Source organism: Thamnophis sirtalis, unplaced genomic scaffold (assembly GCF_051295495.1).
Source record: "Thamnophis sirtalis isolate CommonGarterSnake01/CBP01778 unplaced genomic scaffold, rThaSir2_p1.2 scaffold_2, whole genome shotgun sequence".
NCBI classification, from domain to species: domain Eukaryota; kingdom Metazoa; phylum Chordata; class Lepidosauria; order Squamata; family Natricidae; genus Thamnophis; species Thamnophis sirtalis.
In genome coordinates, this window is record NW_028261382.1 from 97,890,275 (window position 1) to 98,033,643 (window position 143,369).

Below are 143,369 nucleotides of genomic sequence, written 5' to 3' on the forward strand. Positions count from 1 at the left end.
CAGTGAAAGGCCCTTGGGGGCACCTGTGGAAGGCAACGAATGGTCCTCGGAAGCCCCCTCCCGGGCAGTGGCAGTGATTTTTTCGGTCCCCAGGATGCCAGAGCAAGCCTCCTTCCCCTTGGCTTCCCATTTGGCTGTCCCATGTCATCCCCGGCCCTGCACCTGTGGACCTGAGCCAGTTGATGTGCAAAGCCCCCGACTGGCTCCACTGGGACAGCAGGTTGGGTAATTAAGTGTTTGTTAGGCAGACAAACAGTTTTTACACACTGTAATTGCTAATTCCCTATTAATAATGCAAGGGGGATTATGGCACTCTGGACAGCCCCCTCCTCCTCCTCCTCCTCCTCCTCCCAGAATTAAACTCCTTTCTCATGTGCACGGATTTCCTGAAGACAATCTCTATGGCTGCTCTTTACAGGCAGGCAAAGTGCAATAGTGGCCATAATTGCGGCAAAGGTAAATAAAGAAATGTCAGCTGTGGGCTGGTGTCCTGCTTCCTTCCTGATCCCAGAGGCTTTCATTGAAAAGCAATGGCATTTTTTTTTTAAAAAAAGGCAGTCTTCTGTGGGGTCCAGCACAGTCGGTGCCAGGAAACAGACAGGAGGCCTACGGAAACCTCTGGCTGTTTAGTTCACTCAAAAATGGCGAGACCCACAACTTCAGTGGGACTCAATGATGAAAGCATAATTCTATGTGCAACGCATTCAATCAAAAGTAAACAGCATTGCTTCAATTACAGCCAAAGAAATGAACTTAGAATCACAGTCCTATTTTTTTTTAACATACACACACACACAAACCGCCCAGGTGTGAATGAGGGAAGCTAGAATTAAATAAACTATTTCTGACTTTATGAACGTTTCCCTATCTTCCTCGCCTCTTCCCTCCTCCCCTACTTTTGCTCTTTAAGGAAAATATTTCTATTTTTATGATACATATAATATGAATAAAGTCTCAGAATAAAAGTGTCAGGGAAAGTTCAAATCTATTACTTACCCATTTCACCCGGATTCAGATTTCTGCCTGGACTCTCTCGCTTGTGACTTGAGTCTCCTTCCTTCTAATGAGCTTGGATAGAAGAGGCAAGGAGGCTGATTCAGCCCCGTCTCTCTGTCTGAGACTGGCTTCACTATGTAAAGCATTAGGGTCGCATTCTGGGGAAATCGTCTTTTTTACCAAAGGTGCCATAATAATAATGAAGAAGCAATTTGTTTCAGCAAACTGCCTACAGTAATGAAGCTTAATTATAACCGTGTTATTAATACTGCTGCTTAAGGTAATTCGCTTCTGAGCAGGGTGCAGAACAGTAAACTATAATTTAGGCAAGAATCGAGGCCTAATTTAAATCAACGAACCTACTATGGGGAAAGGCAGAGAGAGAATGATGCTTATCTCGCAAACAAACTGCTCTCTGTGCAACTTGTGAGCTGCAGGTGAGAACTGGGGCTGGGGGCTTCCCTGTTGGTCCCACCATCTCTTTCTGAATTGAGACTGAGATAATGTGTTAAATTGAGGGGCTCTGGATGCTCCTCTGGCCCCCGACAAGGGAAGGATGGGTTTACTTAAGACATGGATGGCCTTGAGAATATTTGCATTCATGGAAATAGACAAATCATGGAATAATGATGTACAGCAACACAACCAAGTTGCCACTTAGCAGCTGCCTCGTTGCATCTGTCAAAACACACAATCTTAGGACCGGGCCTCAGAGGCAAGTTGCCCAGGAATCCCTGGCAAAGACCATTTGCTTTGAGAAACCTGGGGTGCTGGAGAAACGGGGGCAGTCTTTGAGCTGGCGTATCCTCTCTCCACGGGGACCTGCTGGGTGGCCTCGTGGTCCCCACTGACTTTGGAACATGGTGCTCTCCCATCAGCCTGGATTGGCGTTCAGGATTCCACAAATCAGCCTCCAACAACAGAAAGGCTGGGCTTATGGAGAAACATCGTTCTGGTAAGCTTCACCCTGAGGTAACAGGTGGACTGAAAAACCTCTTTTTTTTCCCACCTGAAAAATCCCTGCCTGGCTTTATGCAAAATACCAGTGATTGAACCGATGCCCAATTCTGTGGAGAGCAGTAAGAAGGATGGTGTTGGGGATGTCAGAGACCCTTCTCCGCTCTCTCTCTCTCTCTCTCTCTCTCTCTCTCTCTCTCTCTCTCTCTCTCTCTCTCTCTCTCTCTCTCTCTCTCTCTCTCTCTCTCTCTCTCTCTCTCTCTCTCTCTCTCGGTGGAGATCAAAGGCAGGGCTTTCTGCTGACTCTCCGGGCGCTCTCCTTGGTCCTGAAGGAAGGAAGTAGAAAATTCCATATGAACTCGAGGGAATAAAAGGCAGGTGACCCCAGTCAGCACCTAACTGGCTCTTGCAAAAGAGGAGGTGCTTTCTGAATTTTAACGTGGGAATTGATTCCACATGAAGCTGCAAATAGAGAGTCCAGAATAAGACACGCACAGCATATTGGCAGTGAATTGTAACCTCACAACTCCTTCTGCCTGGCCCAAGGTCTCATTTTCCACCGCTGGAAAACTGCTCCAGACTCTCAATTATTTTTGCTTGCAGCTTTTCCCAGTGTACGGTATTCTCTTTGAAGTGTGGTGGTCATGGCTACACAAGAGCAACAGCTGGGCTCTTGTTGTCCCCTGAACTTGGTTGTTTTTGGGGATGCAAACAGGATCGGTCACCAGGACCGGAGGCTTCGTCTTCTGAGCGTTTGGACTCGTGCTGGAGCCCATCCGTCTCTCCTGACCAGAATGCCTTGGTGGTTTTCCCTTCAGACATTTTGCTACCAGGTTAGGCAACATCATCAGTGCGTCTCTAGTGCTGTGTACAAGTGAGTTGCTTGATTGATGGAGAAGATGAGTTGGGCAGTAAGAGTTTAGGGAAAACCTTTTCTCTCCTCCTGATCTCACCCCCTCCTTGTTTTCCCATCCCTCCTTTTCCCTCACCCCTTTGCTGCCTGTCCTCCACCTTTTCCTGCATCCTTCTGCCTCGGGTGACTCGAAATATGACATCAAACTATGTTCATCCTTCCCTGGTAATATCATCTCCTCACTTCAGAAGGAAATGCAGAAAAGAGGCGACTCTGCAGCTGCCCTTTCATCTCCCCTTGTTGAGAGCAGCCCGTCAAGTCTCTTCTCCTAGAATCCAAGCATGCAGAACTCATTCACCCTTGCAGGTTTGTTGGGTAGCTCAGCCGAGGGGTGTGTGTGTGTGTGTGTGGAGCCCTCAGCCCTTCACTGTTGCCAGTGGCCAAAACCTGGGAGAAAGGCTGTAGAAGCTCAAGAAACACACACACACACACACAGTTATGCAAAAGTTAGTGCAGCGAGATAGAAGAGAGCTTCACCATGCAAATTCCACTCGACTGAAGTCTCCTGCAGACTCTTCATTCTACGTTATCTGAGTTCCAAGGCGCTGTCCAATTCTGAGGAACGGTGGCGATAAAGTCATTTGCAGCCTCCCACTGAGACTTTGCTGCACACGAGAGTCATACAAAGCAACAAAGACACTTGCCCCCCCTCCCTCCCCCTTTGTTCAAAGGCAGCCTTGAATCCAATCCTGGAACAAAGTGAGAACATCTGCAAAGAAAAGGGACTCTGAGACCCACTTCTGGAGACGCCCTTGGAAGTCCTCCCGAAGAATGCCTCCCCCGGCTTCTTATCCAGCAACCCCGAGGTCGGTATGGGTGGGTTGCATCTTGGACAGCCATACGGCGCATGGGGAGAAGCTCGCCCAGCTTCCCCCCATCCTCGCTCAGGGCTTGATGTCAAAACAGCGGCTCTTCCATAAAAAGCCATTATCCATGGGACTGGACCTGGGAGCTTGGATCACTGCTGAATTGCAGTCCTCAGAGTAGAAACGAGGAAATCAAGAAAGGGCTCCGGTGGTCTCACTTTCCCCATCGGATTTGCTGGAGGTCCTGGAGGTGCAGCTCTTAAATCCCCTTCCCTATTTTTTCCTGGCAGCTGCTGCCAAGTTGGGGTGTGTGTGTGCAGGAGCCCACCTTTGTTTCCACAAGCACCTCTTGCGGAAGGACACAGGAAGTTCTGCAGAAGGACAAGCTGGAGGTGAGGAATCTGTGCTGGTCCTCAGAAGGCAGCTGCCTCTGCCTGTCAGGCCTCCTTTTCATCCGTTTAGCTCCCATCTAGGGGCAGGGAGACTCTGGTGAGATGCCAGGTCGCTGCAGAGTGACCTCCACCTGGACAATTGGGATGAAACTGTAAGGATACCACTGAAATGAGAAAAGTGGAAAGAGGTTTCTGAAGTGCCCATATCACCTTTGGAAACACCCGCAATTCCCTTTGTTGCTGCCACTCTCCTCGGTGTGTTTAGAGATGTTGTTAGCTCACGAGCCTCTGACGGGGCTCTGGAGAGGAGCTTGGAGTTCAACAGGCCACGTTCCTGAGTGGATATGCCTCCTCCTCTTCACATAAGCCTCAGCTTCTGATATAACGTGGCACCCCTACCTTTTGGAGAAGGGGGGGGGAGGAAGCTTTTGCTGGACCAGTGCCAGCCCCCCTTCCTCCATGCAAGGGTCATCACCTGTTTGGAGATGGATTTCTCCACCAAACGTCTGAGCACCAAGTCTCCTTCTGGGTCTTCCCCAGAGACATCAGGCTAGCTGCAAATTCACTAACATCGTAGGCACCAGAGATGATTTGCACGTGTGAATTTGGCACCTTAGAGATTTATTTATTTTATTCCACTAACTCAATCACCTCTGGTGTCTTACATTTGATAGTGCTCAGACGATGAAGTTTGGAGCTGGCATTAGAAATAAGGCCTCCACCCAAGGAAGTTGCGTTCGTTGACTGCATTGATGGAGGCTCCGGAGGGGACCCTTTGGGCTGCTGGTCAACCTTCCGTTTCCCTCCAGCAAAGCTGCATCAGTGGTCACCATGAAAGGCCTGTCTCTACGGACGTCCCTCTCCCTCTGTCATTGCCATATTTATTCAGAATACTATTTGCTGAGAAAAAGATGACCAAGTCCGCAAACACCTGCGTTCCTCTTCCCTTTCTCTTCTCCTGCACACGAATGCAGCCAATCAAGATCTGCTGCAGAAAATTCTTGAGAATGGTTAAAAATAAATAATAAATTGGATCAGCTGCTTCTCAGCCTCCCGCCCAGCCGATGTCTCTCACTGCCAGCAGGAGAAAGTGAAGCAATTAACCTATTGCCATAATTAAGTTATTGCACACCAAAACAGGAGTGGGTGGAACAACTTCCAAGGGATGACCCCGACAGAGCCTGCCTCCAGCTTGGTTTCCTGGAGGCAGGTCCCCCCTGACGCCACCGGGTGGGTCTCTCTCCCCCTCCCCAAAGGAGGAAACCCTTCTGCCTCAGCTCCATGGCAGGAGGAATGGCCTCAAAGCCAATATCCAGGTGGGAAAGTGGAGGCTGCCCTTTCACAATTCAGTCCTGTGTGATCCTTCCCCAGCTTTTGACGTGCCCCCTGCTGTCTTAGCCAGGCTCCTCCTTGGGAGGGCAGATCATGTTGTGCCCACATCAGGGGAAAAAATAAAGCAGCCAAACAGGGAACAAAGACTATGGAGGAAGGTGTAGGGTTTAGGGGCTTGTTAGTTAAAGTTAGTTCATCAGGGCATTGTGTGTGGCCCCTGGCATCCCTTGTTGTCTTCATCGGTCATTCGCTCTCCTGCCCTTACAAAATGGCCACTGTCAGTTCCAAGTGGCATGAAGCTCCACTCTCTCCAAGCAATGGGTGGAAGGTGTGATGGATGGCTAGCTGTTTGCCACCTGTGCACAAACTTTAGCATCTCCATCAGCTGCAAGACAGGTGTTCCTTGAATACATGGAAGGCAGCACCGGAGCCCCTCTCTGACAAAATGGAAGCCTGGGATGATGCTGGCTTGCCCGTCCACCTGTGTTGGAGGCATCTCAGAGGGCAGTGTGGAGGACAGCAGGCAAAGGGCCAGGAGAGTTGGCGTGCCCATCTCAGGCGAGTTGTCTCGTGGGATGGCTGGGAGAATAGAAACAAGAAGTTAGCAAGATTTGCCCATGCCTTCCTTTCTACATACTTTTACTCATATTATGTTTTTCTGCGGATGCTCATTTAAGTGCAGAATTCTTCTAGTTGTGCCAATGTGCCGTCAGTGATTAAAATGTTTGTAGAATTTACGCCTTTAGCAAAGCAGGAGATTCAGGGATACGTGGCGTTCCTTTCCTCTTTCTGCAGAGTTAGCTTGTTGGAATGACAATTAGAGGCTTGGCTCCTCTCACATGTCAAAGCTGCTATGTTATATTTAAAAAAAAAAGTGTCTGTAGCTCATTCACCCTTTGAATGGCAGCCGTGTCTCCTTTCTGGTGATCAGGCATCCCTATCAATTCCCAAGCAACCCTCTCCCTGTTTGGGGGCCTCGGCTAGTAGATGTCTCCCTTTGATCAGTATTCGGTGTAAGGTTTGTGGAGCCCTTGCACCTGACTTGCGTGGAAACAAGAAGCCCATAACTCACCCTAACTTGCTCATTAGAAAAATAAAATAAACAAGCAAAGCAAATTGCTGGGATCCTTCTGTCTGCTGCTTAGGAGAGTTTTTCTCCATAGCGAGGGGGATGCAGGATGAGACCTTTGCTCAAGGCTTGAGTTCAGCTGAGCCCCCCCCCCCCCCGGAAGATCCCGTTGCAAGTGGTGTCTGTTCTCCTTGAGCAGAATTGCGAGGGGGAAGTCTTGGGGGGGGGGGACAGGAACAAGAAGAGCCTGAACTGATCTCAAAATCAAGAGGGGCTTTGGGCTGTTTGGCTCCTTGGCCTTTCTGGGGAGGAGGGGAGCTTAAATCCCCCAGAGGTGGAAGCGAGGAGCAGTCGGCCTCCCTCACAGTCAGATAAAGCTTTTGCCTCTTCTCAAAGCCAGGGTGGCTCACCAGCTGCTTTGCTGGCTTCAGGGGCTCTGCAAGGAATTGAGCACCAGGCTGAATTCCCTTCCAACGTGACCTCTCTATGGGCGGCTTCTGCCTGCTCAGACGGCCCTCCCACAAGAGGCAGCTAGGAAGGACGTGTGGGGCCGACCTCCCAGCCAAGAGAGGAGGACTGGGGGAAGGGAGGGCTGAGGCAGAGCCTGCCCCTCCCTTGCCAGCTGGCACCACTTCTGTCCAGTCCCTTTTTTTGCAGGAATTTCTGAGTGGCTGAAGGAATTTTTTGCCTGATGATTTTCAATTAGCATCTGCTCAAACTACTTGGTGATGACTCTATTGAACAACAAGGGTAGATGCAGGCTTATTTGGGGTTAAGTGTTAATTGGCTGTAATTAGGCAGAGAATAAATCTTTGGGAAGAGGGGGGGGGCTACGGAGAGTGACTGCCAGAGGGCAGGATTCAGGGGCTTCCCCTTTTGGCCGCTGGAATTCTCTCTCCAAGGGACCCTCTGCACCAGGAATGAGATGGATGTGTGTGTGTATGTGTGTGTGTGTGTGTGTGGAGTGGGAGGAAGCAGACATTTGGGAATGTTATGAATGGGGGGGGGATGCAAAATCCCCCTGCCCTGAGACCTCCCCCTCCTCCTCTGAGGAGCTAAAGCACACATCAGAATGGATCAGCTGGGATGGTGGGGAGTGGAGAGGAAGCGAAGGAATCCCGAGGGTGCTCAGGAGGGCCTTTTGCCGCCACCCATTCCAGCTGCCAAATGCTGCCCTGATTCTGGACGACGGAGGGGAGCCCCTTCCCTATGCCTGGGCTTTGATGTGGGGCAGAAGGCGACTGATGGCCGAGCCCCCTCTAGAGCGGGAGGAGAGTTGGCCTGTCAGGACCCTCCCTCCCAGCCCCCTTCATTTCAGAGCCACTTCACTCCAGGGGGAAAAATGCATCCCAGAAAACTTCTGAAAAGTGACGGCTTGGATCCAAATTGGCCGAGATGCTCGACCAGCGTTTGATTGGCACTTGCCTGCCCCTCTCTTCCAGACAAAGAGGCCGCCATGCCAGCCTGGCTGGAGGCTCTTGTTCTCAAAAAGGGAAATGCTTCTCGGCTCCTTCTTTCCAATTCTCCTCCCTGGGAAACCTTTTTCCCTGCCCTGTTTTTCTGAGAGGAGCCCGATAGAAAAGCTTTCCTGGAATAAGAGGAGGCGGCTGTTTCTGTCATGAACAGCAGTGGGTGCTGAGGGCTCTTCATCCACCTATGATGCCTCTGGAAGGCCCCCCTTAAGACCCCTGCCCCCCAACCCCCTCCTCCTGTGTTGGGAAGTACAGGAAGCGCCCCCGGGGAGTCCAGAGTCGAGATGGGGGGTCTGTGGCTCCTTAGGAAGTGAGAATCGTCTCTGCAGCCCTGCAGAGCGGCTAGCATGGCAACTGGCGGAGTCTGTGGGAAGAGGAAGGGCCTGGTTGCCAGGGCCTGGGTTGGCAAATCCCTGGCAGGGGACCGCAAAGGCCTTGAACATGGCCCTGACATTATTTTCCTGCCAAAGCCATCCCAGCCACTCTCCCCCCAACCCAGCGGTCTCCCCAAGGAGAGAAGCAGCGTCTGATTCTCTTCTTCTTTCAGTTGATTGACGAGGCTCACGTCCCCCTCTAAACCGCCTTGTGGCTTGTTTGGTTCTCCTTTCACTTGTTGTGCGGGCCCAGCCTTATGGTTTGTCAGCCTTGTGGCTCTCTTGGCTTAGCTCGTAGTGGGACTCCAGCCTGTTCTGTTGTGTTGAAAATGGCAAGCAAGCAAAGAAAAACACCTTTAAAGCCGAGAGCTGAGTGCAAGATGTTAACCCAGAGAGCCTCCTTTTCCTGCTTGGTCCCAAAAGACTCTCCCTCTTTGCCAGCTGTGGTGTATCTGGATGAGTGTGTGTGTGGGGGGGAGGGACCCTTATTTGAGCAGCATTAGCTAGAAAGGGGCCCGATGCAGGACCCCTTTGATGGTCAGATACTGATTGACTGGGAAACACAAATTAGGTGCCCAAAGATCTGCAGATGTTTAGGCCTTCTCACCACCAAGATAGCACCTGGCTTTCTAAAGGGGTGCTACTCAATCTTCCCCTCCCCGGACCTTCTGAGACCATCCTCCTGGCAAAGGGACAGTCCTAGAATTAAGCAGAAACCTCTCCAGTGGCTTTGTGGATCTCTTTGGGTGGGGTCGTTCTCCGTGTCTTTTCCTTCCCCCTCTTTGCTATCTCGCATGTGCTTCAAAACCTCCAGGAGATGGCATGGAGGAGGCTGGGCTTGGTCTGCCCAGATCCCCTGGCTGCCCTACCTCTGCCAGGCACCCCATTCTTTGGTATGGCTTTGAGGCCATGCCCCTTGGACCACCGGCTTCTTCCTCATTCAGCGCCTCTCCTCCCAGGGCCCCCCTCTCATCAAAAGAGTAATGAGAAAACGATGGGCCAAATCCCCCCACCCTGAATGAAATCGATGGGAAAGACCCCGGGGGTCATCTAATTGGATACTGCTCAGCAAGAGGCCATTACAATAAGAAACCCGATCACAGCATTTCGGCCGGCCTGTGAAATCATAAATCACAGGTGGAGCTCAGCTCCCTCTTCATCTGACGCTTCATTGATCGGCGGCTCCGTCTCCCCCTGGTGAAAGGGCCAGCAGGGCCTGTGCAGAGGAGATGGACGGACACGGGAGAAGAGCTGCTCAAGGGAGAGGGGCTTCCTCCCTGGGCAGATTGCAGCCTCCCCTGGGGGCAACAGAGCAACGGGCGACCCCCGCCAAGGGAGGAGGCTGCCTGCCGTCCCCTCTGCGTCATCACTCTGGCCTTGCATCTCTCAATGACCGGAGTTGCACATCACACCTGACTATAGTTTGCTTAATTCAGGTTTATGGATCCAGGCTTAGGGTAAAACGTTAATGATGATGATTGTCACATTCTTATTTACAAATCATAATAGCTGGTTTCACATAGCATGCGGAGCCAAAAGTAGAGAAAAGCGGTATTGTTATGATTGGCCTTGGACAACCGATCAGCTTTCTGTAGTGGGCAGGATGACAATTGTTTGCAATGCTATTGTGGCAGACATTTATTTATGCATCAGATTTATATAGCTGCCCATCTTATAAATATGACTTTGAGTGGCACACAGTAAACAGCCAGTTAGAGCAATTAAAAGAGCAGACAGATCTCTCTTTGAAGAGTTTAATGGCAGAGAAAGTGGAGGATAAATTTAGGTGGGCCACCTTGGGTGGATCCATGGGCACTTCCAATGGTCTTGGGAATCATCCCGTTGCTTCAAAACTCCATTGACTAGGCTTATTTCCTTACCTGCCTACAATTGGGGTCCAGGTATGGTTCTTCTTAATATGTTTGAGCAGATGAACTTTTAATAAGGGCTCGGAAAAGGACAACACCAACAAGGGTGGAAGAGAACCAAGGATTAGAACAGACTTGGAGCACCCAGGAACATCCAGGTGGTCTTCCAATTTGGATTCTTTGGGGCTTTTTTAGGCAGTGCCTTTGAAAGCTCCATGACCTCCGCAGCCTTCTCTACTTCCACCTTACTCTCAGAAGAAAGGCCCCGGCCTTGACTCCCCCATCTGGGTAAAAGCAGAAGGAAAAGGGAAGCTCAGGATGCGGCCATTTCTTTAAAAAGAGCCGTGGGAATGCACAGAAGAGGCTGGCTCACCTTCGGAAGAAAAAAGGGAAACCTTGAACAGGTAAATTCTGAATTATCCCATCTCAAGGGAGTTGTACTCGGTTCAATTGAATAGCTGTGCAGTCCTTGAGAAAACCCCGCACTGACTTATAAAGTCGTGAGCGGGGAGTAAAGGGGAGGGAGGGGGACCTGCAAAAAACCCACAGTTCGCTCTCCTCCGCTAACAGAAACAGGCAGCCTGGTTCGGAGAAGCAAAGGTGAGACAATTGCATGTGCAATGGGGGCTCTCCTCTTCCCCCCCTCTCTCAGTGTGGTTGAGCAGCCTCCTAAGCCACCTTGAGACTTCTTCCAAGGGCCTCCTGTCCTGGAGGTCCTTCTCCAGTCAGTCCAGAGGAGGAAGTCTGTTTCTCCCAGTGGTGAAATCCAGCAGGTTCTCACAAGTTCAGGAGAACCAGTAGTGGGCATTTTGAGTAGTTCGGGGAACTCACAAATACCACCTCTGGCTGGCCCCAGAGTGGGGAGGGAATAGGGATTTTGCAGTATCCTTCCCCTGCCACGCCCACCAAACAACGCCACACCCATAGAACCAGTGGTAAAAAAAATTGAATTTCATCACTGATTTCTCCCCATGCCAACTGAATATGTCAATAAGCGGGTTGGCCTTTAAGGAAAGGAAGCCCTTCTTGCTAGATTGGCCAGGATGTTCTGAGAATTGCATTTCTTGACACAGGTTGTGTGGCTCGATGCAGTCGGGGGGGGGGGCTCTTAAGGTCATGGCTTCGGTTCCCCCCCTGCGCAGGTTGACGGAGGGGTTGAGGGAATGAAATGTTCCTCCTGGACAATGGTGAAGCCACCGCCGTTGAGCAAAGGGCACCTAAAACGAAGGAGCTGCTTTTTCTTGAGCATTTGCACCTTGTTGAGCACTTATGCTACTCGATGGAGCATCCTGCACCACTGCTCAATATATTCACGCAAATGGAGCTCAGCACCTTCCTGGAAAGAAAGAGGGTTGATTTAAGAAGGGAAACGGATGCTCTGGGGTGTCAACCAGACTCGGCCTTTCAGATTGACTCTGGGGAGGAAGAAATAGCAGAGAGGAGGGGTGGAGCAGAAGAAATGCTAATAAACCCACGGAGGTGCTCATTAATGGAATTCTTCCTCCTTTCTCGCATTGCCCAGTGATGGTCTCCGTGTCCCGGAATAACTAAATGGCAGGGTCCTAGAGGGAAGGATGGAGCGTTCTGGAAGCTTTGAGGATGGGCTTTGGGTTTGTTTTGTTTTGATGTTTGCTGGTGATTATGCTCCTATTTTCATCTTGGCCTCAGAGCGGAGGGAGACGAGAAAAAAGACATTATGCTGCCATTTTGGGATAGGCTTTATGGCTCAGTCCCCGGCCAGGGTGAAGATAAGGCATGAGCTGGGCTTGGAAGACAGGGAGGAACTCAACCGACATGAGGAAGGAGTTGAGTTTGTGAGGTTGAAAGGCTAATTTCATATTTTCATGGGGGCCCCGTCATCCTCGGAGCAACACACCACACGTGTGCATTTTCTGGCAGATTCCGCTCATCTGTCTCCCCCCCACTGGTCTCAGCCCCCCTTCCCTGAAGCCATAAATATTTAAAGCAGAGCACAGCCTTATTTCACCAAAGTAATGGAAACCCCACATCAAAATCAATGCCTTCTTTCTTCCTGCAAACCTCTGACTCTCTCACTTTAATTGGCAGAGGAGGGATGTTTTATCAATCAGGCTGCCTGACGAATCCAGCTCTTTTGGAGATCAAAAACATACTTCTGATGCAGACATACACACACACTCCCTCTCTCTCTCACACACACAAACACATACACACACGCACCAATTCTTCTCTGGCTGCCCCAACGACTTGGAAAATATGCTGTCCTTGAACTGGGAAGGCTCACGTGCATTAAATACACCTAAGGACATGAAAGTTGTTTGCATACATTACAAAGCCCATTCACTGGGGAGTCCCAGGAAATATCAGTGTTTGCATAGGAGTAAAGAGAAGATCAATTCCTGGAAGTTCCTTTGGGACGTGGAAGGAGAGTTTGGGGAAGGCAAGAACTGAACTTCCAGAACCTTCATGCATTTTGAAGTTAATCTTGAGAGTAGGAGGGCTGGGGATGGTGCTGGGAAGAACTCGGGGGCTCTGAGAAAAGAAAGCACTGAGCACATACAGGTGTGTTTGAGCACAACCTCGGTGGGTACATATTGAGAAGTTCTACTTCCGCATTCTTGAGGGATCAAGTTGGTCAATTGGCCAACTGGTTGCCGTGATTTTAAGTAGATGCCAAGTCCTGATGTTTATAAAGTCCCAAGGTCCAGCTGGATATTTCCCTGTCCACCCCACCTTGAGAGATCCAATTCTAGAGTGGTCCAGAATTGGGTCTCTCCACCATGAGTTAAAACTAGTCTTAGTTTTAGTTTTAGTCTTAGTTTTAACTCACGGTGGGGAGACCCAATTCTGGACCATTCTAGTTGGCTGATCCTCCAGTTCTTAGCTTTGAAAGCTGGGCAGAGATGCATCTCCAGGGAGCAAGCCAAGGCTACCCAAAGCTTAGCAGGCAGGCACCTACCTGATGTACGGAAGGTCCTCGTTCCCTGCCCCTCTTCCATGTAAGGCAAAGGCTGGTCTCCGTGTGAAAGCCTTGGAAGCCATGGTGGAGGCTCCGTGTGGGTTGTACTGAGCTGAAATTACACAACCTGACTGCGATTTCTTCACACAGATCGTAAACGACAGTGAAGGAATGGCCATGCATTCAGCCTGCAAGGTTGGCATTTAACTTCGCTTTGCATAGGCCTGTCTGTTGGCATCTGGCTGGGTTTGGATGTGAGATACCTGGACTTAGAATCTGGTGTTGGGAATCTGGATATAATACACTAAAAAGGGGAACAGGACATTTGTGGTGTACAAGGCCATTTCATAAACCATCGTACATACTACATATGCACTTTTGTTGTTGTTGCAAAACTAGTTATGGGGACATATAAATTATGTCTGGCATGAAATTGGTTAGAATAAGTGAATCTGAAGACCAGATTGTGTCCATCTGTGACACATTAGAAACAAAATGCTTCTGGCTAGGAGTCATTGCAGACGGCCAAACAATCACTGGGTTCTTTTCTTAAGGCCGAAGAGGCGACTTTTATTGATGGCAGCAACTGATATCTACGAAGAAACCTGGGGTGGGAGGGGGAAGATGAGGAGGTCCTACCAAAATGTTGGGCCTTTAATGCCAACGAAGCCAGAAGTGAATGTTATGAGCTGGAACCAGGAAATCGCCTGGCACTCTGCTCTATGCTGACAGCTCATTTTTTTTGTTTTAAAATACTTTTTGCTCTAGTAAGAATATTGTAACTTAACTTTCCTCCTTCCCACCCACTTAAATTCTCTGCTCCTTTGGCCTTTGCCTCCACCAAAGTCTTTGTACCCGAAGGATTCAGCTGAGAGCAGACCTTCCACCGTGGCAACCTCGCCCTCAGCAGCCAGGACCCCTCCAGGGAATGGACACAGAGGAAGAAGGAGGCTTCTATGCCAGGTCCCTCCCTTGGGATGAAACCCTGGCAGTTTAGCCAGTTGGCACTTTACCTCCAGGCTAGAATGAATACCCATAGAATGAGACGGGGAGGGGGGAGGTCCATAAATCAAGGATCAAATCCATCCTCCCCCATTTATCCAGGGTTAGGATCTGTTTCTCCTGGAAGAGGCAGTTGCCCGCTGGCATGCCTGGCTGAAAGGCCCTGGCACAAAGCATCTCCCCTTGGGCTGATGCTTCTGCTGCTGCACCCAGGGGGACCCCAGGAGGATTCCGCAGCAGTCTGGCTGGCTGAGGAGAGGGAGGTGCCCCTCTCGCCCTGCCCAATTCAGAAGTGATGACATTGATGAAGATCCAGAAACCGCCAACCGGGGGAATGCCTTAGTCCAGCCCCACCTCTTTCCTTCCCCTCTCATTACGCATCAAAGGATTCCTCTGGCTCAGAACTGCACCTGACCCAGTTTTGTATTCTACACACACACACACACACACACACACACACACACACACACACAGAGAGAGAGAGAGAGAGAGAGAGAGAGAGAGAGAGAGAGAGAGAGAGAGAGAGAGAGAGAGAACAAATCAGTAAGAAGAACTGTTTTCAGGTGAGAAATAATGTAATAATTTCTCTTTCAAGCAGGTACAATCTCTTGTTTCATCCTTCTCCTGTGAGCCTCATCCTTTCTTCTCAAGGAAGACTGGTTCTTCTCCATTCCATCCAGACATGGTTTTTCCTCCCTGGGTCTTCGTAACCCTGAAGATGCCCAAACAACAACAATTGTCATATAACATGATTAGACGCAGGAAATCGTAGCTTCCGAGAGTCTCTTCTGGTGACCATCTAGCACAGAGAAGGAAGCCATCATTTCCCAAATAGGCAAGCCGGTTGGGTGAGACCAGGCCTTGCCTTAAACGCTGAGTGTGATCAAAGTGTACAGTCCACGTTGTGCTTCTAGACAGGCATTCAATCTTCTTCTGTTTCTTCATATTTCTCATCTGGAACCACTACACTTCTGGCCACCCCAGTCTCCTTTTTTTCCTTACAGGAGAAGAGGTTGAAGAGGAGTAGCATCTGAAGGGTCCCTGCCATTTCTAATCAGATCCACTTCACAGATCCACTTCCACCTTCTGTGGGGGGCTTCCTCAGACACCCCCAAAGCAGCCATCCTGGCCACAGGAAAGCCGTCCAAAGAGGAGTTGGACTTTCTCTCAGAAAGCCAGGCCTTTTCGAATCCTGGGGAAAGTCCCTTCAAGGGGGCCTGCACCGCCCACGGAGGCCTGGAGGTGGCCCTGGAAGAAGGACGTTCTGCAGCCCCAGGGGGAGTGGAGTGGTGATGCACCCTGGTCCCTTCCACATAGCTTTGGTTCTCTGGTCCTGTTTCAGGTTTGCGGTTAAAATGCCAATGGCCCAATTGTGCCAGCAGTTCCACCCGAGGCATTCTGGGAAGGCTTGAAGGGCTTTGTGTTGACGGGAAGAGGCTGTTCTCTCCTCCTGAGTGGATGATGGACTGGAGGAATTGCTCTTGAATGGCAGCTCCTGGGTTACTCCTCACTGGCTACACTACTATTCTGCAGCTTAATTCAATTGGTTGCTAGAGCCGAGTTGGCGCAGTGGTTAGAGTGCTGTACTGCAGGCCACTTCAGCTGACTGCTATCTGCAGTTCGGCGGTTCAAATCTCACCGGCTCAAGGTTGACTCAGCCTTCCATCCTTCCGAGGTGGGTGAAATGAGGACCTGGATTGTTGTTGCGGGCAATATGCTGACTCTGTAAACCGCTTAGAGAGGGCTGAAAGCCCTATGAAGCGGTATATAAGTCTAACTGCTATTGCTACTGCTATTGCTACTTCAGCTGACTGCTAGTTCAGCAGTTCAGCGGTTCAAATCTCACCGGCTCAAGGTTGAGTCAGCCTTCCATCCTTCTGAGGTGGGTGAAATGAGGACCCAGACTGTGGGGGCGATATGCTGACTCTGTAAACCGCTTAGAGAGGGCTGAAAGCCCTATGAAGCGGTATATAAGTCTAACTGTTATTGCTATTGCTATAGGATGCAGCAAATTGTCCTCCCCAATTGTGTCAAACAAACATACCACCCTGCAAGGGTTACACATAATGTGCAATTATGAGCTAAAATGTGTTTTAAAGGCAGAAATAATAATTAACATTCCCCCTCCACCCACCCACCCATGTCACTTTTTCATTTCTTTTTCTTAAGATAAACCTTCCCATTTTGAAAGCAATTACCTGGGGCTGTGTTCTACTGCCTGGGTCTCCTTCAGAGTTTATACCTGATAGGGAATAAAAGGGGACTTCTGGGCTGCCAAAGGTGGCCAAGGAGAAGGCGGAGAATGGCTGTTGGCGGGACACAGTCCTCCAGATGGGGCTGAAGCCCCAAGGCAGGGAGAAGGAGGACAGTCTGCAGGGTGGGAGAAGGAATCGCCCTCAGTTCAGTAAAGGTGAGGTTGAAAATTCAGTTCCTGAGGTGACAGGAAAGGGATGAATAGAGGAGACCAGGAGAATCCACAGGGTGAGGCTGGAAAGAGAGGCGGAGAGGCCCAGCGTCAAACAAGACCAACTGGACAACTGAAATACCTATGGCTTCCTCCATAGGAGGTAGGGTGTGTGGTGTGGTGTGTTAGATGATCAAAGAGACAACTTTCATATATTTCTCTCCCTGTCTGGCACCTCCAGGAGGAATTATCCAGGCTTGCCAGAAACAACAGCTGGGAGGCCCCTTGCAAGGGATGCTCAACTGATGAAATGATTCAAACCAACAGAAGCTCTTCCCACCAGAGAACAATGGCCAAGGTCTGCTCTTCGGCCTTCAGGGAAGGTCATCTCCACCCAAAAAGCCTCCTCCGTGTCCTACTGGCATGCTGCAGGCCTTTGGGCCCACCTCCACATCTGGGCCAGCGAGGGGACCCCGAGGGACCCGAAATCTCTGGCCACGTCAGGTGGGCTGCTTGCCCACGGGGCAGGAGTTTCTACCCAGCTCCTGCAGGGAGGTTCCCTGCTCCTTCTCGCCTGAGCTTCTTTCCCCCTTAAAAGCCCACTGCTTGATATTATCACACAGTATGCAAACCAAATATCAGAAAAAAGGCTGCTAGTTAACAAACAGACTCTAAAATTAGGCCTGGCCTCTGGGACGCTACCTAATCAGTTTGTCTGCTTATCTGCCTCTGATCAAGGCGATGTCTCTTCATCACGCTGCAAAGTGAAGCCTCTCCCCACGTCCCCCAGGAGCCCAAGAGCGGTTCAATTACATCTCTCTTCCCTTTCTATCCTTTTTTTCAGGGGCCACCCCCCCTCCTTTTCAAGCACGAAACATCATCTGGAATCACAGAGACAAATAGGCCCTAATTGCTGCGGATCCAAAGGAGATTTGCTGCCCTCTTATTTAGAAAGCTCACTTCTCCGATAGGAACAACCTCGTGGTCCATCACGGATGGGAGAAACAAGGCCAGGCAAAGGTGTCCTGGGCTTCACCAGAAGAGCTCCGTACCTGCCCAACCCCGTCCTTTCTGCAGAGGGTGGACATCTCCATCCCAGTGGCTGGCTTCCCTCAGGCTGGTGAAGCTCTTTCTAAAACCAGTTCCTGGCCTTCCCTTCCGTGATTGAGGCTTTGAGTTCATCATGGAAACCATGAATGCTTGTCCTAACTAGAGGGGGCTCAAGGAAGGCGGCCCACAGATCATCTGAAGAAGAAACCCCATTTCTATCTTCTGTACAATGGTTGATGTGCACCAACTGTGTGTGAGGAGCAGTGCAGAGTCTGTCCACAGGATGGTGTTATGCCTCTGTCTTCTGCCTCCTGTGACAGTTCCCAGCCATTGGCTGAGTGGCTGTGATGTCATGAGACCCCATGGCTGGGCAAGGGGGAAATGTTTGGGTTGACTGGACAAGCCACAGATGTTCAGCTTTGAGTTGTTTGTCTTGGAGCTCAATAATGGCCTTTTTTTTTGCCTTCCAAGGTGTGGTTTGAAGTCGTTTTCAAGGTATACAAGGTATATGTAAAAATAAATTCCATCGACCAAACCAATTAACAAAATCAAGTGAGTCCTAATAATGTCCTGATGTTTTGATGGGAAGAAAAGAAGGAATGTGACCCAAGGAGATTTCCAGAGGTGGCAGAGATTGGCATCTGGCGTAAGCAATTCCTCCTGAGAACAGTCGAGGGTTTTCCCTGCATGGCTGCCGTGGGGCCTCTTTTGCCTCTCCAAATCCCCCTGGAGGTTCTTCTCCAAATGGACGGTTGGGGGCTTTCCCTCAGCTACCAGGATTCCCAACTTTGGGGAGGAGGGGGGGCGATTGTTGCCAGGGGTGTAAGTGCCACATCTGCCTGCTCCCATTTGCTCCTCTGGGGGGAATCAGCCTCTCCGAAGCGCATCCTAGTCTGCTTCCTTGCTACAACAGGCAGACAGGAGGCAAGATGGCTCCGGAAAGGCAATTAGTCCAACTTTGGACATGGTAATTACAGCGATAAGATTCTCCGGCTGATAGTGCCAAGCAGATAAGGAACCTGGGACAGATCCCTTTTCAATGTCTCTCAGATGGATTTGGTGGGGGGAAAATAAATGCCCACTTTGCACTTGGTAATCCATCAAGCAACCAATGGAGTAGGAGGCCATTTTTGGAAGAGGAATGGGAGGAGCAGAATGTCACACCCTGGGCAAGAACTGCCAGAAGCAGCCAGAGAGGCCTTTGATGGACATTCCCTACTCCAGTGTTTTTCAACCTTGGCCACATGAAGATGTCTGGACTTCAACTCCCAGAATTCCCCAGCCAGCGAATGCTGGCTGGGGAATTCTGGGAGTTGAAGTCCAGACATCTTCATGTGGCCAAGGTTGAAAAACACTGCCCTACTCATTCAGGATGGAGACCTTTTGTGTGCCCTGATTGAAACCCTCCTCAACCCTGGGATGGATGAGGCTGCTCCGTCTGAAGCCCCAGCGAGTTTGACCCGGTCCCAGGATTATGTTTCTGGTCCTTGACTTTGCTCTCCTCGGAGATCCGGTGGAAGCCAACTTGGGAGGAAGACCTTGTGCCTCTGAGCTGTGGGCAAGGAAGGTGGAGGCCTTGGGGGATCTGAATGGCTAAGCAGGGGAACACAGGCCCTTGGGGTGGGTGGGAGGGGGGCTCTTTTGGGTGCCCAAGGCCTGCCTGGGTTTCAACTACATCGTCAATCTTGTTACAAGATGCATTAAAGAAGCAGCACGTAAGGGCTGTTCAGGGAAGAAAGAGGAAGTATTGGAAGTAGCTGCTGGCCCCCATCTTCCTTTAAGAAACAGAGAACATAGCCCTTCAGCCAAGGGGGAGGAGAGGGGGGGGCTTCTATTGCCTCAGAGTTGGGGGGGGGCATTATGAGGAATGAGACTATTTTGCTTGCCAACGGTGGCTCCTGGAAGAAAGAGGTCCTCTCTGTCATCTTCAGACAGGACTGGCCTGGTCATTAGATGAAGAGGATGGCTAATTTTCAGGGTCACAAAGAGAATTATTATCCCAACAGAAGAGGAAAGTTGCTCAGGGTGGATCTGGGCGGCCCTGGGCGTTCCAGACGGGACGGAGGTTGGAATGTTTGGGGCAGCAAATGACCCCGGGAAGCCTTCTCCCAACGCCCAGAAACCAGCCGAGAAAGAAGCGAGACCTTCCCTCCAGTCTCCTGCTGGCTGCTATGGGGAGTCCGGACAGATTTGGCACCTGGGTGAATTTGAATTTGAATTGAATTTGAATTGATTTTATTTGTAGGCCGCCCTTTTCCCTGAAGGGACTCAGGGCGGCTCACAGAAAACCAGGGAGGGGGGAATACAACACTAAGACAATAACACATAATAAAATAATACGCAACATGCATACAACATTCGGGCGGGGTAGTGGTCCTTATCCCCAGGCCTGACGGGCGAGCCAGTTCTTCAAGGCTGTGCGGAAGGCCTGGACGGTGGAGAGGGTACGAATCTCTACGGGGAGCTCGTTCCAAAGGGTCGGGGCCGCTGCTGAGAAGGCCCTCCTCCTTGTAGTTGCCAGCCGACACTGGCTGGCCGATGGAATGCGGAGGAGGCCTAACCTATGAGATCTTATAGGTCGTAGGGAGGTAATTGGCAGAAGGCGGTCTCTCAAGTATCCAGATCCACTGCCATGTAGGGCTTTATGGGTGATCAATAGCACCTTGAAGCGCATCCGGAGATCGACAGGTAGCCAGCGCAGCTCGCGGAGGATAGGTGTAATGCGGGTGAATCGGGGTGCACCCGCAATCACTCGCGCGGCTGCGTTCTGCACTAGCTGAAGTCGCCGGATGCTCTTCAAGGGCAGCCCCATGTAGAGCACATTGCAGTATTCCAGCCTAGAAATCACGAGGGCCCGAGTGACTGTTGTGAGGGCCTCCCGGTTCAGGTAGGGTCGCAACTGGCGCACCAGGCGTACCTGGGCGAATGCCCCCCTGGTCACAGCCGCTATATGATGGTCGAATGACAGCTGTGGATCCAGGAGGACTCCCAAGTTGCGTACCCTCTCTGAGGGGTGTAGAATTTGACCCCCCAGCCTGAGTGTTGGATTAATGGCCGAATTTTTGGGAGGAAAACACAACAGCCACTCGGTCTTTTCTGGGTTGAGCACAAGCTTGTTAATCCTCATCCAGTCCATGACGGCTTCAAGCCCCCGGTCCATTACGTCAACCGCTTCATTGATTTGGCACGGGGCGGACAGATACAATTGAGTATCGTCCGCGTATTGATGGTATCTAATCCCGTGCCTACGGATGATCTCTCCCAGCGGTTTCATGTAAATGTTAAATAGTAGGGGGGATAAGACCGAACCCTGCGGCACCCCATATTTCAGGGGCCTTGGGGACGATCTCTGCCCTCCCACTAACACCGACTGCGACCTGTCCGAGAGGTAGGAGGAGAACCACCGTAGCACGGTGCCTCCCACTCCCACCTCCCGCAGTCTTCGCAGAAGGATACCATGGTCGATGGTATCGAAAGCCGCTGAGAGGTCAAGGAGGACCAGGATGGAGGGGTGTCCTTCATCTCTGGCTCTCCAAAGATCATCCATCAATGCGACCAAGGCGGTTTCAGTGCTGTAACCGGGTCTGAAGCCTGACTGGAAGGGGTCTAGGTAGTCTGCTTCCTCCAAGGACCGTTGGAGCTGGAAGGCCACCACCTTCTCAACAACCTTCCCCAGAAAGGGGAGGTTGGAGACCGGGCGGTAGTTGTTAAGGACAGCTGGATCTAGGGATGGCTTCTTCAGGAGGGGTCTCACCACCGCCGCCTTCAGTGCGGCGGGGAAGTTCCCCTCCCGAAGAGAGGCGGTTACAACCGCCTGGATCCAGCCTCGTGTCACCTCACTGCAGTTAGAAACCAGCCATGAGGGACACGGATCCAGAGCACAGGTGGAGGAACTCACAGCTCTCATGGCCTTGTCCACATCCCCGGGGGTAACCTCCTGAAACTCAACCCAGAGTTGTTGAACTTGGTCCCCCTGAGTCTCGGCTGGAACTGCAGGTGTGGAGTCCAAGTCCGTCCGAAACCGAGCAATTTTGTCCGCTAAGAATTGGGCATATTCTTCAGCTCTGCCCTGCAAGGGTTCCCCCGCCTCCCGTGCTCTGGGAGGCTCTGGTTTTGTTCTTGAGCCGAGGTGGCGCAGTGGTTAGAGTGCAGGCCACTTCAGCTGACTGCTATCTGCAGTTCGGCGGTTCTAATCTCACCGGCTCAAGGTTGACTCAGCCTTCCATCCTTCCGAGGTGGGTAAAATGAGGACCCAGACTGTGGGGGCGATATGCTGACTCTGTAAACCGCTTAGAGAGGGCTGAGAGCCCTATGAAGCGGTATATAAGTCTAACTGCTATTGCTATTGCTATTCTTCTATTTCCTCCTCCTTAATTTTGTGCTCTTGAAATTTCTGTCCTGATGTTTTCTTTGTCCAGGAAACAGGGACAAAGTCAAAGGAGAGGGCAAAGCTCCCTCCCTTCAGTCCTCCCTTCCCTTCACAGCTGGCCAGATGCTTCATCCCCAGGTAGGCCTGGCACTCAGGAGCCCCTGCGATTGGAAAGGAAAGAGACACAGAATCCATGCCTCTGGACAAAGGACGCGAGCACAAACACCTGCCTTTGCCAGGAGAATATACCCCTCTTTAGCTTGACCCCCATGTCTCCCAAGGCCCCTGGGGGATGTGTCCCTCTTCTGAAATGGAGTGGGCGGGGGAGGGAGGAATTCTCAAAATGCACCTGCTGGTTCTGCATTAGAACTCGGCTTTTAAGGAACGCTTTCATTCCCTTGAAAAAAAGGAAGTGCGGAGAAGCTGCTTAATTAAGTAGGAACACCCGGATATTTCTTCTGGACCTACTTTAAAAAGGAGGTGAAGGTCAGGTGTGCAAAAGGAAAGAAAACAGCCCTCAGAACAGGCTAAGAGAGGCGGTGGAGAAAGTCTCCTGCCCAAACGGCCTTGAGACGGGAGGCCTGGACTACCCTGTTTCACCGAAAATAAGACCTCCCCGGGTAATAAGCCCAGTTGGGCTTTTGAGCACCTGGGCTAAAATAAGCCCTCCCCTGAAAACATTGCAACACAGCAGCAACCATGAGGCGACCACATTCGCCGCCTCCTGCACCTCAAAAATAATAAGACCTCCCCGAAAATAAGACCAAGCGCTTATTTCAGGGGTCGAAAGAAAATAAGACCCTGTCTTATTTCCATTTAACCATTTCCCTCTGTCAATGATGATGATGATGATGATGATGATGATGATGGTGATGATGATAAAGGTACCTGACTCTTTACTTATGGGTTTAAACAGACAGAGCCTTGTTTGTAATTGACACGCGATGCAATTTGCTGTGGCCAGCCTAGCCTGAGAATGCTGGAGCCCACTGCAGAATTGCCGTTTTGAGAGATGGGGAGGCTGGTTAGTGCTTATTATGCCCGCATAATGTTTTGGGCTGTGTATGGCTTGTTTACCGTAAGCAAACAGCCCCACAAAATGAGTGAGTGCCGTTTGTGGGCTCAGCATCACCACACACAATTGGTGCGATGCGCTGCCTGAATGTTAACAATCCCGACTCCCCGTGCCATGACAAGCGCATTCATCCCGGCACACTCTGCCCCTGATGATCATCTGTCATGGTGAAAAACACACATGTGTCACAACTGAAAGAGAAAAACATAGATAAGGTGATGTATTTTTTGTTACGCTGGCTCTGAATGGAATTGGCCCTTCTTCAAACCTGGAGACAGTGCCGGGAAGCCCCCACATGGCTTCTTCCAAGAGCACCAACTCTCCAAGTCGACCCTTTTAAAGAATCCCGACCCCCTGATCCCATAAATGGCTGCCTGCCTGCCTGGCCCCTCTGCTCTGGAAGCCAGAGACTGGGAGGCAGAAGCAGAGAGGTTCTCTGCAGGGTTAGAGTTGAGATCAGAAGCACGAAGGAGCCCAACAGAGCTCAAGCTCTCTCTCTCTCTCTCTCTCTCCCCCCTCCCTCCCTCCCTCCCTCCCTCCCTCTCTCTCCTCCTGCTGCTTCTCTTTGCTCAGCTTTGGTCCTCCAGAAAGAGGTGAGGCCAAGGCCTTGAGCCCTTGTCCAGCACGAACCCTTCCAGAATCTGTTAGCGTGGAGGGCCTGGAGGGTTTGCAGAAGGGCCACCAGCTTCCCTCTGTGGCTGGGAAGGAGATGGGATGGAAGACTCCAAGCCAACTTCCCAACTAAGCTGGACCTGTGTTGGGTAACTCTTGGTCCATCCATCCCCAATGCCGCCTTTCCGGCTGCCTCCCGGAGCCCAGCAGGGCCACAGGAGCCATAGGGGCCAAACTGGCTCTGACAGGTGTGTCTCTTTGAAGGCATTCTGTGCCCTCACCTCCCCATGTGCTTTGGAAAGAAGACCCGCGTGCATGGGTGCCCTTCCCCATGGGGGCACCGTTCCGTCCTTCCTCTCAGCTAAGGCTGGATTTCTGCAGGGCGGCTGTGCTCTTGGTGCCTCCCTGGGCAGCCGCGTCCCACCTTTTCTGCCATTCCTCCATTATATAATCCACTTCTTCAAGCACATCCCTGTAATAACCAGCAGAAGCGGCGAGCAAACAGCGGTGACCAATGTGTGGGGCCGATTGTCTGCACAGAGCTGCTGAAAGGGGTCGCGCTCTTCTGAGTGCTAGTCAGAGTGAAGGATGACAACTACAGATCGTGAGATACTTCTTCCGTGCACTTCTGCCGGTCGAGGGGCTGCCTCTGCCAGTCCCCGCCATTTGCAGAGATGCCTTTCCCCCTTCCCAGCTGGTTGTGCCCCCATCACACCCACCTCTGTCCAAAGGGCTCCTCTGCAGCGTTTGCCTTGGCTGCCACAAGCTGCTTAGGTGGAGACGGGAGATGCTGCCATCACTGTGTGGACCGCAGCCATAGCCACTTGGGGGTGGGGGCAGCTTGATGAAATGAAAGACCCCTCCAATCTTCTGCAGACCCACCCGGCATGCCCAGGATGTACAAAGGATTCCTAGGGTTGTTTGATAGTCAACAACAGGGCTTGGCATCCCAGATAGTCTCAGCTACAGGTCAACCTTTATCAGGATGTTTGACATTTTGTGCAGTTATGCAAATTGTTTTGAGAGATGTGGAAAAGCAAGATAAGGAAAACCTAAAGTAAAATAAATGATTGTATGCCTGATGTTCCAGTGGAAGCAGTTTTTTCCTCCTTTCGCAAGGGATATCTTGCAAAATCACAGCCCTTTTCCGGATCTGAAGTAGAAGGAGCTTCCACTGGGGGCCTCAAGGCAACCACTTTCAGGGCCGTTCAAATCCATACTTGGGAAAGTTCTAATTGTGCAAATTCAAACCAACAGAAAACACCCAATCGTTCTTCGGGCCTTTGAGTTTGGGGGAAGCTGCTTCTGAAGGCCCTACCTGTGCTTGGGCCAAAGCCAAGAGAAACAGCCTCAGCGGATGACGCAGGATTAAAGGTGTTTTGTGTTACAGGTCAGCCCCGGCATGCTTTAATCTGGGAAGACGGCTGGCGAAGGACGCAAGCCAGTCCATTGATTCCCATCCTGTGTTTCACAAGCCTTCACTCTTCCTATTCCCACATTAATTTGAAATCTTGATTTCCTTCAACGTTTCTTTGATTTATCAAACTTCTCTGCTGTACGCTGTCTGTCAAATCAGCCCGTTGGTAGTGAAAATATCCATATGTCGCCTGCACAGAGATCTCTCCCTGAGACACCTGAGCGTTGCCTTTTCATGTTAAAATATCTTTTCCAGCTGAAAGCCACTTAAAGAAATATCTGAGAACGGTAGAGGTTGACCCGCAGCGCAGATGTTCTTGTGGGAGGTGAGCTTCAGCTTGGTTCTATCGGTGTTTGCAGAGGCTGAGATTCCCCGGATACGTCCTCAAGGAAGCCCCCTCGATTTGCATGAAAACTGGGATCCGACTCCGTGGATCCTCAGCCAGTTTTCTTGCTCGGAGAAAAATACTTGCTAGCTTTGTTTACCTCTCATGCTGCAATTCTTGTCTGGTGGAAAAGGTTTTTTTTTTAAAAAAGAAGAAGGCGGGAGGGAATAGGGAAGACAATCCTTTCCTACTCGGAGTGTAAGTCTAAAGGGTTAGCTATCCAGAGTGCAATGGCTGCATGATTCACACTTAGAACTGTTTTATAGAATCAAAAAGCACTGAAGATAAAGGGGGAGGCCCGTGCAATTCCCCCCTTTTTATTATGATTAAGGGGAAAAATAATAATTACGCCCTTTCACCGAGCTGTCAAAAATGCTATTAGGCAAGATGGAAGAACAATCAGGGCTGGGGGTGACTTGGGCCTCTGTTTCTCCTGACAGGGGAGGGCAGGGCCACCCATCAGCCACCACGTGGCAAGAAGCCCTTCCGGTGATTTGGGAAGGTCCCGCGGTGGCTGTCCCAGGCCTTCCAAAGTCAGCATGGACTTCTGATGAAGACAACCCCTTTGGGCCTCGAAACAGACCAAGGTCTCCTTCTGGGTGCCAGATTCTCACCAGGGAGCCCCTGATTCTCACAGAAGCTCTTCTTCCACGAGAAAGGGTTGAAAACGGCTTTGATCTGGATGGCCAGTCCAACTGCTTCGAATTCGGAAGCTGCTGTTTTCTTGGATTCATTAATAAAAAAGAGTCCGTTTTTCTCTTCCTCTTAATAGGACATCCTTTTTCCTTTGTTGCCAACTTCATGAGAGATTCTTCCCTGCATGTTAGCGAGCGGGGAGAACATTCCCAGTTCTTGGGTACCTTAAACAGCAGCGATGACGGCTGCTTTGCCTGGGACCATTTCTGGGAATGGGCATGTTTTGCTTCGTGCCCAGGTGACGGGAACCCCTGATTTTAAAGCAAACCTGTGAGTGCCTTTTTTTTCATACTAACAGGGTGTTGAGAACCGGAGAGCCTGGGGCCCCCTCAGAAACCTCAGCATCCCATCTCTCAGCAATGGCTCCCTGTCCCCCCCAAAAGGCCACCCCAGTGAGACCAGTGGATGCTGGAGCAGATTCTCCGGGCATCTGGGAATGGGAGGCTCCCTTCCAAGATAGATTACTTGGAGGCTGCCACAACACATTTATTGCAATGCCTGTGCAGAGCCTGATTTTTATGTAGTAAATAACAATGAACCAAATCAACCACCACTTTATTTTCTATTAAACTGGTACATGCTTGAAGAATTGCATGTACTGTCTAACTCTGGCATTAGCACATAACAAACTGGGGAAGTGTGAGCAGATGCTAATAAATTACTTAGGGAATTGACAGTTTTGGTTCTTTCGACTTTTAAATGAGTTTAAAAATATGCAATTCTCTCTCCCTTTTGTCTTTTTATTTGGAGAAAGCGAGGGAGAAAGAATGCAGTTTGACACCAGGTTCTTGGCGTCAATGAATGCAGATTCATGGGCTCATCAGTTGGGATTTTAAATGTTCCAAATGCTTCACTTTTTACTTTTTAAAAACTTTTAAAAACTTTTTTTTCATGCGTCAGCCTGTTCCTCATGCATCATGCGTCGTACGAAGGGCTCAAAATCACCACCAAAAAGCAGAAATGCAGGCAATGGACCAGGGGTGAAATGCTCCGACATCTGCTACCACTTTGCTTTGCGCACACATGCACGCCAAATGCTCACTTTGCACCCATGCGCACCAAGTTAAGAAGTCTTTTCTGAGTCTGCAAAGGTAAGTAGAACAGCGAGGGAGGGAACAATTGTGTAGTAGTAATTTTACCGGTAGTGAAAAAATGATAAAAAGTAAAAAAAATATTTCTAGTGAATATAAATCGTACAGCACAGCTGATTGTTGCACATCTGATCATCAGAACTACCAGTTCGCAAGTCTCCACATTTTGCCCAGGATATTCCAGGATATTCTGTGCCCAAATTGGCCTGACCAGTCATCTTTGTTTACATCACATTTAGCTGCATTGTGGCTCAGGGTGTGGAGATCTTCACTAACAACAAATGCTTTAGAGGTGCCAGGTTTCTTTACCTCTTTCTCTTGGAGAGCATGGCCGGTTGAAGGCGAGGAACCTGGTCCATGGGAAGCCTTCGCCAGCTCCCCAAAGTTGAGACTGGCAGTTCTTAACGATGTTGAGTGACAAAAACAGAACCATGTCAAGTCAGGAGCTGAGCTTATTTGTCTACCCGCTTCACCAGCTGGCAACACTTCTGAGTACTTTGTAAGATAATAATACATGAAATAGGAAGGAAGATGCACCCCAGGTGAAGGGGGATGCTGAGCTCTTTGGCTCTTCAATAGCCATCTCGGCACACAAGAGAGGAAAGAGCTCCCCTTTTTGTTCTTTCTCTATAAAGCCCTACAAGGGGACAAATTTGCGGCTGGCACCGAATCGCTCAAAGAAAGAGGCTGTCAGCGATTTAATTTTAGAGCTTAAAAACTCGCATGGTCGCCCAAACCTGCTCCAGACCCTTTCCATGTTCTCGGTGGGTCTTAAAATAATTGGCAGAGCAGGGTGGCATTGATCTTGCCATCTCTGCTCAACACAAAGCATTGCGCCTCTTTGTTTCTTGGGGGGGGGGGATGCCCAGGTGGCTCCTTTGCCTGTCCCAGAAGCTTTCAAGGCGGGCTCTGACGAAGCAGCCCTTGGCCCACCCTTCCCAGCTGAGCAGGAGGGATGAACTCCGCCAATGGGGCTCCCTCCCTTCTGCCGCCTGCAGGGACGGTTCAGGCCTCTATCGGAATCAAAGAGAAGGGGTTGTGCCTCCTTGCCATGGGGAGACGTGGCTTTTGAGGTGAGCCATTGGTGCCTGTGTGTTTGTGTGTCAGTTGGCTCTCTCATTCCCGTGATTTCATGTTCCGTTTCTGCCTTTCCTTCCTTGAAGAGGCCGTTACACATTTTGATTTCATCGGGTAGGAAAACAAGTTTTGTCCTACTGTGTTTCAATACGGACTAGAAGTGAATGTGTAGCTAAAACCAAATTAGTTTTTATCAGCAATTTCTGCTTTGGGATGCAATGATTTGGGAGACAGAGGACTTGCCTTAGGAGTTTCCAGGACAAGGGCTCCCAAAACTGGCTCCTCTTATCTTTTGGAAATCTTCCTCTGGATGCATAAATCGGTTTTATCTAAGCCAGCTTGAGCTGAAGGGGGCTGGAGGTTGACTTCACATCGGGTCTTGGTTGTGCTTTGAGATGTTTTATCCATCTTGTCCCCTTTATGGACAGCGGCTCCTCCATCTGTCCGACAAGGAGAGTGATAACCTGAGTTTCAGTTCTGCATCGGGTGTGTTTTGTCACCGTGCAGAAGATCCAGTGTCACCTGAAGACACACCCAGCCTGGGCTGCCTGGGGCTGCTGGGCCAGGCTGCTCAACAACTGGCAGCACCATTCAGATGTCAAGGTTAACTACCAGAACAGTCTCCTCCTCCCCCCCTGCTCCCCCCCCAGCTCCCCTTACAAAGGTCAGGATCCATGTAGCACTTCATTAAATTACTCCAACACCCGGCCTGCCTCTCGAAGCAGGACCTTCCATGTCATCCTCACCTCCTAAAGAGCGGAGCATTAGCATAGCTGTCAGCCTCTCTCCTTTGCTAAGCTCTCAGGCACGACAGCCGTCAGAATCCGGCTCAACTCCTGGTAATGAGAAGTGAAGGGAGAAGCACCAGGTTTCATCCGCGGGTAAAATCTCGAGGCGGTGCCAACCGGGAGGACGGAGGCCTCTCAGACACGCAGGGCACCTGTGATGTTCCGATGATCTATTGCACCTGTTTCCCCTTCTCCTGGAAAGCTCACCTGGCAGCAACTGCTGCCAACTTCAGGAAGGCAAGAAGAAGGGGCTGCCCCACCACCAGCCAGCTGTGGGGAGGTTGACTTGCCTAGGTCTGACTCCATGGGCTTCCCAGAGGCAGGATTCCCATCTCTTTGGGCCCTGCAGCCCTTCAGAAGACTCCATGCCAATCCATCTTCCTGTCTTCAATGGTCTGGACCAACCACAGGCTTGGCACTGGGGCAGACTTGCTGGTTGAGCACACAGTTCCGCTCCCATTATCAAAAGGCGGAGCTTTAATTTCAGAGAAAAAGAGAGGCAACATTCCAGGTGCAAATGCCCCCTTGGGTTAGTCTTGGCTCCCCACCTCATCCTTCAGATTAGAATTCATGTCATAAAGACTTTTTTCCTCTTCTGTGGTTCAAGGGGATCCTTTCTTCCACCAGAGAGAGGGGCATAAATAGATCACAAGCCTGAATCTGGGTTGCAGAGACCTGGATCAGGCTGCTGAACTCATGTGATCTCAGGATAGCCAGGATTGGAGGCCTTTTAGCAGCTGAGATGGAATCTACCCTTTTCCTCTCCCGGGACCAGTGGTCGGAAGAACAAAAATGCTTCCGTTGCTGCCTGTTGGGGAGCCTCAAGTCTTCAGGGTCAAAGGTTGGCAGTAACTCCAGATGTTTGGGACCTGTACATGATGTGTGACTGCAAGATCTCTGCTGCATGTGGTCATCACCTTGCAAATAGCCAGGAAAGGAAAGGAAAGGAAAGGAAAGGGAAAGAGAGAGAAAGTAAGTTTGGAAATGTGTGTGTGTGTGTGTGTGTGTGTGCGCGTGTGTCTGTGAGTACCATGACACATCCACTTGTCTGTGCAAAAGCAAGACTTTAATTGTGAACCTTCCAATAGGGCTGCAGGAGACAGATGGATTGGCTTGAAAGGGCTGAGGGCCAGCAAAATCACCCTGATAGGCTTGGAGGGCTGGCGTGCCCCAGTGATTGACCCCTTCGTTGCCCAATCGAATCCTTCCTTCAAGCTGGCCAGGGATGCTTGGGCTGGACCCCCACCATTGGGAGCACCAGAGGAGTCCTAAGGCCGGGGGTGGGGGGGTGGGGGGGCTTCTGATCAGTTGTGCTGTTACCCAACTTTTTCCGGGTGGGTTGGTGGGTGAGTAACCTTGAAGAGTGACCAGGGTCTCCCGGAGTCTGTCCCCCTTTAGAGAAGCAAGGAGAGATTTTGGGGACGAAGAAGGAGAAGAAAGAGAGGAATATATAAATGCTTAAAATCAACTTCCTCTTTTGATAAATTAGTTAAGAATCAGCTGGATGCTGGATGGGATAAATCTGGACATTTTTCAGACTTGAAGGAATACTTTAATTAGTGCCAGCTAATAAAGTCCTCAGCTAATTAAAAGAACATTTGTCCTGCCTGTGTATTTTTTTTTAACTTTTCCTTGCAACAATTAAAACGAAAATAATTAGACTATGCCCTGGTGCTGGGATTTTTTTTTTCTAGTGTAACCCAGCAATGAAGCATGTGTGGAATTTATTATATCTGCTAAAAAGGATAACACACGTTTTTCAAGTTTGTTCCCCCCCCCTTCTCTTATTCCGAGTAGAGGAAATGAAGGAAACATTCTGTTGGTTCCCTTGGGAGAAGCTGAGTAGGACCAGCCCAATCTCTCTCCCGGCAGGAGGCTGCCACAGACCGGGGTCTTTGGGGATTTAATTTCTATCTATAGATGAGGTGTCTGTGCCAAATCTCTTTTCATGGGGGTGTGTGTGTGGGGTGGTTGTGTTTTTGCACAACTGGGAAGTTGAGAAGGCAGGAGTCACACTTCACTTCCAGCCCAGAGAGCTGTCATTCATCCCAAAATCAGAATTTAAAATCTCCTTCAACCAAAGACAGCCTCTTTGATGGTTGCCCTGGATGGCAGCATTGCTGAAGTGTGTCCTGTCAACAGCAGGCTGGCCATGCGCAGGTGGTGGCAGGTTTCCTCTGAAGAGGCTTTCGGGCCTTTGCCGGCCCAGAATGACTTGCCACGGAGGTCTCTTTTAATGAGCTTCCAAGGAGATACTTGCTAGCTCTGGTTTGATCCGGAAGTTCAGCCCAACTCAAACTTTGCTTCCAATGGTCTCCTCCTCAACCACATTGCAAACCATTAAAAGGTTGTTGAGCCATTGGCTGAGGACCGATGAATGGGGAGATACCAAAGAAGTGGAAAAATTAATGGGACATGGCAATGCCCAGCCAGGGCAGTTCTGGGCAATGTCACCCTTTCCTTTCCCCACCTGAGAGTACCAGGAATGGCAAAGGCAGGAATAGAAATAGAATTCTTTATTGGCCAAGTGTGGTTGGACACACAAGGAATTTGTCTTTGGTGCAGATGCTCTCAGTGGACATAAAAAGGCAAGATGCATTCCTCATGAATCATAAAGTACAACACTTAGTAATAGTCATAAGGCACAAATAAGCAGGAAACAATACCAATACCTGAGAAACCGCCTCCTGCCGATTACCTCTCTTAGACCGATCAGATCTCACAGGTTAGGTCTCCTCCGGATTCCATCCGCCAGCCAATGTCGGCTGGCGACCCCCCGGGGGAGGGCCTTCTCTGTTGCAGCTCCAGCCCTCTGGAATGATCTCCCTGTCGAGATCCGGACCCTTACGACCCTCCCGGCTTTCTGCAAAGCCACCAAGTCCTGGCTGCTCCAGCAGGCCGGGGGGGCCTGTGAAACATCCAGCCCAGCGGAAATTGTGAATGTTGTGGTTTTGTTTTTAAATAGTGTTGTCTTTGTCTAGTCTTCCCCCTTCCCTTGTCTATTGTGAGCCGCCCGGAGTCCTTCGGGAGTGGGCGGCATACAAGACAAATAAATACAAATACAAATATAAATCATAAGGATGCAAGCAACAAAATTACAGTCCTGCAGTCCTAAGTGGGAGGAGATGGGTGATAGGGATGATGAGAAGACTAATAGTAACAGCAATGCAGCCTTGGTGAATAGTTTGACAGGGGTGAGGGAATTATTTATTTAGCAGAGGGATGGCATTCAGGGGAAAAACTGTACTTGTGTCCAGTTGTCTTGGTGTGCAGTGCTCTATAACGTCGTTTTGAGGGTAGGAGTTGAAACAATTTATGTCCAGGATGTGAGGGGTCTGTAAATATCTTCACAGCCCTCTTTTTGACTCGTGCAGAGTGCAGGTCCTCAGTGGAAGGCAGGTGGGCAGTAATTGTTTATTCTGCAGTTCTAATTATCCTCTGAAGTCTCCGTCTGTCTTGTTGGGTCTCAGAAGCAAACCAAATAATTATAGAAGTGCAGATGACAGACTCAATAGTTCCTCGGTAGAACTGTATCAGCACCTCCTTGGGCAGTTTGAGCTTTCTGAGTTGGCACAGAAAGAACATTCTTTGTTGTGCTTTTTTAATTATGTTTTTGATGTTAGGAATCCATTTTAAGTCTTGAGATATGATTGAACCTAGAAATTTGAAGGCCTCTACTATTGCTACTGCGTTGTCTAGTATTGTAAGAGGAGGTAGCATCGGAGGGTTTCTCCTAAGGTCTACCACCATTTCTATGGTTTTGAGTGTGCTCAGTTCCAGATTGTTTCGGTCGCACCACGAGGCTAGTGGTTCAACCTCCTGTCTGTATGCGGATTCATCATTGTCTCGAATGAGACCAACCACTGTTGTATCATCTGCAAACTTCAGTAGTTTAACAGATGAATCGTTTGAGAGGTCTTGAACCCACCCAGGAGTTGGTCTAATCAGGGGAGAGGCTGCCAGTGTAGTTCAGATTCTCTTTGGGGGAAACCCGAGCAGAGCCAGCAAGCCAGAGCAGTCATGCCAACTAAAGGAAAGAGCATCTTACCAACCTGTTGTCACATAACTCCTTGTGTAGGTGTGGCGGTCACCCATGGCCCAGTGCATAACAGGGCATGCGCAGCCACGCTGAACCACAGGAAACAAACTCCATAACATCCTAATATCCTGATAGTGCATAACATAACATCCTGATAGTTCATTCTAGATGTGCCTTACCCAATGACGCCCAGGATTTGACCATATATAGACAGAACTTCCCTGAGCAGTAGATTAGCAATTGTAGTTTTACAGGCTGTCTAAATCACATGCTGATTGCTCCTCCTGCCTTTGTCCTATCTCAATAAAAGGGGCTACCAGACTCCATTCTGGGTCGTCCCATCCCGAGAAAGCTCGTGTCCGTGTCTTTTCTCAACATTGGCCTCATGGGCGAACCACAGGTACTTCGCATACCTTGATGGGCATCTGGAGCTCTTTCCTTTCCTTTCGGCAGAATGAGCCCCCACCAGGAGGAGAGCATCCTTGTAGGGAGAGAAGCAAGTGGGTGGACTGGGGTGGGGGTGGGGAGCAGGGGGGGCGCAGGGGGCTGATGAAGCCACGGGGGCAGCAGTAGCAGCAGACCCACCGTGGCTCAGCCAATGGGCTTCCCCAGAAAGGCAGCAGATTAGGCATAAACGCTCTTTTGATCATCACCTTTTCAGTTTTATATACCCATCAAACTTTCATATTTAATCTCCTACATCACAATAGCCAATCATTTTTAACACTTGACATTGATGAAGTGGCTGCCGCTCTCATTCTGACATCCTATAAAACATTACATTCATTTGCAAGAGAAAAAAAAAGGACAAGAATCAATACGCTGGCCCATTTTCCACCTTGGCAGTAAATCATGGCTCCTAATAAATTGTTTTCGATGCAAGTGTCTTCAGAAGGCGTTCAGTCCCGGCCAACCCTCTTCGTTGTCAACCCCGTCAACTAGGCTTGCTTTATTCTTGGAAAATTGGCCCTCTTGAGGGTGGACTTCCTGAGTCTGGGAAGTAGCCCCTTCGAGGGGCTCCTGGTTGTTTGGGAGCCCTTCTGGGTCCCGAGGAGGTCCAGGTGACGCCTCCTTCTCCCAGGGCACTTCTGAGCTTCCCTGCAGGCAACCTTCAAAGGTGATATAATCTTATCAAACCTTTTAAGGATGGGGGTATCCCCATTACTCTCCCCCCCCCAGGAAACTCCTTGCAACACAGCTGCAACCTCCCTCTGGTTAGGAGAGTTGTGGCAAAAGAGGGAAACTTCACAGAATAAGAGAATAACAGAGTTGGAGAGGAACGTGGAGGACTTCTAGTCCAACATCCTTAGCAATTCTCTAAATCAGAATGAAACATTCTGCAGTGCCCCAAATGTCCTGGACAGGCTTCAACCGAACTGGACCCCGTCTAAAATGATACTATTTCATCATCTCAGCCTGGAGCCCTGACTGCGTGGAAGAGCTGCGTGTGGCAGGATGTTGCTGTCAGCACTTCTCCTGCCGTCTTCATTAACATTTGACCACAGCCCTGAAGTTGGAGGCCCCCTCCAGCTCCTTTTGGCAACCTTCACCCTTGATTAAGACGCCTTCTTCCACTTTGGGGCCATTCCATGGTTTGTAATCATTGCCTCCGGTAACTCAAAAGGCCTGTGAATAGATGCTCTTTTTAACTCACCCCTGGCGTCAGGGGGAGGAGAGCAGGGCCCAAAGGGAAGGGTCTTCCAAGGGGGGACTGTCTGCATCAGAGGGGGGCTTCTGGACTCCTCGTATCCCCCACAGCCTCCCTTTCTGAACGGAAGCTTCCGGGCGACGTGCGCATCTGGCAGAATCTACGTAAACGAAGCAGCTATCAGCAATGCAAAGAAATTGGCTGTGTTCAACAACATGCGATATATCACAACAGCATGCGGTGCATACATTTAAAATTATGTTTTTAACTTGTCTGCTGTCAAACTGCTTCTAAATAACAGCAGTTTACCTGGAGTGATTGATTTATGGGAATCCAGCATGGAGACCCAAAGGATGACATTCTAAATCATATCTTCTTTTTATTTATAAGGAATTAAATGATTGTGTTTTGACAAGATTGATCAGACGGAGGGCCAGGCTGTTTCTCTTTGTTGTCTCAATCTCAGGCTGCTCCGGCGGATTGAATGGGGTTTTGTCTCGTTTAAAAAGCGCCCGCCTGGCAGAGGCAGGGAGACAAATGGACGGCGGTGGACAGATTGTCCCGGGAACGGCCTCTGCTTCTCCCCCTCTCCCGAAAGAAGCGGAGGCGGCAGCGGAGAAGCGGCCACTTTGGCAGAAGCCGCAGCCGCGGCACAGCCGAGGAGCCGGAGATGCTCTTGCTGGGCTTTTCTCCGTCCTCTCGAACGGGGCCTTCGGGGGCTGCAGGCGGCAGCCACTCTGGAAATAATTAGTGCTCTCTCGCCTGTTCGCTCTGCCCCATTCAGTGTCTGCAGGTGTGTGCGTGTGTCTGTGTGTGAACCGAGAGGCTTTTGAAGACAGGGAGAGGCAGCTAGAAGGAAAGGCACCAAGTTGCTAATTGGGGCCGGTTGTTGGAACAAACCCGTCCGGCTGAACAGCTCCTGTCTCCTGCAGGCAGCAGCCGGGAGGGCCTCCATCACCCTCCAGCCAGCTGCAAAAGCCAGGAATGTTGGGCCTAATGGAGGTCCCAGCAGCCGGGAAGTATGGGCTGTCACACCCGGCAAGTTAGCCCGGAGACCCTGGCATAATTGGGGAAATGCCAAGGAACAGACCCTGGACTGTTGGCATCCAAAGCAGGTCACCTGCCATTGGACTGTCACCGTGAGCCTCTTCTCAGGGAACCCCCAGCCTTCCCAAAATATCCTCCAGGACCTTTGCAGGTTAGCCAGATGCCCTTCAGTGGGCAGAGATTTCTGGGCAGGGCTGCCCTGGTTGTGAAGGGCATGTTGGAGGTGGGGGTGAGGTTCATAGTAAGCCCCCCTTGCCCTGGCCATGGCGGCAACATGAAGGCAAAAAGAGGGGGGGGAAAGTGTGTTGTTTTGCAGCGCAAAGCTTAAGCCCACTTTGGATAATGTAAAGGCTAAATCACACATCTCATTAATATTCTTTGGTGATGTTTTATGGGCCAGAAAGGAAAAGAGAGAGAAAGACATTGACCTGGAGTTGGCTTGCGTTATTGAATAAATCAACCCAGCCACCTCTCTCCTAGAGCTCCCCCCCCCGTTTCTCATTCTTTTCCTGATGCCTTCGACTGGGATCTTTTCTGCCCCCCCCCATGCCAGGCCCTTCTTTACCCTCCCTCCCTGACCTGGTGGGGGGCGAGGGCTGAATGGAGAACGCCCTTCCCTAATCCTGGGTCTTCCTGGAGAAGAGCTTCCAAAATCCCCAGCCAGGAGGCTGATCAGAGTCAGCTCAAAGCCAACTCAGTCCTCCCTGCGATTCTGAGGGTCGTGTGAGGATGTGAGGATTCATTTGGATTTATACAAATATTCACCCCATCAAACGACACCTTTGCGTCTTTGAGGCGGTCGGGCATTTCAAGTGCAGACGAAGGCCGGATTCCCCCTCACCCCGGCCAGCCTTCATGCAGTCGGAATACTTTCTTCGTAAGATTGACAAGTGCCAATCAGCCGGCTGCCACCTTGACACCCAAATTAAAGGATAAGGTTTTGGCCTGACATTGTTTAAAGAAAAATGGAAATCTGTCTCACCAACATCTTCCTTTAAAGTGGCGGAACTGTCAGAGGGACTTTGGAGAAGAGAGAGAAGGTGGGGGAGGAGCCCGTTGAAGTGCCCATCCCTTTCAATCTCCCTTCCCTGGAATTGCCTCTGGAGCAGCCCAGGGATCATATCCTCAGGTGCGGGCGGGGTGTTTACACAAATGGCCTTGTTTTCTTTCTGTCCCATCTGCTATTCCCCCCCCCTTGTGAGCAGATGAGGTCCGTCCCCATCAATCTTCTCTAAGAGTTTATCTGTAGCCAAAAGCTGCCCTCCCCTAACCCCACCGCAAAGAGTTTTGCTCCTGACGCCAACAAAATTTATAGTTACCGAAAGATTCTTGCAGAGCTGGTTCGGTATCAATTTCTCTCGTGTGACCTGTGCTTTGCAGGATGAGCGGGTCAAAACAATTCATTGTGTCCCCGGGAGGCAAGATGCCAGCAAATGATGGGCTGGGAAGAAGGCACTTCGGAGCTCATGAATGGTTAAGAGCTTTGCAGGAGGGGGGCCCTTGAACACACACACACACACACACACACACACACACACACACACGCACGCACACACACACCACGGCCTGTCACTGTTAGCAACCCAAAGCTGCGCAGCAGTGCAGAAGTGCTGGAGGAAGGGCTGGAGCCAGGACATGGCATGTCCCTTGATCAAGAAAGACGTGCCGTGTCCCAACTCACTTTAGAAAATGCTCTCTTGACCTAGAATTCCGGAAGGAATTTGGGAAGGATTAGCAAGTCTTTAATTTCACACACACACACACACTGAAACGGCTTCATAAAAGAAGCCAGATCCTCCCCTCCCCCTCAATATGGCACAGTTCTGTGTAGGACTTAATATTCCACCTAATTTTAACTTCAGTTGGAAAAGCTTAATAAAACAAGACAAGGCAATTACTCACTGGGTGAGGGAAAGAGGCTCTGTATGTACTTGGAGATGTTCCTCTCTTGCATTCCTTCCTGCCTTCTGCAGTGCTCTCTTAGGCCAAGAAAGAGGCAGGTGCACCTTGGCCTTCTCGAACCAAGCCTCTGCTTCATCCAGCGTCTTGCAAGGTAGGCCCACCTGGGTACCCAGGTGAGGGATTCCTGAGGCCAACACTGCAGGCAATGGAGCATGGCACCACCCATGTTCTAGATAGGGGATCTCAGCAACTTTGGCAACTTTAAAAGGCTTCAGTCCCCAGAGGCCCACAAGGCTTAAAGTCGCCAAGGTTGGAGGTCCCTGTTCTGGAAGGTCTTGTTGGCGAGGAGAGGAGGTCACGCAGGACGGGGAGGCAGGCTCTGTGCTCCTGAGGGATGCTGCCTCTTGGGAAGATGAAAGGCATTTTGAGGGAAGAGACGCACCAGGAAAAACACTGCAAATTTAGTTATTGCACAAATACTCACGGCAAGACATTGAAGCAGCAAGAAGTGCCCTAAATAGAAAATGAGGAAAATGTGGCAGACGGTATTAATGTATAAACTGACATATTATAAAAGCAAAATAAAAACAAGCTGTGGGATGGGGAAAATATTCCAGCAGGACTTCACGTTGAATGGCTGAACGGCGTTGGCTGCGCAGCAGAACCAACCTCCCTTCCCTGGTGAGTTTTCTAGCATTCAATGTGGCAGCCAGCCGAGGGGTTGGGAAGAACTTTCTTAGTTAGAGGGTGGCTTGATCCCCTGGGTTCCCCTCCAGGTCTGCCCGTCCACCATCTTCGCAATGAGCAAATGGGGAGGCTGTAGAGCCAGATGAATCTGCCCTTGGGAGTGCAGAGGGATCGTTTGTCAGCGCTACTCCTGGGAAAGTCAGGTCCCTCTTTTTATCCTACCTTTTATTTAACTGTCCTCACCACCAACAAAACCTGGGTGCAGGAGACCTTGGGAAAGGGCTGAACCCACGGAGTGCTTGTAGCCCCCTTTCCCTGGCTCTCTGTTGCGCCCCTCTTCTCCCGCCTTTCGTCAAGGGAGAGCCCACGAGGAGAAGAGGGGCTTGAGTGCAGCTTTCGCCGGGGGTCAAACATAATCCCTCTTTTCCTTGCTGTGATGCATCAGACACACTGTCTGGCTCTTGTGGCTTGGCAGATGCAGCTCAAATCAATTAGCTGCAGCTCCTTTCTCCAAGTGACTTGTGGAAATGATATTATGACACCAATGATTGGACTCGGATGCTGCACGAACTCTACGTCCGGTTTTCCTGCACTTTCGTCTCTGCTGCTTTTGCAATCAGGGGGATCCTGGGGAAGCCACTCTTTTAGTTGGCGGTTCTGAAACCATCTTGATGTTCGGGATGACTTCAGAGGGAGGGACACAGCTGGAGAGGAACAGCTGCCGATAGGATGGGCCATGAATTTAGCCCTTCAGCTGTTTGCAGGGGCAAAACTCCGAATGCCTTTTTGGAACCATCTTGAAAGGGAAGCCCAGAAATCCCTGCTTATTACCCTTCAGCCTGGATCAGGCCCAGGGAGAGTCCAGGACTTTGGCCCATCCAGGAGAAGGGCCAAGAAGCCTTGATATCAAAGAGCGGCAGTTGGATCTAACTTCAAATGAACCAAAATAATAAAAACCTCAAATTCTTTATTGCTATGATAAAGTGGCTCCTGTGTTGAATGAGGATTGGGGAGGCTTCCTGGGTGACTGGGGAAAAAGGAGCCCAATCCACCACATGGGGAACTTATTATGGGAGATAAAAGGAGGAGCTCCCTTCAGCTCCTGATAGGAAAGGCCTGATACAAATCCAATAAATCAATCATCTATCTAGCTATCTATTTTTATTTATCTTAGGATAATCTCTTCAGAGCTATGGTGGTGGATTGTACCAATGCCCTTCCCCTCTCCCTGTCTGATTGGTTACTTTCTGGCCTCTTTTGAGCAGACAAGGCTAATCCCCCCCCCCCGCCCCAACAGAGCTCATCTCTAGCCAAAATGGGTCCTTCTTTAACTCTGCTGTGAAAGGGACGATGGTGCCTTCTCTGCAGCACCACCTGCCCTCTGGAACAAAGCCCCCCCCGATCCTGATGACCCCCCCACCTGCTATTGTTCAGCAGAGCCACAAAGACCATGTTTCTCGGTGGAGAGGAGGATGAGATGTGCAGACTGGGGATTATGGGTGTTGTAATTGGAGCTTGGTTGGAAGAGCGCCCTTAAGCCACACCCGCTCTTCTCCTGAAGGGAGGGAAGGGGGGGGTCTTTTAACCTCCCTCCATGCAGCCCCCTCGGTTGCTGGCTCCGGCATCGCTTTAGCATTCCGGAAGATGCCGGTGGAGTCCAAGCCAGACAAATCTCTGTTCATTTATCAGAGTGTTTTTCTATTCCCATCTCAGGGAAGGCGAAACAATAAATGTCCAGCAAAGAAAGTTAATCTCTATCTGAACCATTTTAACAAATGAGGAGTAAAGCAAAAATCAATACTCTCTGGGTAACTTCATCCATTGCCTGGGCTCTTGGGGAGGCTCTGCCTGATGGCAGCCAGGCCAGAGGAAGCCCCCGCCTTTGGCCTCTTGACCAGGGCAGCCTGGCTGTGGCTTTCAAGCAGCCTCTTGGCTTGAATGGTGGCCAGATGGGAGCTAGTTGGCCTGCTGGTGGAGCTCCCAGAGGCCCATTCAGGTAGCTTCTTCACTTCAGGATGGAAGAGGTAGTGGAACAGCTCCTGGTCATGGTTGATCTGATTCTGGTTCTTGGTTTTGGTACCCCCGGTTGTGGGCTGATTCCTCTGGTGCATAACTACAGGCCTGGATCTGAAGCCTTGTTCCGGGACAGGCCAAGGAGAGATTAGAGCTCATGCAACATTTAGAATGGTGAACTCTATATGACCCAACTCTATGTAATTATAGGTCATTCTGGAGGATCTTTCTGGAAACTTCTTCACTTTCCCTGTAGAGCTGAGAACCAGCGTACCATGCCATTACTTGGAGCGGGGCAAAGTCAGAGGGTCATAGGAGAAAAAACTTTCTGCATGAAGAATTGCTGAATTTTTCTGTAGACTGGGGAGAATGTTTTGCATCTTTGTGGAAACCTATTTGGGAGAGAGGAGGATGGGCGTTTCTGTGGCTGCCCTGAGGCTCTTCTGCTCTTGGAGGTTTCTTGGACATCAACAGAATGGAGAGAGGGCTCTTAACAAAGCACCTCCATCCCCAGGAATGAGAAGGAAGAAGGGAAGCCCACGTGGCTGCTGAGATTCTTTCCCTGCCAAAACCACCAGGACACATTCTGGGGTTCTTCTATGGGCTTGGAGCTGCTCATGGAACACGAGAAACCCACGGAGGAGTTGCTTCAGCTCTTGTTTCAGGTTGAAAGGTTCCTGGGTGAGCCGCTCTATATATCATGTAAGGAAACAGAAAATGGGATCAGCATTGAATCAGGTGAGGGTGAATATCTTAGGAGCGGAGGTCAAGGCACGGCCTTGGAGTCCTCCTGCTGTTTCCCTGCCTTCCTACCTTCTGCCTTTATGCTCCCCGGAGGCCCCACCCACTTGCAAGGAAAGGGAGGCTGTCCCTCCAGTGCCTCCACCCCCGTCAGACTGGACTGCCTTTCTTAAACAGAGTTGCTGCTGTCAGGTCCTCAAGAATGGAGGTGACTAAAGTGAAAATTACCGGAGAGAGTGAAATTAACAAAGCTTAAATGAAATTAACATGCTCTCTGACAAGCTGACATCCCAACAAGCTGATTACGGCATCCCAATAGTAATTAACACATAGCAGAAGCTGAAGCGGCGGCACCTAAAAGCAGCAAAGTAACTGGAGGGGGGGGGGGAGGCACCTGAGAAACGCAAATGGCGTTTCACAAGGGGGGAAAAGGCAGAACGCATTGAGCTGGTGTGCAATTAAGTGTGCAAACTTGGCAAAGTGGAATTCACAGGGAAGCATTTCCTCTGTAAATAACCTAGCAGGCCATCCATGGAAGCCAAACAGCACAGCTGGGAGAAAGGGGGTGGCCAGCCTGTCCTTCCAAGTCACCCGTCAAATGGGCTGCACCTTCCTCCTCCTGCAGCCTTCAGGCAAGGGTTGGGCACCTGGATCAGAAGGAGCTAGGAAAGGGCCCAGGGTTGGAAAGGCCCGGCCTGAAGAAGGGAAGGAGGAGGGGAGAACGGGTGTGGCCTTCCAATTACTGAAGGGCCAGGAGAATCGGAGAAGGAAGCCTAAATGGGGGAAACGCTGAAATGCAACCTTCTCCCTTTGTCAATCCTTGGTTGTTGCTTTGTCCCAGTAACAAACTGGAGAGCTCCTGCTGGGCAGGAAAGGACTTCCCCTTCTTTGTAAATGGCCAACAAAAGCCAAATGGTGGAGAGACGAGACGTAGCCCAGGCCTCCGTGGGTCAGGCTTTCCTAGGGCAGTGCAGAACGTGTAACGAAGCCCATGGCAACCACAGCAGCACCCAGGAACCCACAAGGTATGCGCTCAAACCAGCGGGTCTAAGCGGCTTTTTGGAGCCAGCGAGGCAACCTGCTTCGGCTCCTTTGCATTTCCCATTTCCCGTGACCTCCCTACGATCTCAGGAAGGTCCTTTCCTGCCTTGTGGCTCTTCTTCCCATGTGGTGCTGGTGCCAATTTTTTTTTCAGCTGTGGAAAGAGAACAGGACGATATGTGTCAGGTTGGAGGAAACATTCAAATAAATCACTTGTAAGACATGGTACCATCGCAAAGATCATGACAGCTGGCAGCGTCCTTTTTTTATGCTCAGAACGTGCTCTGGAGAGATCACAAGGATTTGACTTTCAGCCAAAACTGGGAAGAATCCAGTAGGACTTTTTCCAATGAACCCATTTTATTCAAAGGTAACAGCTTTCACCCGATGCATGGAGCAATGGACTGAGTTTTAGCTCACCAAAATTTATTGGTGTGTTGGAAAAGGTCCTGCCAGAGTCCTCCAGATTTTTGGCTACCCTGGACTGACAGGCCCCCTTCCTTTGAGAGCTTCTGCCAGATGACTTGTAGCTGGCATCTCATGGTTGTCAATGACTGTGGCCCTTCAGGTCAGTTTCAGTTGACCTGGGATTGGGCATCAACGCTGGTCAACATTCTTCTTCTCTCTGCAAAATGCCAGCCCTCATGGCAGGTCTACGTGGGCCGTTCAACAGGCTGGCAGTGCTAGTTTTAATGATGAAGATGCCCACTGATTCTCTCTGACCGCCTGGAGAATCCGTTGCTCTGGCTAACTCCTGAAGAGGAAGGGTGGGGCGACCCCAAGGCCTTTGTCAAACGCAGCCCAGAGAAAGGAAGAGAAGGCAAGCAGCCACTTTTCTGCAATTTTGAAACCGAGGGTATTGAAAAAGTCTTGCGCCTCTGGTTATTATCTGTGCAAAGAATTCTTTCTCACCTGGAAACATTCTGCTCTTTGAACTCCAGGCACAATGGAACGCGTGGCTGCATTAACTTCCCCAGTTTCTGAATAACCAACAGTAAACAAAGGAACGGAGAGGGCCCCCGTCTCCGGGAAGGGGCAAGGATGAAGAGACAGCAGCCCCTCGCTTTTCAGATGCCTCTTTGCCCCAGGCAGAGCATGAACAATGGAGAATTTTGTTTGGCAAATCTGATTTTTGTCTATTTTTAAAAGCTACATTGTTTAGTGCATGTGCCAGCAAAGAATCAGTGCAGGCACATTTTCCCAGCTTGAAATATTGGTACGGTGCGAGTGGGTTTTGTGCGTGGTTGAAAGAGTGAGAACAGTGACACTCACTCCATCAACCAGACAAGCAGACACGCCTATGCAGGCCAGCGTGGCCGAGGCTTTCTGGCTCCCTTTTCAGCTTCTACATTTTATCCAGAATTGGGGAGGGGTCTGAAGAGCCCTGAGTGTTCAGTGGGACTGACCCCCCCCCACCTGATTGACTTGCTTTCCTCTCTCCTGGCCAGCCTCTCCACCCTGCCGGATGTAACTGTGAGCCCATCACGTGAAATCTGAGTGCAGCTAAGTTAGTCTCTTGCGTTCACACTGGGGATCCAGCACTGCCTTCCCAACTGAAGCATTAAGAGGGACTGGAGCCTGCCCAATGGGGGGAACCCCCTGGGGCTGCTGCAAGGAAAATTCTGCACAGAGCTGGAGCCAAGAGGGAGCAAGGGGGGGGGTTCATTGCCAGGGCCATTGTTTCCTGTGCCTTGATTCCTACTGGCCCACTCTCCCCCCTTTCAATGGGCAGCTCCCTGGTCCAGGTTGCTCCCTGGATTTGCTCCAGAGCACATGTATTGGGGTTCTTGGCGAACAGGAGCATCATTGCAAAAGAGACCATTCCTTTCTTGGATCTGTGGATTGTTGATTAGGCTTGGGACAACCGAGAAAGCTGGTCTGTCCCCAGAGGTGCCTTCGTTAATGTGCTATGTATGCACAACTCCCTTGCCAGCATCTCGGATGACATATTAAGCTGTCAAGAGTCCAAGGACCAAGTTGTCCCAACTACCGCCCTGTTCCAATGGCCAACCAGATGATTCCTAAGGTATCACCACCGCAGCAGCAGCAAAATGCACTTTCTTCATGCATTTCTTTGAACCCTTCAGCTTTTTCAATCAATCAGTTTCTACATAAATGGATAACACCCAGATGGAATACACAGAAATTAAATTGACGATATTGTTGCACGGAGACAGAAAAAGCTCAATTACAGAGCAAATAAATGAACCAGGGGCTGATTGTGGAACAGATCATGAACTTCTTCATGTAGAAGTTCCAAGTCAAGCTATAGTGGAAGAAGAAAGCCAACCATCTCCACCAATGTGATTCTGAGGTTGTAGCCACCATTTTCAAGAATATCAGGAATTCTTTGAAGTCTTGAACCTCATAGGGACCCAAAGGGACTGTGGAATGAAATCAAAGAAGCTGTTGATTAATGTGAAAAGAGACTGCTGAAGATTAAGAAACAGAAGAAAGCAAATTGGAGGTTAGAATAAACTGGAAATTGCAGAGAGGAGAGGAAAGGAGAGAAGTCGAAGCCAAGAGAGACAAACGACTCAGAAAGGAACTTCACAAAGAATTTCAAAAAGTTATTAGAAGACGTGAATGGATCCCAAAGGGACAAAAAGTAACTGATTCAAAGAAGATCTAAGATGGAAGGAGAACGCCGAAATTCTGTGCTGTAAAGGTATCAACAGCCAAGAAACCCTAGACGACATTTCCTTTGGCTTTTCAGATTTGACTAGCAACAGTAGAGGAACCAGCAGTTAAGGAAAACGCTGTGGAGGAGAGTTGATAGAGTGGTAATGAAGACCTTGGAAAAGATATTCAGATTCTGTGATGTGTTTATACTTACAAAGATTGGAATCATCCAGGCGGTGGTTTTTCTCTCTGACCCTCTACAAGAAGGGAAAGTGTGACATTCTATTTGAAAGACAGGAAGAATATTAACACTTCCATTTGGGTCTCCTTGCTGTGATAAACATTACATGCAGTATTGACACGTTTGAACTTTGGTGAAGACTCCTAAAATACTGCAGGTAGTCAAACAAATAGATCGTAGGACAGTGTTTCTCAACCTTGGCGACTTTAAGTCCTGTGGACTTCAACTCCCAGAATCCCCCAGCCAGCGAGAGCTGGCTGGGGAATTCTGGGAGTTGAAGTCCACAGGACTTAAAGTCGCCAAGGTTGAGAAACACTGTCCTAGAATGTATCAGTCCTGAGTTCTCAAGGCACAAAGAAGCTGTATCATATTTTGGGCATGTTCTGCAAGTGTGACCAACTTCTTGACTCTCTTGAGGTCTCTCCAATGCTGGGATTGGTAGAAGGATGGGCACAACAAGATGATCACCAGCAAGGAAGGTAGACTCTGTTGGAATACTTGAAGGACAGATAGGACACATATAAAAACAGACAGAACCGGGGTGGCAGACATCTTAATTTTTTTAAACGCAAACCACAGACACCCCTGAGCCTCATAATCCCAGCCTCTCTGTTTGAAACATAACTCTCCAGCTGTAGAGGAGATGGTCTCCAGGGAGCCCGTCGGAAAACGTTTGCCAGTTTTTTAAAATCGGGGGAGATGAAGGAATGGAAGGGAGCTGGCAAGTTTGGCAATGATAAGTTTAGGGAGAAGGAGGAGGAGGAGGTCAGATCAGAAGGGGAGTCTCCTCTCTCGTCCCAACTCCTTTCTTCGGTCTCCAACATTTTTATGTTGTTCTTATGGAGACTAATGAAAAGAAAGGAGCAGGTGGACGTTAAGTGTTTGTGTGAAAGAAAGAGAGCACAATAGCTCACACACATCCTCAAACTTATGGTTAAGGTCACTGAAAAGTCTGATAAATATTTTCTCCATCTTCAATTTCCCCCCTGAAGAACAGGAACTTTGCCAAAAGCAGAACAAAATGTGGGCAACTAGAAACGTGTTTCTGTCGTAACTGGTGCTCTGTCACTGCCTGTGTGAACTAACGGGCAAAAAATGATTAAATCACACTCGAGTAGCAAAGAAGATTTAGTAGACAAGTTGTGGTTTCATCTAGAAGCTCAAGAATAAACCCAGAAAATTAAGAGAGCGATCGGGGCCGGGCTTTTCAAAAGAGACAGGAGAGAGGGATGAGGGAGCAAGATTTCAAGAATTAAATTTGCCAAAGACATTCTTTAATAACACGCTTCATCTTTCTGTCAAATAGTCATATTAATGTATTGAGAAGGGACAAAAAGGAGATGAATTAAATATACCGAAATGACTTAAGGAATATTTAAATACAACACAAATTATTTTTAAAGCTTTGCTCCCCATGTAAAACTTTCAGAGGGTTCACAAGCTGCCGAAGGAAGCCCATCAGGAGGAGAGAGAGGCCGGCTGCAGGCGGCTCTGTGAGGGGAGCTGGACCAGGAACAGGCATGATTGTGGCAGAAGGAAGGGCAAATAAGGCCATTCGGCTGCCCTTCTGCTTCTCCTGGCATCCCCATCTGCAGGCCCTCAGGTGGGCTGGGGAAGCCGCCAGAAGACCCCAAAGGAACTCCTCTCAAGGGCTTGGGGATGGGTCTCCTTCCTTCAGTTGGCTTAGGTTTCGTAACTGTTCTACGGAGGTCAAGGCCACCTGCCTGTTAGTGGTGGAAGTTGCCCAAAGATGGTTTCCCTTTGAATGTTTCTATTTTCTTTTTTGAAGAAGTAAGGTGTTTTTTTTAAAAAAAGAGAGAAAGAAATGGAAAAGAGGACGGGGAAAAAAGCCACATCTAGCAAAATAAAGCACCACTTTTTGTTTGCTTATTTATTTATTTATGGCCCAGCAAGAGTCCTGGTCGATTTTGAGATCATTTCTCCTTTTCCATCTAAGTGCTTTTTCCAAAGACAAAGTAGAAAAAGCCATTCAACTCAGGGGGAAAGGCGCAAAGAAGTGGGGGGGGGGGAGCCACAGCCGAGTCACGAAGAGGCTCGCTCAATGCAGGGAACACTCTGAGGCCCAATTGAACCTTCCCTGCCTGGCAGAGGTCTTTGAAAGCATCCAATTATCTGCCGGCACCTATAGCAAAATGTTGGAATTGCTCCGCCAGGCCTTTAAAAGGCTCCATGCAGGAAAAAGGCCCATGTGCCCATTGCAACTCAATGGCACTCCGAGAGGGAGAGCAACAACAGACATCTCTTTGTTTATCTTTGAAGAAATGCAGGGGAAGACAGAGACATCCCTCTCCAAAGGCTCCCTGCTCCATCTCCAGGATCACCACTTGCCTCTCCCTGGCCTGGGACCCACCAAGGACAAAGCCATCCAGAGTTCCCCGAAAGAGGGTCATTTGGTGATGGGAGAGGGAGAGAGAGAGGGAGAAAGGGAGGGAGGGGGAGGGGGTGCGTTCTTCTTCCTCTTCTTCTGCAGCCACATCTCACTCTATGAATGCCAGCCCTGGGACCTGCCCATGGGTTGAGTGAAAGGATGGTTCTGATGGTGTCTCAACATTACTGTGTTTTAGCTCTAACAAGCCATCTCCCTGGAGAGCATAAACAGGGTTCTTGGGCCACAAAAAGAGAAGTGTAGCCCCATTATACCCTTTTCCAGAAATGGTGACAAGCAGGACCTCCAGAGGCAGATTGAGGGAAAGACACGGCCACGTTGGCAACATTTCTAGTTTTCATCCCTTCCTATTGATCTTTCCTTTTCTCTTCAAGTGGCCACCCATTGACTCCGTCTTCCCTGCCCTGCCCCTTCTGGCCCCAGGACCCTTTTCCTGGTTAGTTCCCAAACACCCAGAGCATTAGGTGAAGTTAGGGAGGGGCCCCAACGGGTAGCATTTTATACTTTCAAATGGAAGTGCATTTGCCATCTGATTAGGCAATCATCCCGAGAGCTCCTTCGGAAGCTCTTCACAGCCACCGTTGCATTTTATATCCTGAATATCATTTGGTATCATCCACAGACTTAATCAGCGCAGTGCTTACTCTTAAGTCAAGATCAAGTTAAAAAGCCCCAATCCTAACACGGATCCTTGAGAAAATTGCCCATTTATTCCAACTCTTTACTATTCCAGCGGAAGAAACGGTGGTGATGCTGAACAGAATTTTTAAAAGAGGGCTGTTGGCACCCGGGAGTGGATTTTGGGGGGGAGGGAAGAGTTAAACTGGGGATACGATTTTACCGCCCCCCCCCACTCTGAAAGTGAGGAGTGTTTACTTTGAGGGGCTCCGGACCAAGATTGGGAATCCGTGCCAGACAATAGAATGTCAAGACGGGGGCCGCTCCCGTCCCAGGGCTCGCTCGGTCTGCCTGACCTTCTCCCTGTCAGAAAACGCATCTCTCCTCCTCGCACTTCCCTCCCCGGCTTTGCCCACCGCCGGCTTAGCTGAGATGAGAGGCTTTGCAATTGTTCAGATAATGCTCAGAGGGCAAACTGGTTTTCCAAGAGCACAATTCTCCATCTATTAACCTACAGGTCCAGCAAAGTCCAGCTTTCTGCTTTCCCAGAGCTGGCTATTACCAGGCTCACTCATTATTGCCCTGAATAGGAACAAAAAATCCCTTTGTTATTTCGGTCCATAATACCTGTCACCATGCAGAGGGAGAGAGTGGGGGGAGGGGGATACGTTTCTAGCAGGTGGAGGAGCGCTCAGCAGGCAGCTGTCCAAAAGATGGTGATGGCCTGCCTTGCCCACCTGATATTGGGCTGGGGGGGGCTCCCTTCCTTTTGGGGGACAGAAGGGAAGAACTGACCAGAGGAAGGAGACTGAGCGATGGGGACTGAGAAGGGGACAAAAGGCTGTCTACACCTAAGGACCAACAGACCAGTCAGATTTGGGCTGCAGGTTTATTCAGCTACTTTCAGGCTTCTAGAGCATCACCACAAGCCACGTCCTGGGGTCTGTTGCTTGCCCCAAACACACAGGTCCTTCTGTGAGAATTCTACACTAGTCGGCATTCATACAACAGGTAGCTGTGTGAGAATTAGAGACACTGCAGCCACCAGGGAGAAGGGGAAGGATTTAACATCAAAGCCCCGTTTCTCAAGGGGGGAGCAGGCAAAAAGCCACGGGGTGCTGCCAAGAAGGAGGAAGGCAGGCGTCCTTCCCTTTAGGGCATCCTTAGGCTTGATGCACAAAGGAGAGGCCTGGTCAATTGGGCCTCAAAGGAAGCCGCTGCAGCTGCAGGAGGACCTGTCAGCCTCCAAGCTCCTTCCTCCCTATTGCCCTCCCCTGTGAAGAGCAGGGAGGGACATGGATGGCATGGCTAACCACAGTCAAGGAGGAAACTGGAGAAATGTTCGTAGAGCTGCCCTTGATTCATGTCGTCTAAAGAAAGGAGCCCTTCGATCTAATAAAGCAGCCAGGCACTGGTGCCAGTTTGCTGAGGTTGCCGATGCCACCGTCTCCTGCTGTCAGGCGGCTCCTTGGGCTGTCCAGGAGACCTGAGAGAGAGAGTCCCTAGGAAGAGAAAGGTGGGCTTCCATCTGTAGAGTCAGGAAGATGACCTTGTTGGAAATACGAGGACTATGTTGCCCAGGCAACAGGTACTAAAACATTTTTTAAAGTCCAGAACCTCCAGAAGACAATGTTTGGAAGTAGTTCAGACAGACGTCTCCCTCATTCACTGAACTAGGAGAAGGAAGAGGAGTTGAAACACAAACGGGCCTCTGATTCTGTTACTGTAGACCAGTGTTTTTCAACCTTGGCAACTTGAAGATGTCTGGACTTCAACTCCCAGAATTCCCCAGCCAGCGAATGCTGGCTGGGGAATTCTGGGAGTTGAAGTCCAGACATCTTCAAGTTGCCAAGGTTGAAAAACACTGCTGTAGACAAGTCATTGTAGAACCTCTGAGCAACTGACTTCGCAGGCTGGTCTTCTTAGTGGGGCTGGCACCATCTGTCAACCTTAGGATAGGCTAACTGGAATTCTTGCACTGAGTAGAACTGGAGGGGGGGTTATGTTACGTGGCCCCAGGGACCCTCCCCGTGTACATGTTCCTGTGGTGGAGACCTCGGGGGAGCCCCCAGCTTCCACTCTTCCCAAGGGGAGAAGAGTCACCCTTCAAACCTAGACTGGAGGCCCCACAAGGGAGTTACGTGTTCCTGTGGCTGACTGGCTGATGTGGGGAAGCATGCAGCGCAGCCCTGGCTCTTCCTGGGCCAGAGGATGCATTGAAGCAGCCAGGCTAATAGCCAGTGTGCGCCCAGGGCCTCCTCTTCCTCCTCTCCCATCAACCGAAAAGAATGAGCCAATGACCACATTCTTGAAGCCTTTGAGTTAAATTCTCTGCAGCCCAAGTGGACACCAACTTTTTCCTTTTACCTGCGCTGTTTCTGATGACCATCCGTTCTATCACGAGCCCAGAGTTCTTGCCTTCGCTCCACTTTCTGCACTGATGTCACTGGGCAGATGCTCTGCCAGCGGTTGAAACCCCACAACCTTGGCCATAATTTCTCTGTTCCCAAGGTCCTTAAAGCCCTGAGCCACTTTCATAGAGAAGAGACCTCAAACCTTTCTTAGGGCTTTGAAGTATGTGATGGAGGAAGAGAAGCTTCTGGAAGGGAAACTGCCCGGTCTCTGCGCGTGGAGCTGTGCAACCAACTGCCTGCCAATCACATGTTAAACATATACAAATACCCTATTTTAAAGGTTCTTTGGATGAGGGAAAGAAGGAATGAATGGGTGCTCATCTGTACCGTTGTAAGCCTCCTTCCTTTGCCGGCCCCAGGAGAGAATTGCCAAGGGAAGCTGCCCTAGTTTGCTGTCAGAAAAGGACCCCTGGGGACCAGCTATTTCAAGCACCCAATTAATCAGTGCGCCTCCTGCACACCCCGGGCTTCTCCTCCAGTCTGAGGGCCACTTTACACTTCACATTTCTTGGTGTACTTAGACTTTAACACTTTGGCGACTTGGAGAAATTTGTTAAAGTGTGAACGAAACAAGCTGAAATGTTCACACTTGAGATTTTATGGAGGGCTGGTAGTTTCTGAGGTGTGATTGGCCACAGCGCCTGGTGGAGAGTGGATTCATCCACAAATCCATCAAAAGGGAGGAATCCCTCTGGTGGAGAACAGGAGCTGCCTAGGTCTGAAACCCGGCATGGGCAACTCCTGAAGCCTCACACGAGGAAGAGGGTCATGGGGGTTGACTGTGGAGTTCAGGAAAATGGGAGGGACACCCCTGGGAGAAGCCTGAGACCTATCCTCATCACTGGAGCCTTTGTAGTTCTCAGAGACTACAGAGGACCTTCCTCCTAGCTCCAAGACTTCCACTGACGTGACCAAGACATTTCTTGACCCAGATTCTCACCTGATTATATTTCACTTTGCTTCTTGTAAGCAAGGATGGATCGTGGCCAGCTGTCCAAAGCCTCTTCATTCCACACCAGCTCCTGGATCACTGCCTCCACAAGTGGGGGATTCAGCAGGCCCTGCTGACCTCTGTTGTTGGTCCTGTGGAGATGACCTCCGCTGTCGGTCCTGCGGCCTCTGCCTTGCCTGTGGGGTGCAGTAGCAGAGAGCTGCTTGGTGAAGGAGAAGTCACAAAAACTTGCTGCTTGTGGAAAGTTTTCCTCCTCTAATATGCCTCCTTGCCATCTCCATTTGCAATCCACCTATTGTTCATTTGCTTTCTGCAGCGGTGAGGGGCCCTCCAGGGAGAGAGAATAAAAGGGCGCCTTGAAGATGTGAAGCCTTCGCAAGGAACAGAGGTGAGGCTGGCAGAGGAGCAGCAGAACAAAGCCATGGAATGGGAACCAGGGAAGATGGAGGAGGGCTTGAGGCCACCTGGGGCAGCCTCTGGGTCACCCAAGGCCACTCTGTCTCCTCTCATCCCTAGACAAAAGCGCTTCTCTTCCCCCATCTTTCTTCGGCTTGCTCTGATCTGCAAGACATAAATATGGTGTGGATGTCAGTCTGCTTTAAACATGGGCAGAGGGCACCATGAAGGCATTTGGCGACTCTGTCACTCAGGGGCAAAGCACCTGCTCTGCATGCAGGAGATGTTGGGCTCTTCTGTCTGCAACCGAAAAGGACCCAGAACAGGTGAAGACGCCTTCCTACCTGGGCCCAGGTGCTGAAACTGTCTGACCATCCAGGCTTGGTTTGGACAGCTTGGGTCTTTTCCACACTCATAGGATGAAGTGTCTCACACTGCTTCACAACCAAGTGTGCGTGGAAGAAGTGAAGAAATGTAGACCACCTAGGAGATTCAACCTTTCCCTTTCTTGGGGAACCACTGAGAACTGGAATCACACGAGAGGGAAACTGGGCACCTTGAGGCCTTGGCAAGAAGGAAGGGTAGGAGCTGAATGGAGAATGTTTCTGAAGTCCTCAGGATCTGTAGGTGAAACATCAAGGGCTGACATGAGGATAAGATGAACGTGGAAGGGCGTCTCTCGCTGTGGGCATGGGACCAAGAGCAAGCCAGGCCCAGCCCTGAGCCAGCTGCATTGAACTCTGAGCTCTTTAACGAAGCTAAGCAAGCCCCCAGATAGGCCTTTTCTCTGGTTGTCAGAGGAGGCAATGCTTTGCTAGGGTGCTGGTTCAGAGGGTGGCTGGGAAAACATAATCAATGCTTCAGTGTTCTTGGAGACAAATTGGTCTCTCTCTCTCTTACTCAACTAATCTTCTGGTATCCATCCCATCTCCAGAGGCCAATAATTTGCAAACAATAAGGTCACTTTCAGCTCCATTACAGATGGGAAGGATGAAAAGGGAAATGTTGTTGCCATTCTGTGTTGATTCTCGTCCAACTCCAAGCGAGTGCCCAGAATCTCTCTTTGGTTGGCATGATCTGGGCAGCTCCAAAACTCCACCTTAACAAACACAATGAAAATAAATGGCGAGCATAAAAATTGAGCTATTGGCACCCTGTAGAATGCAGCAATTGCATGAGTAAAGAAAATATCCACAGCTGGAGGCCACAGCAGTTTATTCGGGAGAGGTGGAGGGAAGGAAGGAGCTCCCCCTTCCTCTCCTCTGCTCCGTCTGCTTGTTGCGTGTTCCATCATGGAAATGCCACAGAACCACGATGGGCTCCGGGGCAGAAGCTTTGGCCCCATCTTCGTCACAGCCCAGTGATATTTTGTGGTTACCCTGGAGGGGAGCTAGTGCAGCTGGGGGACTGATTTATATTCCTTTGCCCAGGTGGATGAAGACAAGTCTCTCCTACTTCTATGGCGGGAAAGACCTTCTGCTCTAGAGGGAGTGGATTGCTTTCCTCCTTTGGGCCAAGGTGCAGGCCAGGCCATGGGCTGGTGGTTGGCCTGATGGGGATCTGCTGGGAGGGAGGGGGTCCTTCTCAGTCCTTAGGGATCGGTCAATGGCCACAGTGGCCTTCTGAGCTCCCCTGCACCTTGGAGTCCGAAGCTCTTCTTAGCAATGGCTCCCTTCTCTCTGTTCCTGCTAAGGGTAGTAGCAGGAAGAGAGGTCAGTTGTGGGACTTCCCCCTGGGATTTCTTCTGCACTCATGACTTCCCAGCTACATACTTGCCAACCCACTGCTTTTCTGCTCCTTGGTGCTCTCTGAGCTTGTTTTATCCCCTTGCAGATGTTTCATTATCAAACTAGGTAGTCAATGCTAGCACTGATTGACTAGCACTGATGGTGATGTTATCTAGTTTGGGTCATGAGAAATCTGCCAAAAAACAATTAAGTCGTCGTCGTCGTCGTCGTCGTCGTCCTCCTCCTCCTCCTCCTCCTCCTCCTCCTCCTCCTACTCCTACTCCTACTCCTACTCCACACTCCCTTCTAGCACTGATGATGTTCCCAAGTTGAGTCAGGAAACATCTGCAAGAAAACCACAAAGCTCAGAGAGCACCAAGGACCCCTCGTTTCAACCCTGAGCTACAAATACTCTTCTTTACTGGGCTTTCTGCTCCTCTATAGTTTTGCAGATCAGCTCCTACTTCTGCACTAAGGCCTCCTGAATTGAGCTAAGAGATAAAGTAAGCATCCCCCCAGGTGAGGGAGGGAGGGGGAAGCAGAGGGGCCCCTTCGATCATTTGCATGCATATCAGCGCATCCTCCATGCACACCCAGGCATGCCCCTCCACCTGGAAGTGTGCGTGTGGGTGCCTGCACAGGTCTTCTGATGGCAGGCCTGGCCTCGCTGCAGCTCTTGGAGTCCCAGAGGGGGCCTGGTGATGGATTCTGTTTCTGCCCATTCCCCCTGTTTCCTTGGCAAACGGTCGCCACTGATGCCTTTGCAAATCTTCACCCCGCACGGAGGAAAGGAGAGCTATCCATTTGTGCTGGTGCTGTTAAAGATTTTCTATAAAGTGCCTGCATTTCCAGTACAGCTGAATGGATTTATGGCGGGGAAAAATGTTTTCCCAGAGAAGTGCAGTGCAGAAAACGCTGTCGACAACAATGATTCACAGCGGCAGGAGGCCGGCCCCAGATGAGTCAGCAGGGGCTCCAATCGGGATGCTTCTTATGGGTCTGCTTGGGGTCCCACTTGGGCCTGGTGCTCAGGGACATGCAGGGCAGCTGAGCTGGCTGCCAAGTTCTAAAGTGCCAAGGAAAATGGGGTAAAGATGCCCCTCTCTTTGGGAAGATGCTGCTTGCTCCTTCACACTTTCAGGCACCACCGGAGAAATCACGCTGCAGGACCTGAACTCAACTGGAGGTCAACTTCTATTCCTTGGTTCAAAATATATTTATAAGAGCTGGCGCTGGTCACATGACAGCCAGATGGGCAGCGAATACATTTAATCGTGAATAAAATACAACAAAATAAGTAATGATAATATAGGAAGGCAAGTAGGGAGGGCACATAACTCAGGAGCCACGGACAAATTCTCTAGAACCAAAAGCGTTTGCAATGTTATATTGAATTGAATTGAATTGAATTTGAATTGAATTGAATTTATTAAATTTCTATGCCGCCCTTTTCCTCGAAGGGGACTCAGGGAGGCTCACAACCCAAGTCAAAGGGGAAGGGTACAATAAGGAATAAAAAAGACAGACAAAACAATACCATAGTTTAAAAAGCACACAACAACCATACCATTCGAGGGGGGGACAAGACTCATTAGCCCCAGGCCTGTCGGAACAGCCAGGTTTTAAGGGCTTTGCGGAAGGCCTGGAGGGTGGTGAAGGTTCGAATCTCCACAGGGAGCTCGTTCCAGAGGGCCGGAGCAGCCACAGAGAAGACCCTCCTCCGGGTAGTCGCCAGTCGGCATTGGCTGGCGGATGGAATACGGAGGAGGCCTAATCTGTGGGATCTAATCGGTCTATTGGAGGTGATCAGCAGCAGGCGGTCTCTCAAGTATTATATTATATATAAATATATTCCCTTCCCTTTCTTATCCAAGCAAATAATTTACCAGCCGGTCGCCAGTCTGCATTCCTATTGAATTACTTCTCTGTTTCCCATCTGTTTTGATACCCTGATGACATCGGGGCTAATTTAAAACGGCCGGATTGTAAACTCTTCCTGGCTTCTGGCTTGCTGTGGCCGCTTCCCTGGGCGCTCCGGAGCTCTTCTGTCCAGGCAACAGACCTTGAAATTCTCCGATCCAATCTCTGCCCCCAGAGTTGCTCCTGGTGGACAATGGAGCGCGAAGACTTTGCGGTGAATGGAGGTATTGATTAGCCACGTCCATTAGCCTGAGCTGCAGCAAATGGCGTTTGGATACACAAAGGCAACTCGCCTCTTCTAAAGAGTCGCTTTTGGGGTGGGGGGTGGGGGCCGGAATAGAAAATGGGCATCTGGCTGCCCTTCTTAGCTGCCTTTGAATCAACCGGGCCTTGCCATTTAGGCCTCAGCAGGGGGCAGCCCTGAGTTGCTGCCAGGGAAAAGCTAAAGACGGTTGGCCGGTTCCTCTGTGGGGAGGGGAGGAGGGGGGCTACCTGACAGGGAAGAGCAGGGCTGTCCGTAGTCTGGAGAGTCAAAGGGAAATCTGGGAAAAAGCAGGGAGAATGACTCCTCTGTTGCCTTCAAGGAAACAGCTTGGCTGCACCCAGATCATCCCAGGAGCTGAGCTGAACTTGGGGGCACCCAGAACCTGGAAGGTGCTTCATTTTGCCAGGTCTTCTCCAGCAGGTCCAAAAATGGAGGCTTCTTGAATGCACACAAGCCCCTGGGCAGTTCAGGAAAGGCCAGCAGAGGCCAAGCCTGTGGAGGAAGCCTCTCTAGGGCAGTGGTTCCCAAACTTGGCAACTTTAAGACTTGTGGACTTCAACTCCCAGAATTCTCCAGCCAGCAGAGCTTGCATGGAGGGAGAACCCCCAATGCTCCCCACAGCCTTGCTGCAACATGACCCGACATCTCAGGTGGCTTTTCTCAATTTGGAGACACCCCAGTGGCCAAACTCACAGCCAGCCACATGGCAACGTTCTTCCCCTGAGGACGGAGGTGTCTAAGGGGTTACGGGCAGAGGTGCTATTCAGCCAGTTCTGACAGGTTCTGGAGACGGGGCTGGTTACGGGGTAGCCTAAACTCTGTCCTTCTGGAGAGGAAGAGTAGGGGCAAGGCATACAGTGTTGCCCAGTGTTTTCCCTCGGTTTCATCCCTTTCACCAGCCACAGTCCAGGGGATCCATTGTGGCATCTCCTGGAACTGTGGGGGCTTGGTCATGACCCCCCCGTCACGTTTACAAAAATAATCTTGGGGGAGTCAGACAATCAATCACCAGGGCACCAGAGTAATTCTGCTCCTGTTCAACTCCCTCTGCCACTCTTCTCAAAATGCTGGCGAAAGGTCTGGGAAAAAGTGGGTTGACATGTGCCAAGAATTCGTTTTATTACTGGTTTATTCCTTTGCTAACATTCATCCTGGCCCTTGAGTCCTCCGCGCCTTCAGCAGCTTTTATAATGAATGATCATTTGAGCCCCCTGGACCCTTCTTGGCCTGGCTTGTGATGGCATTTTGCTCAAGAATCTGGGTGGAATAATTACCATCTCTTTACTTAAAACACGGACTAATTAGCTTCTTTTAAGCCGAGGGAGAAGGGAAATGGCTGCCTTATAGGCAGAAATGGGAACTCCCCTCCACTTCCTACTGCCATCTTTGGAAAAAAAACCAACAGTGTTTTCTGGGCTGTGTCGATACTCTGATTTGCCCCCCGGCTGACCAAGCTTTTTTCTTCTGTCTCAACCATCGCAGGTGACCCACAGGTGACCCAGATTCACCCTACTTCCCTTGGATCATCTGCTCTTTGGATTGGGAGCTTCTACCGGGAGGATGGGGGCCCTCCAGAGGACAATTACAAGTGGGTTGATTGATTGCCAAATGTTAACCCCACACTTTCCAGGGTTTGATAGCACTAGCTCAAGGATTTTGAGGAACGAGCTTTCCTTTATTCTTCCACTAAGCTTGAGACTCCTAAAAGACAACCCACAACTGTTCTCCAAATGAAGAGCAGAGGAACTCAACAAACGTTGATGTGATCAGTTCCAGGGAGAAAGGCCATTTTGTGGGGATGGGATGTCATCTTTCTGGGTTTGGGAGCAGCCCTGCTTAGTCTGGAGACCTTCTGTCTGGAAACGAGGAAGCTGGGGATATTTTGAGGGACATTGCGCCTCCCTCTCAATGCTCCAGGATTAGCAATGGGATCTAAGCCTGTCCCTGATGTTCTCCAGCACAGGCAAACCAACCGGTGCCAAATGCCTTCTCATGCTCTGCATAAGGCCTTGCTAGAACCTTCTCTTCTACATCAAGCCTATTTGAGCTGCTTCCTCTGTAAAAACGCTGCTTCTTGGATGAGAGTGATATGAGGAAAGGAACCTTAGCCTACAATCTCTTAGCAGGAATTCAGAAGAGCCAGTTGCTGTAGCGTTTGTGAAGCCACAGGCTGCCCACCACACAGCTTCCTGCTCTTCCCACGTGCACAGACTCATTTGCATCTGCATTAGGAGCAAAATGCATCTATCCTCCACCCAGAAATTGGAGTTCTGGAAATGATCAAGGCTGAAGCTGGCAAATAATGCTATTTGCCTGAAGATAAAAGGGGAAGCTGTGATTCTGAAGTCACGGGAGAAGAAAAGCGGGATTGGCTTGTGGATGGGAAGAAAGGTCAGCCCAGCATTTGTAAAAAGCATCTCCCCCACCACCCAGCCTTCTTCTTCTTTTTCCTCCTCCTCCTCCTCCTCCTCCTCCTCCTCTTCCTCCTCCTCCTCCTCCTCCTCTTCTTCTTCTTCTTCTCCTCCTCCTCCTTCTTCTTTTTCTTCTCCTCCTCCTCTTCTTCTTCTTCTTCTTCTTCTTCTTCTTCTTCTTCTTCTTCTTCTTCTTCTTCTTCTTCTTCTTCTTCTTCTTCTTCTTCTTCTTCTTGCAGAGGTCAGGAAGGGGGAGAAAAGGCCTCTTTTGTCTCTCCAGTCTCCTTTCGCCAGGCAGCCTCAGCTTGGTACCTGCCTGACCTGGGGGGTGAAGGACAGCTCCTGGTGTGAATGACATTAACAGCTGCTAAGCAACAGCAGCTGCTATTTCAGCCCCTGACCAATCAGGCTATGGGGAGAGAAAATGTCAGCCCCATTGCCCTTCCTCCTCCTCCTCCCCATCTTGCTGCCTGAAGTTGATGCGCTCCTGCCGAAAGGCAGAATAAGAGCCATTAAGCAGGGCGGGGAAGAAAACCCTCCACTCTGTTTTCCAAGGGAATGGCAGTTGCCCCTCCCCGCCCAGCTGCCATCGATCGCAGGCTCTGCTTCCCCCAGCGTGGGCTTTCTAAATGGGGCTTGCCAGGAAAGGAAGATATTTGCGTCAAAAGGTTTGGTTTAGGCACAAACGCCTCACCTGCACAGACGCAACGCCATTAGCCCCGTTGCTACCAAAATATCTGTACCAGGAAAACCTGCATACGGAAGTGTCCGTAATAGCCAAAATTGCGGATTAGGAGAAGTTCAAATAAGACCTAGGAATGTTCATGTGGGCTTTCATGTCTGAAATCAGCGGATCTGCAGAGCTGGGCAGAAGAGACTCCGGATGGGAAGGGATGAGAGGGGAAAGCTGGGCAAAACCACCCACCCTCAAATTAAACCCACCTTTGTTTCTTTACGCCTCCCCACCTTGTCCAAGGCAGAGATATGGACACCTGAAGTGCTGATTATGATTGCTCACGATCTGCGCGAAGAAAATGATTGTGACTCACAGAGGTGGCCTGGCTGGAGAAGAAGCCTTCAGCTGGCTGGACGGCCCCTGGCAGACACGGGCTCGGTGGGGAGTTAATGGCTGTTAGGCTCTTCAAAGGCCAAGCAAAGAGGCCAACAATGTAATTATCATGTGTCTCTTATGCCAGCTTCCCCTTGATTCTGTCCTGCCACCAAGAGGACTGGAAATCCTTACTTCCTCCATTGGGGCATCAGTCTCTGAAAGGCTCGGCCAGCTAAGGCAGGGGGCAGCTTTTTAGTGCTGTATATTCTGTGGTGCCGCCGCCACCACTACCACTACCATCAAATTAGGCCATGAAATATAAATGAGGCCCTAGTGGCTGCCCATTTCCTTCACAGAACCTCCTGAACCTCCTGGGACAGCTGCTTGCAGATGGAAGAAAGCTGAGCCACAGTGGAGCAATGGGAACTTCCCTGTTGAAGAGGTGGCCCTGCTTCTACCTGTCTGGAGCCTCTTCTGAGTCCAGGACAAAAGGCCACGTTCCATCCAACGGCAGCCTTACTGCAACAGGGTTCTTGAAAGGGTTTCAATGAAAAGAGGGATCCAGCTGTTTCCTGAGGAAACACAACAGGGGTCCTTGGGCGTCTGTGCTGCTGACGTGGAGCAGGACACACCACAGCATTGCCTCTTCTTGGAACCATCTTTGAGTTTGCAGCTGACCGGGAACTTTTATGTTGCGGGACCCATTTAATTGGGGCCATGCAAATATTTGTGCCAATAACTGTTCATCGGGGCCCCATCGCTGCATAGAAGAGCAGCAGCAACCTCATTTTCTGAGCAAGTGTGGCTGTATTTGTGCCAACCCGGCAAATGGAACATGGAGCTTATCAAATGAGAACTTTTATATATTATTGAATGAGCCAAGGTGGCGCAGTGGTTAAATGCAGCACTGCAGGCTACTTCAGCTGACTGCAGTTCTGCAGTTGGGCTGTTCAAATCTCAGCGGCTCAGGGTTGACTCAGCCTTCCATCCTTCCGAGGTGGGTGAAATGAGGACCCGGATTGTTGTTGGGGGCGATATGCTGACTCTGTAAACCGCTTAGAGAGGGCTGAAAGCCCTATGAAGCGGTATATAAGTCTAACTGCTATTGCTGTTGCTATAAAATGAACATCTGTGAAGTTTTGGTGACTTGTGGGACTTGTAGCCAGACAGAGACACAGAGAAAAAGGCAGGAACTGAGATTCATGGATCCACATCTTAGTCCATCAAGGATCATTATATATTTATTATTATCTGTTCAAACAACAAGTGCCAATGGGAGGAGGGAACAAGGATCTCAAGCTGTATGCCAACGATTAACTGAAGGGTGCAGCGAAGGGACCTTCTCATGCCCCCCCCTCTAATTGGTGGGGTTCCTAATTATGTTAGGTCCAGTCCGCCTTCTGATGAGACGATGACGACGGAGGCTTTTTTCTCAATTCCTACTGGGAACTTCAAGAAATTCCTCAAGCGAATGGGAGATTCTCATTGGTTGGCTTATTGAAGCAATTTTAGAAGAAAGTCTCCACGAAGCGCATTACGAATGATAGAATGGCATTTCATTTAGGACATCAGCCCCATAAATGACAGGAGTGGAAGTCAATAGCGATATAATACCAATAGAGCCGTCATCATAACCAAGTAAAGGACGACTCAATCAAAGTTCATTATGCTAAGGCAGGCAGGAGGCCTTCCCGCTACGGTGAGGCTGGGAGAAGGGAGAGCTTGCGAGGCTTTGATGGAAATGCTCTTGAGCTTGTTTGAAAAGTGTGACTTTGTGAGAGAGGAAAGCAAAAAAAAAAAGAAATGGAGAGGGGGAGGGGAAGCTCAGCATCACTGACCTGGATTATCCCAGTCAAAGGAGACTTCTGAGCCATTGAGTTTAGGAGGAACACAAAGAGAGCCTTCTTACTGGCTTAGTGCACCGTGCAAGCTCTGTCAATGGCCATTTAGAAAACAGCCCAAGATTAAAACATTGTTTAATGCCATGATTTGTTTAAACTGGGTACTTTCTGGCTTACATAACACAATCATGGAGGGCATTTCCCTCCAGGCGTTCTTACAGCAAGAGAACAAATTCAACAAGCTAAGAAAAGCCAAAACCATCATGTTGCTGGAGTTGCTGCAGCCAGGACCTCCTGGAGATTCCTTCTTTTGGAAGCCCCAAAGCCAGGTAAGGCAGCCTCATGGGGTCATTCTGCAGATTACAGGATATCTGGGCAGGGGGGGAAGCTGAGTCCCTCTAGCACTTAGCTCTCGGCTTCTCTCCCATTCACTGGCTGATCTCAACTCTTTGGGAAAGGAGGCCCAGAATGGCTGGAAAAGCAAAGAGCCCCGATGGTTCTCCTTTCCCTTCCTCAGCATCCTGCCTGTGGCTCTGGGTCCTCCCCAAAGCAAAAGGGGTGCCCAGAGAGAACTGAGCTGTTCAGGCACCAAGAGGCTGGTCCTTGCTTGAGCCTTGGGAGGTGGGATGCCAATGCCAACCTTCTGGACCCTCCTCCCTGGCTGTTAGCTCACCTCCAGAAGAAGCCAGAAGAAAGATGAACTTGTTCTAAATGTTCCGGGGGGGAGGGGAGTCTGGAAAAGGTCTCATTCCCACTGAGGGTTTTGCTTTGTGACCTGTCAAACAAAAATTCACCCACCCTTCAGTTGGATGCAGGGATGGAGAGCAGAGGGCACGAAAGGGGAGAAACGAAGCAGGGTTTGCCAGAGCCTCCTCCCATCAAACTTGCAGGCCTGCTGGAAAAGGGGGGACTCTTCCAACCCTCCTCCTTCCCAAGTGGAAGAGACAATTCTGACCTGGGTGAACATCAGTAGCAGTGGTGGGTGGGCCCCCGACCCCTTTTTCCAGTCTTCTCTGGGCCCACCTTTCACCCAGCAGAGAGTCACAGGCTGAGGCAGGTTCCGCTTTCCCTGAACTGACCCATCTGCTCCAGCTAAATCAGAGATGCTCAGCTGGTTGTGCTACAGAAATGCTAGTCCATCATGACCCTCAATCCAATGGGTGTCCTAGGCGCATCTCTTCTCGGCTTGCATGTCTTACTGTCGACTGGTGAGGGGACTCTACTCATCTCTCAGTCACACAGGCTGGGCTCAGCGTCGCATGAAGGCAGAAGGTGGCTTGTTTGCTTTTGCCATTGTCTGTTGTGTACAGCCAACCAAGTGTGACCTGTGTTCCTTGCACAGCTGAAGCTTAGGTTGGAAAGAAGGTTGGGTTGATGCAGTGCTACAGAAAGACCTGGAAGGCCTCAGAAGGAGCTGTAGGAGCACATCAAAAACAGTGGAGGAGGACCTGCACAACTGGAAGAGAGAGGGGCAAACCCTGGTCAGATACTCTCTTGCCCACTTGACTGGCAAAACACGGGCCATGTTGCAGGGCCCGATTTCTTACTCAAAGGATCAGTGACTGGAGCTCCATCTCAACACAACTGCCTTCCCCTGAATCAGAATCCACAAGGGCCTTCCTTCTTTGCAGAACAGTGTAAAAAATATAATTGTTTCCCAGGGTGTTTTCATCCACTCGAAAGATAATTCTGCAGCTGCAGGCTATGAAACAGGCTTCTAAGTGTCATGCCACAACTTCGTGCTCATGCACACTAGAAATTAGAAGCCTCCCGTGCCCTTCCTCAGATGCAGTTATTGATTTAATCAAACTTTATATACCATTTCTGGGGAGAGGACAATATATGACCGATTCAATAAAGCAAAAGATAGAGCCAGTATTGTAGGTACATTAAAAAAATGGTAATAAACTACTCAAGTCATATATGGTCGAATGTGAGCTGGATATTTGCTTCATCCAGTGCTCAACTTCTGCAGTTCTTTCCCTAACCAGATTCCCCCACCTCCAGATCAGTGGTGGGATTCAAAAAAAATTACGACTGGTTCTGTGGGCATGGCTTGGTGGGCATGGCTGGGAAAGGATACTGTAAAATCTCTATTCTCACCCCACTCCACAGGAAGGATACTGCAAAATCCCCATTTCCTCCTGATCAGCTGGGACTTGGGAGGCGGAGAATAAATGGGGACGGGGCCAGGCAGAGGTGGTATTTACCGGTTCTCCGAACTACTCAAAATTTCTGCTACCGGTTCTTCAGAAGCGGTCAGAACCTGCAGAATCCCATCTCTGCCCCAGATATATCTGGGCTTGCAAATGGGACAAGTGCTCGGTTCATGCTGGGGGGCTGCAGGGAAGCTGGCAAGGGGCATTTCAGAGCCCGGTGTATGGAAGTGAATGGGAGCAGCTGGGGGAAGAGGGGGAAGGAGGTTGGGGCAGTCGGGAACGAAGGATGCTCTGTCGGGCCTGCAGCCTTCCCTGCAGGTAATAAAGAAATGGGGTCCTTCTCCCTGAGTGACCCTTCCTGGCACCCGTGTGTGGTGGGCGTGGGGAGAAGGAGGCCATCTTCGCTTTGCCTCTCACGGCAAGGAAGGAGGAAGGTCCAGTAGTGGGGGGGGGGCTTCTGTTGCTTCATACCCATGCTGTGTATGAAGCAACAGAAGTTGTACACAAGATTATATTTGTGTTCTGCACACCCAAAGCACACTGCAGGCATGATTTAACACTTCTGTCTTCTGTGGGATATTAGAAATTGCAGTGGACGCTCTCTCCTGTTTATTGATTTAATGATTTCTCTCTGTATCCGAGACATTATTCACCTTCCGCATCCTAAAATGGGCTCCGTCTGAACTATTCTGTTAATGTCTCCCACTGCAGGAACTGACTGTTGGTGGATGTTGTAGGAGATGCATCCAGAGGATAAAAACTGCAGGGCTGGGGGCGTAGTCGGCTGTGGTTCTTGGAAAACCCAAGGCCGCAGGCGAGGCTAAGAAGCAAGAAGAATGCTGCAAAGATGATAGCTGGATGGAGTCACTAGATTTGGATTTTGGATTTTATTCAACTTGTATGCTGCCCTATTCCCGCGGGACTCAGGGCGGTTCACAAACCGGAAGGGAAGGGAACAATACATAAAAAAGAAAACAAAGACAAACAACAATACAAAACCAATTTAAAAGGTCTCAACAATCACAACAATTCGAGTGGGGCCGGGAGCTCATCAGCCCCAGGCCTGCTGGAACAGCCAGATCTTAACAGCTTTACGGAAAGCCTGAAGGGTGGTGAGGGTCCGAATCTCCACAGGGAGATCGTTCCAGAGGGCCGGAGCAGCCACAGAGAAGGCCCTCCCCCGGGTGGTCGCCAGTCGGCATTGGCTGGTAGATGGAATTCGGAGGAGGCCTAGCCTAGAAGACAATTCATGAGTCTTATCAAACGGCCTGGGGAAAGTTGGCTTAAGCTCCCTGCACTTGGTTTGCTCTGGTGCCTCTAGGACAGTGGTTCCCAGTGTGGGGCCCAGGCCACAAAGGGGGGCAATTTGAACCTTGTTTAAACCAAGTTAATGGCCTTTTAGGCTTTCTCCACGTGAGTAGAGTTTGCTTTTTGGGGTAAAGTAAGAATTATATGTCACGGGGGGTGGGGGGGATCACGATTTTAAAGATGCTTAGGTGGGGCATGGCCAAAAGGTTGGGAACCACTGCTCTAGAGGCACCACAGAGAAGCAGAAGGGAGGCGACCCTCTCCTTCTTCTCTCCTCTTTCTGGGGAGGCTTCTTTCTTCTTCTTTGCCTGGTCTGAAGGGAGGATCTGGAGAGGTCCCTGCAAATGGAGCCCCGATACAGCTTGGAAGGCTCTGCGCACTTTTGCTCACCCAAGGACTCGCCTTTATAATTGGGTTGTGCCCTAATCCCCATGGCCTCACCTGGCATGACTGAACACCAATGGAGTTATTTCAAAACCCACCCTGGAGAAGCCGAATGGGAAGAGTCAATGTGCACGTTGTCAGAACAGGCTATCGAGGGCCTTGTGCTGACGAAGGAATTCTTCTGTTTAAGAGCCCACCAAAATGGGGCTCCAGGACTGCAAAGCTGGAAGGGGAGGGGGCATTCAAGGAACCCCCCACCCAAGCGCTCTCCGTTTCTCTGGTGCTCGGCCTGAGAGCCACACTACGAGAAGCCAGCAAACGTCTTGGTGTAAGTGTAGCTGAGAGGCCACGGAAAGAGATTTATTAAATATGGCAGCTTGTCAAGGGGAACTTCCAGAATGTTTTCCTAACCCCTGATCCTTGCAGATCCATTGTTTCCTCTGCTTTCTTCATCCTGAGATCATTGCATCGCCCCCCCTTTCAACTTTGCCAGAGCTTGTCTCAGGACCGTCCACGTACATCTCCCCTCCTCAACAGAGATATAAAAGGGAGGGTTTGCACTAGCTCTGGTTCCACAAAGGGTTAATAGGATCAGCTCCCTGGCTGCCAACTAGCCAACCCCAACTGATGGGGGTCAGCTTCTCCTCCCCTCCGGTTCAGGGAGGCTGATTGGAGTCAGCAAGAAAGGAGTGGAAGGAACTGGCCAGGAGACTCTAAATCTTGCTGAAAATAGAAGGAGCTACACCCGTGCTGGAAAGAAGCAGAGGAGACGTTGAAAGGTAGGAGAAAAAGGCCTTTCCCACGAGAGCCTGTCCCCGCCTTGCTCCCCTCCTCTCCTGGCAAGGCATTGCAGCTGGGCAACGCAAGGCACAGAATGACAGGAACTGTCACTTGCTTGAGGCTGCTCAGCTGGAAGGCTGGAGGACTCACAATCCATAGTCAGATGCTGCTCAGGAAACCCAGAAGACACTGCAGAGGCATCTGGCCAGGAAAGGGTGAGTTCTGGGGAAGGGCTCAATAGAGGGGTTCAGTATTTCCTCTGTTCCTCTCCGTTTAGCAACTCCAGGTTGGGCTGAAATCTTGGAGCAGCGCTGTTGGGCAACTGAACCAATAATGGTCATAGTCAGAGGTGGTATTCAGCCGGTTCGGACCAGTTCGGGTGAACCAGTAGCGGAAAGTTTGAGTAGTTCAGAGAACCGGCAAATACCACCTCTGGCTGGCCCCTCCCTTGCACCCCTGTCGTTTCCTGTCCTATATTCCCTGGTCTTTTAGCTCAGCTGATTTGCACGGCGGAGTGGGTTGTTGTGCCTCAGCTGCACTAAAAAACACCTCGGCTCACCAGCACTGACACTGAGGGTGGTCTTTAAGTGTGCTGTGAGTGCGTGAAGCATGTGTTAGGAGCATGTGAGCGTGTGCGTGAAGCGCTCTCTCCCACCACTGGTCATAGTCAAGGAACCAAGACTGACTTTCTGGAAGCCCTGGAAACATCTGGCAAGATGAATCCCAACAGACGGCCACAAATGGCGCAGTGCTGAGCTAAGGTGGCGCAGTGGTTAGGGTGCAGTACTGCAGGCCACTTCAGCTGACTGTTATCCACAGTTCAGTGGTTCTAATCTCACCGGCTCAAGGTTGACTCAGCCTTCCATCCTTCCAAGGTGGGTAAAATGAGGACCCGGATTGTTGGGGGCGATATGCTGACTCTGTAAACCGCTTAGAGAGGGCTGAACGCCCTATGAAGCGGTATATAAGTCTAACTGCTATTGCTATAACTGCTATTGCTAAATGGAGCGGGTCCGATGGATGGACTCAGGGAACTGGGAGGGCATTCGAGCAGCAACAGTACAGCTCTCTATTGAGGCTGGTATTAAGGTTTGGGCCTCTAGGAGGACTTTATGGAAACCAGCCTCCTGGACAGAGGGTGGGTTGCTCCCTGTTCGGCCCAGATCGGGTGGACCAGTAGTAGTGGAGGTGAGAGGCTCCGCCCACTCGCCCGGATGCTTCTGTGGACGCACAGGAGCTCGCCTGAACTGGTAGTAAAAGCAACCCACCACTGCTCTTGAAGCGTAATCAGATGCTGCTTTCAGAGAATTGGGGGAGGGGGCTATCTTGGCAGCCCCCCAAATATCACCAAGGAGGCGGCTGCATTTGTTCTGGCGCTGTTTGTCCTTTCAACCAGGTGAACAGGCTCCCCCTTGCAGCTCCCTCCTCATTCCAAACATTCTCCTCTTTTGCCAGAGTTTGGAAAGGGCTCTACCTTCTTTTCCTGGGGGGGCAACCGAGTTGACTCCCTCTGCTCTGAAATGCTAATATTGCCCCCCCTCCACACTTTCCTCCCAAACACCTGGGTCATTCAGGGTTAATTTGATGCCGTTACAATCCCCTTTCATGTCAGGCCCTCAAACCAACGGAGCAGCTAATCCTTTCCTCTCTTCAGGAGTGGGGTGCTGAAGGGACTTGGGGGGAAGGAGAAGGGCCTGGGCACCAAGGGACAATTACTGCAGTTTAGTTGTGGGGCAACAGAAGTGGGGAGTCAACGTCAGGTGGGCATGAAATAATGAAGGATTTGGCAGGCAGACCTGTCTCTTCCACATAAAAGCATTTCCCCAGCATTTGCTCAGGGAGGGAAACAAGTCAGTTTGGCAACCGAGGAGGCTGTGTAGGGGGCAGCCAGGCAAACGAACAAACAAGGAAGCCATCAAATCCTCTCTTATGTCTGCCTACTCCACCTTCCTGCCACCACTCAGAGGGCTGCATGTACTGGACGCGTTCAACCATATCCAGGATTCCCAGGGTTTCTACGATGGGTTTTCTCCCTTTAGCTCGTGGGTGCTTCCACCTACCCACCAGGATGCCCAGGGCCATCGCGTTCCCGCTGTGAAAGGCCCAGATAGGACAGCCTTGAGTTTGGCTGACCCTGCGTGATTTAAGAGTTTCCCTTAAAGAGGCAGCCGATGGGTGTGGGATCAAACCCACTTATGGCTGCGAGATGAAGGAGGCAGGGAATTCCCCCGGCCGTGTAGGCAAAGCCCCCTAGACTGAGAATGCCCAGAGGCAAAACCTCGCAGGAGTAAAACTCTCTTGGCTTTTGCTGGACTTTGAAGAGGAGCCTTTCACAAACCCAATTAACAGCGTGAAGAAGGGAAGCCGCCAGGGGAGCCACGGCAGAAGTCCTTCTGAGTTGGGGCTGATTCGCCAGCAGGACCTTCTTCCCTTCCCCACGGGAGCCCGGCTGCACCGGCGGCCCTCAGCGGAGTTCCTGCCATTCGCAAGCGAAGCGCCTCTTTATCGATCCTGCCCAACTCGCTGCTTCTTGGGGCCTTGGGCTTTCCAGGGACTCTTTGGGGGATACTAATAAGGGTGGGTTGGGGGTGTCTGGTGCTGCCATCTTCCATCATGGCGTCTTTCCTTGTTTCCAGGGAGCCTTTCTGCCCGTGTCAAGAGGCAAATATAGCTGGCTGTGTCTATTCCGTTGTCTCTGCACCTCAGGTGGGAGCGGCTGAAGTCATCCTCAGCTGTCCCACTTTTACAGAGGTTTCCCCCTCTTCTCCCAGTGGTGCCAGAGTCAGGCCCACTTTGGGCTTTTCCACTCATTACTTTGAAGAGGGGCCTGCGGACTGCGGAGATGGAAGCGGAGGAGAAATCGGGGCGGCAAAAGAGGTGGCAGGTTTTATGCCAGCAGAGTTTCTGCTGAATTGGGGAGGGGGGAGAAGAGCCCCTCTGCTGAGAGAGACCCAGTAACCCCCCCACCTCTTAGGAAGCCCCATGAAATGGGCAGGAGGGCAGTGGCTCCATCCTGCTCGCTGGCCCCATTGGGGAATTGGGCTCTTCTCTTCCACAGAAGGTCCAGGGGCAGCTGTGGAGAGGCCTCTCCTTCTCACCTGGGAGGGCTCCACAGGCCCTGGGTCGAACTGATTTTAAATGTCCAATAAATGCCTCCCAGGGCTGCTTCAATTATTAATTCAATGGTGGGCCTGAATAATTCTTGCTTAGCCAGCAAAGAGCTTCTGGTTTCATTTTGCTCGAAGGAAACCAATGAAAAGGTGGGCAGGAGGAAGAGGAGAAAAGGAAGGGGGTGAGTGGGGGGCTTTGGGAAGTTTGAAGAAGTCCCTTGTCTATGAGAGAGAGGGGGGGGGCTTTGTTGACAGGAGGAAAGAAGCAATTCCCCCCTGGCCCTTTGGCCCTTCTCCTTTCTGGGGGGGGGGTAAGTCCCTGTGGGCACAGCAGCTGGTGGTTTGGGCAGAAAGGGGCAAGGAAGTGCCCGCCTCTTGCCAAGGAGGGCGTGGTGGGACAAGAGCCAAGCGAGGAGACCAGAGTTGTGGGCTTTCTGCAAGAGTTGTTGCCTTGCGCAATATTAATAGCCTTACATTACCTGGAGGGGAGCCCACTCTGCCCCTCATTAACACCGATTTTACTCTAATATCTTTTAAAGTGCAAAAAAATGCATTCTCAGGTTTCTCCCCTGACCCATGGTAGTAGTTTGCCAAGTGAGAAGCTTGACCGCTGTCCCTGAAGGTGCTCAGGTGTCCAGCAAGACCGTTCCTGCCCACACTGGATGGGGCCTCGTCTGCCCCAAATGGCCTCTTTCAGTCCTGTTCCTTTCGATGGGTCCCGAGCGGGAAAAGCCTGTTCTGGGTGAAAGACCCCAGGCTAACCGGCCTCTGTAGCCGGCATTTGCTAAGGTCTGATATTACAAGGCTGAAATTACAGAAACCTGCTGGGCTGGAGCCTGTTGTATGCGCTGCATTGTGTGAGCTCAAGCAATGAGAAAATGGGAAACGTAGGAGGCCCTTTTCAAACAGGACGGCAAGCTGCGTGCTCGGGCGGGGCTGAGGGGGGGGTCTCTGCTTGTAGAGTTTCCAATCACAGTCCGTGAAGAAATAGAGCGACTTTAGGCTGGGCTTCAGCCCTGCAACCCTCTCCTCTCCAATGGCGAGCTGCAGGACAGCTGCTAATGTTGACGGAGGCCTGGCGGGCAGGAATGGTGTCCTGGGGTTCAGCCTTCTGAGCCCTTTCTGAGCAGAGTTAGTTTATGGGGCATCTGTCCATTGGCACTCACAGAACTGCCAGGGAACCTCAGGTCTCTCCCAGGCTTAAGGTTTCCCACCAAGACTTAAATTGCCATGAAATGGGCTCATCTGATTCCCAGTGAAAGTATAAGTGGGTTTGCGCCTAAGACTTACGACCTGCTCAGCCATGATCTGCCAAGTGCACCACCATTGATGGGATTGTAGAAGCTGCCTTGCAAAGTAGAACGGCTGATCCTGATCCGTGACCGAAGTCTTACACCAAACTAGCTTGCTGGAGGCTGGTGCAGTAGGAAAACTCCACCTGTGCCTCACTCTGAGTCAAGCTCAGAAGACGTAGAAGTTCATCGGCCCCGAATGTCTCTTGAGTTTTAAAGCTGAGGATGTGGAACATCTGGGTGGCATTTTGAGCAGAGGTGGGGAGAAGAGCCAGCGGGAAAGCAGGGATTGCAATGCAGCCGAGGTCTGGCAAATTTCAGCCAGTATCACCCCTGGGCCGTGTGGTCCCTTCCATGTTTTCCCCTTCTGTGTAGCAACAGAGTGTTTTGTGTCCCACCTGGCGTTTCTCGAGCCTTCTGAAAAGAATGCATTCTCAGTAACCTCATCAAGGGATGAGCTAGGATTCAGATAAGCTTTTCAAGGAGGAAGTCAGGGTTATAATTTTCAGAGACTTCTGAATGTCACCTCCAATTTTCAAGTCTTCAATTGGAATGCCAGCTCTTGGAAGCTGCACAGGCTCAGATATTGAAATTATTGACCTTTGAACTCAGGCCTTCTCAATTCCTGGTCATCTTAAGCCTGGCAGATCCCGGAGTTGAAAGTGTCGGAGATTTCTGACTTTATAATAACACGGTTTCTCAGAAGTGCAAATTACAGTGGAATTGGTGCTAAACTCCCCATTAACTAGAGAGTACGAGAAATCTTTAGGGTCCCAAATTACCTGTCACTTTTTCTGTAATACAACGTAATTCTGTCGCTTGAAAAAAAAAAATAGCTGTAATTTGAAATTTCGGTGAAATTTCTAATTGAATCTGCATGTAACTTTGCTGGCTGCTTCCCCCTGCTCGGTTATAGGACGGATTTGCATCTAGCATCCTAATTGCATCCTAACTCCTCGTTAAAATTCTGGGGGGGGCTCTTCCTCCTACCTCTGAGACGCGCGTGGCAGCTGCTGGTGAACCCGGCCTGCTTTTGCACTATTTCTAGTGGCAGCTCATCAGACGAGGTTCAAGGGGGTCTCGTGCCCTCAAAAGTTGCTTATAAATATTTAGATCGAGTTAGATAGAAAACCCAGCACCCTTTCATGAGCTTCTTTCAGCAACTCGGTGGAAACCTTTCAAAAGAGGGATGTTCTCCGGGGAATGCGTCCTCACAACGGGATGCTGGCTGGCCAGGTGTGCCAAAGTGGCACATGTAATGGGCAAATCGTAATACAATTGGGCAGGGATTGGTCAAGGTCAAGGTCTCCCCAACTCTGCCCTATGGTTGAGTTGAGTTGATCATTGTCCTGCTGTGGGGCCTCGAGAGCAGTGGTTAACTTTTAGCATGACAATTCTAGAAAAGGAGCTGGAGATAGGACATCTCCAGTGTCTTCCGGACAGGCCAAGCATCTCTGATCTTCAAATGCCCCCCGTCAGTTTTGGGAGCAATGCCCTTCTCACCTAAAACAATGGCTGGGCTGCTAAAGTGAGAGCCCATTAGGGCAGTTGGCCTCCCCTGGTGGCTTCTTCACTGATGCCTTGGTGTATTTTTCCAGCACAAACTCATGTGGAGAACACTGAGAGGTTCTCATTAATGGAACCTGAGAGAGGAACAGCAGATGTTGTCCTGTTCTGGATGGCCCTAAATGGACTGTTTTCTTCTCCCTCCCTTAAGTGACCTCAGGGACACCACCTGTCCATGGGTGGGAGTGAAACTAGAGGGGCTCCCCCATCACAGCATCTTTGCATTAGGAAAATGGGCCTTTCACTGCAAACATGAAGCAGGTGGAGTTCAAGAGAACCCAGATTTCCTTCCTGATCTAGAAAATTAGTCTCATTGATTGCAAATGGGATCTGGGTGCAAAGAAAAGGGGGGGGGGTCTTCGGGGCTGATAATATGGGTAACACAATATTTTGGGCTGAATTTTCTCTGAACCTGAATGTCGGTGCAGAAAAGGGGGTGGGGGAGTTTAAGAGGCAATTCCCTCATGGCAATTTATGCCATTTGCAGACCTCATTTTATTCTGGAGTGTTGGGAGGCAAAGAGGTTAGTAAATGCTCTGCCTCTATTTGCAAGCCCACTTGAAACATCCCATCCAGAATGGATCCAGGGGAAGATGGGAGGCAGCCGTTGGTGGCCTGTTCATACGAGGCCATTTCTATGTTCCAGGTAATTATCACCTTCTGAGAATGACTCCTGTGTCAGTGTATGAGCCCCCCTCCCCCTCCAAATCTCCTCACTCCCAGGGCTAAACAGGGAGGAAACACCTGTGCCCCCCCCCTTCTGCCAGGTTGCCTGGAATGGCTTCCTCTGCTTAAGAGACATTTTTACGTCCAATCTGAAATAATAGAAACCACCTTTTAAGGGACTTGGGCAAGATAAACCGGTTTCACATGATGGCTCGGCAAAAAGGGAGTTTAACTTTCACCATAGCCAAAATGGGTAGGCGGCAAAGTATGGTGGATTCTGCCTCTGAGGCCATTGTGGGTGGCAGAGTGCGGCCTTCGAGTTTTGGCTTCTACCGTACAAAATGATGTGAATCAACAGGAAACAAGGCTTGGCAGAAAAGCAACTTTGCAAATGTTTCAAGACTGAAGCCCAAGTGCTGCACATTTTATCAGTCACATAGATCTCCTCTGAGGAGGCAAATTTTGGCGTCTCCAAGGCTGTTTTTCATTTTGGACAACTCAGAAGGAGGTGACGTGCATTTGCATACGATACCTGCTTTAGCTCTTGACTTTATTTGTAACTGGAGACTTTTCTGCTGGCTCAAAGAAAAGGAAATTACATTTGAAGTCTCCCAATTATGATTAAAGATTGGTTCCATTTATCCTCCCTCCCTCCAGGTTTGCCTTTTTATTTTTATTTTCTTTTGCATGCAACAACTGTTGTTCCCAAACCTTAGAATACTCCAATTTTCTGATCAGATCTGCCAAAGCTTTGCATATTTTTAGGACGATCACATGGCCGTTAACTTCAAATTGGGCATTGATGAGACTCTGCGTTCATAAGAGCAAAATCCATCAATCAAAATCAAATCACACCTAAATCTTTCCATCCGAAATCACCAGCTACCTCTTATAAATCAGGCATCAGAAATGCTTATCAATCATGCCAGATTGTAAATCTTCCAGTCCTTTTATGGCAGACAGATGGAGGTGAAATTGGAAACAAGCAAAAGGTTTATATCCGACACGAGGGAATCTGGGAAAGGGATGGGTGTGAAGTTAAGGTGAAAGGAATAAAATGTTTGATCCCAGATCAGAGGATTTCATTTTTAAATTTCACAGCACTTCCATCCTACAGAAACAGCTGGTGGCTTAACAGCCAAGTGAGTGAGGCAGGCAGACACATCCGAGGGCGTCTTGAAGCAGGAATCTCTTTCTTCTGGCAGCAGGAAAATTAACTGGTTTTGAGCTGTTCCCCGAGAACGAGTGATGGCAGAAGATCCTCAAATCTCCTGTTCATGGCCGACTCTCTATCTGCTTGAGATCCCGGAAGGCCCTTGCCAGTTAAGCTAATGAGACAGAGCAAGGATCTGATTCAAAGGAGGGAAAAACCAGGTCCACACCTGAAGGCTCAAATTAACTGATTTATTGCTAAAAGCTTTCGCACAGGAATCTTCTCAACTAATGGTCTGCGCCTAGTTATAGAGCATTGATAAGGGTCAATGGGATTCAAGGGGTGTGTGGGTATGCACTTGTGGGTATGTAACAACTCTAAAGTGATCCCTTTTTTCACTCTTCCCCCTGTCTCTGCCAGGCCTTTCCCTATAATAGGCTCCTATAAGGAGGGCTTGAAGGAGCAATGTCCTTCTGGAGGATATCATCTATGGATGAAGTCTTGGAAGTCTACTGTACTTGCAATCACACGAGAAGACATTGGCTTCAACCTTTGCCTCTCTGGCAGTTAGGGGATGGAAAGAGAGAGAGGGAGGGAGGGAGGAAGAGGGAGAGAGCGTATGGCTTGCGTTCCTGGAAAACAATTGCCAGCAACAGGAGAACATTCTTAGTTGATGCAGCAAGAGTCTTCTTCTGCTGGGTTTGTCTACACAGGTCAATGAATTTGGGTCTGGAAGAGAATTGCAATGAAAGGCCAGCCTCACATTTACTGGTTTTTGGGGGAACCTCAAAAGAAATGAGGGAGGATGGCTTCTAGTTAGTTCGCCTGAACTCTTACAAGGCGTGAAAGAAATCTACCACTGCAATTTGGTAATGTGGTAATTATTGAGACTAATAATTACTTCTTATGAGATGGGTGCCCATATAAATATGCTAAGTAAGTAAACAAATAACAACAAAGTAAACTGCATAAAATTAGTAATGGTAAGCTTCGCCGTTATAGAAGAGTTGGGAAGTGCAATGACACATCCTTCCTTTCAAAATGTTATTTTTGCCATAAGCGGTAATTGAAACATTACTGTAGATAAATCTTCATTTTTAATTCTGTATTTTTTTTTAAGAAAGGATACAATTTAAATTCCTTCAGCTTAGCTCGCAGTCTTGCTAGATCTAATCACACCTTGAGTAAGTAACTTTGCCTCATTCAACTACATGGGTTGCTTACAATTTGGCCAGCTGCTTTAGTTGCTTTAAGCCAGTGTTTCTCAACCTTGGCAACTTGAAGATGTCCGGACTTCAACTCTCAGAATTCCCCAGCCAGCATTCGCTGGCTGGGGAATTCTGGGAGTTGAAGTCCAGACATCTTCAAGTTGACAAGGTTGAGAAACACTGCTTTAAGCAACTCAAAGAGTAGCTGCTCTACGTTTGGTAAAATCACTTCTGTGGAAAATGAGATGAACGTCAGAGACTGATGGTACTGCTGAAGAAGTTGCTTTGATGGTCCTCAATTTTGGCCAAAGAGCTTGGGAGTTTTCCTGGTTGGGCTCATTTTACAGCTGATGGTTACAAGTTGCCCTTCCGAATATATCATAAAAGCCCTCGGAACAAGAGAGACTGTGGCTCTTAATATGCAGCAACTTGACACATGGACCAGTTGGACAATGGGACCGATCTTTCCTATTGCTCTGGATAATCATGGGGGTGGGGGGCCTTTGTTTCCAGATTTCTTCTTCGCTCCTTCTTCTCTGTGATGCCTCCATCTCTCTGAGGCAGAGAGGCTGGCCAGAGTCACGGGCTGAGGGCCAAGAGACCGTCTGTCACCAGGAAGAATAGTCTCCATCCCACAAAAGAATACTAATGTTCATTGTTTTTTTTGTGAAACCAGTCAAGTTCATCAGTTTTAGAAAAAAAAGAGAAAGAAATTAAATCAAGATTTAATTGGGAGACGGATGTTTTATTCATAGAACTATCCACGGGAGAAACCAGCCAGCTTGAAGGTAAAGACCCTTCCCACAAATCCTTTGAAAAGTTGTTTCTCTGATTAGCCAGAATGTTTTCCACTTCAAAGCTGGAATCCTTTAATGCATTTTAAATGTCCTGATGCTCTCTCGCTTAGTAGCCCGCTCCACCCAACCTGGAGGGGCTTCCAAAACGCAGCCGCTTCTGATGGCTCGCAAGCATCCCTCCACCCAGGGCTTAGGTAGGGGGCTGCAACAAGGTGGGGAAAGCCAAGGAACCCCAATGTGTGATGGAGCACCTCCCCCTCTAGTCTCCAGGAGTTTCAAGCTAGAACAGAAGGGGAAGCAAAAGATCTACCGGGAATCCCCAAAGCATCTGAAGAATAAAAAGAGTTTCCAAAGAGTAAAACCATCTGTTGAAATTTAGAAAATGCCCTTATTACGGAGCTCTGCCAATAAGAATATTCTTTATTTAAACCTGGTATTCTTTCAGCTACCAAAATAGATTCCTGCATCTGTTCCTCCGAATCCTACATCACCTGTGCAGGACGACCCTCCCCTCCCAAAAATTCTAGGTGGAATCTTTCTTCCCTACCCAACTTTTCTCCGTTTGGAGTTTGGTGGAATGGGAGGTGAATATCCAAGTCCAAAGATAAATCCTTCTCTGAGATTACGTTCCACCTCCAGTTGATGAGCCTGCTGGGCGTCTGTGTGTGTCTGTGTGGGCACACATCTCTCATCTTTATAAACTGCTGTAGGATCCTCCGCGCTAAAGAAGAGGGCAACAGGCTTTAAACGAAGTAAACATTCTGAGGTTGAAACACCCTGATCTGGAAACCTCTCATGCTGACATCTCAAGATCTGAATTTTCTCGGCTTGGCACGTTACCATCTCAAGCATTTCCCTCTTTTGTTGCAAACCTAAGATTGTCTTTTCCTTAGAAGGAAGTTCTTAATAATCTCAGGCTCACGGCTGAATGTGCTGCAGGAGGAAGCCCGTTGCTCATTGTCCTCAGTTGCTTGAAAAGGGCTGCGGCTTTGAATATCAAGAAATAATACCGCATACCTTTAGCATAGCAAGGATAAGTAAGCCTTGTGGGGAACAAATGGTGATGCAGAGACCCCCTGCCTTAAACGAGGGGCTGGCTAAAGTTTCAGGACAGCTGAAATGACAGGACGGGTGGGATTAATGGGGGTGATGGAACAGATGGGCGCATTTCAGAGAGTCCTTAGCTCTTTTGTGCATTTGGACACCAAATTATAGGGGCTCTTTCACACTTGTTTCTAAAATATTAATTATATGTGTGTCTGCCTCTGCCATATTTAAAAAATCAAGACAGTCCCGATGTTGATGGTTTTGTTGTGTTCAAAATGTTGACTAAGGGTGTGTGTGTGGGGGGGGTGAGAGTGATGGTTTTCTACTGCTGTGACATGGAAGGGGTGGCTGCCCCTTTTGTGGGTTGCTTTTGCGCCCTTAACTGGCATCAGAAGAAGAAACAGGACCCCTCAACCTTCAACCCGAGACCCCTCTTCCCCATCAACACCTTCTCCCTTCCTCTCTTTGGTGGCCTACCGGCAGGCGGCTATCCTCATGAAGAACTCCTTCCATGCTCTTCACCTTTCCTGAGAGGCCTTGCGGTGAGTGATAAGATGGATTTCTGCTCAACTCTTGGTCCAAGCATAAGACACAGTGGCATAGTGGTTAGAGTGCAGTACTACAAGCTTCTTCCGCTGATCACCGGCTGCCAGCAGTTTGGCAGATCGAATCTCACCAGGCTCAAGGTTGACTCAGCCTTCCATCCTTCCAAGGTGGGTAAATGAGGACCCAGATTGTTGGGGACAATATGCTGACTCTGTAAACCGCTTAGAGAGGGCTGGAAAGCTCTGTGAAGCGGTATGTAAGTCTAAGTGCTACGGCTATTGTCAGATCCCAGCATCTCTTCTCAAGGTCTAAAATTAAGGCAACAGTCGATTTTGTGGCTCTTGGGATAATTCTTTTACACACTAAAGTTCAAAGTTGGCCTAATCTTGGGCAGAGGACCTGGCTTAATTTCAGCTTTATGCTTTTAGCTTACCATAACATCAACCCCTGTTCAAAAAGGTTCAACCTGAAGCAGGGGGAAGCTTAAAATAGCGGCTCTGAGGTTCATATTTCTTCTTTTTAAGCTTGCAGATCAATAGCTGATCTGCTGCAGTGGTTGGAATGAGGACAGGACGGTGGCTCTGCTGGGGATTTGGGCCGAAAGAGTTTGCTTGCAGCCTCTGGGCCTGGAGAGTGGAGTGGCGGGAGAAGCTCCCTTCCTCCAGCACGGCTGCCCTTCAGAAAGAGCCTCCTTGGTAGGTGAAGCCGCAGCTGCCTTGGGAAATCTCAGATCTTTGTTACCAGAAGGACACACAAAAAGAAACATACGTTCTACGGGAAACTCATTATTCAAACAATCCCAGGCCTCACATACACACTGCGGTGACTTTGGAAGACAAACAATCTTATCTCTTGGGTGAAAAGAACCATTTGTTGTTTACCGTCCAGGAGAGAAAGCTTACAATACAAGCAGGGAAAGTTGAAGAATAATGACATCTCGGCTGATGGGTGGGCTTTGAAAAGAAATGCCCGCGTATCCCTCAGAAGCGCCAGAGGTTTCTCTTTCAGAGCGAGTGGAAAGAGACCCTGCAGGAAGCCGAGGGGCTGAGGCTTGGCTTTCAGAAGCCCCTGGATCCTGGGGGCTTCACTGCCACCCTCCCACCCTCAGAGGGGCTGAGTGGGGCTGCATCCTTTTCAGAGGCTGGGATGGAGGCAGTGTTGTCGCAAATAAACACCTCCATGGATGTTCATGGACCTTCCCTTCCTCTTCCACAGGCAGAAGGTGGCAGGAGGACAAGCAAGACCCCCTCCAGCTTGGAGGTTGGCGAATGCTCATTCTTAAATGAGCCTCCTTAAACTCTCTACTGTTGACCTCACCCCATTCCTAAGAGGTCAGGAGCATAAGTGCCCCAGCGTGACTCACCTCCCTGTCCTAATGTCCCCATTTATTTGTACCCATTTCCTGTGTTCTTCTTCCTGTTCATTCTTATTCCTGTCATCTTGTGCATGAGTGACAAACTAAATAAAATAAATAATAAATAAAATGTAGTTGAGGGGGTCCAGGATGCTGTAACTGCCTCCAAGGAGAGAGGCAGAGGTCTCCTCCCATCACGGGCCGCCCAGAGCAGGTGCCGAGAGCTTCCTTGCTCTGGGTCTCTGCTTCCCTGTCGAGGGGGCAGCCTCCTCGGGGAAAGGGAGAAAAGGGAAATGAATTACACCCACTGGCCCCCAGCATGGACAGGGGCAAATAGGGGAGTTTCATTTTTGTCCCCTTTAATGTTGAATGACTTTCCTCAACGCTTCCTTGTCTCTCCAAACTGATCGAGGACATCCATTTTAGCATCTCGGGAGACTCCGTCACCTCCTCTGCATGGCCTTCATGAACCAAGAAGTTCCACTTTTCAGGCTTGGTTTGAGGGTGCCACTCTCTCTGTGCCTCGCCCAGGCCCAGAGACTCACCTGGTCGGGCCTCTCTGTGTGGGAGGGGGTGCCAATTCAGAACTGCTGGTTGAACTGCAAGTTGGTCACCACCAAGAAACGCAGCAACCAGAAAACCTGCCCCTGTCCTCTCTACAACGTCTCTTTTGGCCTGGCTGCTCTGCTTTCCTCTGGGCCTGGAGACAATGGCTAGGATGACCCCTCTACACGATGACCAATGGCCAGAGCTGACAATCCCACTCAAGGCAGTTTTGATCAAAAGCAGCATTTAGGCCTTGGTTCCATTTCATTGTTTTACTCTGAGCACTGTCTATTAATGATAAAAGTCCCTGCGGTTTATAATTACCAGTTTGACAAGTTCACGAGTTCTCTGTTAATTATTATAATTAGCTTTCACTCAGTGCAGAGGCAGGGTATGGCAGTTGCATTAACAATGGGAGAAGGATCGTTCTGAACGGCCAAGGAAGAGCCAAGTGAGAGGCTCGCTAGCTGGAGTGATTAAGCGTTGGAGCTCCTTTCCCTCCAGCCCGGCTCGTTCTAGCGAAGGGCTTGCGGCTGCCGGTTGAGCCAGGAGGTGGCAAGAAGGAATGCTGTAGGCCATAGAAGGGCAACGTTCTTGCCCACCAACCTTTATGTGGCAAGGAGATGTCTCAGGGTTTATCTTTAGCCTCACTCCCCCAGCAAGTGATGGGAGAATGGATCTGTTACGTTGAACCCTTCCTGGTTTGGTAGCAGAGAGAAGCTTAGAAAGTCTACCCTTCAACCTTCCCCCTCATGCAGCTTCTTAAAAACCTTAGATTCTTATAAGGAGGGAAGGAAAGGACTTCATGAAGGGATGTGGTAAGACGTAACATGTCAAACTGGGATGGAGGAGAACTAGGTTCAGATGCACCTTCAGCCACAGTCCTTCTCCCTTGGTCCAACCTATTTCATAGGATTGTTGTTGTGGGGATAACCCTGAAGGCGTTAGTGAGCTCCCAAAACAAAGATGTGACTCAAAGTTTAGGGATGCCTAAAAGTATAAACCATGAACCCAAACTTCCAGTTCCAGGAGACCAATGAAAACTCTCCACTGATGGTGGACCTACTAACACAATTCCAAATTTGTGTAGGAGATGACCAGGCTGAAGGAGGGGTCAAGTATGTCATCAGTCTTGAGTCCCTTCATGGTCCCAAGAGATCTACGTCCAGCCCACCTTGAGTTCCGTTGACTCTTATCTACCACCAATTTGCCTTGACCACCAGTAGTTCAGATTCTTGTAGAGAGCACGCAATAGACCCATATACATATATATTCTTCATTTGAACTGCCTGGACTCCTGATTTCCTGCACTTGACATTTGTGGGAAATCTGAAATTGGTCCATGTGGAAGAGGACCTCCCTGGGTGTTTTATTAGTGCCAGGCCTGGCCAGCAGGGGATCCAGCCAAGCAGCAACAGGAAGGCTTTATGGCAAAGAAGGCTTAGCCTTGTGTGTGTCTCGGTGTCAAAACAGGCGGCTCAGAAACACACCCACTGTGTACCAGAACTGCATTTCTTCCTCTTCTGCCCTCCGCTGCCACCTCCAGCCATCCGGAGCTGGCAGGGCAACAATCCCGAGAAGTGAATATCGATGTAGAATTCTAAAGTGGCGTCGCTCAGGTTTCTGTTAATTTTTCAAGCTCAAACATGCTCAAAATATTTATCAAAAATACAGCCACAGATGCAGCACCAAGCTGTGTAAATAATTAGTTATCTTAAAGCTGTTTCACACCTGAAGTGGGGTGTTGTTGGTGGCTTTTTTAGTTAATTTATTATTATTTTAATCACATCTATGTGGAACTGATGCACTGACTAAGTGGCTTGCGGGGAAGAAGAGTTTGTCCCCATCACTATTATGGGCAGAAAATGCTTCCTGACACCCGTGCAAATCTACTGGGCATCAGGAAGAAGCACGTCAGAGAAGGAGAAACGGAGGCCCAGGTGATGGTCCCCTTGCGCACCCATGTTTAGCCTTTCTTGTTTTGTAGCCTGTGGGTGGAGGAAGAACAAAGCACCTGGAAAAGCTGCCAGGTGCCCAGGGGATTTCTGCACCATAAACAGCCAGGTGTTCCACTGGAACCATGCTGAGATTCTAGCTTTGGGCGGGGAATCTCTTGGCAGACAGGTGAGTAAAAGCATCCTGAGGACAGAGAAGAAGGTCCTCTCCCATCACGTCTTGCGGTTGCTTCTCCTGTGATCTTATGAGGCCAGGGAAATCTGTGGACCTGGAACTACTTGGGGTGGGAAGACCCAATGGATGAAGCACCTACTTTGCACCAAGGCAGGGCTCTCTCAACTTGCCAACATAAAAACTTGTGGACTTCAGCTCCCAGAATTCCCTAGGCAGCATGTCGCAGTCCACAAATCTTAAAGCTGCCAAGTTTGGAGATGCCTGCACTAAGCCATGCTTTGCTGAACCAGTGGACTACGCCACTGTGTAACCCACCATGCTCATGCGTCACCATAAGTCAGGTATCAAATTAAGACAGAACAGAACAAACCATCTCATGATGAATATGCAATCTGGTGGACCTAGCTAGTTTGGGGGAGGAACACTGCAAAGTCTCCCGAGCCGAGGTGGCGCAGTGGTTAGGGTGCAGTACTGCAGGCCACTTCAGCTGACTGCTATCTGCAGTTCAGCGGTTCTAATCTCACCAGCTCAAGGTTGACTCAGCCTTCCATCCTTCCGAGGTGGGTGAAATGAGGACCCGGATTGTTGTTGGGGGCGATATGCTGACTCTGTAAACTGCTTAGAGAGGGCTGAAAGTCCTATGAAGCGGTATATAAATCTAACTGCTATTGCTATTCTTTGGCTTGGCGCCCTGCTGGCATCCTGCCATCTAAGGGCTGGCGGTGGTGGTGAGGAGGAGAACCAAATGGGCAGCTATCAACCTGCATGCATTTGTGTGTGGGGGAATTGAGGTGTGTGTGAGGGGATTGACAGCTGAGGAAAAGCAGATCACTGAGGGACTAGTGGTGCTAAGGCATCTGCAAGGCCACGTGCCCCGAGTGTGGAGAGTTACCAGCTGAAACTCCTCAGTGTTCCCCAAACATCCCGGTGGCATTGCATTGGCTGGGTTCGGACTGGTCATGGGGTGAGGGATGGGGCTGAAGGAAATAGTTTGTGTGGGAGACTCAGAGTCCACCTGACTCTACGGCAACCAGCATCTCTCCGTAAAAGTACCTTTACTTCGACCCAATGGAGTCAACGTTTTTTGTACCCGAAGGGATCAGATTGGGCAGGTTTGACGAACACGTGCAGCTCCTCAGTGCCCAGTTCACCACAAAAGGGGAATGTGGCCCTCACTCCACCAACTCCTTAAAAAATGGGCTCTTTCTCTCTGTGGGTGTCCTTGCACATGGCTCCATCTTTGGACGACGGATTTGAAGTCTGGAAGAAGAGGTGGAGGCAGAGATTAACCCTTCCTTCCCATGCAAGTTCTTCTGGGAAACATTTGAACAGCAGCAACTTCAGAGAGCAACCCAGACAATTTGTAAGACATGCTTAGCTTCAATTATTTCCATACAGTGGAGCTGTGCTGGGGTTGGGGGGGAGGGTAAGCCGAGAACGGCTCTAACTAGAGCCCAGAGAAGGGCTGGGATGTCTAATTATTCGCACAAAACCCAAAACACACAAGTTGAGCTCTGCAGGTCTTCCATCCTCTAAATATTTCATTTCGAACAACTGTACAAGCCAAATGGAAATTGTGAAACACGAGCCAAGCCCTCGGAATAGATTTGATTATTGATTTGGCCCGGGTGGAAGTTGAAGCAGGAATCGACAGCTGGTGATGATCAGGCAGGGAAATGGCGACACTACACCTTGTCAGTAATGCTGCCAGTGTCATCATCGTCACCATCGTCATCATCACCATCATCAAATATGTTTCGCAAGGCTCTGGATAGGCCTATAAAGACCCACCTTTGCCATCTGCAGAGTGGGGCGAAAAGAGACAAATCCCTCTGCTGTTTTTCTTCATGGAGGATTTATGTCACTAAGACAGGTTGGAAAAGAGGGAGGGGAAGCATCTCACCTGCTTTCTACTAATCAAGCTCTAGAAAGAGGTTTTCAGTTCCTTTGCTTGGACCCACAAGACAAAAAAGTCGCCCATCCGTTCTGAGGGATGCTTGTCAGAAAGATGCCTTCAGGGCCACCAAAGGGGGTTCAGTGGAAGGAGGTGGCAATAGATTTCCTGTAGTTGTAACTGGAACCCCCCTCGGCAGCCTTTCCCGCAGGTAGAAGGTAAGAGCCAAGGTGGCGGAGTGGTTAGGGTGCAGAACTGCAGGCCACTTCAGCTGACTGCAGTTCGGCGGTTCAAATCTCACCAGCTCAGGGTTGACTCAGCCTTCCATCCTTCCGAGGTGGGTAAAATGAGGACCCAGATTGTGGGGGCGATATGCTGACTCTGTAAACTGCTTAGAGAGGGCTGAAAGCCCTATGAAGCGTATATAAGTCTAACTGCTATTGCTATTGCTGCTATAAGGGAGCTGGGAAGGCTCCCTTCTGTGGAACGAGGTGGCTGCTCCTTCAGCCCAGAGCTGAAGCCAGCCTGCCAAGGGTGGGGCCCCGTGGCCCCTGAGATTCCAGGCAGAGGCTCTTCTGCTGAGGAATTCTGCTCTAATGCATCCTTCCCACTTTGATTTTCTGTCTCCTTTATCCAGGCCCTCTGCACACCCTGTTCGTAAACTTGAAACAACACCAGCAAGTGGACCAACTGGTGGAAAAGAGCCGGAGAAGTTAGCATAGTGGGAGGTTTTTAAAAAAAAATGTAAAATGCACATTTCAAAGTGTGATTGTAATTAGTGCCAAGAGACAGTATTTTGATAGTAATAATCAGTAAATAGCACGAGCAACAGACCAACATTTCACAGATGCAGCCACGACAGACGTCCCTCTTGCTCATTCCAGGTGTTCTGACTTAGGCTTCCCGAGACAGAAAAAGGCACATGCTTAGTCTCAAAAACCCTCTTTTTATTTCAATGGCTGCGAATTATGTTCAATCACAGCCCGTAATGAGTCACAAAACAGTTTGTGAAGAGTCCGACAGAAGTCTGCCAAAGTCTTTCGGGATAAGGCTGATAAGCACCCACCTTAATCTCCCTTGAAATGCTGCCAAAGACCTAATTGGCAATTAGCTTTGCAAGGCCACACGAAGCACAGAGCCAAAACGGAGCTTCAGAGTTTAAACCGACCAGAATGAACAAAGTTGCTTCCTGCAAAGGCTCCCATCCCTTTGCTCCTCCATAAGGGGCCACCCATCTCCAAGCCTTACTCCTTACTCTAAGTCGCCCCTTTTCTCTTAACTGTTCTTGCCTTCTGGCAGCTCTGTGAATGCGCACGCTGGGAACAGGCTCCCACTGTTCCTCTGCCTCACTGATGTCCAACTCTGGAGGCTCCAGAGGCAGCACATAACTGCCAGATGTCCCTGGCCCCCTCTCTGCCTCCGACGCAGAGCCCTCATCCGAGCCTTCCCCAGACTCCAGGACTGGCCCAGGATCCACCGCAACCTCCTCACTCTCTGACTCTGCTGCCAGCTCCGCAGGCCGCCAGTGAACCACAACACCAAATGGCTGGAGAACACGAGACAATCTTCAGCATTTGGTGTAGGGAGACATTTGATCAAGGAGATGCTAGGGACCCATTGAGCCCTTTCTTGGATCCAAAATGATCACTCCTTGACCCCGCCCTGTAATCTCTCTCCCTGACTTTCTGCATTCCTTCCACGAGGTTCTTTTCAGAACGGTCCTGTTCAGTTATCTTGCTTTCTGACTTCATTGGCACAGATCCTCTGGGTCCCTGTCGCTTGAATTAGCCCCCCCTTCCTGTTGTCCCTTCGAGAAATGATGGGGACGTCACATCCAGGCTCCACTTGATTGTTTGGCAACAGTGAATTTGACCGCATCCCCTAGAGAGAAAGCCTGGCCTTCCTTAATTACTAGGTAAGGTAAGAGGGAGAGGGGAAGTATCAAGTGGTTTCACCTGCTCTGTTGTATAATTAAAAGGTGCCTTGGGCACAGAAGACTGTTTTTCATTATATTATGAACCTAGAAACAATTAACAGAGGCAGACGCCATCCTAGGAGGGAAAGAAAAGATGAATCATCAAAGGAGGGGAGCAAAAGAGAAAGTTTTACAGAGACTTTTGGGGCATCTCGGGTGTGTCTCACTTACAATCCTCTCTTGCAGAGAAGGCTCCTGAGGGGACCAACAGGTGGGAAGGTGGCTGATCTCCCCACATGGCTTTCAGAGCTGGGTTGCTCCCGGTTTGGCCCGGTTCAACTGTACCAGTAGTAGTGATTTGGTGGACATGGTTCTGCGCATGTGCAGAATAAATTACAGTCAATGTGCGAGCAAAGTGCATGCGGAGCGAACTGGTACCCACCGATACAGGAACCCACCCCTAGTGGCCTTGAACCCATCCCTCCCTGCTGAATCTGCTTCGGAGGGTGGCTATTTTTGTTTATGCTAACTGAGTTTTGCATGGGATCCCTTGGGTTGAAGCTTCTGTGGAAAGCGGGCAACAACACAAGGCATTCATCCTCCACACCTCCTAGTCAACATTTCTGCCAAACTCCAGTTGTGAATGAAGGCCGTTGAAATCTAACATGCATCAAAAAGCATTTCTGACTTGTAAAGGGTTTTTCAACATTGAGATGATTGAAGTCGAGAACTCTCCTGGTAACAAAGGAGAGCCCTGGAGTTTGAACTGGATGCATTCCAACTTCACAAGATGTCCTCTCTTTGTTCCCTCTCCCACTTTAAAGACTATTTAGATTTACAATAAACAACAAATGATCAAATGTACGCTTTTCTGGCTTTGTCGCCACCACAGCTGAAATAGTTTTAAGAAATGGAGACGGTGTCATGATTTGAAACGGGAGAGCAGAGCAGCATTTTCCTTGGGCTGCTCCATTATTTCCTTTCCCTTCTCCAGATACATCAGGTTGCACGGATCCTTCACAGAACCTTCGCCGTAACGGACAGCAAAGCGTTTGATTCCATGGATGGAGTTAATGAGGAGATCCAGCCGTGTGCTAATTGGTGGGGCTGGGCTCCATTAAAGGAGGAAGTGAAATGGATAATTCCATTAAGCCGGGCTTCTTTGCAATGTCTGAGGCCAATCCTGGGGTTGTGCCTGCCCTGTTCTCCCGTCTTCCAGGAAGCAAAAGCTCTGCACCTCACTCTCCATGCAGAAAGAGTCCCACGCCTGGCTATTTCCCCCCTGGCATTGGACTGTCCTTGGCCCCATCCCTTTAAAAGACACCAGCCCAGGCAAAGACGTGGTGGGACCTTCACCAGAAATGGGGAGTGGAGATCACCCGTGTTTTTCTGCCGTGAGAGAAAGATTCACCGGCACTTTCGTAGAAGGCAGGTGGGTCAGAAAAAATCCAAAAGACACGCAGGAGAAGCAGGTAGAAGAGAAAGACGGTGAGTGCAGGAAGGACAAGAAAGTAGGAAAAAAAGAAGGGAGTTTTGTGAAAACTAAACTGCCATCCTGTAAACAAGCATGGAATTTTGCACCTTCTAATCAGAAACAACTTCTGTGGCCCAGATTATTTGTTCGTGCAGTGTGATTTTGATTTAGCTATTTATTGCTGCGGTTCCCTTCCCCACCCTTTGATAAGTTACAGGGTCTCCCTTAGGATTTGGGTGGGTTGTAAGTAATGTAAACAAGCAAGCCAATACATCAATAAATCAATAAAGTTTTAATTGTTTATAATCCAGGAGTCTGCTAAGTACTTTTAGGCCCCTCCTGAGCCTCACATGCGGCAGGCACCGCGGGAGAGGAGCCAGTAAGAGAGGTGATAAATTATTTATTTATAAGTAATAAAGCTCTCTCGGAGTTCCCGTGTTGGGAACGATGTTCCACTCGTCTTCATTAGTGCTATCATTCTGTAAGTAATTTCATATATTCAGATCTTTCTTTTTGCAGTCCTGGGGTAGTTTCTGAGAGCAGCTTCATATGTAAGGCCCAGAGTAATGCTGGATTAGAAATGGTCCACGTGAACACAACTCTTTTCATGTGCAAGAACTGGGCATTTGGGTCAGCTTCAGTTGCACAACAAAATCGAAATGTGCAGAGACCCACATGCTAAATTTTACCCTTGAAATCTAATTTTCACGTATCAATTAGTGTTTTGGGGCATAAACTGGGGTTAAATGCTTGACATTTAAATATCACAGGGGGTCTTGATGTTGAAGTTCATCCCTCAATGCTTCTCTGGGGCAGACCCTATTCTCTGCTTGTATAGGATGCTGAAATAACAGCCAGCAGAGCCTTTGCATCAATATTTACATTCAGAGTATCAGTCCGGTGTGGAGCAGTGGCTGGCTGGGGAGTTCTGGGAGTTGAAGTCCACACCTCTTAATGTGACCAAGGTTGTATAACACTGGTATGGAAGAACTTTTGACCTTCTGTCCATACCGGTTGTACGTTTATTGATTGAACAGGTGTTGCAGGCCTTGGATCCCTGGGACACGGAGGGTCAGGTATCTAACTGAAGCTCTTGACCTCTGACCAGCTGTTTGTCTAACAGTGAAATCCAAGCCTAGGCAGCAAAAAGGCCTTTACACGGGTCTTGATTGAAACCCTTTTGCAGAGCAGAGAAGGTAAAACCAAGGTCACACAGAGGAAAACAGAGCGAGGAGTTTGGCTTCTCTCTTTCATCCACACCAGGTCATTAAACCTTGACCTCGTCTCTCTCTTCCGCCATTGCAGGTATCCAGAGAGGGGAGGGAGGGAGAGAGAGAGAGCTGTCTTTTAAAAGCTGTCCAAGTGCCCAGTGATATTTCGCCATCTTTTAATATACTTAATGAGAAGGCATCAATCAGAGCTAAGAAGCTCCAGCAGGAAGAGGAAAGCTGGAGAGAATGGTCCTCTTCCATTTTCTGTGTGCTGCGGAAAGGTCAGATGAGCATTGGAGCAATTATCTCATTGTGTTTATTGATAAATCATTGGAGGTTTCGGAGCTGTCAGTGTTTGACTCTAGACAAACAGATATTTAATTAAACGCCACAAAAGGAACAAGAAGGAAAAGTGTTCGGCAGAAATTCCAACAAGGCAGCCAGTCTCGGAGGCAAGCAAAGGCTTGGCTCAACCTCCCGCCAACTTCATCGCCCATTGGATTGGAGCGACAAGGCGACTGGGGAAGGTGCCAGCTGGCAGAGGCCGGGCCCAAGGAAGGCTACTCCACGCTGGTTGGCCACCACCTCCCCCAATGCACAACACCGAGAGCTAGGATTTCGTGAAATAAAACTTGAGAATCAGTAACCAGAATAGATGGCAGGAGGAAAACAGGCTGGCACCTGAAGGCGGGCTTTGCGTTCTTGGATGGAAATGACAGGAGAAACGGGGGAGCACTGGGCCAAAAGAGCTCCTTTGGCAAGTGGCAGGCAGGCGGTGGCTCCAGTTGCAGCCTGAAAGCCAGTAAGAAGTCAGTAAACCCTGCTGGGGCCCTCTGGGTTTGGGGAACCTGTAGCAGGAAAGATTTCTGGCTCCCAGTTACATTAAATTCAGCCTTTTTTCTATTATGATATTTATTTGTATTTATTTCTCTAATTTTTACATCTCACAAAAGAAGCTGCTCTGGATAGCAAAACAATGAATAGATACCTAAAACCATTATCAATATTAATTTCCACAAACAGAACAAACCGAGGGGAAACAATGAAATAGAAGAATGTGGGTTGAACAGCATCACCACCAGATGGATTTGTAACTGGCTGACCAACCGCACTCAACGTGTAGTTCTCAATGGAACTGCATCTTCATGGAGGGAAGTATGCAGTGGGGGACCCCAAGGCTCTGTTTTAGGCCCACTACTCTTCAACATCTTCATCAATGATTGGGATGAGGGAATAAATGGGGAACTCATCAAATTTGCAGATGACCCCAAGCTGGCAGGAATAGCCAACACTCCAGAAGACAGGCTTAAGATACAGAAGGATCTTGACAAACTTGAACATTGGGCACTATCTACTAAAATGGAATTCAAGGGTGAAAACGAGTTCATCTGCTCAGAATGATTGTAAAGAAGAATAACAGTTATGTGAATGTATACTTAAAATGGTATGTAAGAGAATAAAAAAAAATTCTTTGAAAAAAGAAAAAAAAGAATGATGGCTCTTTTAAAGGGTGTGGGGAGAGGAAGGCCCTTCAGGGGAAAAGTGCCGTCTGAACAGGAGGTCTAGATTCCAGGACCCCCATCCTCCAGAAGGCCTCTGGTCCCCTTGGTGACTCGGTGAGGAAGAGACACCAGAAAACTCTGCTCCGGTGTCTGAAGGACGGAGGGTGAGAGGCATCAGCTGCGACCACTTTAGAGAACTTCTCTTCTTCCCTCATTTCTTTTTCTCTTTTTCTTTCTGACACCTTCCCTCCTGCACTTTCATAACCACTATATAAATTACTCTGGCAATTTAAAGAAAAGCGAAAAAAAATAATAAGTTGAATAGGATCCAATCTTCCCCAGCAGCTGCCTTTGTCAGGGCAGAAAACCCTCAAGTCTTCAGATGAATAAAAAAAATAAAACACATGGAGAAAAAAAATTGGATAAAATATAAATTAAAAAAGAAGAATAGAGCCGGCTTCAATCGATAACCCTTGAATTATTGACTGCTTTTGCCATTACATTCTTAGGCCCCTGTAATCTTCTATGGGAATTTGAGGAACTGCACCTGTAGAGGTGATAAGATGCCCATTGTCAAGTCATCATTCATTCCCACCCAGGACTTGACAATCCTCCCTCCGCCCCCACCCCACCTCGCTGCTCTGGGATCATCACGACAACATTAGCTCTGCACCACCTTACATATAATCAGAAGAGGCACCTTGGAAGCCTGGCAGGCTGTCATTTCAGGCGGGAGGGTCTTCTTTGATCGGGAGCTTCCTTCTACCTGCCTTGGTGGACATTTTCCGCTTTCTGCCCTTCAAACATCTACATATTTTAGTAGGAGAAACTGTCAGCCAGGAAAGAGAAAGGAGAGAGGGAGGCAGAGAGGGGGGTTCTAGCAAGGGCTGTTGAGGGGGCCAGTTGAAGGGCTCTGTGGGGCAGGGGTCAACCGAGGAGCAGCTCTCCTCCTGCCTGTTTGCTGCAAGCCCCCATGAGGGAGTGGGACCCTCCATGCTTAGAGCCACTGAGAAATATAATGCCAAGCGGTGGGCTGAGCTAGTGTAGAAGTGGAGGACTGCAGGGATGGCAGAGGTTTTTTTGTGTGTGTGTGTGTGTGTGTGTGTGTGTGTGTGTGTGTGTGTGTAGTGGTTCAAGTGAAGTCAGGCTCAGGTTTTTAGACCATTTTCAAGAGCTGAAAGGGGTACAGAGAGGCAGAGTGGCTTGTAATGGAAACTCTCACCTTTCCATGGAGGATTTCCAATGGTGGTAGTGGGGGGTGGGGGATAACTTCTGCCTCCAGTCCCTGCTTCCTCCAGACCCAACTCAAACCCCCAAAGTCACTTGCAAGGGAGGATGCAGGTAGATGAGTGCTTTCTTGTTCACCATGCAGCCAGCTCTCTTCTTCCCGTCTCCCCTCTCCCCCTGCAGAGGAAGCTGGAGGCCTAGCTGACCTTTCCTGAATAACAAGAGCCCTTAGACTTATATACCGCTTCACAGCGCTTTCCAGCCCTCTCTAAGTGGTTTATAGAGACAGCCTGTTGCCCCCAACGATCTGGGTCCTCATTTTACCCACCTCGGAAGGAAGGAAGGAAGGCCGAGTTAACCTTGAGCCTGGTGAGATTTCAACAGCCAAATTGTAGGCAGCCGGCAGGCAGCAGAAGTAGCCTGCAGTACTGCACTCTGACCACTGCACCACCATGGCTCTTGGATGCCAGATGTGGAACTATCCTCTCGTGTCCTGAGTGTGGAGCTGAGAGCCAAAAGAGGAGCATATTTGGCTTGAGACCCACATGGAGTTCAAATAAGGGGGGTGGATAGACTGGAGTAGCCACAACCTATAGCAGTAGCAATAGCAGTTAGACTTATATACCGCTTCATAGGGCTTTCAGCCCTCTCTAAGCAGTTTACAGAGTCAGCATATATTGCCCCCACAGTCTGGGTCCCCATTTCACCCACCTCAGAAGGATGGAAGGCTGAGTCAACCTTGAGCCGGTGAGATTAGAACCGCCGAACTGCAGATAGCAGTCAGCTGAAGTGGCCTGCAGTACTGCACCCTAACCACTGCGCCACCTCGGCTCCACTTAGAGAGGGATCTTTCTCACTAAACTGCATCCCTCCAGCTTCTAGAAAGCGATGCTCAGCTCAAGAGACGCTTCCTCAAGCTGGAACTGTAGAATAACCTGATGGCCACAGATGGACTTTTGGTCCAGAGGAAGGTCCTTGGGCAGCAGCATCTCCTCTGCCTCCCTGCGCCCCCTCCCCAGTCCTCAGCCTGCAGCCCCTGCATTTGGACTGGGCTGGAGCGGTGCGAAAAGCCCGGCCTTCTCACGGCTGTTTTCTGCAGGGCTGCTGGAGAAATAGAAAAGGTCTGGTGGTTTTTATTATGAAGATTTACAGCCAGGAGTTATTTTCCATGGCAATCCTCTCCAACGCATTTATGGGCTTCAATTACAAAGCATTGGTGGTACCCAGGAAAACAACAGGCTGGAGACCCAATTCCCGGCGTGTATCGCTCGGAGGAACAAACGCCACTGATAATGAATACCGCTGTTCATTAAGGGGAAATACAAAAGCAAATAAACAAACCAGCCAGGAGTTTCGCTGCCTCTGCCCTCTGCCACCTCTCTGCAAGTCACATTCCGGAAAAAACAAAACATTACGCAGCCGGCTGGGAGAAATGCTTTTAAGGCCTTCCATGATCTCAAAGGCTGCGGAGGGCAGGCAGTTGAGTAAAGTAGTGGTAACAGTAATAATATGGGCACACTGGGTGCCATCCCAAAAATTCTTGGACGGCACTTGGAAAATCTGTGTATTGACAAAATTGCCATCTGTCCATTGCAAAAGGCTGCACGGTTTGATTCTGCTCAGGTACGGCACTGATATATTACACCATCGCAGGTCCTTGGGAGGAGCCCAGTGTGCCTGATGGCCAACGCCGTGGATGGATCCATGTTGTCCATGCTGGAACTGCTGCAGGACGGGAAAAATGCTTTTGGATGAGAAAAGGGATTCAGAATGGATTGGCCTTGGGAGTTTCCCTCTTTAATATGTGGATCCAGATTTCTGAAACTCAAGACCTTCCATCCAAGCAGGCAAGAATTAATCCAGCATCTTTTGAGGAACAACAACAACAACAGCAGCAGCAGGAACAAACCCAGCCCACCTCTGGCCACAGATAATAGCTAAGCCCCTGCTGGGCCTGCAGAAGATCCTTGAGCCTGGCTCCAGCATTTCTAGCAGCCTTTCCAGTTGGGCCTAGGGACTAGAAAAATCACTGCCCTGAGTGCTGGACAGCAGCTTCCACTCAAACGTCCACTTCCTTGGCTCGATGGGCCAAAGTTGGACCCTACAGAAGATGGCTATCTTTTACAGGTGATGTTTAGTTTATTTAAACTAAATATGTTTATAATATTTGAACTGGTTGACTATCTACCCTTTTGCGGGGGGGGCAATATTGAGAAGTTGCTGTATGTATGCATCATGTAGATAAATCCTGGGGTTTCTGGGAGGGTCAGAAGAGGGTCCCGTCTTTAATGTTGGAGAGCTGTTTCTAGGCACCTCTAGATGGACTCAGGGCTCTCCTTGACTGCTGAGCGGCATGCAAAGAGAGAGAGGGAGGGAGGGAGAGAAAAGGAGAGAACAGAAGAGGAGAGGAGAGCCAGGATGAAAATATAATTTAATAATTGTAATGCTTAATGTAGCTCAACAAGTTCCTCTGGGTGACCATTCCTGGCCTGTGAAGCTAACTAGGGTTTGCTCCTTCCAGCCCCTTGGATGGACAACTTCCAGAGCATCGAACTGCAGGCCAAGATGGGAAGTGGAAGAAAATTCCAATTCCTAAAGAATTCAGTGCCAAAACTCTTCCATATTCTTCCCAAGAAAACCAAACCGGGCGCCTTTAAGGTCACTGGGAGCCAAGCGTAACTCAGAGAGTTGATTGTTACTTTTTAAATAAGTTAAATTAACCGAATAGAGCAAAATAATTAGTCCCCATACACTAATACTCTCCCTTTTCTCTCTCATTAAAAATGACAGTTTAGCAGCTGTTGTCATTTTGGAGGGACTCTTAGTGGTGCCACTAAACGTGGTCGGAGGGGCTCATTTGGCATCTCCAAGGCAGGCTGGGGACCGGAGAGGAAGAGCCATCGGGCTCTACGGATGCCTTCCCATCTCTTCCCAGAGCAAGGAAAGCCCAGCAGCCCCTCGGCTTCAGCCAAGGTCCGACCAGCCACGGGAAGACATGGGAGGAGGAGGGCAGACTGGGTGGGCAGGACCCACCAGGCTTCACCCAGAGCCCTCTTTCCAGAGACTGGCCTGCTGCTGCTCCAGGGCAAAGGCTTTAAGGACCCAACCGTCTGAGCTGAGCAGTTTGCCTTGTAGGTACAAAACCTGGGAGCGCTCAGCCTATCAGCCTCCCGTAGAGCGCAAGGGGGATATGAGATATTATCAAGACTCAGCCTTGGGAGCCAAGTTTTACAGGAATGTAGAGGGGCTGTTTGTTTGATTGGTGTTGTTTTTCGTTTTACAGTGTGATTTGTGTCGTTTCTAAGAGCATTTTAGTCTGGGCTGCCTGTGTAGCTTTTAGATTATGACTTTTGGGGTTTACATTCTCCCCAGAATCCATTGGAGGAGGGTGACTATAATAAAACTACTACCACTGCCAACTACCAACTACCACTACTACCACCATATGACCTCTCTCTCTCTCTCTCTCTCTCTCTCTCTCTCTCTCCCTCCCTCCTTCTCTCCCTCTCCCTCCCTCCCTCCCTCCTTTCAGGCTCTCCCCCCACTCCAAATGCTTTTGGGGAGGGTTTCATTTCCCTTTGCCGCTGAACGTGTGATGAAATGTGACCAACTTCCCCCAAAGAGGAGCAAAGGCAGACCAATTCCCATTTGGAGGACTAACGCCTGGCTGTAGCTCTTTCGGCAAATCAAGATATTATTGTCCCAATGCAATATTAATGATGCCAGTTGCAGCCATTTGTAATCTGGTCATCGCAGAAGCAGCTGTTCCCATTTACATGTTGGTTTCCCCGAGTACATTATTAAGGTAATATTTTATCATGAATCCCACCAGCTCAGGGGCTGCTTGCCTAACACACAGCGTGAACCGTCCTCCGTTTTATAACTAATCATTCTCTCCCTCTCTTGGCAGGCCCTGCAGCCGCCACGCGCAGAAGACTGCAAACATTCCCGTGCCACAGTGTCCCTCTGTCCATTACGGATGAAAAATAAAATGCTGGAGAGAAAAATTCTGGAAATGCTACCAGCCTGGGCTTCTCCTGTCCACATTGTGTTTAAAAATCAATCCGGCTGAAGTGCCGTTATCATAAATTGACAGTGCTTAAGGACAGACGTCAACACATCCATCCAGCCCGATATTTATACTGGGAAAATAAATGCTGGAAAGGTTTGAAACGTAAACTAGGTTAAAGCTCCGCCAACAGAGCCAGGATTTTTGCAAAAGGGACGGAGGAAGGCAGAAGGAACGAGCCAGGGAAATGTCGTCTGGATGTTCATTCTCAAATGCAGATAAATTTCTTAAGCAGAGCAGAAAAAGATCTACTCCAGTCGCAATCTACAGTATTACAGGACGTTTGTCTGTTTATATGTTTATATTATCCCTCCCTCCCTCACTGTTGGGGTGTTTTTTTTAATTAAATTTTTTAAATTTTTAATTTAAAATGAATACATCTTTCTTTACATGCTATAGAAAGTGTATCAGTTGGTTACAAATAGACTTTTATGCATCTCTTCCACAGTCAACAAACATAATTCATGTTAATTCGAGCATTTTAACTCAAATATTCATACATATCACCATCATCATATATCCATTTTCATTTGACTATAATTATTATTTTTTTTTAAAAAGAATAATAATAATAATAATAATTTTTGTTTCTTAAACAATACATGCCCACACGAGTGGGAAAAGAAAAAATCAAGAGAAACAAACAAACAAAAAAAAGGAACACAGGTATATATTATAAAAAAAAGTATATCAGCTGGTTACAACATGTTTTGGTGCATCTCTTCCATTAATTCATATTAATTCAAATATCTTAACTCAAATGTTTACCATATTGACATCATTATACCTCCACTTTTAGTTGACTACAGTTATTTAAATATCCTTCATCCTTAAATATGCCAAAGATTTAATCCATAACCATAACTGTTGGGGTTTTTAAATTTGGTTTGTGGCATCCAAATAAATAAGTTGCTGAGCTGGACGCCTCAGCTTATTAAGTTGAAATAGGTGGGTGGTTCCTTGGTCAAGAGACCTGCCAATCCTGGCCTCCTCCGGCCCAGCAGTCAAGCCTTAAGAGTCATCCTGAGCCACACTTGCCCTCCTTCCATTTGGCTCACTGTGGGCTTCACAGCCAATTCTGGAACTCTCACTTGGACGAGTGTTGACAGTTCCATGATCACACCCAAACATTGGGTTCATCATCCTAAAGTGGCTTTGTTGGCCTTTGTTTGGTTCACTGATTCATCCAGTTTATGGCATAATTATTGAGTTCCATAAATTCGGTCCAGTGAAGCATCAGGTGGGAGTCTAAGCCATAGCTTAAGCTTTGACTGAGCCATGGTGGCACAGTGGTTAGAATGCAGAATTGCAGGCTAACTTTGCCCACTGTCAGCAGTTTGATTCTCACCAGACTCAAGATTGACTCAGCCTTCCATCCTTCCCAGGTTGGTAAAATGAGGACACAGATTGTTGTGGGCAACAGACTGACTCTGTAAACCATTCAGAGAGGGCCGTGAGAAGCAACCTATAAGTCCAAGTGATGGTGCTGTTATATTTTCAGTTTCAATATGATGCTTCTCTAGGTCAGATGAAGAGGTCCTCCAAGGAAACTGGGGCTCCGTTAACTACTTGGAGACGTCCTGACGATGAGTTTCCTGAATGGTGGATCATCTGAAGGACTCCAAGATTCTGTTTATAATCCGGGCTGGAGAAGTGATAGGAAAAGAAGGGACTCTGTCAAATCTCATTGGACCTATGGTGTTAAGAGTGACAACTTGCAGATTGCGGATGCCCAGAGAATCCTCTCCACCAGCCCCCTTTTAATTCTGAAAGCTCTCCTGGCATTTGGCTGCAGTGCCATTCTTCCGTGGTTTCGTTCCCCTGACTAGGTGGGTCTCCCAGGACTTCAGCCTTATGCTCCCACCGCAAGGTAGCGCCTCTTAATATTATTAAGCTGTTAGCAAAGGGCAAATTGTGACAACTTTCAGTACAATTCTGAAATGAAACCATGTTTAAGAACTTGCTATCTAAACTGGGATTAATTGTTCCCATTGGCTTGGGAAGTTTGCTTAAAGGGCATTTACATTAAAGGGCTGTTTGGGGACAATTGTCCTGCCCACCAGCTTTGCTTCCTCTGAAATGAGGCACACTCCAAGCCTTGGAAAATCTTAGATGTTGAAAAGCTTTGAGAAGTTTATCTTGCCACTGGGTGCTGCCCTCCTTTGAGAAACTGATTGTCAGACTGCAAAGTCTAAAAGGTGGGATTTCTAGTTTGCTCCTGTGTGGTCTCAGGCCTTGGGCTACACTAAAGACAGTTGATGAAGAAAGAAGAACAGCATTGAGATCCTCCACAATTTTATTTGCGCCTTTTCTTTTGACGTTTCAGAGGGGAGGGAATGTGATATAACAACAACCACAACCACCACCACCACCTGGCAAAGGCTACGTGACAGGGAGTCACACTCACAAATGCTGCTCATAAGGGCCTTCCCAAACGATCTCAGATGATGCCCTGTGGACAGATTTCTTCTTCGGGGAACAGACCAAGAACAGTTACAAGTACTGAGCATTATGCAAATCAAGGACATTTGTATATTTTGCATAATTTATTTTATGTGTTGTCATGGAAGTTTTATTTTGCCTGGTTATTTATTTAGATCTAGATTTATATCTTGCTTTTCAGCTATATTCAATTGTTTGTAATAAATATTGAGAGCAGCAGAATACGATATGCATTAAAATAAGTTTGACAGAAAAACTGGAGAACAGGAACATCCGAACAAAGCAGATCAACAAGAATTAAAAGTAAGTGTCTCCTCCTGCTACTGGGAGGATATTTGTGGGGGCAACAGACAAAGTATCCTTCAGGACAAGGGTGCAGAAATCCAAAGCAGGAATGCCACCAGGGTAAAGGACCTAATGGGACGATTAAAAGGGATGAAGCTGAGAAGCTGAAGGTTCCCCCAATCAGTCAACATTCGACATACCTTCGGCTGCACAGCTGTCGTCCAGTATTTTGAGCCACAAAAGTAGATCCTAGATAGAAACTCACAAGCCATGCCTTGTTCTGGTTTCCTTCATAGGGAGAACTTTGTTCTCCTAATTTCTCCTTTGGGAAGGCAGATTTGTCGCCATTTGAGTGAGGCGTGTCTGAGCATCTTGATAAAGTCTCCATGGAAGCAAGATCCTCCAAACTTCATACCAATTTGGTCACTCTTCCTGGGCAGGAACCAAAAACACTACACAAGGCAAAAGTGCAGAAACCTTACAACTTTCATCGGCTGCATTGCAAGGCCTCCCAATAAATGCCGAGCTTGTGCCACTGGAAATGGTTTTAATAGATTTACTTTCATGTCTGTAATTCAGCATTAATCTACATGTCATGTTTAATGCATGAACTTCAACTGATTTTAGTGCATTTTCTGAATAATGTTTTAAACTGCAGATTAAAAAAAAAAGGGTTTAGACACATTGCCTATCAGGCCCAGGGTAGCCAGACAAGGTAAAAGAACCAATTATTTTGCTTATGTTTTTTAAACTGAGGCTTTACTTCTAATTTCTGCCTCTTTTCTGGATGCCGTTTAAGAGGAAGAGCATGAAAGGGGGGAAGTGGATACATGGTTTGACTAGGATCGCCAGGGAGGTTGTGACTCCCAGAGCCGTGAGACCAGGGGGCAAACTTTGTGTCCAGGAAAAGCCAACCCTTTAGAGCAGTGTTTCTCAACCTTGGCAACTTGAAGACGTCTGGACTTCAACTCCCAGAATTCCCCAGCCAGCGGGAGCCCAGAGCAGGAACTGAAAAAGCTTCATGTAGCTTTACCAGGTTTACCCCAGAGGTATATCGACCCTCCCGACTATCTATTCCTCTGCTAATAGCCATAATTTTCATAATAATCAAGTACTTAGTACAGTCACTGCATAGCATTTAATAAAAAAGTCCCTAACAGAATAGAACAAGGCAAATTTTGAACTGGAGAGAAAAAGAATTGGGGAAAACTAACAGAGGAGTAGGAAAGAACTAAAGTAAAAGACGTGGAAAAGAAATAAAAAGAATGAAGAAGTAGCTTTTGATCTTTTCAACAGCAGTTATAAATACATTTATATTTTAACCTCTGTAAGGTTACATCATAATGGTCTTTTTTTCCATGATCTACGCTTCCTAATAATCAAATCCACACAGTTCTTTGAGTTCTGAGAACTCAGTTCAGTTCAGTTCAGTTTATTAAATTTCTATGCTGCCCTTTCCCCCCGAAGGGGACTCAGGGCGGCTCACAACTCGAACCAGGGAGGGGGATACAGACAAAAGATTTAAAAACAACAACATAACAATATATAATTTAAAACTCACAACAGTCATACCATTCGAGACGGGGGCAACAGCTCTTTAGCCCCAGGCCTGTCGGAACAACCAGGTTTTGAGGGCTTTGCGGAAGGCCTGGAGGGTGGTGAGGGTTCGAATCTCCACGGGGAGTTCGTTCCAGAGGGTCGGAGCAGCCACAGAGAAGGCTCTCCTCCCGGTAGTCGCCAGTCGAAACTGGCCGGCGGATGGAATTCGGAGGAGGCCTAATCTGTGGGATCTAATCTGTCTAGTGGAGGTGATTGGCAGCAGGCGGTCTCTCAAGTACCCAGGTCAACTCAACTTTCCTTGGTTTTAAACATGAGATGTTGATGTTTTCCCCCCTTTAATCACAAGTATCCAATTTATGACTCTACAAAATGTTGACTCACCTTCTTTCAAAATACAAACCCTTGTAAATGAGAAGACAAATTATGATTGCAGTTGTTTGCAATGAGAGTGCAGAGTCCAGGCCTTTGACGGGGTTCAAGTCCCACCTTGGGTCAAGGGACTCCCTGTTGCTTTCGGGCTTAGTCAACATTTGTTAGCGGCATCTCTCTCGTAGGAGTGTTTTTGTGGGGATAAAAGGAGGGGAGCTCCCTGCATCTGTGTCACTTGAAATTCCCCAGGAACAGGCAGTATATAAATAAATTGGTTGGCTGTGCCTGGAGCAGGATTGCAGAAATGAGGAAAGACATGCACGGGCATTAGGGACTTTGCATCGCCCTGTGGCCAGAATGCGCGTGAGTCAACAAGAATGCAAACACGGCCTGCTGTGAATTTATTGGAGAACCGTGATGGTGATCGGCATGGATGGCTTTGGAGCAGAGGGGGAGAGAAGCAGTTAGCAGTGGCTCTGCCTCCGAGGAGCAAAGGAGACAAGCCACACACTGGACTGGCAACCCACAAGGGGCAAGGAAGGTACATGGTCTGGGGCTTCCTGGAAACATCCTCCTAGCCACAGTGGGGAGAAGGTCACTTTGTGTGTTCTTATGAAAAAGAAGAGCAAAATCACGACCCTCCTACATCTCTGGAATTGTAACGCTGAGCCTCTCTTTCCAGGGATGCGCTAAGGAGAGGAAAGCACTTCTGGATTCTTCAAAGTGTCCCAATGGAAGAGAGTCCTCCATGAGTATCACACAGGCAAACACACACAAACAGAGTTTCTTGAACATCGAAGACAGATCAGTGCGTTTCCCCCAGTCTCAAATACCTCCACTGGCAACTGAATGGCTTCTCTAAGGCTGCCAACCTGGTGACAAGGGGACAAACGGCTTCAACTGAGATGCCCCTAGCTGTAAATATACTGCGGAAGCCACACCTCCAGAGTGCGTTGTATGGCACTGCCCCAAGGTGGAATTGGGAGTTGGTCAAGGGGGTTCCACCATCCTTTCCCTCTTCATCACATCCACACTTGGTGATACCTTGAGACCAGTGGTGGGTTCCGGGCGATACGGCTCAGTACAGCCGTACCGGTAGTAGTCGGGAGCAGCGGCCATCATACCAGTACGGTGGCTCGTTTGGTCCATCCGCCTGCCTATGTTCCATACCTGTTTTTAAGGCAACTGGGCCAATTGTGTGACGTGCGCACAGCATGTGGTGCCTGCGTGACCTCTGACGAGCAGCTGCGTGTCACAGGGGCGGTGGAGTGCACGTGTGCCCAGCGCACATCAGGCATGTGCACAGTGCATGTGCGGCGCATGCACAAATGGACCAGTAGCCAAGGTAAGAGCAACCCACCACTGGTTGAGACTGCAGTGTCAACCGCTTGTAGCCTCAAAAGTTGAGTTAAGATGTTTCTCAAACAACCTTGTGGTTCCACGCGGCTGGAGGAACTTACCAAATAATCCCTACGTTATTTACCAAATAATCATTCACTCATTTCCCCCTTTGTTCAGGATCAGCACCTCCCTCCTTCGGAAGAAGAAGGCATGGAAGCACCTGGGAGCAGATCCAAAACAACCAGAATGGATTTCATAACTGATGTTTGTTTTTGTTGTTGTAGAAGTTAGTTTGGCTTTTGCAAAATGAAAGAAAGGCTTAAATAAACCTAGTTCTTATTTCCCCAGTGTTGGTCTCTATAGCCACACATACACACGCATGCACACACGATGGTTTGTGTGCAATCTTATAGACAAGAAAGTCATCAAAAGTTTGAAAATAGCTAGAAGGGTCCAAATGAAATTTGGAACGCTTTTGCTATGATGGCGCATTTGATTCAACCCTGATTGATGGCCTGGTTGCTACGGGTGATCGCACATCCCAGCCAAGCAGGGTTTGGCTAGGAAAAAGGGCTCATCCTGCGAGCTGCAGTTAGCCACACCATCTGTTTTCTGTTCCTCCACCAGGGGAACTATTCACACAACCAAGTTGTGATATACGTGAAACACACTTAGATTCTTTACGTCCCTCATTCTTCATGCTACGGCTGAGATTCAATCACCCTTTTAAAAAGGAAACAACAAAATAAATGCCTGAAGACGACAAATCCACAAATCCATTTTTTTTTCTGGCTGAAGAAATACCACACATGCTAGAATTTACACCTCAATTTTAATCCCATTGACCTGATTGGATTCTTTGCAAGCATTCTCTTCCCACAGTTCCTTTTTTTTGCAGAGATCAGGGTTTTCTTCGGTAACTAAATAATACATTGAGTGGCAAAAATGGAACTGAAAGTTGTGATTCTGGCCATGAGAAGCCAGCAACAAAAATTCCCACCCTGGTCCCCCCCTTTCTGATCCTGAGGAGTTGATGCTGTTTACATTTATAATTTTTTTCTCTGTCAAGATTCTCTGGCGACCGAGTTTCTCTTTTCTTTTCCGCTGAGCACTTCCAGGCAATGAGGCTCGGTCCTGGCATTCAATCTTGCACAGATACTAAGGTAGAGCTGCCCTGTCTAGAAATGCATCCACAGCCACAGAAGCGATGCCAACTCCAAAGAACGCAGGATCCAGTTGGAAAAGGTTTCTCACGGAGACAGGGCCTGCCTTTGACTTTCTTGGATCTTTTACTCCATGGAGACATTCCTCCCAGTCTCTCCCCCATGGAACCCAGGGATGGTAAGAGCCATTAGTCACAGGGTTCGTCTTTCGCTTTTATTGGCCTGAAAAACCCGATGGGTTGATTTTCAGAAGAAGTCACTGCTCCTCATTTTTCCTTCTGCAAGTTGCTTCCAGGCTCGATTCCAAGAGGGGCTTCCAGGTCCAGCTCCCGATTTCTGTGGGGCACTCCAGACGACCCTGGATAAATGTTCTCTCTGCTGATTATCAGGGTTCCGGCTACAGAAGCAGCTGTCTTATTGTAAGCTCTGTACACAACAAACCTCTCCTGCTGGGCACCTGAAACCTTTGTCATCAGGACAAGATCGATATTAGAGCTTTACAGGTGACCCCTTCTGTTGGATGAGGATCACCATTGGTATGCAAGGCATGGCCAGCTCTGGCTTTAAGGAAAGGAAGGAAGGAAGGAGGGAGGGAAGAATGAGGAAGGAAGGAAGGAAGGAAGGAAGGAAGGAAGGAAGGAAGGAGGGAAGGAAGAATGAAGGAGGGAGGGAAAGAAGGAAGGAAGAATGAGGAAGGAGGGAGGGAAAGAAGGAAGGAAGAATGAAAAAGGAAGGAAGGAAGGAGGGAAGGAAGAATGAGGAAGGAGGGAGGGAAAGAAGGAAGGAAGAATGAGGAAGGAAGGAAGGAAGGAGGGAAGGAAGATTTGTTTTACTCCTGTGCCCAGAGGCCCTGTGGAATTGATCAGCCATTCAGATTAGGTAGATTTATAGATGGATGGATGGATGGATGGATGGATGGATAGATGGATGGGAGGGAGGGACAGGGGATAGACAGATGGATGGACAGACACCATTGATAGAGACAGATGAAAGAGCATCTTGTATTAAAGCCACGGTCTCTCCAGAGTGTGCCAGCACAATGCTATTAGTATTGGGGGGGGGGCATGGGTGTGAGAGAGGATGTGCTAACGATTCAGAGGGCTTAAACTGCTCTCTTTGTCTCTGTTCAGATAATTTCTTACCGAAGAGCCGTGGGTAACTTTCTTTAAAGAAAGAAAGAAAATAAAAATGTCCCTCTATTGATCATTCCCCAACTCTTTGCTCCCACATAATAGCCGTGCCCCGGACCCTTTTCTACGCTCTGCCCCTCTTCTCTGCTGGGGGTTTTTACTCGCAGAGCTACAGGCGAAGATCTGGGTTTGTTAAACAAGCATGTTCAGAAGCAGCAGCAAAATCGCTATAGATTTATTTCAGCAACAGGAAAAAAGAGACCTGCTGATGTTTTGGGTTTTTAAGTCTTTCTCTCTCTCTCTCTCTCTCTCTCTCTCTCCCCTCTTCCCCCCCCTCAAAGAACTGCACGGCTGGAGTTTTCATTTAAATAAAGAGCAGAATCGCATTACACTCCATTGATTGCAATTTTTTTTCTGACTGTTGTGACATTTTCAGGAAGGCTAATTTATTCAAGCATGGAAATCTTTAAAAACTTAATTAAGTTATTTCTGAGATTTTTCATGCCTTTATTGTTTTGAGCTCACATTTAAACTTTAATTCCAGTTAATAGTAAGAAAAATAGAAGAAAGAACATCCTCCTCCTTTTCTCTCATTCAAGGGAACTTCCCCACTGGGGTGCCGGCCCTCCTCTCCTCCCAGAGCCCCACTCCAGGAGGCCAGAGGCCAGTCATTGCTGGAGCCCCACCCCACGCCTGACTGGTCCATGGGTTCGGGACTCAAGGGGGGCCCTCTGGTTGGGCCCCTGCCCCAGGTTCTGCCTCCAGTGCTGGTCAACCAAGAAGGGCCTCCAAGAAGCATCACGCCTGCTAATCAGGAATCCCCCGGCTGGCTTGCAGGAAAAGCAGAAAGGGACAAACACAGAAGAAAACCATAAAAGCCCCAAAATAAATACAACGAAATAACAGAAAATGGAACCATAAAATGTAATACCGCATAAAACCAGCAACTGAAAGAAAAATCAATGGCAGAAAGCTGACGTAGCACCATCCCAAATTCATATACCCTGAGAAGAATTGGTATCACTCTTTGGAGAAGAGCGGGGCTGGCAGAATGCAAGACCCCCCAGGTGGTCTTCTCCAGGAGAAACTGCAGAGCCAACCAACCCTGAGTCCCCGTAGCTTCTCAGCTTGGGGGTCCTCCAGGGCTCATCCATCCGCGGCTTGGGCCCCTCTTGAATCGGGGGGAAATAACTCACAAACTCCCTGGCTAGAGATTTAGGACAAGTAACAGAATCATTTTGCTAAGCGCAGGATTAATTTTAAGGCCTCCCTCCCTCCTCTCCCTTCTTCAGGGTAGAACGATGTCAGGGAGGGTTTCTGCATTTATGCTATGGATAATTAATTGGTGGAAGTCGCCGTTACAAAACATACAGCTTAGCTGTTGCTGTTACAACAGCTGAGTTGTAACCTGACCAGAGTCTTTTGATTTGGGCAGGTTGTAAAAACCGTGCAATAAATAAAATCCACAGGTGCCCGCAGGCTGAGATGGCTTTGAAATGGGAGTCAAGATATTTGTTCAGCGGGTGAACAATACTTTTGACATATTGCTTCCCTGGCCTGTGGCTTTCTAGAGGCAGCTGGTCAGCCAGCCCTGGAAACGGGCAGCTGGGAGAAATGGAGAGCTGGACATGCACAATCTGGATACCCCGGGATCTCCCCCCCCCTCTGACCAGGAAGCAGCTGAGATGTTGGCTAGTTGGAGAGAAGAGGCAGGAGCCACGTGGACCTTCCAGGAGGGGAAGGGAAGAGGGCTACAGTCTCTCGGGCATCCTTGTTGAAGGGACGCTGGAAGGGTCAAAACACCAGTCCAGCCCCTTCCCCCAAGTTCCTTCTGGGCCCACACTTGGCTGAACATTACACTGATTTCCCTCAGGCCAAATGGAAGAGACAATCTGTATTCCTGCTACAGTTGTGCATATTATTTTTAAGTCATTAGTCTCTGTCTCATATTGTGAGTCAAGAAGTTTAATAAGAGGAATTTATGGCCTGTCTCCTCTAATCAAGACAATAAACCATGGTGGTGCTGAAGGCTTTGAGCTAATGGATGCTACTTTCATCCTCAGCTTTCTCCATCCTCGCTGCCATCTTTCTAGCTGGTCTTTCTGGATTTATTATCAGATGAAACGGGTTCCTCTCAACTGAGCAAGGAGAACGCAGGACACCTTGTGATCCCAGATGGCAACAAGTCCCTGCGGAATGGATTAATGGCCACGCAGGTGACAACTCCCAGTTGGGTCTGAAATCATGTCATAAGAAAAGGCTGTTGAATATTTAATGACTGTCTTGTAGTCATTTAGCGGGATGTTTATTTGCTCTGCAGTCCCACCTACGCGCAGTGCAAGCAAAATAGTAAACATCACCACATTGTGAAAATCCTTTTATTCCAGAAGCTTCCCAACCAGGAGTTGTTGCAAATTCCCCAAGATCCTCTGTGGGTGCTGAAAGGAACATCGGTCCTGCTGAAGAGCTACTTCCAAGAACCAGAGAAAGGGAGCATTTCCTCCTGCCCAGAATGCCTTGCACCAGGTCTACATAACTGTGGGTCTTCGACTCTCCAGGTCTGGTCCAAACCTGGTCTTGGTTGAGCTTGGACTGGGGAAATTGGGGGGCTAGAAGCGACCCAAGAATTCCAGTTGCTGAATACTAATGCCAGGCTTGGCTGATTGAGAAGCTGCTCCTTCCATGCCAACCACGAGAGTGCGTCTTCTTGCCAATCAAGAGCCTTTTTCCCTTCTTCCCTGAGGAGGTTCTTCAACAAACCCGTCAAGCCTCATTCATCACACTCCTCTTGCCTTGGAGGTGCCCATGCAGCAGGAAAGAGGTCACACCTGCCCTAAAGATTAACTTCTCTTGTGATGGCCTTTCCACCATACAGGATCTACAATCCTTTCATAGGGAATGCTAGTGACTGGGTAGGGAACTGTCTCCAATGGTGGGATTCAAATTTTTTTACTACCGGTTCTGTGAGCGTGGCTTGGTGGGCGTGGCAGGGGAAGGTTGCTGAAAAATAGCAATAGCAATAGCAGTTAGACTTATATACCGCTTCCTAGGGCTTTCAGCCCTCTCTAAGCGGTTTACAGAGTCAGCATATTGCCCCCAACAACAATCCGGGTCCTCATTTCACCCACCTCGGAAGGATGGAAGGCTGAGTCAACCTTGAGCCGGTCAGATTTGAACAGCCAAACCACAGATCACAGTCAGCTGAAGTGGCCTGCAGTGCTGCATTTAACCACTGCGCCACCTCGGCTCTTGGCTCCTGATTGGGAGGAAAATCCCCATTTCCTCCCAATCAGCTGGGACTCGGGAGGAGAGAAGAGATGAGGGCAGGGCCAGTCAGAGGCCATATTTTCTGGTTCTCCAAACTACTCAAAATTTCTGCTACCGGTTCTCCAGAACCGGTCAGAACCTGCTGAATCCCATCTCTGACTGTCTCCATAGAGAGCACTAAATGGGGACTCTTCCTGTGAAGTAGCTGACTGCAGCAGTGATGTCTGTCAGCTGTTTCACCCCAATCTGATCATCCAGTTTTCCCTCCCACACAAGTCGTGTCCAGGTGCTACCAAGCAGTTATTGATTACTGGCTGATGGAAGAAAGCCAATCAATTAAAACTTTTAAGATGAGTGTCAGATGCATCTACCTTCTTTCCACCTTCTCTCGTCATTCCTCTCCCCACCAAAATCCAGAATTTCTGCCAAAATTTGTATTCTTCAGCCCAGAGCTGTGCTCTGCATATGGAAAACATTTGCTCTGAATATCGTCCATTAATGTTTTCATCTGTGTTTAGTGTCAGGAGTTTTCGATTACTGGCCTTGCAAAGTGAAAAGCTTTGCTTTCATGCCTCCTCGGCTTTCATTTTCAGATACCCGTCAGAGTAAATGATAGGATCGGCACATTGCCCAGAGGGAACAAGGGAAGAAACCTCATCGGAATCTGTACAATGTGTGTTAGCGCGTTGGCTGTAGACCCTGAGCTGGAGCTGGGGCGGTGGGGGGGGGGGGAGGCTAAGCTGTCTACTCAGGGAGATCCAAGACAGAGCATTCCAAAGATGGATATTGATAGCAACATAGACTCCATAATTAATTAAACCACTAAAATCTCATTGTCATAGGATGTGGAAAGAATTACACTAAAACACTCTTTTTTCAACCCTGTAATCCCTTTTGTTCGGAGTAGATTCGAGATGATTGGATGGAGCTGAGAATTTACTAGCTGGATGCCCTTCCTGATGCCACATGGAGATCTTTTTTCCCCTTTGCGCCCTGAGATAGAAACATCTGCCGCTACCTAGGATTGAACTCTCAACCTTCTTGAACGGCAGATGAGCATCTTCACTATTAGGCCACCACACTGCTCATGGAAAGGATTGATGGTGATGGTTCAAATTGCCCGAGCATGAAGTACATTTGGGCAGTAACAATTGGTGGAAGAGTTGCAGAGAGATTCCATAGTCAAAGGCTTTTTACCTCTGAATGCCAAATGCTGGGAAGCATTCAAAGCAGGCGTAAGTGCCAGTATTACAATGACATGGTGGGTTTTCTGTTTTATATCCTTCCTGCACTGTTTGTTGCATCTTTCTGTAATTATTTTCATTACAGTGTGCCCAAATAACCCAGATTATTGCATTAAGTAAATGATTGGTAGAGAAAATGAGTGAGAATTATTTTTCTTCATTAAGGGTATCTGAATGGCTCCCCTTGGGAGACAATGAAGGGGCCTTTGTCTCACAATCAGAGTCCTGCTTTCTTTCTCAGAGAGTCAATCAGCCCCAGAACGTCTGAATCTGCCACTGTCCCTGGCACTTGTGCTCTGCAAATCACTAGAATAACAACAGCCGTGATGAGAAGATTTAGAAGATCCTTTTGATCTCATTTGCTTTCCTGCCATGTAGAAGAAAGGCCAGACAATGAGATTTTCATTAATTATGGAGCCTATATTTATACCTATGTAGATATAGCCTCCATAATTAATGACTATAAATATAGGCTTAGCAAAATATATTCAAATGCAGCGACATCTCTGCTCCCTACAAAGATCAGAATTGGCAAGTCATTGCATTCCCTGTGACACGCAATGGGAATGGAAGTTGGGCTTGGAAGAAGCAGGGGAGGGAGAGAATTGATGCTGTGGAACTTTGATTCTGGAGAAGTCTCCCGAGAACACCATGGACGGCCATGGAAACAAAGGAGTGGATCATCAGACAAATGAGCCCAGAGACACAAAGGACCTCACAGGGACAAATGACCAGGGTAATTTCTCCACTTTGGACCCAGAGAGGAGCTCTGGAGACGCTCTGATGCTGGGAAAAATGGAAAGAGAAGGTCAACCAATAGGCAGGTGGAAGGTCTCCGTCACCATGGTGATAGGTGCACCATTGAAGGACCAGATTAGGGACAGATGATGCTGGAGAAAGTGTGGTTGCTGTGAGTCAACACCAACCTGAATGGCTCACAATCTGTCAGTCATGTAGGAGAGCCAGCCCATACTCCATTCCCAACACGGATCTTCCTGTTTTTTAAAGCAATGTCATCAAAGAATTGTTCAATAGGAAACATAACCCCCTGCTGACTAACGAAAGGCCTACTTGCTTGCTGGAAAAGTTGGATCCGTCCCTTTGTTTCTCTAAAGAGGCCCTGCTTATATGCAGATGATTTATAGACATTCAGGTTTGAGAGCCCTCAATGCGTTGCATTGAGAACCTGTTTTTCAAAGGGAAAATAGGTTCGAATGATTATTTCAGCTGGTGGATCACCAACAAAGCTTCTTCCCCACAGAGCAAAACTCTCTTTTCTTCACATTAACTGAGCCTATTTCATTGGCAAGTCACAAGCACATAAATTTAGAGTTTTCAGTTTTCACCCTGTGGCCAAATTCATTTGGTAGAGTAAATCTTAATAGAGCATTAGCTAAAAGTTGCCTTGAAGAACAAGCACACAGAACAACCTTTCAAATCATTTAAAAACTGGAGTCCAAACAATTTATTTTTATCAGGTCAGCAGTTCAAACGTCTCAGGCTGGAGTTTTCTTCCACTGATGAAAATTAACTGCGTGGTACCCTTGTCCAACTGATACGTCTCTGGAATCGATAATATTCCAGGGCTGCAACCTTTGGCCATGATTCAAAGCCAGAGCTATTTTTTTTCAATGTCAAGCTGGCCAGGATGGGGACAAAACTCCAGTTATTTGGCAGTTCGAATCCCACTAGGTTCAAGGTTGACTCAGCCTTCCATCCTTCCTAGGTGGGTAAAATGAGGACTCAGATTGTTGGGGGCAATAAGCTGACTCTGTTCTCAAATCTTCTCAAATGCTGAATTGCCTTCCTTTAGTGCATCTCGTGCTACTGTCATGTTGAAACCTTAGGTGAATTCTGTATAGCCGAGTACAAATAAATGTGTATTATGCTTTAGAGAAACAACATCATATCAAAGGCACAACCTGAAGGAACAGCAAACTTCCCATCTCTTCTTCAAGTGCTGAATTTCTAAAATATAATTAAGCCATAACATTTGGAAGAGAGGAAAGACCAGCCAATAACTAACTGCCAAAGTAGGTAACCATCTTGATGAAAACAAACCTATTTACAGGAGTTGAAGGCCCTTTATTGAATGCCTACTTTCAAGGATCAGGCCAGCTGCTATCACCAGAGCGGGAAGAAAAAAATGACGGGAAGCGACTGTGCTTGTGGTGCTTAAGACCAGGCAGGTGTGCAGCACAGGTGGTCTTCCAGAGGAAAGGAAGGATCCCAAGGGCTGCTGTGCTGAGAGCAGCCGAGCAGTGAGCGGACCATGTTCAGAACAAGGATGGCTCCAGGCTGGTTTCTGGCTTTCAGACCTTCCTGAAATAGTTATCTGGCGGCTCCTCAAACATGACACAACCCAAGGCATCCCATTGTACCCACCAACAGTGAGAATCCCACCTAGCAGGAGGACACCAGACAGGAAAGGATGTTTTACAGATCAGGTGACTTAGGTATCAAAGGATTCATTTCATTCTTGGTTGACCAAATAAAAATCAAAGTCTATTTCCACTCCAAGGAGCTCAGAGTTTTCTTCCTTCTCAACCTCACAGCCACCTATGTGCTTGGTTAAGGTGAAAATTAAGCACACAGACCAAGGTTGTCCAGGAAGTCCACACTTCGTGGCTGAACCATTTGTTTCCTAGTCCAAATCTAACCTTCGGTCCATGATGCTGACTTGGGATTGTTTCCTTCTCAAGGTCCTCCGTGGAGCTCCTCCTACAGATCATGTATGGTCTCCTCTTGACTACAGACAGAAGTGAGATATCCTCCCCTCCCCTCCAGAACCATCTCTCCCTCCCATGGAGCTTCTGCTAATTTATCTCGATGTGAATGAATTGAGTTAAGCCCGTCTCAGGTGTCCATCCATCCATTCTCCCGTTGGGGTGGAACTAAAACCTCTTTCCAGGCCATCTCATCTCCTCCATGTGGATTGTATTCACAATTGAAGGCAGGAGCTAATAAGCTTCTCTCCCAACAGAAGCCGGGGCTGTTCATTATCAAATCATCTCCAGATGTACAGCTCCCTTTCTTCTCCCAGCAGCTATAATCATCACTTTGTTATGCCCCATGGGGGCCTGTAATATTGCGCAGTGGCGCCTGCTCACATGCAGAAGGATTCTCAGATGAGGAAGGGGGAAGCAGCCAGGAGGAATGTGGGAAGGAATGGCTGCCATCCAAAGGATTCAGGCAACCATTTCCTGTGTGGATTTAGCTCAGCAGAGTCATGTTCCTGAAAGAACTTGCAGGTGGGGAGCTGAGGGTGAAGAACGCCTGGTGAGGCCACAAGTAGCCACACAGAAAGAAGTCAAACAACTGGCACAAAGCAAAGATGCCCCTGGAGGGAGATGTCAGCTGCTGACCAACTCTAGAAAGGAAAATCTTGCCTGAGAATAAGGAGAGGGACCTTCTGAGGGGATCTGCTCCCTCTTCTTCCAAGAAGTGAAGCTTGGAAAGGAATCCTCCAAACCTCCCAGTGGGTTCCTAGTCCAAGCTGCCTGGTAGAGATTGCTCTGTGTTCTGCCTGCCTGCAGGGGCTCCCTGGGGGCAGTTTCAGGAAGGATCCAGGATCATGGCCACCCAGGTCAGGGATTCAAAAAAACATCAAAGGGACATGAACCTGGAGGGCTTTTCGGTCACAGCTACGATTAAATGATGGGAAAGGTAAAGGGGTGTCCATCAGGCATGGCTCATTGGGTCCCTTGGGCATGGTGCACAGACAGATGCTGACGGGGGCAGAACATTTGGTTCCATTCTAGGAAAGCCTCATACAGAACCCTGATGGAGCCTTTTTCTACTGTTCCGGGGTGCAGAAATGCTTCATGTGAGCTCAGGAAACAGACTGGACGTAATGCTAGAAACAAAGAATAATCCCAAGCCACCCAAATGTTATATATGTCTATCCAGGCAACCAAGACACGCCCGCCTTCAATTCACACCAATGCCCATAAGTCACCAGCACCCTTCCCTGCAAGGAGAGCCAAGCCCTGGAGCAGACTTGTGCAATGAATGCATCACCTGAGCCATTTGGAAAGGAGGCCTTTGGGGGTTGCTAGGCAAAAATACTGATAAACACTCCGGTGCTGAACAAAGGAAATGCAAATGTGAAGCTTCTAATAAATAAATAAGACCCCACAAGCTTCCCTTGCGTTATCTAATCACACACAGACCTTCTGCAACTTTGAGAAGGGTTACCTAAGAAAGAAGTCCCTCGGGGTCTCTAGGCAGGGCTGCCTTCCTGAAGCTCTGCATTTGGATGCCGTAAGGATCTCACGCTCTTCAATTCATGAATGAGCAACATCACTTCGTCCCCAGCTGAGACCCAGCTCTTGGCAATGCTGGTCAGAGCTCCCCTCCAGCTCTTCTTGAACATCTCCCTGCCCCAGAGGCTCTCGATGTGGGGTGGACCTGTATGCCTTGAATTTATTTCAAGTGGGATGCTTTTCTGGAACCTGCCTGCAATGGAAGCTGGACTGCCAGAGCCAAAGCACCTGGACCAGGCATGGGATTGTGAGCGGGTGGTGTGCTTGTATTTGTGTGTGTTTGAGGGAGAGAGAGAAAGGGGAGAAGATTCTGCTCCATGATCCACTGATACTGCACAGACGGAAGCAGAGTTGATGGCGGATCATCTTCCAGGCCTGCATGCCCCTTGTCCTTCTGCCCTCAGAAATAACTCAATGAAGTCAACCACCATTAATCAGCATGCTGAAGACCCTTTCCTCCTCCTCCTCTGTCTCCTCCACCCTTCCCACATTTGTTCCATCAGTTATCAGAAGAAGATACTTTGGCCTTCATCCCTCCCAGTCCTCTTCTCCAGGCAAAGGTGGTCAAGTATTCCTGGCTCTTCTGGACAGAATTCTTCTCCAGGTCTTTGTTGTCCTCTTCTGAGCATCTTCTGGTTTGTCCACTGCCATGTCCCAAGTGGCATCCAGAGTGAAGCCCAGCCTCAAATCTCAGGGCAGAACGATGGAATCTTGAATGTAACCACTCTGGACATCATGACAGAGAGAAACCAAAACACTCAGCCTTGGAAATGCAGCTTCTGTCAGCCTAAGACTGCCTTACATGGCTGGTCTTCTCCCCTCTTTTGGGTTCGAGTCACAGTTGCCTCCCAAACAACATCCTGAAGTCCTTCTGTGCCGTGTCCCTTACCTTTGTCTTTTTAAACACCCTGTTTTTGTCTAAATGTAGAACTTAGTCTATCCTTCTCAGGAAAGATAAGCTCAGGAACTTGGCAGGAGAGTCTCAAGCCTAGTTGACCTGAAAAAAAGGAACCAGTTGAGTTGCTGGACAGCTCTTGATCTCGGCTGCAGTTGTCCACAGGATCTCTCAGGATGGCTGGGAGGTTTCTTGTGAACATTCCCATTGGGAAAAGTCAAAGACCTGGAGAAGAGACTCTGGTGGGAGTCCAGTTAGATCGTTCAATGGCTTGGGCTGCTCTTTGCCCAGGGTTGGACAGAGGGGCAGTTATAAGGAAAAGTCGGGCAGGAAGATTAGGGCCTGGGGCTGATCTTCTTTGTCTGCAGATATTCGGTCCTCCAGCTGGTGTGTCTCCTCCATCCTCTGGCCGGGGGGGTCTCCGCGGCTTCCAAAAAAGAAGGCAGAGGAACTGCCAGTTGGGCTGCTAAGTCTTCTCCCCCGCAGGTGCCTCCCAAGATTGCAGCTTCTCCAGCAAGCTGTGTGTAATTCCAACGCTTGTGATTTGGGGCAAAAGGCCAGGGAGGGCCTCAAATCCACCCTTAGGACCTGTGGCTGCCAAGGTTTATCAGGTGTCAGCATGGCGATGGGAGGAGAGTGAAGGGCAAGGCCACTGCAAACCTTTCCAGAGGGCTTCCCCCTCCCCCCCTTGGTTATTTATATATGGAGCCATCAAACTACTTGGTGCTGCTTGTAATCATAGCAGCAAAAGATGCTCCCCGGCAGCCTTTGGAGCATTAGAGAAAGTGCCATTAGCAGGAAGAGGACAAAAGCGTTTGCAGGTTGGAAATGTCTTCATATCTTTTTCAGCATTTGATATAAGACAAGTAAAATTCTGGCCTATTTGAGGTATCTGCCTTGGCCAGACTAACGTCCCAAAGGATCAAGGCCTGTGACTGATCTTGGAGTTCTCCACAAGGCTGAAGAAGACGAAGGAAGATCAAATCCAGTTTCCGATGCGTCTTTCCCCAAAAGGTTGAGGGGAGAGGATCCCACTTTCCTTTGTGGATTCTATTTTGAATCTGAATTTTTCCCTTCTTTCTCAGATCAGCCTTCAGGGTCACCCGGGGAAGTTTTCCTCTCATAAAACCCCACATCCAAAGGCTCTGTGGGACTCTTTGCCGTACAATGTGCTGGTGGCCATTGGCTGGTGGCCACAGCTGCACGAGAGAGTTGCTCGCATTTATGGAAGCCGTCTCCCCTTTCCTGTTAACAAATCCAACCATTGCTGAACCGGCATGCTGAGACCCAGCAAGAGATCGCATTGACAAAAAGCAGTATGGATGCTGTCCTAGGAATGGCAGCTAAGTGGGCATTTTGGGTCAGAACGGAGGGGGCACTGTTTTTTCCGTAGTCCAGGTTAAATAGCAGTAGACTTATATACTGCTTCATAGGGCTTTCAGCCCTCTCTAAGCGGTTTACAGAGAGTCAGCATATTGCCCCCAACAACAGTCTGGGTCCTCATTTTACTCACCTCGGAAGGATGGAAGGCTGAGTCAACCCTGAGCCGGTGAGATTTGAACAGCCCAACTGCTGATCTAGCAGTAGCCTGCAGTGCTGCATTTAACCACTGCGCCACCTTGGCTCTGTCAACAAATGTCAACAAGACACAGTTAATCTTCCGAGTGATCTACTGGAGAAAAAGAAAACTTCATTTTCACAGGTGGAGATGCCACAAAATCCATAGAAGCATCCTTGGTAGACCTACTGCAATCTTAGCTGCCACATCTGTCCTCATCTCCTGTTGCATCGCTTGGCTTAAAGATGGATTTCCCTGGGTTAAATTAAGGATACAGGGGCCAAATGGCACCGGTCCCAACCATTTACACAATTTGACACACATCTGCCGACAGCTGCTTGCAGATGAATCCAGTCCCAGCAGGGGATGCTGGATGTGAGCAGACCAAGAAGCAGGACTGTTAACCCAGGAGGTCTTGGCAATGCATAGATGGCTAGGATTCCAGACTTCATAACCTTCGGGTAGCAAATGGTTTGGGGGTGAGATTTCTCCCCCCCTCCCCATGACTCTTTTTGAGGAAGCTGTGAATCCGATAGGAGGAGAGGAAACTTCCTTGCCAAGAACAATATCCACAAGTCAGTCTACCAGAAAATGTTCTAATTCCTGCTCTCCCAAGGCTGGCGCAGAAGTCCCATCCTCTCTGCCTGCCAAGGCCATTCCTCTTTTTCCCAGGGACAGAGATTGACAGGGATGGGAAACATCCCAGGGCCTCCGCCTGCCTTTCGCAGGGCTCATCCTCCTCCAAAATAGGTGGAAAGCCCTCCACGAAGCTCCACCGCCCCCCGTGCTAAGTCCAGCAACACGTCCCTCTGCAGACGGTGAAGAAAGAGCGGGCTCATTATTCACGGAGTGACAACAGTGTCCTCTCTGCAGCTATTTATAAACTGACTTTTCCAGGCTGGCAGGTCACCAAGCCGTTGCTACGTGCTGCCATCCAGGGACCTACCCTTCATCTGACTCTAGGGACAGGTGTGCGGAGGTCACCCAAGCCCAGAGGTGACCATCTCTGGTGCCTTGTCCACCTTGGCTGAGTCCCATGCCTCCTTTCTCAAGGGTTTCTGGCATGATAGAGGGTTTGAGGGCTGCAAAATAGGGTTGCCCATGGGGATGGTGGGATCACTACCCCTGGAAAAGGCCTCGGTGTGACGAAGAAAGCGGGTCAAGGTTGATGCAGAGCAAACCAGGAGAAGACCAGCCCTACCACACTCATGGATACGTTTCTCTGCTCCCTTCTCCAGAAGACAAGAGGGGCCCAGCTACTACATGGCTACTCTCAGGGGCAGCTGCCCTGTTTCTAGACCTAGGGGGAGCAACGGTTCCCCCATGCCCTGCTGGACCAGGCCTGATCCTCTGCCTCCAACATCCTGGGAACTGAAGGAATGGTTTCCCCACCCGGGGAGTCGGGGAAGGTCTTCCTCGGTGATGCAAGGTCCACGTTCTGGAGCTTGGTTTGGAAAGCCAACGGAAGCCACTGGTCCCTGGATGGAGCTTGGTGGGTTTTGGGCAGCCTGGGGAGGGGCACCTCTGGGGAGTGAAAGTTGGTGGCGTCTCCAACCCTCTAAGTGAAAGTGTACTTAGTCAAGTTTCCTCTCCCAGAGTTACAGCTTTTCATTTAAAAAAAAAGTCATCTGAGATTTGCGTTTCTGCACGACTGTTGGCGGGATTTAATATTCCGTTCTGTGGACAGAAATCTCAGGAAGACTTAAGCGCCTTCTTCTCAATTGAAGCTAAAAGCAAGTCTCTCCCCTTCACCCCCGGAAAGCAAGGAGGCAGCCTGAAGAAGCAGCCAGACGGGTGACACCTTCCTGCGGCAGATGCCCAATGCAAAAGGAAAAGGAAAAGGAGAGGGGTGTGTGTGTGTGTGTGTGTGTGTTTGTGTGTGTGTGTGGTGACAGGAAAGCGATTAAAGCAAAACGAATGGAGAGAGGGGGGGGGTGGGTTTTTTTGGACTTGCCTAAAACATTAAATAGCTTATTTCTTCAGCTGTGATAAATATTTAATTATCGAAAGTAATTGTGTTAGGGGATTTCGGCAGGCGGCTTTTTGGGTTTCTTTTATTTCATTTAGACAAAAAGGGATGTGCGTCTTTATGTGTGTATGTGTCTTGGTGTGCATGTCGGGGGGTCTGTACACCCACCCTTGTATGTGCCGATTTGATCCCTCGCCACAACGGGCAATGTGGCATGGTGCCTTGTAACAACAGTGGGAGGGATCATGGCGTATCCTGCTAATCCGAATGGGATAGTTCCTCAATGAACAGTCCCCATTTTGCCTATGCAGATGTCGGGCACAGAGGCGGTTTCCCAAAGGCTCCATTCATGGACCAGCGCATGCCCTCCCCTGCAGAGGGCAGCAGAGAGAAGCCCCTCTGAGGGGGGGGGCAGGACTGGGCTCCTCCTGCTCTGCTCCAGATCTCTGCTTAACCCGCTTCCTTCTGCACCCGAGGCCCTTCGCAGGATGGAGCGCCTGGGGGTCTCCCTGGGCGGCGCTCCTTCGCTCCCCTGGCTTCCTCTAGGCCTGCGGCAGGGTGGCTGAGAGTTCTAGCATTGTGGCTGAGCCTGGAAGGGGAAGGAGAATGTCCTGGCCCAACTGGGAAGTGGATGCCGCATCAAGGCACGTCCAGTGACTCTTACAGTCATCGTAAACTTCCAAAGTGTGCTCTTTGCCAGTAGCACTCAGGCTCTTTGCTGCTGGCTTACTGGGGATGACCTGCAATGGGACTTGTGGTGGTGGAGAAGAAGAAGTCCAGACCTCTGGGTGATAGTCTGAGTTGGAGCTCCTACTGGCTGAAAGGATCTCCTAGTTGATCTGACTTGGTGTTGCCCCCGGAACCCCTCTAGAACTCACCCCAGCTGAAAACTCTTCTCTGCCCCTCGCCTTCAGCCTTTTTCTTCCTCTTACTCATCCATCCCATCTCTTGCCTCGCCTTCCTTCAAAGAGCTCAGCACACCAGATGTAGCTTTCCACCACTCCAACCCTAAGCCTTGGCCCTTCCATCTTCCATCTACTGAGCCAAGGTGGTGCAGTGGTTAGAGTGCAGTACTGCAGGCCACTTCAGCTGACTGTTAGCTGCAGTTCGGCTGTTCAAATCTCACCGGCTAAAGGTTGACTCAGCCTTCCATCCTTCCGAGGTGGGTGAAATGAGGACCCAGACTGTGGGGGTGATATGCTGACTCTGTAAACCGCTTAGAGAGGGCTGAAAGCCCTATGAAGCGGTATATAAGTCTAACTGCTATTGCTATTGCTATCATCCATCCATCCATCCATCCATCCATCCATCCATCCATCCATCCATCCATCCATCTATCTATCTATCTATCTATCTATCTATCTATCTATCTATCTATCTATCTATCGGATTGTTGAGGGCAATATGCTGACTCTGTAAACCGCTTAGAGAGGGCTGAAAGCCCTATGAAGCGGTATAGAAGTCTAACTGCTATTGCTATTGCTATCATCCATCCATCCATCCATCCATCCATCCATCCATCCATCCATCCATCCATCTATCTATCTATCTATCTATCTATCTATCTATCTATCTATCTATCTATCGGATTGTTGAGGGCAATATGCTGACTCTGTAAACCGCTTAGAGAGGGCTGAAAGCCCTATGAAGCGGTATAGAAGTCTAACTGCTATTGCTATTGCTATCATCCATCCATCCATCCATCCATCCATCCATCCATCCATCCATCCATCCATCCATCTATCTATCTATCTATCTATCTATCTATCTATCTATCTATCTATCTATCTATCTATCGGATTGTTGAGGGCAATATGCTGACTCTGTAAACCGCTTAGAGAGGGCTGAAAGCCCTATGAAGCGGTATATAAGTCTAACTGCTATTGCTATTGCTATCTTCTCTCCCCATCCTGCTGACCAGTTGGACAGAGGGGAAACTTCTCCCCAGTTGCCTAAAGTGCATGATCCTCGAATGGGGATTGGCTGTCCCCAGGCTCTTCTTCCCCATAACCCGCCACGAGTGGTCATTTGCCTGGTTCTTCTTAGCAGCTCTGGGAGAAATGGCTGCATGCTGGCTCTCTCAAAATGGCCCCTGCGTTTCATCTCCCTGGTCTGAAACACCCAAACATGATCCAGGATGTGGGGAGGAGGCTTAACTTGTTTATTCCTGCACAATTCCTGGCCTTAAATCTCTATTCAACAACCCGCCGAAGGCTATTGTTGGCCACACAAGGGAAAGCACACAGGGACCATTTTCACAAGAAAATTTGCATTTTTCAAAACAACAAGCACCGGGAAAAATGTTGTTGTGTGTCACTTCCTGGGTTTTTCTAATTCTTGCTTCCCATGGGATTTTTAGGAAAGCAAATGATGGATTTTGTGTGTATTTATTCTTTTCTCCTCCTTCCACAGTCTTTTGTTACCCCACCAGAGGCCTTTTGTGCGTTTGGTATGAGTCTCTTCTCTGCAAAAGCACAATGCAGGAAAGCTAAGCCTTTCTCAACTTTGCATTCAGAAATATAATTGTTTTTTGATATTAATTTGCTCAGGTGAATCTTTACAAAGTGCCTTTAGATACCTGTTGACTAATACAACACATTTATGCAACATTATAATTAGGAATGGAACGACAAGCCTGACTTCAGACAATGAAGCATGAACAGAGGCCCTTTTTCATGGAAGATCACGAGCCGGGATTCAGCCCCAGGTCTGCAACAGGTTCTGCCCTTGAAGCCCAGCTGACAGCACCACAGCTGCTTCCTCCCCCCGCCTTCCCTGCCCTTAAAGTGATCCCCATCCATAATTACTCATGAAAAATCCCATTAGGGTCAGTAGAAGCTGGTAGGCCTGCCCGGCCCCTTGTCTGGATGAGCAGGGCTGAAGGGGACGGAGTTAACGCTACACTTCACACGACTTCCCTTTTGCAATTCATGCATACAGAAATTCCCCGTTGTCGAGGAAGCCCGGTCTCCTGTCTGACAATAACATCATTTCTAGTTGGATGGCGAACTATAAAGGCACCTAAATTATGCTTCACGATGGGACACTGGGTTTATGTCTCATTATGAAAAGCACGATGCATCTCCGTGTAAAATATCTGACAGCTGCTTTGTTTTATTATTAACAGGCTGTGTTCGAGGCAATAAAGACAATAGAACATCAATGTACCATTATGTTGTTTCCACATAGGGCAGGTGGCAGGGCCTGGGCGTAATGGGAAATGAGCCGGAATCCTAGCGCAGGTACTCTGGATGGCTTCTGCACCTGGGCAAAGGTCGGCCTGTCAGGAACCAACATCTCAGGAGCTTCTTCATATCTCCCTGGGCTGGTTCTTGATTGCCAGCTCCTTGGGGAGAAGAGTTTGTTCAATTCCACACGGGGGAAATGGAGCCTCCTTCTTCAATGGAAGCATAGCTGGGAAGGCAGGGACCACCAATGGCTACAAGCGTGAGCATCTGGAGGCATCTACCTTGGTTATGTCCAGAAACAACCTATCCACACAGAGGTGGGTTGCTCCCGTTTTGGCCTGGTTTGGCCGAACCAGTAGTGATAATCTGGCCTGAGTGGCAGAACTGGCAGCCACCCAGGCTGGCCATCTCCCTGAACCAGTTCCCCGGTTTCCGTTGGCGTTGCTGGCATCTTGTTGTTACTTTTAATGGTCTCTGCACATGTGCACAACCATTGAAAGCGAACTGTGCATACGCAAGCAACAGATGGCCGGTGCGCAAGTGTGAACCAGTACCAGTTTGTGACTGGCCACCGACTGGATTTGCCCCCTCGAACCGCTCTGAGCCTGGGGACTTGATCCTGGGATCCCGAAGAAGCAACCCTCAGAACCTGCACACCTCTGAGGGTCTTAAGGACCCCCACCGGACAGGACAGGCTCACCTGCCCTCTCTAGACTTAGGTTGTGCCCAATTACAGAATGGGCCTCAAGGAGACTGAAAGAACCATGTGAGCCACGGGGGTCTACATGATGTTTAAAGACCCCAGGTTAATTCAACGAATATGCGCAGTGCACCTGTTTCACCATTCAGATGAATAACACCATAAAGCAAATTGTTCCTTCTGATTCTGCTGTTCTGCGTGGGGTGAAATTTTTTTGGAAGTGGCCTTTTCTTGCAGACCCCAGGGACTCAGCTGCCCTCCATGATCCCTTCACCCTTGGGGGGGGTTGTTGGGGGGGGGCTGGTTCAGGGCACAACCAGAGGACAGAAGCATTTGGCGGGGGGATCTGGGTGCAAGGATGGTGCACCAGGCACCCCGGCCTTCTGGGCTCCATTAGCCTTGTGCCAGGAGATGCTGCTGGCCGGTCCCTTTCCTTCCCCCACCCTGTGGCTATATCTCCTGCTGCCCATGATGGACGGATGGACGGACGGATGGCCGGGGAGGTCTCCTCTTCGCCTTTCAGAGTCACCGACATCTTTGGCAGATAATGGAATGCGGGCATGTGAGCTCAGGAGCAGGTGCGTGCTAATGAGGAGATCAATTTTAATTATGATTTTAATTAAACACCCAATCCGGTAGGAAATATGATAAGCAGGCAAGAAAGACCAAATTTATAAGGGGAAGAAGAGAAGTGTACTCTGGGGGTGGGGGTGTGGAGGGGGGGGAGCTAGGAGAGATTAAACCGCAGGAAAAGAGGCTGAAAAATGAGAGGTGGAACAGCAGCGGGAAAGGAAGACAGGGGGGCTTCTGAAACAGAACTTTGGCACGGGGGTCTTTGAGGGAAAGGGAGAAGATGGAGGAGAAGGAGACCCTCCACAATCAGGACTTCTGGCTGCCTCTCAACCTCCCCCCTCCAGACTGATTTCTCTTCTGTTTCAAGCAGGGGATTAAAAACCCAGAAATGCCCTCTGAGAGGAGTGTGGGGGGGGCTCCATTGGGCTCTGCTTAGCCTCTTGCCCATGGGTGCCGGGCAGAGAATCTCCTGGGCAGCAAGAGGGGCTTTTCCCAGGAGCCCTAAATGAACAGAAAAGCAACCGGCCAGTGGAGGATCCCAAAGCGCGGAGCAATTCTGCTCGTCCGGCTAGCCTGAGGGACGGGGATACTTTCATGTCTCTTCCTATGGGCAACAGGGCCCTTTTCTTTAATAAAATGGGAGTTTCATGAACGTAAATCAGGTTGGTTTGATCTCACCCTTCTCTGCCTGGCCTCACCCCTATTTTGCAAGGGGACCCTCCCCACTTTGGCTTGGGCAGCCATTGTCCCCCGCCTCATGGAAAGACCAGCTCCCTGAAAGAAAGCCAACTGAAGGGGAAGATGACTTGGGCATCACCTCCCGGGAGTGCAGTTGTGCCCCGCCCTCACCCGTCCAACATGGCTGCTGAGGCTGAGCATGTCTCCCCTCCCCCACCGAGGTATTGATTTAGCCATTGCCCTTATTCTTCCCCCCCCCCCGGAGAGGCTGTTAGTGATCAGGAGGGTGGCACACGGGTCCCCAACCTGGATCCTCACAGGGTCACTTTGGAAAGACCCTGACCATGGCTGGTACCTGATGGGCAAGGTCCCCACAAGGAGAATGGTAGAAAGTGGGCAGGAGAATTCCCCCCCTCCCATTGCAAAATGAAGGGGAGCAGAGTTGGGGCAACTTTCTAAGATCTGCTGGGGAAGGAAGACTGGTCCCCTCAGCAGCTTTCCAGCTAGAAACCTTTTGCAGTGCCCAGCCATGTCAATTTCCTCTGCCATCTGCCTCCCCTGCGGGCTGAAACCAGACCCCCTTCCTTTCTGCAGAGAATGGCTGGAGCAGGGCGAGGGTGCAGAGGGCACAGCGGCTTCATGGCCTTGGATTCGGCCGAGATGGGGCAGTGGTTAGAGTGGAGGACTGCAGGCCACTTCAGCTGACTGCAGTTCTGCAGTTTGGTGGTTCTAATCTCACCGGCTCAGGGTTGACTCAGCCTTCCATCCTTCAGAGGTGGGTAAAATGAGGACCCAGATTTTTGGGGCCAATATGCTGACTCTGTAAACCGCTTAGAGAGGGCTGGAAGCCCTATGAAGCGGTATATAAGTCCAACTGCTATTGCTATTGCTATTTCTCACCGGTTCTGCTCCTTCGTTGTGTGTGCAAATGGCACCCACATTAGAAAAGGACCAGGACCCTCCAGGAGGCCTCCCACCCATGCCAAATCTACCCCTCCGAACTGCCCCCTCCTTTGGCGGCCTGGGGTGTTGGAGGAGAGGCAACAAAAGCTGCCTCGCCCACAGGAGCGCCACAGATTGTGAGCTTTCACAGACAGCAAAAGGTCCCCCTGCTGATTCCATGGGGCCCTTTGCAAGCAGCCCATTCCAAGCGGTGGGGAATCCCGACTCCAGGAAAGGAAAGGCTCATTTTCCCCTCGGAGGTTCAGTGCTTGGCAGAAGGCAGCCTTCTCCCTGCTGCTCAGTTTTGGGCATTGCTTTTAAAAGTTTCCTTATGAGAGAAGGAGAGAAGAAAGGAGGGAAGGAAGGAGGGAAGAAAGGAGAGAAGGAGAGAAGAAAGGAGGGAAGGAAGGAGGGAATGTAGGAGAGAAGGAAGGGGGGAAGGAAGGAGGAAAGGAAGGGGGAAAGGAAGGAGAGAAGGAGAAAAGAAAGGAGGGAAGGAAGGAAGGAAGGAGGGAAGGAGGGAAGGAGAGGAGGAGGGAAGGGGAAGGAGGGAGGGAAGGAAGGAGGGAAGGAAGGGGAGTAGGAGAGAAGAAACGAGGGAAGGAAAGAGGGAGGGAGGGAAGAAGAAGTAGGACCGTTGTAAGATAAGATGGATCTATGGGATGTTAAGAAAGCAATCTTCAAGTATATTGTCAACAGTAGGGAAAAATTGTTATAAATACATATTATTAAGAACAGTTATGAGATCATATAATTGTGAATGTATATATGAAATTGATAAATAAAATAAAATTTAAAAAAAAGTTTCCTTATGTTCTCCTGCCCCTTTGTTTCTCAGCTCCACCTGGTGAGAAGGAAGTGAAGAGAAGCCCCTCCACGCCTTGACCCCAAGGCAGGAAGCAGAAGCACCTGCCACCCCCCCTCCCCATTACTTCCAACTGGCTTCCAACCGGGTATCTGCCCTGTGCGGCTGTGGCACAACGAAGGTGGCGAAAAATGCAGGAGACGGTTGGCATGAAGGAAAGAAGCTCTCTCTGGCCTCGGAGAAGGATAATGAACTCTTACGCAGGACGTCGCTTGGTTTCATTTTCACTCTTAGGCTACTTTCATTCATGATTTCACATCACTAATTTTACGTTATGCCTTTTAACTCATTTGCTCTCCACGCAAGGAACGGCAGCTTTGAATTGTAACAGAACTGTAACAGAATCAAAATCAGATGTATTTATTTTTTTAATTTCTCCCTAATTGGACTAGTTTGTGCTGTCAGTGCAAAGAGAGAAGGCAGCTGTTGTGCCTCCCTTAGTGGATTTTGGGTGGGAAGGAAGGAAGGAAAGAAGGAAGGAAGAAAGAAAGAAAGAAAGAAAGAAAAAAGGAAGGGAGGTAGGGAGAGAAGGAGTCACAGTGGTGGGAATGGCACCTGGACCCCCAAACCCTCCGTGCCTGCAGCTGGAGGGGGGGGCTGCAGGCTCAAGGCCTCGGCTGAGGTCCTCCTGATCTCGGGGAGTCTCCTGAAACAAAGGAGGTCTTTCTGGGGCTGGAAGACTTACTCTGGCATTTCCTGAGAGGCAAGAAATGAAAAACTTTAACCTACATTCGGAGCTGCCGCTTTCCCCCCTTTCGAACAGGCATCTCTAATAAAAAAGAGCGAGCCAGAATGAAATCTGTTTTAACGGCGCTTCCTCCAAATTTGGCTGCTGCAGATGGTTCCCTCCTGTTTCCCCTCCCTGAGCATCTCTCCTCCTAAGCTGCTTAGGAAGTTCTCCTTTGCTTCTCACCAAGGGATTATGGGCCGGAGTCTGAACGCAGTCCTGGTTTTCTTTCTCCCTCCAAACAGCCCATGGGGGTGGGGGTGGGTGGGCAGCCCATGGGGGAGAGCTAGAAGGGGGTGGGGTGGGGGCTGCACAAAGAGCCGGGGCAAGGATTTCATTCAGAAATGATTCCAAGGCTCCAGATCAAGAATCCCCTCCAGAATTAAATCAACAATTTGGACTGCTTTGAATCGGATGCTATGGAATCGAATAGATTCAGAAAAGCTTCGGGGTCCTTTGGGTGAACTGATGAGAACTAACAAACTGATTCGCTTTATGTTTTCTTTACACAGATGGACTTGACAATCTGAATTGAAGTGATGGCTTGAGTTGAGCTGGGTGGGGCTGGAAATGACCAGACACTCTAGAACTAAAGAGGTGAGTGGAGGAAGAGGAAGAGGAGGAAGAGGAAGAGAAGGGTTTCTCCAAGTTCCTGGAGAGTTCTGCAGATCTTTGGAGATGCTCTTAACCAGGGGTCCCCAAACTTGGCAACTTTAGCAATAGCAATAGCAATAAGACTTATATACCGCTTCACAGGGCTTTCAGCCCTCTCTAAGCGGTTTACAGAGAGTCAGCATATCACCCCCAACAATCTGAGTCCTCATTTTACCCACCTCGGAAGGATGGAAGGCTGAGTCAACCCTGAGCCGGTGAGATTTGAACCGCTGAACTGCTGATCTAGCAGTAGCCTGCAGTGCTGCATTTAACCACTGCGCCACCTCGGCTCTTGACTTGTGGATTTCAACTCCCAGATTGAAGTCCACAAGTCTTAAAGTTGCCAAGTTTGAAGACCTCTGCTCTTAACTCTTCATGTTGCAAGGAGTTCCACAGTGTTACAGGGAAAATTGGTTAATTGGTTTCAGAAAGTTGAAGGAAGAGACAAATTCCTGGCCTGTCTCTGCACATTCAGTTAACTTTCTGGAACTTCTGCCTTGTGTCTTTTTTGGTTTTGTTTTGGTAGCTCTCATACAAGAGATCTATGATATTTCTTAACCATGAATTCTCTGAGACTTTGGGGAAGCCCCCCAAAACAGAATATTTGAGACCCAGATCGGCTGCTTCCATAAACCCTTCAATTGTTTGCAACTTCTCCTCTTTAGTTCCCAAAGCTCAGCTTCATGAAATAATAAATAAATGAATAAGCTTCTCTGCAAATCTTGGAGATAAATAATAAATAAATAATAAGTCTATCTGCAAACCTTGGAGGCCTTTAAGCTGAGAGAGAGAGAGGGAGGGAGGGAGGGAGGGATGGCTCAGGGCCCCCTTGGCCTTTTGTCTCTCATTGTTAAAAGTTTCTCCAGTTTGATCTTATTAAAGACTATTCCGTGCTCCTGCCTCGCCAACTCTCTTTCTAACCCAATTAAACTTCCTCTTTTATTGAGTTCTAAGTAACACCAGCCGAACCGGCTCACAGGGCAGAGTGGGAGTGAGGTAGGAGGGGAAACGTGACAGCAGCCTCTCTTTTCCAGCTCAACAAGCTCTTCCTTCACCCAGACGGAAAAGCCATCTCATCTTAACCAGATCCCCAGATCTGAACTTCCCACCTTGGGAACAGCCATCATTAAGAGCTGCACCATTCTTGGCTTCGGAGGAAAAGCAGGAGGTGTCCTTAACATCCACGGAATGAGTCTGAGCCGTCGCCAGAAAATTGGGGAACGGAGTTGAAGAGCAAAACGGTTCGTTATGTAAACTATTTTCTCCCTTCACCACCGTTTATTCACTCCGGTGGCTCCACTTGGTGTCCTGTGTTCATTTTGCAAATTTTGGCCACTCTTTCCTCTGGCCACTTGGCCGGAGCAAAGTGGATGTGACAGCCACATCATCATCGGAGCCTGCTCTGCTCTCGTCCCAGTCCGGAGCAGTTTGCTTGTCAGGAAAAGTAGCAGCTGCTGGCAAAATATTTGAAAACAGATATTCGCTTTGCTCCCTGGCACCCACGGGAGCAGCGAAAGGCGGAAGCGTGGATGTCCTTTGGCTCCTGCAAGGGAACGAAGGCGATGTGGCCACCAAGGATTCCCTGCTCGCCCTTTCCAGTCCTGGATGGAGTTGCACAAGGGATGCGGAACGATGCACCTGGGGGCGTCTGCTTGCCCTCAGCCCCCTCTTAGAGAAGCTGGCCCAGGTGGCTTTTACGTCCACCAACGCCCACGGAGAGGAGATGCAGGGACCCCCCCCCTCTTCCTTTGCTTTGGGGCCTTTATTTCTTCGCAATGGATCCCACTCCTCTGCTCCATGTTGCTCTACCAGAAGCCCCCGCCCAGGCCCACCTTTGCATTTCACGTTCCGGGAACTGACATATGGCACAATGTTTGAGGAGTTTCTTGCAGTTCCCAAGGCAGCTTTGACGTGGTTATTAATACCAACATAATTTCATGATAATTAGAGAACACAATTAAGAGCTATTAATAATGACACAAATAACGACATTTTAAAGCCTCGTTTTAATTTGAGTAATATTCTGTCTGGTGGTATTTAAGCTGCTCAGTCTGGTGTGATTACGGCCGTCCCAAGTTGCAATCTCCTGATCGCCCATCAGTTCCCACCTCGAGTCTTGCAGGTGGGGGGGGCAGGCAGCCTCTGAAGCTGCTGGGGGGCTGGCCGAGACGGTGGCAGGGGACCAAGGCAGAGGTGGATGTGTGTCTGTGTGTGGGGGGGCAGTAGAAAGAGAGGCAGGCAGGCAGGCAGGCTAGAGCTCTTCTGCCAACAGATTCTTCAAAGAACTGCTGATCCTGCCAAGCTGTGTGACCCCTGGAAGGGTTTGGAAGAGAAGAAGCCTCACCTGCATCAGCTGTAGGTCTCTTGCCCCCCTGCCCTGGGCTTAGTCCATGCAGCGTGTCTCTGGGTGTGCATGTAAGCGCAGTGAAGGAAGATTACGGGCTTATCAGCTGAGCTCTTTAAGAACCTTCTCCAAAGGGCACATTCTCTTAACCACCAAGGGTGCCTCTCACGGACTTCCAGAGATGCTGCTGATCCTTCTAGGATCTCTGCCAAGGTCTTGGATCCCTGGTCTGAGCGAGGCTGTTGCTGTCCAGGATCCTTAACCGGTTCTTTTCTCCAGCATTGCATTACCTCAACCAAATGGCCCCCATCTGGCCCCTTCTCCAAGCTCCAGGACTGGCCCTCTTCTTTGTAACTGATTCCAAGATTGCAACCGATGAAACATGAAGGGTTAAATAAATCAGAATAGAGCTGGAAGGGGTCTTGGAGGCCTTCTAGCCTAACCCCATCCTTAAGCAGAAAACCTTATGCCATTTCAGACAACTGTTGTCCAGTCTCTTCTTCAAAACCTCCAGTGAGGTTTCTGCACTGCATCTTGCATCTTCCTGGATATTCCAAAGGCAGCTTCTGTTCCACTGGCTAATTGTCCTCACTGTTAGGAAGTTTCTCCTTAATTCCAAGTTGCTTCTCTCCTTGATTAGTTTCCAACTGTTGTTTCTTGTCCTGCTCACTGTTGCTTTGTAGAATAATTTGACCTCCTCTTCTTTGGGGCAAATACTGGAATCCTGCTATCATGTCAACCCTAGTCCTTCTTTTCTCTAGACTGGCCATACCCAAATCCTGCAACTGTTCTTCATGGGTTTTCATTTCATTAAACGTCTTAGTTGCTCTTCTCTGCAACTAAGTCTCGGGATGATGGGCTTAGTGGAAGCTGGGAAGTTCAAGTCCATCTTCTGTAGCCCTTCCCCCCTTCATCAAGGCAAGCAATAAGTGCTGGAAACTATGTGGGGTAGGCAAAGGTGGAATCCTTGGACAACATCCAAGAAGAGGTAGAGACAACTTGGTTCTCAGAAGACTCTGAGTACTCTCTGCCCATTGACAGAACAGAGGGAAGGAAGGAAGGAAGGAAGGAAGGAAGGAAGGAAGGAAGGAAGGAAGGAAGGAAGACCTTCTGTTTTAGGATCTCCAAAGGGCCTTGTGGGGGGCTGTTCAATTGGGTGGCAGTGTCAGGTGCAAGAGGCCAGATCCAGACATGTAGAGTTCAAGCTAACTACTTTATTGTACTCTGCCTGTAATACAGGAATCTTCCCCTATTGCTTGCCTTCCCTTGGGGACAGATAGATGAGATTCCATGGATCTTGGGGCAGGGGGTTGGGGGCTGCTTCTGGGCAAGGATTCTAGGCTAATTCCCCTCTAAATGCTTCCTCTTTACCTGGCTGAGGTAGGAAACAGGGCCTGGTGACAGGAAGGGAGCCTTGTCCAGGGCTCCCGAGTCCACATTTTCCCAATAAGCTTTCAGGAGAGGTGTCCCAAAGAACAAATCAGAGCCGTGGAAGAAGAATTCAGGCTGCTGGCTTGTCACCATGGCTTTAACTGTGCAGACATTAGTAAACAGCAATCAATGCTATTGCCACGCAACAAAATTCAGCTGGTTTCTGCAGATGAATCTAATTGAGAAACACACAGGGGAAGCGCAGTTAGGGCTTTTGGGGTGGAAGGAAGGCAGGGCCAATCGCGTCTGCCTTTTTTTTCTGACTCTGTCACAGCAGCCTTTAAAAACTGCCACCATACATAAGATGCTGCTCTATAGGCGGAGGACTGAGTTGTTCCTGACCATGGAAAGAATCTCTAGAGGACTTTACCAATCCTGATCTTCTAGTTCGGATTGCAGTGGCTCAGAGGAGGCCTTTTCCTCCCCAACAGAACAGAGACTGAAGTGCTTACTGCCAGCCCCTACAGGAGGTTATGCATCTGGGTGTGGGGGCAAGATCTTGAACTTTCAACTAGATGGGGAAAACTGGGAAGCTTTCAGATTCGGGTTAATGTCAGGGTTCCAAATAGCACCCAAAATTAAATCAGAGTCCAAGGCAAAGGATTGCTCAAAGTTCCAATTGATTAAGAGAGCCGTGTTGGCCCATCTGGGAAAACCCGAATCTGAAAGCTTCCTGGTTTTCCCACCCAGCTGAAAGTTCAAGATCTTTCCCACCACACCCACAAGTCCATCACGTGGTCCAATTCTCCACTGCCATTCTGGCAGTTCCACCCATCCAGTTCTGGTCAGGTGCAGAGGTGCAGAGACAAAGGATGACCTTGGCTTTCTAGAAAGAATTTTGTTATGGCTACATATCATCTAACTCCGCACAATCCCCCCTCCCATTTCCCCACCATAGAAAAGGCATAGCGGAATAATAGGAAATGTGGCAGGCCAAAGATCCAAAAGAAAAGATGGCTGCTGGCCTGACACTGGGGGTGGTAAGGACACCTGGCTGCCACCCCCAGCTCTGTGACAGCAACAGGCTCTCCTCCCTGTTGCTTAGGATGCAAGCCCTGCCTTCTCGGAGGCCCTGCAGCTGCATGGAGCAATTCTGAAATTGCTTTGTTGGATCACAACGTGCCAATTTCTCAAATTTAAAATCATTTTCAGTATAACAGCCTGCACTGCTGAGCTAGGAGGTGCCCCTTCTCTGGGAAGCTGAAACCGAATCCAAGGTGACTCTTAACCCACATTAGCCCAGCATGGCCCATTTTAGAGTGCTCGGTAGGACGTGCTCGTTCTTTGGAGGGTGGAGATGGGTCTGGCAGGCCGGAGTTGGAGGAGAGGGGGGGGCAACAATTGAAATGTCTCCGGGGTGGATAAAACGGAGGCAGCTCCTTCATTTTAGAATAGCAATAGCAATAGCAATAGCAGTTAGACTTATATACCGCTTCATAGGGCTTTCAGCCCTCTCTAAGCGGTTTACAGAGTCAGCATATTGCCCCCAACAACAATCTGGGTCCTCATTTCACCCACCTCGGAAGGATGGAAGGCTGAGTCAACCTTGAAGGAAGGAAGGAAGGAAGGAAAAGGATGGAGGGAGGGATAGAGGGAGAAGGAAGGAATAGCAATAGCAGTTAGACTTATCTACCGCTTCATAGGGCTTTCAGCCCTCTCTAAGCGGTTTACAGAGTCAGCATATTGCCCCCAACAACAATCCGGGTCCTCATTTCACCCACCTCGGAAGGATGGAAGGCTGAGTCAACCCTGAGCCGAACAGATTTGAACAGCCGAACTGCAGTCAGCTGAAGTAGCCTGCAGTGCTGCATTTAACCACTGCGCCACCTCGCCAGCTAGAAATCCTTCGAAGTACGTAAAGCCAGGAAGACCAGACGGGAAACGGGCCAGGTGAGCGAATTCCACTTTGCTGTAAAGCTGCATTAACAGAACCTTGCAAGTAGAAATTTCCCATTGCCCTGGACAAGCTCTTCTGGCAGTATTGGCAAGAGTTACTGGTGTTCTGCCCCCATCTGGAGGAGGGAGCCGTAAAGAGGCTGCCGGAGCCAGGAGAGGTTCGGCAACCGCAGATGGAGAAGCAGTCCAAGGTCCCAGTTCCAGGGGAATCTGGCCGTGGGGTGCTCCTTCTTGCAAGCCGAGCACCCCTGGATCCAGATCTCAGCAGAGACGCCCATATATGTGTAACAGTGTGTACATAATGAATTCATGGCTTAATGAGTACAGCTTGATGGATGGCTTGGCCACCGGCCAGCATGCACAGCAGGGGGAGCCTGACCCCCAAATATCACAACCGTGACTTAAATATGCTCTGCAGATTAGCTGGGAGATCTGGGGCAGTGGTGGCGTCTATGTGTATCCTCGCGCATGCATTCACACACACACATGCCGCACACACCTTACATGCATTCAATGTAGCTTCTTAATAGGTTGTAATGTTAGCAAAAACCAAGAAGCCGTAGCTCAAAAGACAGGCCTATTGCCGCGTGCCTCATAATTACGGTGCGGAAAGGAAGACGGGAGCTGCCATATGTTAAACTCATCAGAGGTTAATAAGCTTTCCCAATGTTTAAAGAAATTAGAATCGCAGAGTGACAGCGAGGTTGAGGGAGGGGCGGCTTCCTGGGATGGGTGAGGGAAGAGGGGTGGGGGGAGAGGTCTCTCTGGACAGGCAATGAGAAGTGAGGCGTGGATCTCCTGGGCTGCTCCATCTCCGAAGGGAGGTCCCACCCACCCCCACCTCAAGCAGCCCAGATGCTCCTCAGCCTTGGCTCCATCAGCCGCCCCAGGCCATCACCAGAGCCATTCTGAGGCCACCTTGGTCTTCTCCTTCTTTCTCAAGTGCCAGAGACTAGGAGGACAAAGACCCTGGTGGGCCTCCCCCAGTTAGAGAGACACTGCTGGCCGAACCAGGATAGCCACATGGCTGAGGGGAACCTTTCTCGTCAAAAGCCACCCCTGGCTGTGAAAAGGGACAGGAAGAGTTGGGCAGTCACTCCCCCCTAGTGTATCCTAAAAAGAGCAAGTAGCTCCATTGAGCGGACAAAAAGGGGGGGGGGGGCAAGACAGAAGCCGATAAACCACATTGTGGCTGTTAGGGTCGGGATGGGGGCGAACAAACTTGTGCTCAATCCCGATAAGGCTTTGGATGTTGCGCCCGAAGGACTCTTTGGACAGTCCATCCTTAACCCTGGGGGTTGAAAGTTTACGCCCCTCAGAGAGGGCTCGCAATTTGGGAGTCCTCCTGGATTCGCAGCTGAAATTGGAACATCATCTGTCGGCTGTGACCAGGGGGGCCTTTGCCCAAGTTCGTCTGGTGCACCAATTGCAGCCCTATTTGGACCGGGATGCGCTTCTAACGGTCACTCATGCCCTTGTCACCTTGAGGCTGGATTATTGTAACGCGCTCTACATGGGGCTACCATTGAAAAGCGTTCGGAGACTGCAGTTAGTTCAGAATGCGGCCGCGCGGGCGATAGTGGGTGTGCCGAGGTACACCAACGTTACACCTATCCTCCATGAGCTGCACTGGCTGCCTATTGGTCTCTGGACTCAATTCAAGGTGTTGGTTATTACCTTTAAAGCCCTACATGGCTTAGGGCCAAGATACCTTCGAGACCGCTTGCTGACACATACCTCCCAGAGGCCAGTAAGATCCCATAGATTGGGCCTCCTTCAGATGCCGTCTCGGTGGCTGCTCCGACTCTTTGGAACCAGATCCCCCTGGAAATCCGGACCATACCCACTCTGATGGCCTTCAGGAAAGCCATAAAAACTTGGCTGTTCTGGCAGGCCTGGGGCTGTTGACCTCACTGTTGAGGTCCGGCCCCGACTAGAATGAATGTATGAAGGGTGTCTGTTGTTTTAACTTGTATTGTTGTTGTGTGTTTTTTATATTTTCTTGTAAGCCGCCCAGAGTCCTTTGGGATTGGGCGGCATATAAAAGCTTCAAATAAATAAATAAAATAAATAAATTGTCATTGTCGTGTATGTGTATCTGTTTCTAACCTACTTTCCCAGATCAGTTCAATGTAATAAATAATCATTGTCCTCTTTTCCACAAGATGAAAAACCCTGTTTCCTGGCTACTTCCAGGAGAGGTAAATGGATCCCTTAAGGTTTCTATGGAGAGCCCCAGCTTGTAGCAAGAGGGCTCATGGTCAGAGACATCAACCGGAAGCAAAACTATTGGGAAAGCAGAGCCTCTCCAAGCCCATGGAGCTAGAAACCCCCCATCTCTTAGGAAGATGCATGCCAAAGACGGGACCACTGCAAGCCAAAGACTATCCTTCCTGCAATCGCCTTCAGAAAGGCAGCGCACCTGGGGCCGCGCTCTCTGTCTCTTCAGAGTCCCCACACAAAGCTTATGGTGAGTTCCACCTCCGAGAGCATCGCATCAGATGAAACCATGAGCCGTGCCAGGTGCGCTGTGGTCTGTTTCCCAGACAAGTGAGCTGCTGTTGGCAGGCTGTCTGAGGCCGCTGCCAGCAGATGCCAGTAACCTTCACAGCAGGCACACGGGGACACTGCAGGAATGCAAATAGTGCAGGAAGCTTCCCAAAGCTTCGAGTTGAAACAGGTACCGTGATTGTGTATCTCCTCTGTTTTTACACTCAATCAAGGAAGGAGTTGCATCAAAGGCAACCAAACCCCTCCCTTCTTTCTCCTCCTCTCTCTCCAGTGCAAAGCCATCCTTCAAATGGAAGCCTTTCATTGCGTGCAACCCTCTCTTAGGATCACAGATCCCATTTTTAATACTAATGCCACAATAATTATAATAAACAAGACATAACACAGTCAACAAAATGTTTTGCTGGAACATCTATAAAAAATTATCAAGTGTCAGTAATGAAAAATTGTTGGGAACCTAGAGGTGAAAATGAGCAAGTTTAAAGATTGTGGGATTTCCAAATACGAATGAATAAAAGTCTTGGCTCATAACACACCAGATTTAACTGTGGTTTGAAAAGAAGAAAGTGTGGATAATTGATGTGGTAGGTAATACCAGGGGACAGTCGAACAGGAGATAAAGAACTGGAGAAGATCAGAAAGGAGCAAGATTGGAAAATCAAAGTTGGAAGGTTATAGCATAAACTGGCCACCATCGTCCCAGCGGTTATCAGCACCCTGGGTGCCAAACCAAAAAATCTTGGACAGCAGTTAGAAAATCTGTGCATCGACGAAATTGCCATCTGTCCATTGCAAAAGGCCACACTGTGTGGATCCTCACATATACTCCACCGAGCCTTTATTATGGCATTCCTGGTTCTTGGGAAGAACTGGATGTGAATGAAGGCCAAGGCAGGTTAAAGAACTGGCAGCTGTGGTTTCACAGTGTTGTTAAAGAATCATCATCATCATCATCGTAATATATAAGTAAAGAAACTTTCTTGAAAGAAATTTAGAGAGAAGGGCTATTTGCAAAAATGGAATTTAAATATGACTATAAAAAGCAACAGCTTGAAATGAGATTAGGAAATTGGAAAACCAAAGCACTCCATGGGCATTTTTTGAAAGGCACTGAAAATTGGACATCGGAACATGGCAGTGGTTTAAGCACGGAGCATTAAAAAAGGCAACAAGCTCTGTGCACAAATGTCACCGGGGCAAAAATAGAAAATACCAGTTTGGATAATAAATGCCGATTGCGCTGAGATAAGGATGAAACTGTTGACCGTATAATAACCGGATGCAGCAAAATCACACAGACTGATTGCTCAAAAAAAGTGGGGGAAAAGGCTCAGTCACGCTGGGAAGGAATTACTTTGGCATTTATGCAAAAGGTACGGATTAATTGTCAATAAGAATTACCGAAAGCGCAGATAATGTTATTGAAAATGACAGAGGAAACATTTTATGAGATTTCAAAAATTCAGACCGAGAGGCACCTGGAACATAACACATCGGAAACTGATATTGTCATTGAAAAGAGCCGCGCTTAGTTTATTGACACAGTTGTTCTGAGATACCATAATTGTGAAGGCCAGGAATTGGAAAAGATTACAAGCACTGAGATCCGTAAATAGGGATTACAAAAACTCGGGAGGTGCTGATCAATGATACCGTGGATCAATTGGGACCCTGGATGAAATCAGCACTGCCACTGGGGGGCTTGGTGCAACGGGATGTGGATTTGGAAAGGATTGGGGGCTACCTTTCTGTGGAACATCTGCAGCTACAAACAACAGCACTCATGAGCCTCTCTTAGACAATCAGATGCTCCCTTGACAGTTGTCATCTCTTTTTGAGGGTGCTCGTATCATGAAGAAGAAAAGCAGCCAACCTTAACGGCCGTGTTGGAGAACCAGGCCGGTTCCTTCTCCCAGCTCCTCAGAATATGGAAGAAGAAATGCCCTGGACTGGGGGCCAAGGATTCTCCTGGCCTAGAGGAGGAAGGAGGGGTAAAAATGCTGGGGGTTCAAAGCCCCAACGTTCTCGAGATGGCTCCCCATTAAATACTTGAGGAAGAGTTAGGCTGCCTTAGAGAATTAGACCGAACAATTAAAAAGCCAAATATGAAATCTATTAAAAATGATAGTTACGTTTGTGTTTTTTTAAACAGAGAAAAAGTACAAAAAAGGACTCACCCTTTTCTGGCCCTCTTTTTTAAATTCCAAATCTCCTTCCCGATATTAAGAGAAGAGAAGAATTTCCAACTTTTTGTTACGGCTTCTTCATTTTGCTTTCTTCAAGGGAAAAGGTAAGTCGGAGAAAGAAAGGGAGAGAGAGACCACAAAATCCTTTCTTCACCTGACTCATATTTATTCTAATTAAAAAAAAACACTGACAAATGTAATCACCTAATTGCTGCATTAAGCATTGTGCAACCCTCCCCCCAACAGAAGTTTGTTCTCACCCCCCCCCCCCATGCTGCCTAACAAATTATGTCAAATTATGCAAATAGCTCTTAACCAGATATTGCTTCTCTGGATTTTAATTTCGTTTTTGTTGTTGTTTCTGTTTGGAGCTGCAATTTGTTTTTCAAGCACTCCCAGGGAGGAGGATGCCCCCAGGGAGAAGTCTTGGGAAGGGTGGGGGATCCTGGGGGGGGTTTCTAAGGTGGGGTGAGAGCTTGGATGGGCACAGAACAGCCACACCAACTCGGTCCTCTCCGATGAGCAGCCCTCTTGGGCTGATGGGAACCAAATCCAATGTCTGGGGGGGGGGGGGCTCAATTGAGGAAGCCATGCCGAAAACTGTTGGGTTCTTTCCTAACATCTGGAAGGCCTGAGACTAGCAACAGAGTATTTTCTACGCCGTGAAAAGGGATTAAATAAGTAGCAGTTTTGGTTCTGCCGTCTGCCTGGCCACATTGCATATTTCAAAGGCAGAAACAGAAATTTTCGAGCTAGCTCTCCAGTAAATAATCCAACAATTATCTACCTCATTAGCATAGCTCTTCCATCACTCTGCCTTTTGGCTCTTCCCAGGGCACAGCCTCTCATCTATCCTTTCGGAGGAAGCTGCTGCTGGCACCTATCGGTCTCTGCCCAGGAAGCCTATTTTCTCCTAATCATTTATGAGCTGACTGAGATTTGGGCTCCATTTCCAACCAGCAAGAAAAATCAATCATGTTTACATTATTCAATTAAAAAAAAGGAGGAATCTTGGCTGGGAGTGTCTTGTGCTCTCCTAAGCATGGGGACAGCCGCCACAGGGAAGAACAATTCTAGGGCAAGGAGGAAAGATTGCAGCCCCTATTTTGCATTGGGTAGTGGGAGCTCTTTGTCCTGGGCTGGATCTGATGAAGCTCCCCACATCCCCTCCCTACCTGGTTCTCCCACCCCAGCTACCTGAGTGATCAGATTGGCATTCTGGGCTTCAAAGGGAATCAGATCCTTCCCGTGGCACAAATGTCTCAAATTCTAATCTTGTTTCTGAGCATAATCAGGCTACAGCAAACCCATCATCTGTTGGTTGAAGTCAAACGAAGGGGCCTTACCTGGGTCATTAGGCTGAACAGCTGAAGGCACCTGCTGCATCCTAAGACTCTATACCTATGTCCACAAGAGTGGTCATCTCAGAAGAATGCAAATCTGCACATAGGACCTCCTGGAAGGAAGCAAGCCACAAAAAAGATTGGATTTTATTCTCCAGACACTTGTTAGAAAGACGCTATGATGCCGAAGTTGGCCTTGATGAGGTGACAGGGACGGTTGCGAGGTTCTTAGGAGGAAAAGGCAAAAGGCTTCGGTGTTCTCATGTACCGTACTTTGCTCATCCCACCATCTTATTAGAGAACTGTCACCTTGAAAGCATCACCCAGTCTTCCACCATTCAGACAGGGCTCCTGTCCCCATGATTCAGGACACGCTGGCATTAATACAGTCCAGGGAAATGGGAAGTGACCGGTCAGCTCCCTTTCAGTGGCCATGCATGTCCTAAAGCAGGGAAATGTCCACTGCTGGAAAAGTGGTGGTGGGAAGGACAAGGGATGCTACAGAAGCTGTTAGGAAGCCCCGGCAGTCTTTAGAGAAGTCTTAACAAGCCTTTGCTTCTAGGTATCTGGTCAGTGAAAACCCATCTCCCCTTCCCTTTGAGTGCAAGAGGGAGGCTGAAAGGAAGAATCGAATATTTCTCCTATTCACCTCCAAGATCCTGATGCATTCTGGTCAAAAATGGCATCCATAAGATTACTTTGGAGAATTCCTTCCAATTTTGTGTCTGTTCTCTTCCCTCCGTTCCCCAGTTCTGCTTCTATGTGTCCCACCTTCCTGAACTTTCACCCCACCTTCTTTGAAATCCTTCGTTCGGGACCCACCTCCAGGCCACCCAAATGCATTTTGCTAGATCTGAGGTGAGAGTGCCAGAGCAAGATGGCTTTGGGGTCGTGCGGAAGAAGATTGGAAGTTGGGTGGTCTCCTTCAGCACAGCTCAAGATCGCCTAACAGAGTAATTATAATTGGGCAACGCTTTCCTGCAGTGACAAAATAAGGTGGAAGACTCAGCGGATCTGTATTTCCTCTTGAGATCTCTCCTGTTCTTCCTGGTCTCCATTCTTCTTTCTCTTGTATTTGCTGTGATAAATCTGCCTTGAATGCTGATGAAGTCCTAAGTGTCGCCCGATCAGAAGCACTTCATTTGTCTGCTAACTTCCTCAGATCTAGAGCCATAATTTCTCTGGCGGATGAAGAAAAGATATGAGAGACGTATCCAGTATTTCCTTTCACAATTGCACACCACAGTTGTGGGCCGTCTTCTTCTCAGTCTGAGTGGAACCACATTTGCAAGACCCATGGCTCAAGGTCACCTGGGGATTGGCCCAAAGGGTGCTCTCCTCTTGGTTTCCATAACAGTCCCTGCTTCAAGGCTTTCTCCCTGTCTCTCCACAATGGCTGGCATTCGTAGGGGCAAATTTCACACCTTGGAATCATTGGGTCATTTTTTTTGCTTCTTCCACAACACACCAATTTCTCCTTTCACCTGCCCCAGCCAAGTTAAATGTGTTTGACAATCAGAGCTTCTCTCTTTAACTATGCATAATATTCCTTACCTATTGCTTTAGCTGGTAATATTGTTTTTAAGTGAAATGGGGAAGGATAATACTTGTTGAATTTAGCCAATGGATTCAATCATTCCACCAAATTGTATGTGAGTGGTGTCAGTTTTGGAGGTATCTTAGGAGCTCCATCCTTTCTTTATGAACAAGTCAAAAGAAGAGCTGGTTCTTGAATGGTGTGTGGGTGTGTTTTATTGGATGTGCCCATGCTTTGGTGCCTTTCCCTTGAAGAGTAGAGTTTCTTCTCCTTCTGCTTGATAGCTGAACCTGGGTGGAGTTGAGGATAACTGACAAGAAAGTGCACAGGGCTGTTCAAGTCCTTGAATCTCAACATCTTGTATTCTAAAGCATGATGAGTAGAGGTTAATCTTCTCATTCAACACCAGACCAAGAGCTTTTCACGGAGCACATCTCATCCACCACTCCTAAAAAACATTGTGGGTTAAATATGGGAGCAACCTATCACGCTTTGCTTCCAGCGTTCCATATCAGTTTTTAATTCCTTTAATTAATGAGTTGTTTTCTTTTATATGCCAGTGTTTCCACAGTAACACTCCAAACCCAGAGCTCAGCGTTTGGGTGAATAATGCCAGATTTTACTTAATGCATTCATCTGTGAGTGTGTGCTTCCTTTTTAATATGTCTTTCAGTTACATGCAGTGATGGTGCCTCTTTTTTCATGAAGGAAGATCCTCCAGTGGGGCTTTACCAACTGAGTGAGAAAGGATTGGACTTTATTTATTGATGAAAGGGAAAGGGACCCCTCCTCGGTCGTCCTGGCAAGGGTCATGGAAACATGGGGATTTTTTGCACCAAACACTCATATAACAATTGTTATTGCAATAACAATGCAATTTGTGAGTGACTAATGCTCGGAAGGGAGTCTCCCTACACTGAGTTTGTTCCCTGGTAAATCGATGTACCATAAGAAGGCTCCTTAGTGAACTTTCCCAAGTCTTCAAAGCCCATTGTGTTGTTTCAGATTGCAAGCTGGGATTTTGGTTGCACCATCTCCTCTCACTAGGTTTGTTTATTTGTTTATTTGTTTGTTTGTTTATTTATTTATTTATTGCTTCATGACCAGCTGGGACAAGATTTCTGGAAAAAGTTCAAAAGTCATCCCCTACTTTGGCAGCAATCATGGATGATTAATGCTGGTTCCAGTATCCCTTGATATAATTTTTGCAACAAACCTAGCTGGCTATTTGCATCTCCGTTTGACAAAGGCTGCACCTCGGATTCCCTCCACTTAGAGAGAGTGGCTGGGCCTTTGTAATCTCTCTGGAAGGGCAGAGAACCTTTAGGGGAAGTTAGGCCACCTCTGAAATGTATAACCAAGGTTTTGGCTGAAAAGGGGCCAGCATCTCCAGCTACAGGACTCCTGGAGGAAGGGTCTCCAACCTTGGCAACTTTAAAACTTGTGGACTTCAACTCCCAGAATTCTTCAGACAGCCATAGGGTAATTCTAGAAGTGGAAGCCCATAAGTTTGAAAGTTGCCGAGGCCGGAGCCTCCTGTCTTAGAGGATGCAAGGAATGCAGCTGATGTAAAGAATTTCCTCTGCCCGAGACCTTGGACAGTTCCTGGCAGGAAAGCTGAATAAACAAGCCTGAACACGACAGGCGGCTGCACAAGACAGCTTACTTCAGATGGAAGAAGCTGTACCCTCCCCCATCTAACCAGGGCAGATAAGAGCAGGAGAGACTGTGGTGACAGGGATGGGGGTTGGGATGGTCTTGGGGACAGGGGCGGAAAATGCGATGGCAGGGAAGCAGTTTTTGAATCTGATGCTTCAGGGTTAGTGGTTGATGGCAACATCTCAGGGACTTTTCCTGAAGTGGATTTATGGATGCTAAAGGAGCTTCAAAGGAGAGCTGTAGGTCATATCTCATCTGGGAGTTTGGTCTTGAACTTTTCTGAAGAAGACGGAACTCCTTGTTGCTCTCCAAGCTCACAGAGCCCAAGGACTCCACAGCAACTCCGAGCTACCTGTATCCTCACCTGTGAAAGACACGTTGTATCATGCAAGGTCCAGATGTCCAGGCTGCCCTGTGATGTTTGCACTTCATGGCTCAGGTTGTTACTTTTGTCTACTTGCTGTGGTCCTGAAAGCAAGGAAGAGACAGGTGGAGTTAGAATGATGTGCTTGCTACTTTCCTGGAGAGACGCAGCAAGCAATCCACCATTAGGGAAGTCTCTGAAATGTGACTTAGCAAAAGGGGCCATTTTTATTGCTCTTTTGCAGTAGGTGAATGTTCAAACCAGAATATGCCATTCAGCAGCAAGTCTGGTCTGAAATGGTTAGTTGAGTCTCACCTTCTCTAGTTGGGTTTCCATTTTCTCGAGCTTCTAGATCTTGGTTAGATTATCTAAAGAACACGAACTGTTCCCAGCTGGTTTGGGAAGTTACCATCTCTCTGCCTCTACTGAGTAACTAGGTTCTTACCTCCCTGCTAGGACCGAAGGTGAGGCAAATGGCAGCAGTTGGCTTGTCTCCTGATCATTACCTCCCGACCAAGATGGGTCTGCTAATTTCTTCAGGATCCGACTGTTCCCGCTGGTATCCTCCACTTATACTTACTACTTTTGTTAACCTCTGCAAAGAGCATTTTATCCCACTGTGATGAAGAACATAAGCTGAAAATGCCCAGCTGTAGGAGGCCTATTGCCATGCCTCCCCAAGTATCTCTTCTTGTATGCTGTTGCTGAGCATCTTAATCGAATGGTTAGGGTGTTTAATTATCCTAAGTATCGGTTTTATTTTCAAAAACTCCTCAGACTGTTTAATCCAATGGAAATGCATTAGGCACTTCAAGGTCTGCAATTTTTCATTTTTAATTCTTACTTCTCTTAATTGATGGAGCCTCCAAGGTTATGGCTTCAGAAGGAGAGAGAGAGAGAGAGAGAGAGAGATAACTTTGAAATATGCTCTGGGTTTCTTCTGCCTCTCCCATTTGGTCTCATGGATGCGAGCAGCTCTTTGTGGCACAGAAGGACAATCACACTTTGAAAGGAAAGAGGTGGAGCTCATTGCAAGCAGTCAGGATTCAATACCACCTACTCCAAAGACGAGAGGGGGTCTTGGAGAAAAGACCCCAGGAACTGTGGGTTCCTGGCACGAGAGAACCTCCAGCCACGATTCAAAGGTTGGGAGGGGAAGGGAGCCGAGGTTGTGCTGCTGATCTGATGCCCCCTCAGATCAAAGCACCCCAAGCCTGACTTATTATTGTTTACCCAAGAGACTAAGCCACAAATCAAACTAGCGGGGTAGCATGAGGAAGGGAAGGCAAAAGGGGTCGATGTGTCTCTCTTGCGTAGGAGATCTGGTGTGCTCTGCAGCAGCCCCAGTTGATCCCCAAAGGGTGAAGCATCGCAGCCTCCTCCATCCTGCTGAAATGGCAGCCCTATTAAGAGTTCTGCCTAAATCAAGTCCAGCCACAGAAGAGCTGCTGCCCATGGCAGATTCAGGGCTTGGCTGTGAACGCCAGGTTGGCCTCTGCAGGTGTTCTGCATCCCTTTTCAACTGTCGCTTGACCTTGCAAGCTGGCCTCTTCCCTCCCCACGCTGCATTTTCTTGTCAAGGAAGGAAGGAAAGTACTCGATTTGGACACAATGTGGTGTTTATTGCTCAAAGAATCCTAAAGGCTGAGAGTTTAGCTGGATTGCAAGAAGGATTAAACCAAAGCTAAGATCAATCCAGAGCCAATAGCAGCCGGGGGCCTCAATGAAGACACCGATCATGCAGCCATTAGTAGCAAATAAATGAATGCTCCACCCTATACAATAGGGCCGGTGCACCTACATGTACAAAATTACTTACATAAAGGGCTATTCGTCTTGGACACTTTCGGTTACGATGATGGCATCTTGCAGTTCCCGTGAATGCAGGGCATCTTTGAAAATGTGGGAGCTTTCCTGAAATTTGTGCTGTTTTCACTCCCCCTTTTCTTTTTTTCAACCCAACCCAATAGATCCCTTTGCTTCCCTTTTCACTCAACAACTCCCTCCTGTGCTGGTCGTCAGGGAAAAATGCCTGTGTGCCACCCTGTGCCACTGACATCCCCCTTCGCCTGTCCACTCCTGTTAAGGTGATGCCGCTTAACTCAGTCCAGAGGTTGGGAAGGGCCTCCACTTGCTTCCACTGAGCTGCCTATCTCTGCAGTTCAGGGCCTGCCCGGCTATGCCAGCACGTTTTCCTGCTCTCTGCAGAGGTGGCGGGGAGAGGCAAGGAAGAGGGGGGATCAACTGTCACACAAACGGCACGTTTGACCTGCAGCGGCGTAAGGCCACAGCTCCCTCTCGCCGCCTTTCACAGGGTGACAGATGAGATAATGCAGGCCAGGTAAACAAGCAAACAACCGCCTGGAGCAGTGAGGTGTAAACAAGGCAATTTGGAGTCTTCCTGGAAGCACCAGAGTTGGTGTCAGGCTAACAGCTCCTTGGAGAGACCCCCTTCCGATGGCTGGGGAGGGGCCCTTTGCCAGCCAGCCAGGACTGGATTCAGTGGAGCAGCCCTGAGCCTGTATGGGGGGGGGCAACTCTGGGTCTGGAGGGGGGAGGAAGCCCTTCCGAGGGTCTTGGGGAGGCCTACCTGTAATTATCTCACCTGGCTGGGACACAGAGGTGGGATTCAGCAGGTTCTGACCAGTTCTGGAGAACCGGTAGTGGAAATTTTGAGTAGTTCGGAGAACCGGCAAATGCCACCTCTGGCTGGCCCCGCCCACATCTATTCTCTTCCTCCTGAGTCCCAGCTGATAGGCTGCCAGCCGATCGGCTGGGTCTTCTTCTGTGGCCCTGCACAGGAGAGCAGGGGTGAAACGCAGGTTAGTGGGGTGGGGAGGGAATGGGGATTTTTCAGTATCCTTCCTCTGCTACCCTCACGAAGCCACCCCCACCAAGCCATGCCACACCACGCCATGCCCAGAGAGCTGGTAGTAAAAAAAATTTAGATTTGATTTAGATTTGTTTATTTATAGGCCGCCCTTTTCCCTGAGGGGACTCAGGGCGGCTTACAATCAAAAAAAGGAAGGGGAGTGTGGGACAATACGAAAAAAGAAATGTGCACAAAGTAAATTAGACAATAAAACTCAACATTCACTCAGCATTCGGGAGGGGCGAAATAAGATTATCCCCAGGCCTGACGGGTTAGCCAGTTCTTGAGGGCTGTGCGGAAGGCCTGGACGGTGGTGAGGGTACGAATCTCCACGGGGAGATTGTTCCATAGTGTCGGAGCCGCAACAGAGAAGGCTCTCCTCCGAGTAGTCGCCAGTCGGCACTGACTGGCGGATGGAATACGGAGGAGGCCAACTCTATGCGATCTGATGGGACGCAGGGAGGTAATTGGCAGAAGGCGGTCTCTCAAATAGCCAGATCCACTACCATGGAGCGCTTTATAGGTGGTGAGTAGGACCTTGAAGTGCACCCGGAGACCAACAGGTAGCCAGTGCAGCTCATGGAGGATCGGTGTTATGTGGGCGAACCGTGGTGCGCCCACGATCACTCGCGCGGCCGCATTCTGGACTAGCTGTAGTCTTCGGATGCTCTTCAAGGGCAGCCCCATGTAGAGCACATTACAGTATTCCAGCCTAGAGATCACAAGGGCTCGAGTGACTGTTGTGAGGGCCTCCCGATTCAGGTAGGGCCGCAACTGGCGCACCAGGCGAACCTGGGCAAATGCCCCCCATTTTGAATCCCACCAATGCTGGGACAGCATTAAACTCACTTTCCCAAATGTCTTCTTTCTCCTCAGAAGACCCCTCCCCCCAGGGAGACCTCCTGCATTGCTTGACAGAGGGCACAGAAGAATCCAGCTCCCCGCTCTCCCCTGAAGCCAAGTGCCCATGCCTGGGGTCTCCATGCCCTGCCTGGACCAGGTTGTCT